The 117,286-nt window shown below is 54.6% G+C and overlaps 2 protein-coding genes across 5 annotated transcripts; both read right to left on the bottom strand.

The window, feature by feature from the left end:
* Nucleotides 1–11,476: 11,476 nt before the first annotated feature.
* Nucleotides 11,477–76,616, bottom strand: ARHGAP8 (Rho GTPase activating protein 8; the record flags this gene model as incomplete). Its single annotated transcript, XM_082635302.1, is given in 18 exon segments — nucleotides 11,477–11,611; nucleotides 12,996–13,184; nucleotides 15,934–16,037; nucleotides 19,603–19,731; nucleotides 20,214–20,265; nucleotides 20,269–20,291; nucleotides 23,235–23,279; nucleotides 23,282–23,307; nucleotides 36,182–36,292; nucleotides 37,542–37,558; nucleotides 37,560–37,641; nucleotides 42,252–42,338; nucleotides 47,475–47,606; nucleotides 52,104–52,132; nucleotides 52,135–52,193; nucleotides 59,428–59,569; nucleotides 63,040–63,155; nucleotides 76,542–76,616. Coding segments are annotated over 17 exon segments (1,461 nt in total). The 5' UTR covers nucleotides 63,139–63,155; nucleotides 76,542–76,616.
* A 6,407-nt stretch (nucleotides 76,617–83,023) lies between these two features.
* On the bottom strand, nucleotides 83,024–116,643 carry PRR5 (proline rich 5). Of its 4 annotated transcripts, none has more exons than XM_082635891.1 (9): nucleotides 110,243–110,718; nucleotides 101,501–101,581; nucleotides 98,751–98,799; nucleotides 97,180–97,237; nucleotides 92,340–92,431; nucleotides 91,792–91,932; nucleotides 88,152–88,287; nucleotides 86,067–86,586; nucleotides 83,024–83,581 (listed from the first exon to the last, which is right to left on the bottom strand). In XM_082635891.1, the coding sequence occupies exons 1-8, from the start codon at nucleotides 110,374–110,376 to the stop codon at nucleotides 86,111–86,113; spliced, it is 1,167 nt and encodes a 388-aa protein (XP_082492017.1). In that variant the 5' UTR covers nucleotides 110,377–110,718; the 3' UTR covers nucleotides 83,024–83,581; nucleotides 86,067–86,110. The 4 variants fall into 4 exon arrangements, with proteins under 4 accessions (XP_082492017.1, XP_082492018.1, XP_082492016.1 ...); XM_082635892.1 differs by lacking the exon at nucleotides 83,024–83,581 and adding an exon at nucleotides 116,454–116,643 and having other exon boundaries at nucleotides 85,636–86,586; nucleotides 110,243–110,359; XM_082635890.1 differs by lacking the exon at nucleotides 83,024–83,581 and having other exon boundaries at nucleotides 85,636–86,586; nucleotides 110,243–110,717.
* Nucleotides 116,644–117,286: the final 643 nt, after the last annotated feature.

Below are 117,286 nucleotides of genomic sequence, written 5' to 3'. Positions count from 1 at the left end.
CGAACAGGTCCCTATTGTTGTCAGGTGACAGAGACCTACTGGTGCTCGTAGCAGCCTGCAGGTCCCTGCAGGGCAAGAAAACCAGGCTGAGGAAGGCTGGCTCCAGAGGGTGTGTGCAGATGTGCTTCTACCACCAGTTTCTCCCACACCTGGAGTTAACTCAACAGGAGAAGCTGTCCCCACGGCCTCCACTGCTGGGGCTCTGGTGAGGCGGAGGCACTGCCAGGGACGGGCCACCTCTGGAAGTATGGCACTGGTGCCAGAGCAGGCTCGCGCCAGCCCCAGGGAATCACTGTGTGCGTCTCTTCCAAATCCTCATTTACTGTCTTCATGGTTTTTTTTTTTTTTTTTTTTTGGCCTCACTGTGTAGTAGGCAGGATCCTAGTTCCCTAACCAGGGATCGACCTGTGCCCCCTGCGGTGGAAGGGCAGAGTCCTAACCACTGGACCGCCAGGGAAGTCCATGACTTCATGTTGATAGTTTATAATTGGCCATGGTGGGAGTATTTACACCATGGAAATTGCAAATGCCACAAATCAGGGCTTTACATTCCTAGAGAGCCAGTGGTTAAACATTTAGAACCAAACTGCTCTTTGTATGCATGTGTGTACATGTGTGCAGATGAGAGAGAAATCGAGGAGGGTGGGTCCAAAGTAAACTTGTGTCCAGCATTAGCCCAAGTTGCTGGGTTTGAAAATGCAACCCTAGATTCCTTACAAAATTTCCAGACAGAAGGAAATTCTCTGGCCTTAGCAGTTCACCAAAAACGTATGTCTCTAAACTGTAACAATTTCACAAGGAGGCTGATATATGTTAATTAACACATTTTCCTGCACTGATGTGAATGAATTTGGCCAAATACTACAAAAATGTAATTTGACCAGTTTTTTGGGGGATCAAGAAAAATTATCCAAAACTTGGAGATAAGGTATGCCTTTAATGTAATTCTAGGGGAGCAGTTCTCAAACCTGAGTGAGAATCAGAATCATCTGAGGGGCTGGTTGAAACTCAGATTGCCGGGGCCACCCCAGCTATGCTGTTTTGTTAAAGGATGGGCCACACGACCCAAGCCATGCAGGGAGAGAGCTCCCCAGGAATTTCACTGACACCATCAGGAAAGAAGCATCTAGCACTCAAGGTCCGTGTAAGCTGGAGTACCTGGGAGCCATCTCTTTTATTTTTTTAAACTTACAGAAGTATTTAAAGCCCCAATTCCCTCTGTATGACCACCCACCAGCTTCAGCTTACCTGCAACCCTTGGGGTGTTTCCAGTATATCCAGTGACTGTGGATCAGCTCTGCCCAGGCAACACAGCAAACTTCAGCATCCAGAGGGCTGCAACCACACTTTTCCAAAGGGGTCTGAATCCTAGCCTTGGGGAGGGGTGTTTGCCTTCCAGATGTCCCTTCCTTGGGTACTCTCTTGCACTGTTCTTTAGGGATCACTTTATACCTTCATAGTTACTTCCCTGTTACACTCAGTGATTGTTTATACCAAACTTTTCCTTTTAAAATTATTGTGTGGTTTCTGTTTCCTGGTTGAACACCTTGTACCCTGAAACCATGTTAAATCACTTATTAGTTATCACAGCTGTCTGGTAGATCCCTCATGGTTTTCTGCATAAACAGTTGTCACCTGCAAATAGAGACAGTTTTACTTCTCTCTTTTCAATCTTTATGCCTATTATTTTTCTTGCCTTGTTGCAATAGCTAGGACCTCCAATATAATTTGAATGTAAGTGGTGGGCATAAGCATCCTTGTCTTGTTTCTGATTTTAGGGAAGAAGTTTCAACAGTTTGACCATTACGTTTGTTATTTAATAGAAAGAGGAAGTTCTCTTCTATTCTTAGTTTGCTTAGATTTTTTTTTAAAAATCATGAATGGTTACTAACTTTTGTCAAGTGCTTATACTACCTCTATTTAAAAACGTGGATTTTCTCCATTGTTCTCTATATACAGTGAGTTATATTAATTTTCAATGTTTAACCAACCTTGAATTCTTGGGATAAACTCTATGTGGTCATGATGTAGTATCTGTTTTATACTGCTTTATTTGATTTACTAATATTTGTTAAGTATTTTTGTATTTGTGTTTGTGAGGGATATTGACTATAGATTTCTTTCCTTTGCAATGTCTGTCAAATTATGTTATTAAACAAGTGGAAAGTATTCTATTTTCTGAAAGAGCATCTTTATATTTGTTAGAATTCACCAGTGAAGCCATCTGGGCCAGGAATTTCATTGTGGGAAGACTTATTTTTTATTAAATTTCAATGTATTTAATATACAAGACTATTCAGATTTTATGTTTCATTTTGTGTCATTTCCAGTTAAGCTGAATTATTCAAGGAATTTTTCATCTCACCTATTTTGAATTTTTGGCATAAAATTTCTCATAATATTTTAATTATCATTTTACCTTCTGTAGACTCTAAGGTGATCATTGCTTTCTCATTCTTAATTTGTGGTTTATTTTATCTTAATATATCTGGCTAGGGGTTCATGAATTTTATTTACCTTTTCAAAGAAGTAAAGTTTGGCTTTGTTAATTTTCTCTGTAGTTGTCTATTTTTTGTATTATTTCATTCTTTATCATTTCCTTCCTTCTGCTGGTTTGTGTATGTGTGTGTGTGTGTGTGTGTGTGTGTATACACACACATATATATAAAATAGGCTCAGTAGGTTGAGGACCCCACGCCTGGATAATCAGCTGTGTCCAAAGGGTGGAGTCAAATATATATATAGGCAGACCTTGCCTTATTGCAGTTTGCTTTATTGCACTTCACAGATATTGCATTTTTTACAAGTTGAAGGTTTGTGGCAACCCTGCATCAAGCAAGTCTATCAGCACCATTTTTCCAACAGCATTTGCTCACTTCGTGTCTCTGTGTCACATTTGGTAGTTTTCACAGTATTTCAAACGTTTCATTATTATTATATTTGTTACGGTGATCTGTGATCAGTGATCTTTGATGTTACTACTATGACTCACTGAAGGCTCAGATGATGGTTAACACTTTTTAGCAACGAAGTATTTTTTAAATTAAGGTATGTACATTGTTTCATTAGCCATAATGCTGTTGCACACTTAATATACTATAGTACAGTGCAAACACAACTTTTATATGCACTGGGAAACCAAAAAGTTAATGTGACTCACTTTATCGCAGTATTCACTTTTTTGCAGTGGTCTGGAACCAAACCTACAATATTTCTGAAGTCTGCCTGTATGTATAGTTTCTTAAGGTAGAACATTAGTCATTGATTTTAGACTGTTCTTTTTTATTTTTGTTTATTTCTAAAATAAGCATTTAGATTTCCCTCTAGGTATTGCTTTATCTCTGTTTCCCAATTGTCGATATTTTGCATTACTGTTCAGTTCAAATTATTTTCTCTCTTCCATTATGATTTCTTCTTTGACACATGGATTCTTTAGAACTGTGGCTCCTTTTTCTTCCAAAAATTTTTTTCACATATTTAGGTTTTTTCCTAGATATGATTTTTATTACTAATTTGATTTCATTGTCATCTTCACATGATTTCAGTTCTTTTAAATTTATTGGGACTTGTTTTATGTCCCAGAATCTGGTCTATATTGGTGATTATATCACGTGCAATTGACAAGATTGTATATTCTTCTGTTGGTGAGTGTAGCACTCTATAAATGTCCATTAGGCCAAGGTGGTGGTAGTGTTGTTCAGACTCTCTATGACTTTGCCAACTTTTTATCTAGTTCATCTTTCAGTTGATGCAATATAGTACTAAAATCTCCAACTACAATTATGGAAATCCCTTAAATCTGTTGTGGGCTTTTTGCTTTATGTATTTAAGTTATATTATTAGGTACATTCATATTTATGATAGTTATGTCTTCTAAATAAATTGACCATTTTATCATTATAAAAGTCCACCCATATTTAGTAATATTCTTTGTCTTAAAGCCTATTTATTATTAATATAGACACCCCAGACTTCTGATGCTCACTGTGTGCATGGTATATATTTTTGCATCCCTTTACTTTTTTTTTTTTTTTTTTGCAGTACGTGGGCCTCTCACTGTTGTGGCCTCTCCCGTTGCGGAGCACAGGCCCCAGACGCGCAGGCTCAGCAGCCATGGCTCACGGGCCCAGCCGCTTCGTGGCATGTGGGATCTTCCCGGACCGGGGCACGAACCCGTGTTCCCTGCATCGGCAGGTGGACTCTCAACCACTGCGCCACCAGGGAAGCCCTGCATCCCTTTACTTTTGACCTATCTTTAAAGTGCATGTAGTTATGCCTTTTTTTTTTTTTCTATCCATTTGGACAATATCTGCCCCTTAACTGTAGAGTCTAGTACATTAACACTAGAGATAATTTTATCGACACAGATGGATTTAGGTTTACCGTTTATATTATTTTTTTCCTTTTGTCCCCTGTGGGTTTTTTCCTCCTGTTTATCCTTTCTTGCCTTAGTTAAACTTTTCTGAGTATTTTTTTTTGCGGTATGCGGGCCTCTCACTGCTGTGGCCTCTCCCGTTGCGGAGCACAGGCTCCGGACGCACAGGCTCAGCGGCCATGGCTCACGGACCCAGCCGCTCCGCGGCATGTGGGATCCTCCCGGACCGGGGCACGAACCCATGTCCCCTGCATCGGCAGGCAGACTCTCAACCACTGCGCCACCAGGGAAGCCCCTTTTCTGAGTATTTTTAAGAAGTCATTTTTAATTTGTCTATTTTTAAAGCTATATCTCTTTGCATTATTTTTTAGTAGTTGTTCTAGGGGTTGTAATATACATCCTTACCTTTTCAGTTTACTTAGGATTAATATTGTACCACTTCATGTAAAAGGTAGAAACCTTGAAATAATATAAGTCCCTTGCTGCTATACTCAATGCTACAGCTGTCATATGTATTATACCTACATATATTATAAATCCTACCAGACAATATTATATATATATTGCTTCAAACAATCCTGTTTACTTCTTTTAAACTAAGAGGGGAAGGCACTCTTTTATATAACCCAGATATTTATTGTTTCCAACATTCTTTATTACCTCCTAAACATCCAGGTTTCAATGTGTTGTCATTTCCATCACCTTGAAGAAATTCCTTCGGCATTTTTTTGTAATGCAGATCTGCCAGTGAAAAAAGTTCCTTGGTTTTCTTTTACTTAAAAAGAGTTTTTATTTAACATTCATTCTTGAAGAGTCTTTTTGGCTGATATAGAATTCTATTTTGAAACCTCTCCCCTCCTTTGGCCTTTTATTGTTCCTTTATTGTATTGGAACAAGATGTTTTACTGTCTTTTGGCCTTATAGTTTCTGCTGATAGGTCAGCTGACTTCCATCCTTGGTGTTCTGTATGCAGTGTCTCCTTGTTCTCTGCATAATTCCCAGAAGTCTCTATATAGTGTGTTTACGTGTATCGTTCTTTGATTTATATCTATCTTGGGGTTTGTTGAGATTATTGAATCTGAAAATTTATGTCTTTCACGAAATTGTGGATTTTTTGGCCATTAATTTTCAAAATTTTTTTGTGCCCTATTCTCTCCCTCCTCTGCCTCTGGAGCACCAATTATGTGTGTGTGGGGGGGGACATTCTGATGTTGTCACACAGGTCCCTAAGGCTCTGATCAGATTTTTTCAATCCTTTTACTTTTTGTTATTCAGACTGGGTAATTTCTATTGGTCTAGATTCAAGATAACTCTTTACCATTAACTCCATTCTCCTATTGTATACAACCAATGGGTTTCTTTTTCTTTTCTTTTTAAAATAATTTTAGATACTGTATTTTGCTCTTATAGAATTCCCCTGTGTTTTTAATGGTTTCTATTTTTATTTTTCACTGAGATTTCCTATCTTTTCATTTACTTTAATCATATTTTCCCTTATATACTTGAGGATGAGTGTAATAGCTACTTTAACATCCTTGACTGCAATTTCTAACACCGGCATTATTTTAAGGTTGAGCTCCATTGAGTGCTTTAGAGTGGGTTGCATTTTCCTATTTCTTTGTATGATGAAAAAATTTTAATTGTATCTTGGATGTTGTGAATTATATTGTAGAGACCCTGGGTTCTATTTCTCTGAAGAGGGCTGGTTTTTGTTTGCTTTAGCAGGCATTGAACTTGGATGAACTCAAACTGCAAGCTCTGTCAGTTGGTAGCTCAAACCTCAGTTTAGTTCTTTTATCATTAGGTGGTGTCTGTCCTGCTTGTGTGGCTCTGGGATCAGGCAGAACTTTGAGCAGAGTTTATGCACAAAGTGTAGGCTCTCCCTGTCTGCCTCTCTCCTGTCTTGAATCCTCTATCCACCTTCTAGGGACTCCGGTTGTCCCAAATTCTGTCCTCTGTTCTTCAAGCCAAAAAGGCTGTCATTTTCTATTGTTGACATAGCCATTCTATCAGAGTTGACAGCTTTGGCCTGGCTTGGGTTAAAAGCCACATAAAGTAACCTTATCCCTGCCATTCTACAAGTGTGGACTTTCCTCCAGAATCTGCCCTGGTTCATTCTCCAGTGCCTTTCAGTCATTGTTGATTTTCTCTTTGTTTACTTTTGTTCTTTTGTATTTTGTCTGGAGTTTATAGATGTTGTCTGTGGGAAAGTCAAATGCCAACAGAGTAACTCAGCCATACTGGAAGCAGAACACTTAGATATATTAAGAATCCTTAGAAAAACTTAGATAGAATGAAGTAAAAGTTAAAGACCCTTTTGTTCTTCTCCTCCATGAGGAATTTGGTATGTCTCCTTCCTACTCACTTTTTAAAAATTCCTTCTGTATATTGTTCCAAAAGTGTAATATTTTCAATTCATAAACTATATAGAAGACTGAGGAGTTTTAAAACTTTACATAAGTGATAGCACCCTGTATTTATCATTCTGCAACTTTTTCCCCTCTCAGCATAATATTTGGAGATCTAGCCATGTGGAAACATACAGATCCAGTTTATCCATTTTACCTGCAGGACACTATTCAATCACGTGGATGTAACTTTCATTCATCTGCTATTTCTTCTACTGATGGACACTCAGGCTGCACCTAATTATCTGCTCTGATGACAATGCTGCAGTAATGCTCTGTACCTACGTTTTTGGTTATTTCCCTCAACTTACAATTGCCGGATCAGCTTTAACTTCAACAGCTTGCTAAATTGTGATTGTACCAATTTACATTTCTACGAGCAGTGTAGGAAAGTGCTCATGCCTCAAAATATTAACAATGGTTCTCGCTGGGTAGTAAAATTTTAAAGGATGCTCACTTTGTTTGCACTTTCTGTCAGTGAATTTTTTTCCCCTGAGCAATTATTTTTCTGATAACAAAACAGTAAAGCTTTTTGTTATCAAACCAACAGCAGGGTTCGCCCTGCCTCTTCCATCCCATCCACCCCAGGGGAAGACCCCACCCTCAGGGCCCCACATAGCTCAAGCCTGGGAGCTTCCCGGGACTCTCCTCTGTCTCCCATCTTTCTCCCGCACCTGCCTGAGTCCTGTGCATACTGCAGTGGCTCTAAAAAGACGTAGTTTGTGCATTTATTTGCTTTTCTTCCCAACTATTCTGCAGGCCCCTTGAAGGCAGGAAGTGTATTCCCCTCACCTCTATAATTGTGAGACTGGCACCGCCTGGCACAAAGCAGAGGCTGAAAAGCACACAGGGAACCACAGAGTGGAGACTGCCCTTCCATTACACAAACAAGAAAACGCTCAAAGAGCTTACCCCGGCCTCCCTCCCACCGTGGAGGACAGAAACCCAAGCTGAGCCTTCCAACTTTGAACTCCCCGTGCTAGGTGACATGACTTGCCTAGGGTCACAAGGCTGTGAGTTTGAGCTGTACCAGAAGCAGGGAGCCCACTGCCTGCTCCCCCAGTGATGGCAGCCTGGATCCCTTCAGGGTAGACTGCCCACTTGCTTTGCCTACAGACGTTTCTGTTCTGGGCAGGATTAATGCATTCCTGGTAGATGGCAGCCAGTCTAATCTCCCAAATCACTTAAAATCTCCGTCATTTCTGCAAAAGTGAATGTTTGGACAATTTCTTTCACACGTCCTATCAATAGAGACACCCGGGAGCCCTCATTTCTGCAACATGTTTCATTGTTTTAGGCTGATACGCGCGGCATGTGTCTCCAACACATTATCACCGTAATCACTTTCTTTGGCTGTGGAAATTGTGCTCTGATACAAGGGAAGGGTGACAGGGCCACGCCTGCTGGAGCTAGGATTCCACAATTATCTTTTGTGAAAGGGAGACTGTTATCAAAGCAGCCACAGGAGAACGTCTCGGGGCCACCTCTCGGAGTCAGAAAATTTGAAACATATATTTCACAAATGTGCTTCACACTGTAAGCCTTTCTGCATAATGCATGAGATTTGATTTAATGTCGTTGTTAATTCTGGTGTTCACAGTGCTGTGCTCTTAGGGGAGCCGTCATTTTTATTTCAGATTTGTTTTTTTCCTGGCAACAGAACTCTGAGGCTGTTTTAGGGTTGTTCTGAATTGTATGAGAACAAGACACCTTCCTGGGGGCAGGGGAGCAGATGCCAGGCAGGTTTTCCAGAGGCTGAGGCCAGGGGGGGACAGGCGGTGCGTTTGCCTCAGGCTCCAAACTGAACCCCTCTGGGCTGGGGGCTGGGCCCCTAGGGCCTGGCTGTGGTTGGTTGGAGCTGGAGGGTGTTTTAAAAAAAGAAAAACGAATGAAAGAGAAAAAAAGAAAAAAGAAAAAGTCTTTGTAGCAGAATAGAAAAGAAAGGAAACAATCATCACTTTTCAAGTTGTACAAGAGAATCGTTCTGGTCGGCTTAGTGGTGAGAGAGGAAGAGCTGAAAGGAACAGTAAAGACAGATAAAGAAGACGGATGGAGGGGGAGGGGAGGAAAACCAGAACCAGGAAGGGGGGATGCGGAGAGACCGATGAGGGAGAGGGAGCTGGGAGGAGACTGGCGATACCACTCAGAACAGCAGACCCTGGGCGCCCCCCAGATGCCCAGGACACGGGGCTGAAGACGTGTGGAGGGGTCGGGACACATGGAGGGAGGAGTGTGGACAGCCATCCGGGCAACCAAGACATGTTTTAAACCCAAAGGTGAGGGCTTCCCTGGCGGCGCAGTAAAGAATCCGCCTGCCAACGCAGGGGACACAGGTTCAAGCCCTGGTCTGGGAAGATCCCACATGCCGCGGAGCAGCTAAGCCCGTGCACCACAACTACTGAGCCTGCGCTCTAGAGCCCGCGAGCCACAACTACTGAAGCCCGTGTGCCTAGAGCCCGTGCTCCGCAACAAGAGAGGCCACATCAACGAAGAGTAGCCCCTGCTCGCTACAACTAGAGGAAGCCCGCGCGGCAACGAAGACCCACGGCAGCCAAAAATAATTAATTAATTAAAATAAATAAATAAAAAATTAACCCAAAGATGTAGATGGTTCTAGAACAACCAGGAAACGCCCAAAATATAGTGTGGCAGCAGACAAATCTTTTTTTTCCAATTTTATTGAGAAATAATTGACATACATCACTGTGTAAGTTTAAGGCATACAGCATGATGGTCTGATTTACGTATATTGTGAAATGACTATCATAATAGGTTCAGTCGGCAGCCATCAGCTCATATGGACAGAATAAAAAGAAAAAAATCTCCTTGTGATGAGAACTCCTAGGATCTACTCTCTCAGCAACTTTCCTATGTATCATACAGCAGGGTTAGCTACAGTCCACGTGTTGTGTGTTACATCCCCAGTATTATTTATCTTATAACTGAAGTTTGTAACTTCTGACCACTGTCTTCCAGTTCCTATTCCCCCACCTCTTGTCTCTGGTAACCACAGATCTGATCTCTTTTTCTATGAGTTTGGTGTTTTTTGTTTGTTTTTGTTGCACATGTTAAATGAGAACACATGGTATTTGTCTTTTTCCGCGTGACTTATTTCACTTGGCGTAACATCCTCTAGTCCATCCATGTGGTCAAAGATGGTAGGATTTCCTTGTTTTTTATGTCTGAATAATATTCCATTGCATATATAATCACATCTTCTTTGTCCATTCATCCATCGAGAAACACCTAGGTTGTTTCCAAGTCTCGGCTGTTGTAAACACTGGGCAGACAAGCCCTGATGTCCACACTGGATCGTTCACTGTGCTCAGATAGGAAGCAGGCACAGGGAGGTTAAACGTGATCAGACATGTGGTGGAGTGGATTCTAGCTCAGGCCTTGTGGCTTCTGAGCTGGAGGGGAGGGTGCAGTGTGAAACACCCCCCATTGTACAGGTGGGGAGACTGAGGCCCCAATCTCTGCCTCTTTGCACAGGGCTGAATCCCTGCTCTGCCACATACAAGCTGTGTGACTTGGAGTAAGGCCCTTTCCCTCTCTGGGCCTCCAGGTCCTCATCTGTAGATGAGGAACGAGACTATCAGAGAAGACACAGAGGCCCACCTGCCCCACGGTCGGTGAAACATCATCAGGGAGGATTCATCCTCCTGGCCTCTCTCCCCACCCTCCGGCCCTCCCTTGGGAGGAGGAGGGACTATTCTGAAGGTGGGCCTGGGCGGCGGAACTGAGCCCGTGCTCCTCAGGAGCTAGCTGTGCAGGGCACGTGGATTCTAGCCCATGCCTTGCCCGGGGCCCGCGACCAGGTGGTGTTTGTCGAAATCAGGGTGACTAGTTAGCAAGTGCCCTTGGCTACCGACAGAACTCAGGCCAGGCCCTGGTCAGCTCAAAGCAGACACTTTGACACCTCCCTGAGGGGCTCCTGAGTCTGCTTTTTCCGCAATGTTCTGAGCCCGGGCAGCGAAGAGGGATGTTCTTTAAAGCCTCTCAAGCCCCAACCATGAACACTCAGCCAGCTGGGCTCCATGAGGCTGAAGACGCAGGTGGGGAGGTGGTTCTGCGTCAGCCCCAGCGCCACGCAGTGCCCAGCAAGGATGGCAGTGGTCTCCTCACCAGCCTGCGGCCCCGCATGACAGCCTGTGTCGCCCTCGAGCCCCGCAGGAGGGACCCAGCTCAGCCCCCGACCACGTCCGCCCCCACGGGGCTGAGCCGGCCTCTCCCCAGAAAGATGCACTGTGTCAGTGGGAGGGTCCCCCCTCCAGCACCCGCCACCAGCTCCACCTCCTCTGCCCCAGAAGCTGTAATAGGACCAATGTCCTTACCACCTGGACGGCCAGGACTCGGGGACTCTGTATTCCAGCCTGGATGCGGCACAGAATCTGCATCAGAGAAACACGCAGATGCTCCCCTGCCCGGGTCTGCCCGGTCCTCGGCACGAGGTGTCACCCATTCACTGCCAGGCACTGGGAGACGGTTCACTGTGCACATGTCCTCTCCCTTAAAGACAGTGAGGACAGGCAGGGCAGAGGACTGCACTCCACAGGTCAGGGAGTGGAGTGAACGTGGAGGTGAGAAGAGGCAGGAGGTGAACAAGGTGCCCACACCCTCCAGGTTCCAGAGTGGAGCCCTGGGCGACCCCAAGGGTCCACATGGACACCCGGGGTCACTGCTCAGCTGGGCATCAACACCCCATCCCAGGCACGGACAGGCTGACGGGATATCTGCAGTGGACACCTGTCCTTTGCTCCCTGGCAGCCGTCTCCTCCTTGCAGCAAGAGCATGGTGGGCTGGCGGTGCCTGACACATGGCGGACCCTCTGTGGACAGTGGCATGAGGTCACTGGGGTGTTATTAGTCAGTGTCGTGGCCTGAATGTCTGTGTCCTCCCCAAATCCATATGCTGAAGCCCTAACCCCCAGTGTGGCTATATTTGGAGATGGGGACTTTACAGAAGTAGTTAAGGTTAAATAAGGCCATGAGTGTGGGGCCCTGATCCGATAGGATTAGTGTCCTTGTAAGAAGAGACACCAGAGAGCCGCCTGAGGACACAGTGAGAAGGGGGCCATCTGCAGGCCAGGGAGAGAGCTCTCACCAGAACCCGAGCCTGCTGGCACCCTGACCTTGGACTTCCAGCCTCCACAACTGTGAGAAAACAAGTGACTGTTGTTTAAGCCCCAATCTGTGGTACTTGTTATTGTGACCCAAGCACACTGACCCATCAGGGCACCAGCCCTCCTTCCCTGCCAGGTCTGCATGGGGCACATGACTCAGGCCAGGCAGCCAGTGCATGCCCCGGACACAACATCCATCCAAGGTGTGACCTCAGCTTGGCCAATCAGGGAGCTGTGGGCTTTTTGCTGGGAATGTGGAACCGCGACTTCTCACCGGTCCTCACTGTATCTGGGGCTGGAAACACAGGACCCATCTTGCAATGCTGAGGGGCCAGCCTGTCTGAGACTGCAGGGCATGGCACCAGTTCTCCACCTCCTGGTATCCACACCCTTTGCCCTTCTGCTGTGACCCTGGCCTTGGCCATGAGACCGGCTCTAGCCAACAGGGTGTGAGCACAAGTGACTCCGCCCAAGCGCGAAAGCCGCTGCACTAGGGCTTGTGCTTGGACCTCGGCTCACGTCTTGGGAACGTGTCCCATTCAGCCGACTAAAGGGAAATGTGATACCTGCAGGAGAGCAGAGTCTCCCCAGCTGACCTCCAGCCCAACGCTGAGCAAGTCCCAACAGACCAGAGCTGCCCGGCTGACCCACCGACTCGCAGGCAATAACAAACAGCTGCTGTGTTAAGTCACTGGGTCGGCGTGGTTTGTCACACGGCATCACGGCAGCAGGAGACACCTGGTCCCAGCCCCAACCAATAAATTCCCGTTTCCAGTGGAGTCACGTCGAGTCACGATCCTACCAGATCCATTATCTTATCCCAGCTCGCAGTTACAAACAAGGGAGAAGGGCTGAAGAATCAGAACCATGGAATTTTCACTCGAAGGTTCACAAAAAGTTCATTTAAAGGCAAGTTTACAAAACACAGATGGATAGACTTCGATTGACATTTCCAGCCTTAGAGGAGTCTCCCGGCCGCGGTCAGGGGACGCTGAGGCATGGGGGGCCTGGCAAGGCCCGTGGTGGGTCTGTCTCTGGGGCGTTCATCTGGGGCAGAGCCCCTGGCGCAGGGACTGCCCAGCTCGCCCACCTGGGCCCCGCGCACCTCCTGGCCGCTGAAGACCTTCCCATAGTACTCGATCAGCAGTTCAGTGAACAGGTTGAGGGACACGAGGGCACTCAGCGAGGCTGCCCCCTGGGACGTCCAGATCAGATTCAGCCCGAAGACACAGGCCAGGTGGGAGCTGCTCATTTTGTTAAAAATGCACTCCTGGGATACGTGGGCGAGAACACAGGTGAGACAAGGGGCGCGAACATGGGTTCTGGGCGGTGCGAAAAGTTCTGGGAGCCACTAGCCACTGCTGTGACCCTGTGCCGCCCCCTCCCCGTCCCAGCCTCAGTCTCCCGTCTGTAAAAGGAAGGGATCGGCCTTGATGTCTCGAGGGGCCCTCTGGCTCTGACCTTCTGGGATCTCCTTCCCGATTCTCCACAGCACCCCCCTACCCCGCAAGTCTCCTCTTCCACTCCAGAGGACTCAGGAGGTGGGGCTGTAGCATAGTGGGTGCAAGCACAGGCTCTGGTGTCACCCAGGCAATGGCCTCTCTGACCTCCATGCTCGGGCCGGTGAGTTTGGCACAGTCCAGACCAGCTGGCACGCAGGGGTTCTGGGAAGGCTGATGAGAGGGTGTAAGGAGCTTGGCCCCCCCGAAGGGGCTGCCCAGCCATCTCAGCCAACACTTAGAGCAAGCACAGGAAGTGGGGTGCTCCAAGCCCATTTTATAGATGAGGAAGCTGAGGCCCTGAAGGTGCAGGAGACTTGCCCAAGGTCACACAGCCAGTCAGTGGCCTGGGGGACACACAGGCTCATCTGAGGGCAAAGCCTGGTCTCTTCTCGGCTCCCAGGTCCCAGGACCTCTGAGAATCCTAAGCCACAGGTGTCAGAGGAGGGAGGAAATGGAGGGGGGGCGCTGGGGGAGAGGCACAAGCAGGTGACCCCCCACGGTTCCAGAAATGGTGACCAGACATGTGCAAGCCCTGCCTCAGCGAGACAGCAGAGCCCCCACGCCCCTCGCAGGTGTGCGCCAGGGCCGACACCCCGCCACACCGGGCGCCACCAGACGTAGGAACAGCAGTGCTGTGCAGGAGGCCAGAGAAGCAACGCCGTCTCCAGGTCAGGAAAACGGAGGAGGAGAAAAAGAAGAGGCTCGGGAGGGCAACTTTGAGTTGCTGACCTCTGAGAAATGAAGTCAAGTGATGGAGGGGGGGAATGAAGCAGTTTATTTTAAAACCAAGAGGTGACTTCTGACTCACCTCTTGGGTTTAAAATAAACTGCTTCATTCCCCCCGTCCATAAATACTGTATGCTAACACATATATATGGAATTTAAGAAAAAAATATATCATGAAGAACCTAGGGGTAAGACAGGAATAAAGACACAGACCTACTAGAGAATGGACTGGAGGATATGGGGAGGGGGAAGGGTAAGCTGTGACAAAGCGAGAGAGTGGCATGGACATATATCCACTACCAAACGTAAGGTAGATAGCTAGTGGGAAGCAGCCGCATAGCCCAGGGAGATCAGCTTGGTGCTTTGTGACCACCTAGAGGGGTGGGATAGGGAGGGTGGGAGGGAGACGCAAGAGGGAAGAGATATGGGAACATATGTATATGTATAACTGATCCACTTTGTTATAAAGCAGAAACTAACACACCATTGTAAAGCAATTATAGTCCAATAAAGATGTAAAAAAAAAAAAAAAAAAAGTCTTAAAGTAAAAAAAAACAAAAAACAAAAAAACCCCCAAGAGGTTGTGCTAGGGTACGGGCTCCAGCCTGTGACACGGCCTGGAGGTCCCCTCTGCCCTCACTGGTCATCACATCCTCAGGCCGCTTGCCTCAGAACAGGGTTCCTGCACGGGTCCTGAAGACCCTGGACAAGCCTCCCCCGTGACGGTGCTGCACTGCAGATGCTCAGAAGCTCTGGTCCCCAGCCGGGACCCACACAGCCAGGCCCTGCCTCGTTCACAACTGCATCCACTCCCCACCCACAGAGGGCCCGGAGAGGTGAGGGGATCAAGGAGCAGTTATACAATGGAGGACGTGGGTCTGGGGGCGAGGGGGGAAGACCCATTTGGGGTTGTGGATGCTCCCCCTATTGGCCTCACAGGCTGCTGTTCTCTGTCCCAGGAGAGCTCAGACCCAGAGCCAGGAAAGGAGCTTCTCTCCCTGTCATTTTCTTATCCTAGTGCAAGGGGTTGAATGGCAGCCCTGCAAAAGGTAAGTCTGCCCAGAACCTGTGAAGATGACCTTACTGGAAAAAGGGTCTTTGCAGATGTAGTTAAGGATATCAAGACGAGATCACCCCAGATGACCCAGGTGGGCCCTAAATCCAATGACAAGAAGCCTTATCAGAGAAAAGAGAGGGAGACAGAGACACACAGGAGGAGGCCGGGGAAGACGGGGCCGGAGGGATGCAGCCACGAGCTATGGAGTGCCTGCAGCCACCAGGAGCAGAAGAGGCAGGAAGGACCTTCCCCTGGAGCCTTCGGAGGGAGTGCGGCCCTGCGACACCTTGATTCTAGGATCTCTGGCCTCCAGGACCATGAGAGTACACATTTCTATAGTCTTAAGCCTCCTCAGTATGTGGCACTTGCTACGGCAGCCCTAGGACGCTCATGAAACTTCACAGGCACGTCCAGCTCAGGCCACACACAGGTAGCGAGACGCTCCTGAGCATCCCTGGCCCCGGGCACGTCCCCCCAACACTCAGCCCAGGCAGGAGCTGGTGTGAGAGCAGAGGAACCCGCTAGAGGGGGTCTGGCATCGCCTGAGGGCAGCTGGCCCGGGAGCAGCAGGCATGGCACAGGTGACCTCCCCGGAGGCCAGGAGGGTTTCTCAGCGGAGCTGTTGCCCGGTCATGCCTTGAATGAGGTCCTCTGGGGCCGGGGTGGGGCTCCAAGGCCGAGAGAGGGTGGGAACCAGATGTTGGTCTGTTCGGGAACCGCTGGGGCTGGCTCGGCCCACTTACCTCGTGCAGGAAGCCCATGAAGTAGCTGAGGTCGGCGTAGCTGTGTTCTGGAAGGCTCTGCAGAATCGGGCGGCAGTGGGTCACTCGTAGGCTGCTCTCCACACCTGTCACGGCATGAGGGTCCTTCCTGAGCCCCCTCTTCCTGCGTCCCTCCGAGGGCGGGCGGGGGTGTGGGGCGGGGAACAGACTGTCCCTTGGCTGGGCCTGGGGATCCCACTTCCTTCCCGGCCACGTGGCTGTTCTCAGCAAAAGTCCCCTTCTCTGAGCTCCGCTCCAGTCTCTGCCCCGGGCACTGTCACGGCCTCCCCGCAGACAGCCCAGGGAGCCAGATCACCTTATGCGTGGGATGGTCTAGGCAAACTACAGGCGAGGGCCATGGCCTACTTCTGTCAGTAAAGCCTCATTGGCCCAGACCCACACCCATTCATTCATGCATGAATGAATGGCTGCTTTGCATGACAGTTGAGTCCGGTGCACACAGCCTAAACTATTTACTATTGGGCTCTTTAGAGCGAAAGCGTGCTGACCCTGCTCTAGACTAACTCAACCTGCTTAGATTCACAGCTCAGGGCCCTACCCCGACCAGGGCCTGGATGTAAGTGAGCAGACTGAGCGCCCCCAGTGCTGCCACAACTCTAACCCTCACTGAGCTCCATAAACTGCAAGTCCAAATGCGCCAATCAACACACATCCACTGAGCTCCTGCTGTAGACACACACGTACACACATGTACACACACTCACACCTCAGTCCTCCAGCATACCAACTTCCTCCCACTAAACCTTGGGCTTTACAAACACAGCCGCTGCTGAAAGACACAGAATTCCCTGCTGTGAACATTCTTGCTGGCTTTTTTTTTTTTTTTTTTTTTTTCTGTACGCGGGCCTCTCACTCTTGTGACCTCTCCCGTTGCGGAACACAGGCTCCGGACGCGCAGGTCCAGCGGCCATAGGCTCACAGGCCCAGCCGCTCCGTGGCATGTGGGATCCTCCCGGACCGGGGCACGAACCCGTGTCCCCTGCGTCGGCAGGCGGACTCTCAACCACTGCGCCACCAGGGAAGCCCCTTGCTGGCTTCCATCTAGTTGCCTTGGATCTCTGCTTTCCAGCCTCAACATCTTTCTAAGAACTGTGGTCCCAGAGTAGATACTGGTGTAATGTCCACCTCCAGCCCTCACTATGGTTCCTTTGAAAAAGAGCACTCACTGGTGAGCAGGAAGGACCAGCTCACTGTCGCAAAGCCACCACGTACAAAGCACTTACTGTGTGCCAGGAACCGTGCCAAGCATTTTGTGCCCATTTAATCCTCAAAGCAGTCCCAATTTTATATAGATGAGGGCGGTGAGCTCAGAGAGGTTAAGTGACTTGCCCAAGGTCACACAGCTAATGTGTGATGAAGCCCAGACTTGAGTCCAAATCTGTTCAGCTCTGAGCCGGTGTTCTTTTTTTTTTTTTTTTTGCTGTATGCGGGCCTCTCACTGCTGTGGCCTCTCCCGTTGCGGAGCACAGGCTCCAGACGCACAGACTCAGCGGCCATGGCTCACGGGCCTAGCCGCTCTGCGGCATGTGGGATCTTCCCAGACCGGGGCACGAACCCGTGTCCCCTGCATCGGCAGGCGGACTCTCAACCACTGTGCCACCAGGGAAGCCCCTGAGCCGGTGTTCTTAACCTTGTTATACATTGAGCGATGGTCCCTGTAGCAGTTTCCTTTTTCCCTGGACACCACAGGCCACCTGGAAAGTCCATTTCCTCCAAAGCGTGCCCTGCAAGGATTTGTTTTTCCATCACTTCAAGGAACCACGCACTCCACATGAGCAGGTTTGCCAGATAAAACAGAGGACATCCAGTTAAATGTGAATTTCAGATAAACAGCAAATATTTTTTAGTATAGGTATGTCCCGTGCAATATTTGGAACATACTTATACTAAAAAGGTATTTGTTGTTTATCTGAAATTCACATTTAACTGGGCCTCCTGTATTTTTTAACGGCTGAATCTGGCAACCCTATGCCTGAGTCACGATTCAGCCAGGTTGAGTTGTCAGGTGGCAGCCCAGAAGGCAGGGTCTGTACGCTTCAGAATAATAAAGCTGATGGAATGCTAGGCAGCTATTAGAAAGAATGAGTAGAGATGCAAATGAAAAGGAAAGAACGAACTCATAACTGCAAACTTTCTAAAGTAACTCCTCTAAGACGGGGTCGGGCATCTCTGCCTATTACCAGGTTTTGGCTGGAATGAAAAGTACTTCCTTGGGTAGGAACTTATTTGGGTTGGAGTCACCATCCTAGGGGTGCAACCTTGAGCTGTTAGAAACAATGCTAGTGCTTAGTCTCTTAGTGTGTGTGTGTATGTGGTGGTGGGGACCTTGGTTATGTCTTCTGGCTCGACACCCACCAAGAAGCAAACCCAGTTTTGGGAGAACACTGGGGCCAGAGGTCGCCCTGTTTGAAAGCGACTATGTTTGATTACACTGCTTTCCTAGCATCCTCCAGCATCTCTGATGCGCCATTACTGGGCTGTTAGGAGTGATCAGTGCCACGGCCAAGTGTGTACCTGATCTACCCCAGAGCATCTGCATCTCCACGCCCTAGAGCTGCAGCTTGCATCACATCTCGTTGGTGTTCTCTACCAATTTGGGGAGAACTCTAGTCAGGCTCTTCTGAGTTCTTTTTTTAACAAGCCCTCAACTTTTGGGCTTCTGTGTTTATCTCTGCATTGTCCAACTTGACCAAGAACCCTAAGTTAGTTTAACAAGAACCCTGATCACCCTTGATATCTGATTGGGTCCTCATCCCCCCCATCCCCCATCCCTCAGCGGATGTTGGACCACCTGGCCTGCCTGGAGCAAGAATCCTGTTGGGGGCTTCCCTGGTGGCGCAGTGGTTGAGAGTCCTTCTGCCGATGCAGGGGACATGGGTTCGTGCCCCGGTCTGGGAGGATCCCACATGCCGCAGAGCGGCTGGGCCCGTGAGCCATGGCTGCTGAGCCTGCGCGTCTGGAGCCTGTGCTCCGCAACGGGAGAGGCCACAGCAGTGAGAGGCCCGCGTACAGCAAAAAAAAAAAAAAAAAAAAGAATCCTGTTGGATCAGTTTAGCCAGAATCCATCCCCCACCCCTGATGTTGCCTCTCAGTAATTTTCCATTCATAGGCCACCCCGCCTCCCGCCCCCCCCCCCACCTGCTCCTTGGCTGTAAACCCTTCCTCCTGCTTGTTGTATTTGGAGTTGAGCCCAAACTGTCTCCCCACTGCCAAACCCCAATGCAGTGGTCCCTACGCCTCTCACAATCCCCCCCGCCCCAGATAAGGGCTGCCTCACTGTGCTTTCACAAGGGTCAGGAATGGCTTTTTCTGTAACAGCAGGTGGGTGGCTACCCCCTTTTAGATGAAGAAGCTGAGGTGCTGGAGGTGGGAGTCCCCCCAGAGCAGCACTGGGGGAGGCACTATGACCAGGGAGACGTGCCCCAAATCTAGAGATGCCCTCCGAGACCCCGCCTCTCGGCCCAGCAGCAGCTGACAACCCCTGACCCCTGTCCCCTGTCCCCTGACCACGGACAGTGGTGGCCTGGCTGAGGCCAGCAGGGGTGCAGGTGGGGACAGCCCCTCTCCTGGCCCGCAGTGCCAGCGCCCGCCCCGCCTGGTCCTCGGCCGGCACCCCCGTCAGTTACGGACTGGTGATCCCGAGAATCTGCTCGTAGGCCTCGAAGGTCAGCAGAGGCTGGGGCAGCTCCCACAGGAAGGTCTTCAGGATCACAGCAGGGATGTAGATGTCGCCATAGTCGTCAAAGTTCACAGGCTTCCCTAGACACAGAACATCAGACGTCTGAGTTCTGACTCTGGGCAGGGTATTCCTGCTTTAAAACAGGCTCTGCCACGAAATGGCTTTAAACCTCCTGAGGGGAAGAGCCTGACACTGGGACACAGCTGTCCTGTCCTGGAAATAGGGTGTCGCCCACCCTCCCCTGCCTCTCCAGGGTGTCCGGCGGAGGCTGGGGGACACTATTGATTCTCTGCCCTGTGGCTTAGCCCCGCCTGGGACGAGAGCGCTCTGAGGTCAGGGCCTGGCGCTCTGAGGTCAGGGCCTGGCTTCCACTGTCCCCAGTACCTGGCACACAGGGCTGAGATGGGAGTCTGGGGGTCCGGGCACAGGACTCATCTGGACAGCTGGCCCCGGCCCTGGGCTATTCTGGGGTTGGGGGGTGACGGGGCTCTGAGGCGCCCGAGGGCTGTGTGGCTGGCCGGGCAGAAGGCTCAGAGTGGGGGTCTTGGGGGAGCCCATTCACCTTGGTTGTAGAGCCGCTGGATCTCGCAGATGGTCTGGACACTGGCCAATCTCTAGAACAGGCCCTCGGTGTGGATTCCTGCAGGGGGAGAGCCTCCAGGCATCTCACAGGGCCCAGCACCTGAAGTTTCTAGAATGTCCCGTGACTCCCCCTGCCCGCGCATCACCCCGCTGTGGCTGGCAGGAAAGGCTCTCCAGCCTGGTTCATCTTCCCCCCACTATCCTCCACCCCTACCTGTATTTATTCCTCTTAAATCAAACCTTCCATATTCCCCAATCCCACCTGATTCTCCACCTCTGCGGGCCCCAGAAAGGGAGCATGGAAGAGAATGACACTTAAGGCAGACAGCTGGGGTCTGCCTGACGCTGTCTCGTGCCAGCTGTGTGACCTCAGAGAAAGCACTTAGCCTCTGTGAGCCTCAGCTACCTCATCTATCGAGTAAGGCCTGGGGCCCCTGCCTCCGAGGGCTGCAGGAAAGATGGATGGATAATGCATGGCACGAGCCTGGCCCCCAGGACACCCCCAAACATGCTGCTTCCTTTTCTTCCCGTGAGTGTCTAGAGCTGACCTGTCCAATATGGTGGCTACTAGCGGCACATGGTGATTTAAACTTGTTCAATTAAAATTAAATAAAATAGGGACTTCCCTGGCGGTCCAGTGGTTAAGACTCCACCTTCCAGTGCAGGGGAAGTGGGTTCGATCCCTGGTCGGGGAACTAAAATCCCACATGCCACGTGGTGCAGCCAAAAAAAAGAAATTAAATTAAATGAAGAATCAAGTTACCCACACTCAACACACAAGCCACATATTAAGTGCTCTGTTGGGCGACTGCTGCAAGTGGTCAGTGTTTGCCACTCCGGACACTGCAGACATAGAACATTTCCAAGTTCTATGGGACCGTGCTGGACCCCAGACGCCCATGCTTGCCCCTCACCTCGTCCCCAGTCTCTTTTCCACTCTGAAGCTGAGTGAGCTATCCAACACATAACTCATCAGCTCCGGCACGGAGCGCTTCCTGTCCCCATCAGCCAAGGGACAGCTGCCCGTGGCCCTGTACCACAGACCTACAGGTCTGGCTACTGCTGACCGCTCTCCTGCCCCACTGCTCCTCTAACCCCTCTGTCCAGCCTCTAGTTGGCTCCATGCTCCTTCTTACCTTCAGCCTTTGCACTCTGCCTGGGGGGGGGGGGCTGGTCCCTCTCTTTTTTGCTGAGTGACTGTAGTAGGCAGAATTCTGAGAGGGCCTCCAGATTCCCAGACCCTGGGGTCCCAGGTATTCACTCAAACACTAAGCCAGATACTGCAGTGAAGGGACTTTGCTGATGGAATTCAGTTCCAATGCAGTTGACCTCAAGATATGGAGATTATCTAGGGTGGGCCTGACCTAATCAGGTGAGCTTCTTTAAAGGGACTGGAGTCTTCCTGGCAACAGAGATTCACAGCATGGGGGCAGGGATTCCAGGTGTGGGAATTTCTCCAGGGAGGGGTCACACGGCAAGGAAAGCAAGCGGCCTTTAGGAACAGAAATAGGCCCCTGGCTGACAGCCAGCAAGGAAGCAGGCATCTTGGAACTACAACCACAAAGAACTGAATTTGATCAATGATCTGAATGAGCAAGGAAGTGGGTTCTTGACCAGAGCCTCCAGAAAGGAACCAGCCTGGTCAACACCTTGAGCTTAGCCCTGTGAGACCCTGAGCAGAAAATCCAACCCCCGTGCGCCTGGACTTCTGACTTCCAGACACTTTAGAAATAATAAATTCATGCTGTTTTAAGCTCCTAAGTTTGTATCTATTTGTTACGCAGCATAGGAAACTAATACAGGGACCTCCGGCCCAGGCATCAGAGCTCAGGTTCCCCTGACATCTATGACCAGTTCATCCCTGTGCTTGTGAGTTTGTGGTTGTCACAGTTACAGCCCCCTGGAAGGCAGAGGTTATGTGTTGCGGTCACCATGGCAACCCCAGTGCCTAGACCCGGGCTGGATACAGCTGAGTGCCCAATGAATACGTGTTTAATTCACATATTCATCCAACAAATATATAGTGAGTTCCTACTATGGGCTGTTTTTTTGTTTTGTTAAATTTTTTTTAATAAATAAAGGAATTAATATGTTAAAAAAAAAAGGAAGACTCCCTTTCATAGTTTCTGTGAAACTGTTTACACACTAGCTTTTTGTCCATTCCTGAAATACATAACAGAACGGGCAGTACTACAAATGAAAAGTAGAAACAAATGTGAAAGGAGAGACAGCTCCAAATGACAACCACAGACCCTCCAGCCCGACAGCCGTTGTCTCAGAGAACTTTTTATGCCTTGAACATACAGTTCTTGGGGCACACTGGGAACCACCCCCAGGGACCCCACTTCCTGACTGATGCACCGCCCCCTGCAGCTCCTGCACCTGCACCTGCAGGGGGCCACTCCTCCCTGGTAGCCCATTCCTCTGAGGGAATCATCTTCCTCCTGTTAGGGTAAAAGCAGCCTCCATGCACCTGCCCTGTGTATCTGAGCTCTGGCCTCAGGAGTCTTGGAGGAGCCACAAGGCTCTCACCTCCAAGTCACTGAGCGCACCCACCCCACTGGCAATGGCATCTACAAACCAAGCTTATCTCTCATACCAAAGGAGTCCCTTTCATGGTGGGCCTCTTGCAGACTAGTGCTGTGAGAGGCAACACACACGCTTCCCCTCATTTAGGCCCCATGACAACCCCGTGCACCAGATACTGTTATTAACCCCATTGGACAGATGAGGAAACAGAGGCCCAGAGAAGACAAGTAACTCACCTGAGGCCACACAGCTAGCACACAGTGGAGCCAGGATTTAAACCCAGACAGTAGGGTCAGAGCCCATGGCTGGAGCCACTGTGCCCGAGCCCTGCCCATCCCAATCACCCTCCCTGTCCAGGTTCCAGCTCCTCCAATTCCCTGACCTGTGGGGCGCTCAGGATCCCAGAGAGACCTCCTGGGGAGGTGTACCTGGCAGCCCTCACCTCCCCTGGCTGAAGCCAGCTCTTACTCACCTTTCTCTCTCAGGTATGTCACTGTGTACCTCAGCACAGGGGGGTGAGTTCACCTTGATTTTTGTCTTTGAGGCTGAGGGGAGAGAAAAGAAAGCAACAGTTTTCACCTGGGTATGATGGGAGATCGTGACAAGCACAGGGCTCTGGTCCTCACCACACCTTTGTGAAAACACAGGACCAAGATGCCGTACAGGGAGAGAGAGATGCAGCCTGGACCCTAAGGAAGTAGGTGACCAAAAGAGAGGCAGAAATAATAAAAATGATAGTGCATCGTCTGAGCGTTCTATTAGAAGGATGCACGTGCTATGGGGGAGATCTGGAGTTGGGAAGGGCTCCACATGGGGCAACTTCAGAGCTGGGTTTTGAGGGATGAGTAGGAGCTTGCAGAGGACAAAAGAGGGAAGGGCATTCCAGACAGAAGGAAACATACAAAGGAAGGCCCAGGGGCCTGAGAAGATCTGGCCATGAGAGCAGAACCAGGAGACCTGATCAATCAAAAAAGATGCTTTGGGGACTTCCCTGGTGGCGCAGTGGATAAGACTCTGCACTCCCAGTGCAGGGGGCCCAGGTTCGATCCCTGGTCAGGGAACTAGATCCCACATGCATGCTGCAACTAAGAGTTCACGTGCCACAACTAATGAGCCCTGGAGCCTCAACTAAGAAGCCCGCCTGTCGCAACTAAGACTCGGTGCAACGAAATAAATAAATATTTAAAAAAAAAAAAAAAAAAGATGCTTCGGGAATTCCTGGGGGTCCAGTGGTTAAGACTTGGCGCTTTCACTGCTGTGGCCCGGGTTCAGTCCCTGGATGGGGAACTAAGATCTTGCAAGCCGTGCAGTGTGGCCAAAAAAAAAAAAAGATGCTTCGTGAAAACCCAGTATGTTGCCTCAGACAGGCTGTTAACCCTCAGTCTCTTATGTGCTCATTTGATACAGAGATTCACATAAGGAAACTTTCAAAAACGGGTACTAATATAAAAGAATGACCCTCCCAGCCGCATCCCATCACACCCCTCCCCAGCTGGCAGAGTCAGGATCTGAAGCCAGAGCTGCCCACAGTGATCCATTCTACGGACCCCTGGGCTCCCACTTAACACGTGTTTCTCTTTCCTCATCTGCTGGATTTTCTTGCCCCAAAGGCAGCATATTTGAGGATTATGCTAGACTGAGGACAAGGGCTCTGAAGTCAGATATACCTGACTGGGATCCTGCTCTGCCACTTTTTTTTTTTTTTTTTTTGCGGTATACGGGCCTCCCACTGTCGTGGCCTCCCCCGCCGCGGAGCACAGGCTCCGGACGCACAGGCCCAGCGGCCATGGCTCACGGGTCCAGCCGCTGCGCGGCACGTGGGATCCTCCCAGACCGGGGCACGAACCCGCGTCCCCTGCATCGGCAGGCAGACTCCCAACCACTGCGCCACTAGGGAAGCCCTCTGCCACTTTTTAATTGAGCAGAATATGTTTCACTGTTCTTTTTTTTTATTTTAATAGATTTGAACACAATGAAATATCATTTTCTAGTAGTGCTGAGCGTACAATTTCTTTTTTTTAAATTTTTTAAATTTATTTTTGGCTGCGTTGGGTCTTTGTTGCTGTGCATGGGCTTTCTCTAGTTGCGGCGAGCAGGGGCTACTCTTCATTGCGGTGTGCGGGCTTCTCATTGCAGTGGCTTCTCTAGTTGTGGAGCACAGGCTCTAGGCGTGCAGGCTTCAGTAGTTATGGCACGCGGGCTCAGTAGTTATGGCACGTGGACTCAGTAGTTGTGGCTCACGGGCTCTAGAGCGCAGACTCAGTAGTTGTGGCACACAGGCTTAGTTGCTCCGTGGCATGTGGGATCTTCCCAGACCAGGGCTCGAAACTCTGTCCCCTGCAGTGGCAGGCGGATTCTTAACCACTGCGCCACCAGGGAAGCCCTGTTTTGCTGTTCTTAGGGTGCGTGTTTTTTAAATGTCAGTTAGGTTAATTTGATTGATTGTTGTTTCTAGAGTCTTGGTTTTCTGTCTTCTTGTTCCATCAACTATACAGAGAAGGGTACTGAGGTTTCCCACTAGGATCGTGTATCTGTTTTCCCTTTGGTTCTACCAGATTTTGCTGCATGTATTTTAAAACTGTTACTGGTCCATAAATTCTGAGGTTTGTTGTTTGTTGTTTTTTTTTTTTTTTTGCGGTATGCAGCCCTCTCACTGCTGTGGCCTCTCCCGTTGTGGAGCACAGGCTCCGGATGCGCAGGCCCAGAGGCCATGGCTCACGGGCCCAGCCGCTCCACGGCATGTGGGATCTTCCTGGACCGGGGCACGAATCCACGTCCCCTGCATCGGCAGGCGGACTCTCAACCACTGGGCCACCAGGGAAGCCCCTGAGGGTTATTTTGTCTTCTTTATTATTACAAAATGTCCCTCTATATCCCACAGAAATCAGGATACACATCAAAATGGTTGTTGTTTGAAGCTGTTAAGTGCTTGGGGAGTTTATGAGGCAGCAACAGATTACGGGAAAACATGGTCACAAATGGACAGAGCCAGGACTCAGACCCTCGAGTCTGAGTCTAGAACCTTCATTCTTGTATGTTATCTATTTAAGTTCCACTGTACTTTTGTTAGCCCAAATCAGGGATCGGAGATGGACACTGGGAAAGTCCAGGCAACCAGCTTGAGGTCCCGCAGCTGGGAGGTGACAGAGTTGGAGGCAAGGCCGGCCATGACCCAGATCTATGCTCCTTCTGTAGCGATTCATCAGCTGGATGTGATATCAGTCCTGTTTTCTATTTTACTCCGAAATTTACAAAGTGCCCAAAATCTGGTCCACATGAATACAATTAAAACTGTATCACCAGTAGTGACAGGACTCTGCATGTCCCAATCTCCATGGAAAGCTGGGTTTCCTGGTGATTTCTCCTATATTATCTTCTAGAAGTTTTATAGTTCTGAATTTTACATTTAGGTTTATGGTTTGTTTTGTTTGTTTGTTTGGATGCGCGGCTTTAGGGATCTTAGTTCCCCGACCAGGGACTGAACCCGTGCCTTCAGCAGAAAGTGGCTTTACCATCTTGGCTTTAGTAAGTATAGAAGACAATGGATTACCATCTTTATTGCTGTAATGTGTTAAGCATTATATGCTAGTAGTATCTAGTTTAATTGTTTCAGGTGGAAAGGATTCTTTGTGTTTCCATTTTGAATGTGTTTGGACTAAACAAACAATAAACTACTGACATCTGCAGCAAAAAAAAAAAAAAAAAAAAGTCCTAACCACTGGACTGCCAGGGAAGTCCCTCATGGTGATTTCACTGAAGCTGCCCATCCAGGACACCAAACTACGGTCCATTTGGCAAAGGGGCCCTGGGGACCGTCCCTGCCTTCACGAGGCCATGCTACCACAGTAATGTGACCTGGACCCTCCCTACCCCTGCCCCAACGTGATTTCCTGTGTGTCCTCTCTGAGAGGGAGGAGGTGGCCTGGGGCCCAAGCAGCGTCCAGGCGGTCTCCCTCTGCACCCCTGGGAGGGAGGAACATGGCAGATGGGTCCTTTTCTCCCAGGATGCTCCAAAGCTGCAGTCTCTCTTTCTCCTCCGTTTCCTTGGGAACCACACAGACTGCACAAGTCCTGGCCCTGTCCTAGGAGCTGGGTGACTCTCAGCCTGTCTCTGAGCCTCCCCAGCTACAGTGTTCCCACATGGAAAGTGGAGATGCTGGCAGCCTTCCTCTAGGGAGCTGCAAGTCATAAACAGTGAACGATGGGAAAGGCTTTAAGCTGTAAGTCAAAGGCACTAATAACTAAAATCACTGGAATGCCAAGGGCTGGGCGATGTCCCAGGCCAGACACAGGTGGCCCATTTCATGGATGGGGAATTGGGCCCAGTGTGCTGCAGTGACCTACCCAAGGTCACACAGCCAGAGAGCCTGGGTCTATTGATTCTGAAGCCTAGGTTAGTTGCTATAACTAACCTGGGGAGGGGGCTCTACTGAGACCTTCCCAAAGGCTGGACACCCATGAGCTACTGAAAGACCTCTTTGCCTATAGCTTAGTCCACACTTTGTTTTTGAAAGCAGACTTCCAGAGCAGGAAGGGGCCTGGAGGATCAGGGGCAGACTGAGGTCGCAGAAGGGGAGGGATGTGCCCACAGACGCAGGGCTCCCAGTTGAGCACTCTCTCCTCTGCTCAAGCACTTAAGGAGCCGACATCCAGCTCACTGCAGAATGGGGGCCGTGGCATAAAATCACTGCTTTCAATAGAGCAGAAACCCTCAATTTGGGTTTCTCCTCCCCTCCCCATCCCCTGCTTGCTGGCTGAGAGACAGGCTTGTTCAATGGACTGACAGAGTCAGTGCAGAGAATGGCAATCACCCCAGGAACTCTGGATTAAAAACAGGGTGTGCGTCCTGGCTGTGTGGGGATGCCCAGGGCAGGGTTGAATCCTAACACACCACATCCCTCCTGAGCATCTACCTCCACGTGTGCGGCCCAGGGCCAGACCCTGAACTGAAGTTCCCAGGTATGCAGTGGGCGGGGGCGCTTTCGGAGACGGAGCGCAAATCACCATCCGCACAGCTCACTCTCGGCCAGTCGGTCGACCCCAGAGGGCACTGGGGATTCTCGGCACATCTTCTTGTTTGTATCCCCCACCTTGGGAGATGCGCTTACAGTAATTCACAGCATGTTCCTTCTCTGGTTGTGCATGCAAGGAATACAAGTAAGGGGCCTCCCTGGTGGCGCAGTGGTTGAGAGTCCGCCTGCCGATGCAGGGGATACGGGTTCGTGCCCCGGTCTGGGAGGATCCCATATGCCGCGGAGCGGCTGGGCCCGTGAGCCATGGCCGCTGGGCCTGCGCATCCGGAGCCTGTGCTCCGCAACGGGGGAGGCCACAACAGTGAGAGGCCCGCATACCGCAAAAACAAACAACAAAAAAAAGGAATACAAGTAAGGAGGGACTGTGGTTTTTAGAGACAGTAGGGACAGGGAGGGAGGACCAGCAACCTGAAATCTCAGTGGTAACAGGGAGTGTGGGCTAGGCTTGCCTCACTGGGCACCCCAGCTCTTCCCAGCCCTCTGAGACGGTCATTCGTCTCACATCTCCTCCCAGCAGCTCACGTGGACAGTCACAGGAAGACCGTGTGCTGAGGACCTACTGTGCACTGGCCACGCTCCTAAGCCCACTGGCTTCATCACTGTGCCCCTGTTTGTATAGAGGACAAAACTGAAACTCAGCTGCAAATTATTTTATCTGAAGTCACACAGCCAGGGCTCAAATCAAAATCTGACTCCGAAGCCCTTGTTGTACCTGGAGCAGACCACAGCCCTTCTTTCTGAGTCGGGGGTTTGGTGTGAGATGGGGGTGCTGAGGTCATCTGTGGTGACAAGGCCCACCTCTGCACAGCTGGCCCTCTCTGGGGGATGAATGAAGAATAAGAAACTGCTTTGTATCATCAGCTAGACCAGTCCCCAAAACGCTAATGGGATTGGGAGTTCTGGCAAGTCAGGCTGGCTCACATGACCTAGAACCAGAGCCTGGGGAAGCCCACTCCCCACCCGAGGCCATTCACAAGTGCCAGGAGCTTATGCTCTCTGGACAGACAGACTCCCATGCAGGAGAGCACAGATGAGTGTATCTCGAGCTGGCAGGGAAAGAGAACAGAAAGTCAGATGCCCATCTTCTCCTTCTTTGCAAAAGTGGGCCCTGGCCCAGCTGAAGACTTCAGCTCTGGGAGAGACACAGAAGCAGAAAGAGCCGTGCAGCACTGCTCGATAATGAACAGCTCGATAATGCTCGATAATGAACAGTATTCCTGAATGGGTCACCATCAGATGTTTCCTCCAAACAGGAAAGAATCAGGGGAGGTGTGGGGAGGGGGACACACACCCACTTCTCCAAAGTGTTTGAAAATTCCACAGTCCTCCTATTTCTTTCTTCTCCCCCGACCCACCCTCTCACCTCTGCATGAAGATATAAAAAGCATAGGTAAAGGAAACTCCAGAGGTAAACATAAAAGACAGTGTACGTGTATTATTGTTTGCAACTCTATTTTCCCCCTTCATCCACTGCATAGAGCAAGAATTGTAAATTGGTGTCAGTGGCCATAAAATAAAGATGTAATTTGTATGACAATAATGGCACAAAGGAGAGGAGAAGGAATGGAGCACAATTTTTTTTGTATCCTACTGAAGTTATTATTCATCAGAACTAGACTTATAAATTACGATGTCAATTCTAATCACTGGGGTAGCACTAAGAATACTAAAAAATAAATAGCAAAAGAAACAGGAGAATTAAAATGACACACTAGAAAGGTACTAATGGAGGAACTAGAGGAACAAAAAAGACAAGACATAGAGATAAGTAGTAAAATGGCAGATGTAAACTTACCTTACCAGCAAACACATTAAATGTAAATGGGTTAAATACTCTAATCAAAAGGCAAAATGGGCAAAAACATAATCCAATTATATGTTGCCTACAAGCAACACACTTGTCATTAAAAGCCACAGATAGATTGTAAGTAAAAGGATGAAAAAGATACAACATGCCAATAGTAACTAAAAAGAGCTGGAGTGGCTATACTAATATCAGACAAAATAGACTTGAGGTCAAAAATTGTTGTGACAATTTTTAAATGTTATAAAATGGTATTCTAGTGACAATGAATACCATTTTATAAAGGCAAAAAGGGTCAATCAATCAAGAAAACATAAGAATTACAAAAATTTATGCAACTCACAACAGAGCCCCAAAATATCAATATGTGAAACAAAAACTGACAGAAATGAAGGAAGAAATAATTTAACAATAATAGTTGGAGACTTCACTCCCCCACTTCCAATAGTGAATAGAACAATTGGTCAGAATATCAACAAAGAAACAGAAGATTTGAACCACACTGTAAACCAATAAGACCTAACGGACATCTACAGACCACTCCACCCAACAACAGAGTATACATTCTTCTCAAGGCCCATGCAACATTCCCTAGGATAGGCCATATGTTGGATCATACAGATCTCAATACATGTAAAAGGAATGAAATCATACAAAGTAAGTTCTCTAACTACAATGAAATGAAGTGAGAAATCAACAGCAAATACGTGAAAATTTAACAACAGGCTGCTAAAAACCAATGGGTCAAAGAAAAAAATCACAAGGGAAATTAGAAAACACCTGAAGATTAATTAAAATAGGAAGACAACATACTAGCACTGATGGGATGCGTCTGAAGCAGGGCTCAGAGAGAGTTACAGCTCCAAACACCTATACGGAAAAGAACCAAGATCTCAAATCAGTAACCAAAACTGCCACCTTAAGAAACTGGAAACAGAAGATCAAATTAAACCCAAAACAAGCAGAAGGAAGGAAGTATTAAAGATGAGAGTGGAAATTAATAGGCAATAGAAAAACAATAGAGAAAAATCAATCAAACCCAAAGTTGACTCCTTGAAAAGATCACTGAAATGGATAAGGCTTCAGCGAGACTAAGAAAAAAAGGGAGGAGATTCAAATTATGACAATCAGGAATGAAAGGGGGCACATTACCAGTGATGTTACAGAAATGTAGGATTACAAAGGAGTACTAAGAACAACTGCACACCAACAAATTAGATAACCTAGATGAAATGGACAAACTCCTAGAAAGACACAAACTACCAAAACTGACTCAAGAAGAAATATAAGATCTGAATAGATTGACAAGTAAACAGATTGAATTAGTAGTCAAAAAAACTTCCTGCAAAGAAAAGCTCAAGATCAGATGGCTTCACTGGTGACTTTTACCAAATGTAAAATGTAGGATTAACTGTAATCCTGCACAAACCCTTCCAAAAAATAGAACAAGAGGGAACATTTTGCAATTCATTCTATGAGGCTAGTATTACCAAAACCAGATAAGGACACCAGAAGACAAGATGACTACAGATCAGTATTTCTTATGAATAGACACAAAATCCTCAACGAAATATTAGCAAAGCAAATCCAGCAGCATATAAAAAGATTACATACCATGAACATGTGTGATTTATCCCAAGAATACAAGGTTTGTTCAGCATATGCAAATCAATTAGTGTAACACCATATTAATAGAATAAGGGACAAAAGTCATGTGATCATCTCAATAGAGCAAAAAAAGCATTTGACAAAATCTAACACCCTTTCATGAAAGAAAAAACCCACACTCAACAAAGTAGGAACAGAAGGGATTTTCCTCAACCTGATCAAGGGTATCTATGAAAAACCCACAGCTAGCATCATACTTAATGTTAGAAGACTGAAAGCTTCCCCCTAAGATCAGGAACAAAACAAGGATGTCCACTCTCATCACTTCTATTCGACATTGTACTAGATAGTACAGCCGGTGCAACCAGGCAAGAAAAGGAAATAAAAGGCATCCAGGTTGGAAGAGAATAACTATCTCTATTTGCAGATGGCATTCTCTTAGATATAGAAAATACTAAAAAAAAAATTCACAAAAACCTATTAGAACTAATAAATGAATTCACCTAGGTTGCAGGATATAAGATCAGTATACAAAAATCAATTGTATTTCTATACACTAGCAATGAACAATCAAAAACTAAATTTAAGAAAACAATTTGATTTACAATACATCACAAAGAATAAAATACTTAATACATTTAACAAAAAAGTACAAAACTGGTACACTGAAAACTATAAAACATTATTGAAAGAAATTTAAAACATTCAAAAAATTGGCAAGATATCCATGCTCTTGAATTGGAAGGCAATATTGTTAAAATGGCAATACTTCCCAAATTGGCCTACAGAGACAACACAATCCCTATTGAAATCCCAGCTGCTTTTTTTTTTTTTTTTTTGCAGACATGGACAAGCTGATTCTAAAATTAATATGGAAATTCAAGGGACCCAGAAGAGCTGAAACAATCTTGAAAAAGAAGAACAAAGTTGGAAGAATCACACTTCCCAGTTGCAAAACTCACCGTAAAGCTGTAGCAATAAAGATCGTGTGACACCAGCATACAAATCAGTGGAATAGAATTGAGAGTCCAGAAATAAACCCTTACATGTATGGTCAGTTAGTTCTTTACAAGGGTCCCAGGGCAATCCAATGGGGGAAAGAATAGTCTTTTCAACAGATGATTCCCGTCTGTGTGGAGCCATCAGGGAAGGTTTCCTGGAGGAGGGGATCAGAAGGAGGAACAGAGCAGGAAAAGCACTGGGCAGCAGGAACTGGCTCGCGTTGTCTGCACACCCTGTTAAGATCCCATGGCCCTGGAGGGTGCGGAGGGCAGGGTTATACCTACGGTTACACAGGAAGAGACTAGGGTGAGAAGTTAAGCCACAAGACTGCCTTCCCAGAGCTGGAAAGAGCTAGAGCTGGGATGTGAGCTGCCTCCGCTCCCCTGCCCTAAGGAGGCCCCTCCCTCTTTCCACTTCCCCGCAGCTGCCCAGATGGGGCTGCACAAAATGCACATGTCCGTTTCCATTGTCCCTCTTCAGGGATGGCAGGCAGGCAAAGACCTCTTGAATCTCTGACTTCCCCTTAATATTTTGCCTTAATTAGCTTGTTCTAAGGTGATGGCTTTCTGTTGTGTGCTTTTGAACTTCAGCGAATTAACACTTGTGAATAGGATTTGCTTATGAATTTTAATGACTTTCATTCATTCATAGTCCAAACAAATTACATATTTGGTGCTTTATTTAATACGTTTATTGCAATTTTATGATAGTCATTTGCAATAAGACAGCATAAAATATTAATTTAAAGAGGCAATCGCGGGGACTTCCCTGGTGGCACAGTGGTTGGGAATCCGCCTGCCAATGCAGGGGACACGGGTTTGAGCCCTGGTCTGGGACGATCCCACGTGTCACGGAGCAACTAAGCCCATGCGTCACAACTACTGAGCCTGCGCTCTAGAGCCCGCGAGCCACAACTACTGAGCCCGTGCGCCTAGAGCCCGTGCTCCGCAACAAGAGAAGCCACCGCGATGAGAAGCCTGCGCACCGCAACGAAGAGCGGTCCCCGCTCACCGCAAATAGAGAAAGCCCATGTGCAGCAACGAAGACCCAATGTAGCCAAAAATAAATAAATACATAAATAAATAAATTAATTTTTTTTTAAAAAGAGACGATCGCATGGATTATTTCTCAAAGTGGCACGTGCAGAATGTTTTTCAAAGGTTGCCCAATGATACTCTTCATCCCCAAAAGACATGATGAACTGATGTGTATAGTTACAACTGGTCCTGGAATAGGGCTGGACCACAGCCTTTATAATGGACATTCCTAACACCTGCTTTCCATCTGCTGACAGCTTTGGAGTTCAAATGCTGTGTCAGAACCTTCCCGAAGGCCCCTGCTCAAAACACAAGGCCAAAGGTGCCCTGGTGAACCTCATAGGCCCGAGGATGCCCGAATTACAGCCCCCAGCCCCGCAGCCCACGCTGTACTCAGGTGGATGGCTTCAGAAGTCCATGAGTTGGGTGAGTTTTGGGTTTTTTGTTTTTCATTTTTAAAGTTTTGTTAGACAAAACTTTAAGGAGACAGAAGTGGTTCTGAACAACGAAACAGGCAACCCAGAAGGCGCTGCTAGTCCTCGGGCTAAGGCACTGATGATAGAAATGCCAGCGGCCTCGCACGGTCACCCTGGATCCCCAGGTATCAGATCACACCCCGCCAGGACCAGGGCAGCGAACCTCAGTGATGGGCTCACAGCACAGAGCCGACAGGAGAAGCCTCAGAAACTTTGGTAAAACAGTCACACATGGCTTGAAAATCCTGAGCCTGCTGGCTAGGCCTCCCTAGGACTCTCCTCTGAGAGCAGAGCTCTCACCAGCACCCCCCAGAGGGGCCCAGAGTCACCGCAGGTGAGTTCCCGACCCTGCGTTCCTAGGGCTGCTGGGGGACGGGGTTGTCACACCATACACATGAGTGGGTCACACCAGCACATTTTTACAACGTTTAGAAAAGGAAAAGGACATGCTGTTTGGGAAACTTTGCTCCAGATGTATTTAGGGAGACCATATTGGACATACACAATATTCACTAAGTGCTTACAAAAATCCTCTTTGAGGGAACACTACTGTGTGTGTCATTTGGGGGGCGGGGCTGAAACCCCACAGTATACACAGTCTAGGGCTGCGCTGTCCACCAGGCAGCCAGCAGCCATCTAAATTCAAATCAGTTAAAGGTAAATAAAATTAGAAATTCAGTGCCTCACCTACACTGCTCAGTCCTCACATGTGGACAGTACAGATCATGGCCATCATCGCAGAAAGTTCTGGAAAACAACCATCCATTTTTGCCTGCTGGACACACCCGAGGTGCCATTCCCACATCCTTAGCTGGCCTGGGCGCCACCCAGAGTCTCCTCAGCTCCTAACCTTTCTGTGTTTCAAGATCCAGCATGGGGTGGGAGGCGGGGGGAAACAGAAGGAATTCCCTGGTGGTCCAGTGGTTAGGGCTCTGTGCTTTCACTGCTGAGAGCCCGGGTTTGATCCCTGGTCAGGGAACTAAGATTTCACATACCGCACGGCGCGGCCAAAAAAAGATCCAGGGACTTCCCTGGTGGTGCAGTGGTTAAGAATCCACCTTCCAATGCAGGGGACACAGGTTCGAGTCCTGGTCCGGGAAGATCCACATGCTGCGGAGCAACTAAGCCCGTGCACCACAACTACTGAGCCTGCACTCTAGAGCCCATGTGCTGCAACTACTGAAGCCCATGTGCCTAGAGCCCATGCTCCACAACAAGAGAAGCCTGTGCACAGCAACGAAGGATAGCCCCCGCTCGCCGCAACTAGAGAAAGCCCGCGCACAACATCAAAGACCCAGTGTAGCCAAAAAAAAAAAAAAAAAAATCCAACGTGGGTCTTAAAGATCATCAGATTTTTATGTAGAAACAGATCCCATGCAAGTTTCTAACAAGAAACTACTAACAAATGAAATTGAGCATACACCTCTCCGGGATCCATCACCCTCCAGGCCCTGTACATCGTGTAGCTCAGACCCAAGTGCCCAACGGTGGTCGTACGGTTAAAACAACCCCTTCATCTTCCATCATTTCAGGTGCCTCAGCACCTGGCCTGCCGCCAGAAGCAGAAAATAGGAGGAGGACAAGGAGCTTGCCGCTGAGCAGGGAAAACAGCTGGAGGGACTCCCCACAGCAGCCTGCTCAGATCTGGGCCCTGTATGCAGTCTAGAGCATTAGGGAAGGCTTCCTGGAGGAGGTGAGATGAGTCTTAAAAGAGACAAAGTTGGCGTGGACAGTTGGCCCAGAATCGTTTCCAAGGAGTGAAGATTAAAGATCACATCTTCCAACTTGCTGATTTTAGAAATAAGGAAACAAGCTGAGAGGGGGAGTGAGTTCAAGGTCATGTGGCCTAATAAGGGTAAGATCAGGCAGGAAGGGTAGGACACACCATCGTAACAAGAGTCCCTAAATCCCGGCAGCTGAATCCCACAGAAATTCACCCCTCTCTCATGCCCTCCTGCAGCGTGGGTGTCAGTGGGATGCACTCTGGGGTCACTCAGGGACGCAGGCCAGCGAGGCAGCATCTCCACCCGGCTTCCGTCACCACGAGAGGCGAACTATGAACTGGCCCCTGAAGCTCCCTCCAGGAGGAGACCCGCTCTGCGGCCACTCCTGTCTCCTTGGCCAGAGCAAAGCACGTGGCCACACTTCACGTGGAAGGTGGTGGGAGGTGTCCCAGCGTGGCCTGGGGGTCGGGGGCCAGAACCGCCCAGTGAGCAGTGGTGACGAAAGCTGGGCCGAGGACCCCAGGCCCCTGGTCCCCTCCCTGCCCACGGCTGGGTCCTCTGCACACAGACACACACAGCGGCGGGCACTCCGACCTCAGCGCCAAGCTCACACTTCAGTTTTCCTGCAGGGTTAAGCTCGGATGCAGAGGCCAAGGTCTGGAGAGAACTCCCCGGCACACGGAAGCATCCCACCCTCCCAGGAAACAAGGGCAGACCACGTGGAGGCTCACTTACTATCGCAGACTGACGCCAAACTGCTGGGTGGGCAGAGGGGGCCGCGGCAGGGCCGTCTTTGTGGGAAGGGGCAGCCTGCCCGTGTGCAGGTTCCGAAGCTCTTCATCGTATCTGTGGACACAGAGGGAGCACAGCTATCACCCTGCAGGCGAGAAGCCTTGGGCCACAAGGGGCCGGCTCCAGGTGCTGTCGGGGGCAGATGCCCCACAAAGGTCTGCAGGATACCTGAGTGTCCCGTCCTTCTGGGCCCACATGCCTTATGGCTGTCTTGCACATGCACTCACAGGAACACACACAAGCCAGCAAGGGTCATCCGACCTCTGTCAAATGTCCAGGCTCTCCTACCAGCCCATGGCCAATACTTCACCCACGTGTCTACACAAGAGCTTCCCTCTGCAGGAAACACCTTTCCCTGGACTCTCGATCTAGCCAGCCGTCCCTCTGAAACTCACTTCAGAAGTCACCTCCTCATGGAAGCCTTCCCTGACATTCCCTCTTCACCAGTCCCCTCCCTAGCTGGGTTCAGCCCCTCTTCCAGCTCCTACTGTCACCGACTCGTGGCCCCACCCCCTGCGAGTGTCCTGTGGGCAGACACACTCCCTACACGGCTCTAATATGCCCAACGCCTGTGACTTGGTGCCCAGAGGGAGCGCGACAGCTCCACTCCTCCTGCGGGGCTGCCGGCCTCACCTGCGTGCAGCTTGGCGAGGGCCCTGCTCCCTCAGTGGAGCCCCCAGAGAGGGTGATGCAAAGGGCAGAGGGTGCTCAGGCAGGGCTCAGAGACTGAGCTCCACCTGGAGCTAACGGTGGGCCCGGGACCGACCACACGCCTTCCTGGGCTCCCTCTGCCCACCTGACACCCTGTCCAAGGGGGGGACCACTGCTGTATAAAACAAAGCAGCAGACACATTAACTAGGCTTCTAGCCAGAAGCACCAGGTGGGCTGTCCTCCAGAACACCTGCAATGGGCCTGGGAACATTTCATGCTGTCCATGGTGTCATCCACACACCTGAGAAACCGCCCCACCCCTGCCGGTTTTCTGTTCCAAAGCAAGAATGGTAAACACCAAGGCAGCAAACAGCAGTTACCACCGTGGCTGATTTTTTTTTTGTTAATCAGTTTTGCCGCGGTGGGTGAGAAAAACATCTCATCCATGTACGTAACCATCCTCAGCCTCGTTTCTCTGAGTCAGCAGTTAGCATCTTTTACTGTGAATCTTTGTTGAGGCCGCAGATTTCGGAACCCGATCTGGCCGGGCACACGTCTGAAAATTAAGCCTTCACCGTTAACGGGATGGGACGGAGGCCCAAGGAAGCTCGAGGGTGTAGCCCACGCCTCCCAGGACAGGGTCTCACTCACTGCAGAGCCTCCGGGGGGGATGATCAGCTGGTCGTATCTGAGGTGTTCAAGTAGCTCACTCAGATAGTTGAAATAGGTGACTTTTTCCCCAAACTTGTGACTAAAAAAAACAGAAGCAAGAGAATTAAAAAAATGATTCGATGGCAGGAAAGAGGCCAGGGGGCCCGGGGGGAGGGGGCTGGCAGCAGGGGCCCTGGAAGAACAGTGCTGGCATTTCTCATATTAAGGAAACATAAATGCTGACACAACCTAAACCCAGAACATAATGGAAGCAGCGCACGTCTGCAGATGTTCCGCTTTCATACGATCTCGATGCATCAAACACTCTTGAGAATCTCATCTGCATAAAAATAAATATCTGCCTCCGGTCTGAATGGCCGTGAATTTGTACAGATGTAGGAGAGCGCAGAGCCAGAAAGCCCTGTGCCCATGGCTGCCGGAGGGGCACACAGAGGGGCCTGCGGGGCCCGGTTTCTGGGGTCGGCAGTGGCTTCACTTTTGAACATCTCTCTGTGAGGGTGGAGTCACATCTTCATGACTGTGGGGACCAAGCAAGACACCCTCTGATTTCTCTCCAGGACGGTCACCCTGGGGCCCACAAAGGAGCACAATGCAGGCAAGTCCTGGCCGAATCCACTCACATCCCCTTGAAAGCAGGGGTCCTCCTACACAAGTCGTGAGACTATTTACGTACACTGGTCCACTGTCTGACACCTGGTAGACATCACGACCTGGGACGATGACTAGTAAGGAGCCTCAGTTTCCCCAGCTGAAAAGTGGGGAGAAGAACAGGAGGCTCAGCTGGGTGAGAAGTTCGACGCCAGGCCCAGCCTGCGCCTCGTAAACGACCACCACCTGACTGCTCTGCTGTTTACAGCTTCACTGACATATCACTGACACACACGCAGCTGGGTGTATTTCATGTGCACCATTCGATGAGTTTGGACATGTGCGTACACTGTGATACCATCGCCACAACCAGGTAACAGGCGCAACCATAACCTCTAAAGGTTTCCTTGTGCCCCTTTGCTGTATGTGCATGCGTGTGTGTGTGTGTGTGTGTGTGTATGGTAAGAACACGACACGCGATGCACCCTCTCCAGGACATCTCAAGTGCGTGATGCATCGTCAGCCCAGGCTCCCCGCTGTCCTGCGGGTTCTTTAGAACCTCCTCAACTTGCATAACCAAAACAGCTGTAGTATCTCAGACCCGCTGGAGCCCAGAGCCCACGGGAGGCCGAACTGCGGGCACTGGCTCCCCCTAGTGGATGAGGGGGAGTCAGACCGGGTGCCCAGGCCCCTGGCCACCAGCACTGACAGAGGGGGCCTGGCATGAGCTGGCAGCGGGGACAGAGGTGTCGGCTTTAGAGCTGCAGGGAAGCCCCTCGTGCAAACTCCCGCCCACACAGGAGCCCCCTTCAGCTTTCTCTCTGCGTTTCTGCCTGTTCCCCCTCCGACCCCAAGCCAGCCAGGCATTTGCTGGACACCAGGTTCTGCAGATGCAGGCAGGGCCGCCTTCCTGCCTCTCACACCCAGAGAAGGGCCTGTTCGCAGCCCATCTAGGAGATCCCAATGTGGGTGTGCGGTGGAATCATCAGCCCCTCCTCCAGAGGGTCTGGGTCAGGCAGTGGGTGGGCAGTGGAGAGCCACTGGGCTCGTCCACTTCTTCTTCCACTGTCAATGAAGGACTCCAGGGCTCAGGTGGGGAGCCACGTGACAGCCAACAGGCAGGGGAGTCCCACGACCCCCAACCCTGATCCCTGAAGTCCCCTCATGGCAGGATAAGAGAGAGAACCACACAGGCTTCAGTTGGAATGCCAGCCAAGCCCTGACTTGCTGTGTGACCTCAGACAAACTCCTTAACCTCTCTGAGCATCAATCTCCTCTCCTTTGGAAGAGGGAAAATACAGCTGACTTCAAAGGATTGTTTTGGGGTGTCTGGCACATAAGGTACATTAATTAATCACAGATATTGTAATTAATATTGTAATTAATCACAAAAAGCTAATACAAATTTTTTTAAACAACACTAGCAGCTAACAGTGAGCATCTGCCATCAGGCCCTGCTCTAAACATTCCACGTGTATTAAGTCAGTGAACTGTTACAGGGATAAAGTGACTTAAGTGGCATCGTCAGCCACAAGGGGAAACCAAGGCAGAGAGAAGTGGCATCTATTGCCCCAGGTGACAGATGGTCGAGGGCAGCCCACAGGCAAGCCCGGGAGGTCTGGCTCCAGACCCACCATATCACCTAGGCTGCCACGCTGCAACACAGCAAAAGCAGGTGGTTTTTTCCCCAAGAACTTTACCGGTTTCTAGGAATCTTGGAGCTTTTCTAAGGTGAATAACAGCTCCAGTAAACAGAAGAACATCTGAACTATCTTCTTGGGCAGCAGGGTAACCAGGACTGGCTTTCTCGCTTCGTCTGCTACGGCACCAGCGTGCTGGTCCTGGTTAAACTAAACAGAAGAACAGAAGTCCACCTTCCCAGCAGGTATGTGTCTGCAGCGCAGGCACCCACGTAGGAAAGCAGGCAGGGAATTCTAGTAAAATGAAACGAGCTCTCTGGCCACAAAAATCGCCCTCTGTGTTAAGTCCACTGTTCTAGGAATTCTCTGAGTGGAGCTTGTAGATCCGAGAATCGCGTGACCCTCTCTTGGGACCACACGGCCAGGCTCTCTGGGATAAGGAAGGGCTCAGACCCCTGGCGGGGCAGCCCTTGGATCTCGACTGCACCACCTCCTAAGAAGCTTCAGTTCCAGAAAGAGATCGGACTTAAGCCTTCCGCGGCTTCCCGATCTGGCCTGAGGGTTGCAGCAGGATTTATTAACAGGAAGAGCATCTCAGAGCTCCCCAGAAGCCCTTCCTCAAAGCGGGGATTCTGCGTAGCCTGGAAAATACACACCTGCTTGCATGTGCAGGGCTCAGGAGTCTGCATGTTGAAGGGGGCAGTGGGGGGCACAGGGTTCCTCTGGTAAGTCCCTGCTCAAGTCCCAGAGCTGGCCCAGAGAGCGGAGGGGGCTCAGGAGGCAGCTTCGGGCCCTGGACAGCGATCTGGGGTCACAGAAGGGATGTGTGCGCACATGTGAGCGTGGGTACGTGTGTACTCGCTCGCTAAGTGAGAAGCGAGCGGGTTGATGAGACCCTGAGCGGTGCCAGAGTACGAATGCTGCAAGAGTGGCCCGTGGAGAGGCCGGGTGCATGAGGGTCCTGTGGCCACTGGAATAATCACAAACCTAACAGCTTAAAACGACACAAGCTTATCCTACAGGCTTGGGGGTCAGAACCCCAACACAGGTCTCACCTGAGTGTCCCAACCTCCCTCGTGCCCTGTCGGAACCTCCTGCACTGGGAGCCCCTCCCTCTGGCAGGCACAGGGCCGGAGCCGCTGTGAGAAAACCACGTCTGTGGGCCTCGTTATCATGGCGTGGTGCCATGCAAACAGTTTGTGCCAGGTGCATACAGTCAAAATGGAGAGAAAAGGGACTTCCCTGGTGGCACAGTGGTTAAGAATCCGCCTGCCGATGCAGGGGACACGGGTTTGAGCCCTGGTCCGGGAAGATCCCACATGCCGCGGAGCAACTAAGCCCGTGCACCACAACTACTGAGCCTGCGCTCTAGAGCCCACGAGCCACAACTACTGTGCCCGCGTGCCACAACTACTGAAGCCTACGCGCCTAGAGCCTGTGCTCCGCAACAAGAGAAGCCACCACAATGAGAAGCCCGCGCACTGCATCGAAGAGTAGCCCCCGCTCGCCTCAACTAGAGAAAGCCCGCGTGCAGCAATGAAGACCCAACGCAGCCAAAAGTAAATACATAAATAAATTTATTTTTAAAAAAATGGAGGGAAAGAGGAGGTGCCGTGTGGACCTGGCAGAGCCCCTGCAGCCTCACCACCCCCGCCACTGCTTCCTGAGTCTGAGGAAGAAATCGTCCCGACGAAAGAGTCAGGATGCGAAGGAGGCAGGTTGAAGCCACGGCTCCGGCTTTCTGTCGGGCATGTGCGGGGAAGGGCCGACTCAGTGGGCCTGCGCTGCCCAAACTCGCTCGTCTCAAAGAGAGGACGACCCCTGACCAGCTCCCGGGAGGTGACCCCTACGCCCCTGAGATGTCCTGGCTGATGACAGCGTCTCTGTACCTGGGCCTGGGGTTGTTTGTGCCAATGTGATTTATGGCGGCGCCTTGGGCCACACTGTAGCCGTCTAAGTGACGGGACGCAGGGCTCAGGCCAGCTTCCTGGGTGAGCAACACTCGCCCCAGACACACGTCGTGGCCAGGGGACTGAGCCGGCCTGAGCGATCCCCCCACCGGCCCCCCGCAGAAGATGGGGAGCAGCAGGGAACAGGGCCCGGGCTGCCCGCACGCCACCACGTACCTTTCCCAGACTCTACCCGGATCCTGTCTCTGTAAAGATCAGAACTATGAGTGTGACGGCTTTCCTGAGTTCTGGGGGTCCTCGTGGGGAGTCCCTGAGCCTGAGGGTGGTCTCAGGACCCCCGACACAGGTGCATACATAACATGGGTGCTCAGGCCGTGGGGGGATTGAAAATACCAGGCACAGGAGCCAGTGCTCCCGTTCATGACCATCAGCCCTGCGACCCGCCATAGCCACGGGGTAGGCGGGTACCCAGAGACAGAACCTCCCCAGTGCCCGGGCGGGGAAGGCCGTCCCCTCCCCCCCGCCAGATCCCCACGGAGAGCGGCCCGTACCTGATGAGGGGTTTGAGGATATTCCACGGGGCTTTGATGAAGTTGGTGGGGTGCACGACACAGAGGGCCTTCAAGTTCTTTTTGCACCTAAGGTGGGAGAGTGAGATGACTTCAGAGCACGAGGACACAGACACACCCTGAGCTGAGTAACCGCGAAGCCGTGGCCTCAGCGGTGAGTCTCAGAACCTTCCATTTCTTGACAGCCAATTTAAGGGCATAGAACCAAGAACAGAAGGAGAAAGCAGGACCCCATGCCCGCCACTGGCAGTGTGCACACAGCACTTTACATTTTGCAAAGTGTACAGAGCCCCACTTACAGGTGCTCACGCTGGGGCTGGGGGCAGGGGAAAACTCAGCGGCAACTTAGCAACAGCCCCTCTTCTGCTGGGAATTGACCCCGGGCGAGGGTGGAGCCATGGCCAACCACCCCCACCCCCACCACACGACAGCGCTAGGCAGCCACTTCAACGAGGCCCATCTTAGCTTGCTTCCCTCCCTCCTTCCTGAATAATTGAGTCCAGAGCCGTCAGGCCAAGCCAAGAAGGCTGGCATCCACCAGGGCAGGAGGGAGGTAGTGGGCACGTCGGGGCCTGCTAGGGCCAGCAGGGGGCCGGTGGCCTGGCAGGGAGGGAGTCCTTGTCCAAGGAGGGCGGAGGGCTGGGAGGTCCACACTGGGGTCAGCCAGGGACACCCTCAAGCCGGCTCTTCCCACTTACAAGAGCCGACTGTCAGAATTTCTGCAATTTGGGGAGCCAGTTGCGAAAAACAGCCATTATTCAATAATATCAACTTATGGGGCTTCCCTCGTGGCGCAGTGGTTAAGAATCCACCTGCCAAGGCAGGGGACACGGGTTCAAGCCCTGGCCAGGGAAGATCCCACATGCCGCGGGGCAACTAAGCCCGTGCACCACGACTACTGAAGCCCGCATGCCTACAGCCGTGCTCTGCAGCAAGAGAAGCCCCGCAGTGAGAAGCCCGCACACCGCAATAAAGAGCAGCCCCCGCTCGCTGCAACTAGAGAAAGCCTGCGTGCAGCAACGAAGACCCAAGGCAGCCAAAGATAAATAAATAAATAAATTTATAAAATAATAATAATATCAACTTACAATTAAGTAAATCGTATTAAACACATAGGTCATAAATGTTCCAACCTCGTCAATTCCTGATCACTTTACTACATTTACTATTCCCTGTGCCCCTGAGCTGTTTTGCCTGTTGCATCCAAGGGATGGAAGGCCCCACAAAGGTGATGGCCACCCATTTCCTCCCAGTCTCTGTCCAGTGGGGTCAGGCTGGCTGCTTGGCACTGGCCACAGTGGCAGAAGTGACACCATGGAAATCTGCAAACGTTACAAATCGGTCTCCCCAGCCCCCCAGGAGCTGGTTAGTAAGCCAGACGGAGGGAGGGGGGTGGCAGGGAGTGGCAAAGCCCCAGAAAGAGGTGTCTGGGCCCAGGCAGGGTGAGGACGGTGGTGGCCGAGCGCTGGAGCCAGAGGGCCGAGAGGGGACCCAACGTTCGCAGCCACGTGTGGAAGCAGGAAGGTGGCGGTGACAGTGGCCTGGTGCGGGCGTCAGCGCAGGGGGAGTGGGCAGGAGTTGTGCGGGGGCAGGGCAGCCCGAGCGGTAACAGAGCCTCAGTGAGTGAGAGGCGGCCAAGCAGATTAGTCAAATGTGGGCCAAGTAAGGGCAGCAGGAGCCAGTCTCAGAGAAGAGATGTTCCAAATGCAGAAAGGGAGAAAACCAGAACGAGCCCACCCTGCAGGGAAGGACAGGAACTAGTATAGATGTCGGTGTGAACGCACAGGTACCAGTAGGAATAGGTAAGTGTGAACATGAAGACCAATGTTGATGTGTGTGGGTACGTATGTCCATGTATGTATACACACACACCCACGCACGCACATGCACACACACACCAACTGTCCACTGACTAGCCTGGGAGCCTTAATGCCCTGACAGCAGCTAACACACTGCTTCCAGGGCCAGGTCCCTAGGAGCTTCCTCCCCTAAGAGGAACCAGGGCCCCAGAGAAATGGCGGATTCCCAGGCTGGGTGAGGACAATGTAAGATGTGCCTGGAGCATCTCGTTGTTCTAGAAAGCAAAGAAAGTGCTTGGAGGGATGGGCACGTGTCTGAGGGACACAGGAGCCAGGCTGGAGCCCACTGGGCCAAATTTGAACAATTTGAGCATTAAGATAAATATAGTCATGGATTATAACCCATTGAATAAAATGGGAAATCACATGTCCATATTGATATAAATAAACCAGAAGGGAAAGCTCTTCCTTACAGTAAAATGCCAATTAAGAGTCCCAATCACCGTTTGGCATCCATCTTAGTAATACTTAAGCCAAGAAATGGCAATGGAGGGCTTCCCCGGTGGTGCAGTGGTTGAGAGTCTGCCTGCCGATGCAGGGGACACGGGTTCGTGTCCCGGTCCGGGAGGATCCCACATGCCGTGGAGCGGCTGGACCCATGAGCCATGGCTGCTGAGCCTGCACGTCAGGAGCCTGTGCTTGGCAACGGGAGAGGCCACAACAGTGAGAGGCCCACGTACCGCAAAAAAAAAAAAAAAAAAGAAAAAATGGCAATGGAGGTGACAGCTAGCACATAAAACTTTGATGAGGAGCAGGATATTTATAGAGTCTCAAAGTATCTCCCAAAGGAATACTAATTAATTACAAAAAGAAAAGCTTGCAATTGGGAGGAGAGCAGTTGCAGTGACTTCCGGGTGGTCCAGGGACCCAGAGCACAGCTGCTGCAAAGTCCGTCCCTACAGGAAGGTGGCCTCCCTCAGGTGCCCCCCATGGCAGGAGCTCCTTAGCAAAGGCAAGCTCTCCTGGAAGGGGGTCACGTACATTCCTGTGTGGATGGTTCTCTCTTAAAGGAGCAACCTGGCAGAACAATCAATGAGAACAGAAGATGAGAGGTCAACAGCAGAGAGAACAGAAAAGGATGCAGGAAACCCACCGGGGCGCAGTGATGGCAGATGGAAAATCCTTGCTGTGTAAAGCTCATCAAATTCGATTTGGAGTGCCGCTTACATACCTTCAGTGATGGGGAACTCACTGCCTCCAGCAGCTACTCCACTGTTAGATGGTTTTGAAGCCTAGGATGCCCTCCTTTTGGCTTCCATCAAGCCAAGATCTGTAATCCTACCCGGGCCCCCAGACCACCTTTGAGGGGTGTGGGAGAGACACAGAACAAGTTCACCTCCTTCCATTTGAAAATGTATCTGTTTCAAGACAGGGCTACATACACATACCCTTCTGCTGTCAGGCTGAGCTTCTGGAAAGGGCCACCTTGAACATGTCACTTGCTTTTCCTCAAGAACCTTACTTGGCTCCCCACTGCCTCCCAAACAAAGCCTGGCCTCCTTAGCACGCCCCCTACCCCTTGCCGCCTCCCTCCATGGTTTCCCGTGTGAACCCTCTAGTCCAGCCCTCCCACCCACAGAGCCTCAGCCCACCTTCCTCTTTCTTGTGTCTGCCACCTAGCAACAGCCTGCCCATCACTGTAGGGGCCACTCAAAGGCTGCCTCCGCCATGCAGCCTCTCCGACTGCCCCAGCTGGAAGATTGGTACTCACCGCTGGCCTCACCTCTCTCCTCCATCCTCCCGTCCAACATTTAATGAGAGGCTGCCACATGCAGACCCTTTTCCACGTCCAAGGGATGCAGAGATGGGTCAGGGGGTTGCAGCCAGACACAGGAGGCAGACTTGTTCAGAAATGCACTGTTTTGCAGGTACATTTTCTGCTCAGGGACAGTGAGGCCGCAGGGGAGGGGCCATTGATTCTCCTGGGACAACCCAGGAAGGCTTCATGGGGGAGGGCAGAGCTGGGGTCTGGTCGTCTCTGACTGCCCCGCAGGGCCAGCACATACAGTGCCAGATACATGACTGCAAAGTGAAGCAACAAAACTTTCCCTGCGACAGAGGACAGAAAACCAAGGAATTCCTCTAAAGGTTTGATCAACAGTGACAGCAGGACCCGAAAGGCAGTCAGGAGGCAGGGCTTTGGGAAATCAGGCGCTGCCTGCCACTGCTTCACTGACTCAAATGTCTGTTAGGAAGATTTCCCACACAGGTTTGAAAGGACTTGGAAGAAGGAAAAGCCAGAGGAATGCAGGATTTCAACATGAACGCCCAGCAGGGCCACCTATTAGCCAAATACACTGCAAAGTTGACTGCCATGCAAGATGTCACTGGGGAAAAACCCCACCAGCTCCAGGCTGTCCCCAGCTCGTGCGCAGCACGGGGTGAGAGAGTAGGAGGGGGGACGGGGTCTCGGCTGAGGTCCCAGCCCTGCTGCACACCTGCTGAGGGACCTGGGGGAGACACCTGCTGCCTGGGGCGCGTGTATCCTCATCTGTAACACATGTGTCCACCTCACTGACACGAGACACCAGAAAGCCCCTTGCAAACTGTAAAGTGCTGCGCAGGTGTAAAGGTACTTGAAGGACAGTGTACTGTTGTATTTCTTTGCCAACAAGTCAGTGGGTCAGGGTCAGTAATTTAGTGTAGCTAAGCCCAATTCAGCCTGCGCCTGCTTTTGTACAGCCCACAAGCTGAGAATGGCTTTACATTTTTTTTTTTTTTTCTTTTTGCGGTATGCGGGCCTCTCACTGTTGTGGCCTCCCCCGTTGCGGAGCACAGGCTCCGGACGCGCAGGCCCAGCGGCCATGGCTCACGGGCCCAGCCGCTCCGCGGCATATGGGATCCTCCCAGACCGGGGCACGAACCCGTATCCCCTGCATCGGCAGGCGGACTCTCAACCACTGCGCCACCAGGGAGGCCCATGGCTTTACATTTTTAATGGTTGAAAAAAATTAAAAGAATAATATTTCATGATATGTGAAAATGACATGACATTCACATTGCAGGGTCCATAAATAAATAGTTCCACCTATTTGTTTATGTATGGTCTTCGGCTGCTTCCAGAATTTACGGCAGAGTCGAGAGGTTGCGACAAGCCGAGAGGCAGTGGTCCCCAAAGCCAAGACGCTGACTGTCTAGCCCTTTCAGAACGTGTGTGCCCACCCTGCCCCAGATGACAACGGTGGACAGAGGCCCGTGGCCCTGAAGGGAGGTCAACCTAACACCCCTCCTGGCCCTCGGTATCCCGCCCTCCCCCACTGCACAGCCATGACCCCTCCTGTCACCTGAGCCTCTCCCTCACTCAGTCTGCACCCTGATGTCTCCCCCAAAGCTGGAGGACACCCACCTCCTGTCAAACTCTTTGTAGGCGCTCTGGAGCCAGCCCAGGGATGGCTTGTTCTGGCTGTTCAGCTCATAGTGGAAGTGGATGATGGTGTAATCGCTCTCCACGTACTGGTCCAGCGTGTACTTCGAATACCTGGGCACAAAGCACAGGATGCAGTTACGAAAATCTCACCATCGCTGAAACCAAATATGCCTTCCCCATAATGGAAACTATGGTCACCCAGTGGGTGCCAGCACCAGGCCATTTGGGGACATGTCCATGGCAACACTCAGAATCCACATGCAGGGGGGCCCAGTCCTCATTTCTTAGATGACAACTGAGGCTCAGAGACATTAAGTAACTTACGTAAGTTCACACAGCCAGTGAGTGGATGTGGTGGCCTGACTATGGCCCCCAAAAGACATCCTCGTCAAATCCCCAGAACCCATGAATGTGGCCTTACTTGGAAAAGAGTCTTAGAAGGTGTGATTAAGATAAGGATCTTGAGAAGAGGAGTTTATCCTGGATTATACAGGAGGGTGCTGACTGCAATCACTTGTATCCTGAGAAGATGGCTGTAAAGAGTGAAAGTCACGGAGGGGAGACAGCCATGTGAAGACAAGAGGCAGAGTACAGAGGGATGTGGCCACCAGCCCGGGAGGGTGAAGGGTGGCCGACAGCCACCAGAAGCTAGAAGGGGCAAGGAAGGCTCCTCCCCTGGAGGCGGAGCTCCCTCTAGGACTGCAGGCCTGAGGACACCTTGCTTTCAGACTCCTGGACCCCAGGACAGTGGGAGAATAAATTTGTTGTTTCACGCCACCCAGTTTTGGGTAATTTATTATAAGGGCCACAGGACACTAACACAGAGGATGAACTGGGATTCAAACCCAGGACTAACTCCGTCCCTCCACCTTAGACTCCCTGCTGTTCTGCTGTATTTCTAGAAGCAAGCAACTCCTTCTTTCCAGATTAGCTAACGTTTTTAATTTTTACTGGAAAGCAGATCCTGGCTCTGCACAGCTTCTGTCATTTGACCTCACAGGATAAGCTCTACAAATCCAGTGATCACTTCTCAGGGCTGCAGAGCCCTGCTCCTTCCCGGCCACGCCTACGTGACCCGCTTAAAAATACCTCGTCCGGCCACCTGTAGATGAGCTGCAGAAGGGCCATTCCTGAGCCCATCAGCACTCTGGCTCCCGACCTCCAGCTGGTCCGGCCAAGTTCTCGCATGTCACGTCACCCGAGTCATTCATTACCTAGAAGCGCATCCCGTAATGAATCCAGCCTGGTGCTCCAGGAATTCAGACCTGGCTTCTCCAAGTTTGTGGTGGGACCACAGCTGCCTTCACTGTGAGCTGTGCCAACGCGGCCCGCCGGAGCTCTGGGGTCCACAGTGTGGGCTGGGTGCTCAGGTGGACAAGCCCCCCAGAACTGCTTGAGGAGAAGACCCCAGCAGCCTCCGCCATCTGCCAGCATTCGGCCACCTGCACAGCCGGGAAAATGCAGTGGGATCTTTTCCTTGCTCAAAAGGATGTCAGCATCTCCTTAGCTGGTTTGATTTCTAAACAACATCAGAGTACCCTCCACCCAAAGCACTGACTATGTGACCTGCAGGCCCTTGCACGTACTTACCCATTTATTTAATCCTCACAACAACCCCATGAGGCAGGTACTAACATGCCCATTTTACAGAGGAGCCAGCTGAGGCTGGCAGAGGAGAACCGGTAAGAGGCAGAGCCAGGATCCGAAGGGAGCAGCCTGGCTTCAGAGTTCACCATCTGATCCACACTGTCCTGCCTCCAGAAAGCCACGTACCTCCAGCCATCATCGGCTTTGATGTAAAAATGATGCGAAGCTGACCTCATGCAGTACGTGGTTTGGGTTCAGCGATGTGGAAGCAACTTCAATGCCCAAACTCACCCGGGCACAGGTCCTTTGGACCAAGCCCTCAGGGACAATTCACTGAGCCCATCCTCCCCTGGACAGAACCCAGATGGAGATCTCTGACTTCACACAGAGAGTCCTTGAGCCGTTGAGAACGCCTCCTCATTCCTGAAAGGATGGTCGCTCTTGCATTTCTCAACTTTTTCAAGAAAGGAGAAATAGGAAGATGTCCTTGCCCAGCTCCCTTATCCACACTGGACACTTGTGGCAAAAGCAGGCACCTCTCCCCTGCCCCCGGGTTCTGCCCACAACGTGCCGAGTTCTTCTTGGGATCTCAACATGTCTGCGTGCGTGCTCAGCATAGGAAGTCATGAACTAAATCACTGGTTGAGCTTCAAGGACAAGGACTGATTTCTTCACCCATCTCAGAAGTAGGAGCGCACATCTGGCCACAGGAAAGCCACCCACTTGGATGGGGAGAGGGAGGATGATGTCCATGGTGTCACTTTTTCCCCGAAAAGCCATGGAAAAGACTAAGCATTAGGGCTCATCCTATCATGGCCGAGAAGCCCATAGAGCACCTCTGAGTCAGGTAGAAACAGGCACTCCTTCCTCCAGGCAGACGCCTTTCAGCGCTAGGTGAGAAGAGACCTGCTTGATAGTAGCCCTTCATGTCAATGCCCTTGGGCAGTGAACAACCTACACAACTGTTCACAGCGGCCATGCTTACCACTTTCATCTGGTGGTGAAGATTTCTGAGGCAGGTGCCTGGAAGGAGCACATTGTATCAGTTGTTGTCAGAGGAACTTTTTTTTGGATTGAGGTGAAGTTCTTAACATTAACCATCTTAAAGTGAACAATCCAGTGACATTTAGTACATTCACAACATTGTGCAATCACAACCTCCATCCGGTTCCAAAACCTTCTCTTTGCCCCAAAGAAAGCCCATACCCATTAGGCAATCATTCCTCCTTCCCTGCCCCGCCACTGCCAGTAACCCCACCTGCTTTCTGTCTGTCGGGGGTACTTCTGTCTTTACAAGAAAACAAATCCTCAACTCATCCCTGGCCCAGCAGTGGTACCCTCGGTGAGAGTTGACCCACAGGTCATGGATTATTTGATGCCACAAAAGGAATAATCTGGCAATGGAACGTGCCCAAGCTCAGAGGGCCGCAGGATACGAATTCTCCGGGATCGGGCATCCTCTGTCTTGTGTGCTCCGTAAACACAGTGGGCTGAGAGCAGTGTCAGCTGCTCAGGAGGAGGGGGTGGGGAGCGCCTCCTGGGAGGGCAGCTCACCGGCCGGGGTAATGGGCTGCCTCCGCGGCCAAGCCCATCACGCGGCAGCAGAAGTGGCTAAAGACCCTCTGGGCATCCGCTACCGGCAAGGCTCTTGCTGTCGCCGTTCTATCTTCAGCGGCTCTTGGAAGATTCTTTAACAAACTAGGTCGGATGCCTGGGTCAGGGGGATTCTCATGAAACAAGCAGCCCAAAGGCTTCCAGATGCTCCTATGATCCAACTGTGCCTCTGTTCGCTTTGAGCTGAGGGCCCCAGGCCATGGCCTCTGGGCACCACGCTGTGGGTGGACAAGCAGGGCTTCCACGGTCGAGAGGGAAGCAGCTCTGGAAGCAGCCCTGGCAGAGCCCCCGGTGCTGTGGCCCCCGAGCCGGCCCAGCAGCGGGCGAGTCTGTCCCCGGCCAGCCTTTCCTCCTCTCTGTCCCTCACAAGGGGACACAAACATTTCCAGGGATGCCCAGACATGGGCTGGGGTTAGGCTACTTGAGTGAAACGCAGTCGGCACGTTGTCAGGGACCACAGTCTGAGGCCCGGAGCGCCCACACCAGCCCCACGGGTGCAAGAATGTCCCAAACGAGGGATACGAGTCACACGGGTGCCTGGCCTCTGCAGGTAACCTGAGCGAGGACTCGACCCCCAGCAAGAGCTGCTGGGCAGGAGGGCACTTCGCTTGATTTCAAGCAGCCTTGGTGGCCCAGGACCAGGAGCTGCCCTCCTCCCCAGGCCAAGCTTGTCACCAGACCTGAGGCCGCCTGCTCACCTGGGTGACTCTGGGCTGCAGTCGGGACTTTGGCAGCTCTCAGGACACCCGAGGGACCCGGCCAGGGAGGAGGCCCCGGGGGCAGCGTGGCCGCACAGAGCGCGCAGCCCCAGCAGAGAGGGGCAGGATGGAGGAGAGGTGAGGGCAGCTGAGGTCATGGCAGGTGAGTGGGAGGCGCTGCCTTCTGAGCAGCAGGAAATGAAGCAAGCGCAGAGCGCGGCCTGTGTGGCTTTGAGAAGGAGGCCGGGAGGGAGGGAGGGAGGAGGCCTCAAAGGGCCCTGAGGGAGCTCCCTGGTGGCTTAGTGGTTAAGATGCCAGGGTTTCACTGCCGTGGCCGGGGATTCAATCCCTGGTTGGGGAACTGAGATCCCGCAAGCCGCATGGCGAGACCAAATAAATTAATTAATTACAAAATAAAAGGGCCCTGAGTCCAGAGTTCAAGTCTGTGGACCTAAAGCCACCTGAGGCGGGGGGAAGACATCAGTCCTGCGGGTGGGACTGGTGACCTGGCACTGACGTGACATCCACCTGAGGACCTGCTAGTCAGTCTGTCTGTTAGCCTGTGACCTGGCATATCCGCTCTGTGCTGAGAGTGACGGAGAGGCACCTGCACAGGGAGGGGGACACACACGGGAGTGGGGTGGGGAGGGTGGCCTTCGGAGGGGGTGTGTTCAAGGGTGTGTGTGGAGGGGGCACAGGGCAGACTTAGCCCAGCAGCCTCCTGTGGCTGAGCTCGCGAGGGTTGGGGGCATCTGGCAGCAGCAGAGTGTGATGGCTTGTCTTCCGAGGCGGTCCTCCCCTGCAGGGCAGACAGCCATGAGCCCTGGTCCCAGCACGGACACCCAAGTCTGCTGTCTCTTGCCACAGCTGGGGGCGAGCCCAGAAAACAGCAGCCTCTGGACCAGCCCACCTGAGCCAAGAGGCACGGGAGGCTACAGTGAGGTGGTGGCCGCACCTGCTGGACGGGCACCCACTACCTGACACTCCGGGTACCTTAGCCAAGGTAACCTTCACCACCACCTGCATCCCCAGAGCGCACGCTTGCTGCCCGTACCTGTGGCCCGGACGGCGTCCAGCAATCATTTACTGATTGACGGGCGGACTGGTTATAGGAAGAGTATCAGAACCTGGAGAAAATAGAAGGGTGCCCCTCCAGCAATGTACGCGATTCTGAACTCACTTTAACTCACAGTGAACAAGTATTTACAACTGTTCTCAGACATTTACTTAAAATGAGAAGAATGACAGCCGAGCATCCTCATCACCGGCCAGCTCTGAAGGGCGAGTCAAGATCACACACATGCGCACACACTCACACGTGCAGACACACACACACATCACGTGCCCTCGGAGTCCCGCCTGCTGCCCGGCCAGGACAGCCGTTTGTTATTTATGACACGTCAGCTTCTCCCGGGAGCCTGCAAGCCACTGGGACGTTCAGAATTCGACAGTCATTTCAGTTTCCAAAGACAGCGGCCTTTTCACAGGTTCCTTGAGAATTCTGGTCATGGTTTCTGTTTGTTTAGAAAGCTCCTGTTGAAAGTGCTGCGCTGGAATCCACACATTTATCTGCTTTCCTTGCCAGATGGGCATTTTCGGGCATAAAAACCTTCGATGGCTATGCCTGGAAGTACAAAGTGTTTTCCAAACAGTGTTTCTACCATCTTGGAGGCCAGGGTTCCACGGCTCACCTGAGCCTGTGCTCATCTGCGAGAGGGAAGGGAAAAGGATGACTTTGCTTCTGAAGATATGAATTGTTTGTGCAGCTACTGAAGGAACATGGAATTGAATGACCCTGGGGCTGAAAGGGAAGTCAATATCCATGTTGAAATGTCGAAAACAAAAAAATGAGGAGCATTTTTATCACTGGAATCAGACCAAGTGGAGAGTCTCGGGGACGTGCTAAGTGGTTTGGTGAACGGAAGGCCAGCTCTGGAGCAAAAAGACCAGGTATGGCCCCTGCCTGGCCCCATGGTCCAGGGGAAAGGACAGGGACGGCGTGGGGGGAGTGTCTGCCCAGCTCTGCGAACCCCTCTCTGAGAACCAGCCAGGGCTCTATCAGCCACGTCCACATCTGCAGTAACTTCACAGGTGGGGGCTGCTGTCCGCCCCAGGCCAGCCCTCACTTCAGACACCAGCTATGTGTCAGGGGTCCCCAGGCCACCCCACTTCTGACCAGCTGCCTATAGATTCGGAGCTTCTCACTACCACCCTCACAACCGATAATTCATCGGCTCACAGAACTTGGGAAAGCGCTATACTTACAATTAGTTTTCTTATAAAGAATACAAATCAGGACCCGGTAAGAAGGGAGATGCACAGGGAGTCAGGTGGGGGGGTCGGGGGTCCTGGCCATGGAACCTGTGTGCCCCCTCCCCATGCAGTCAGGACATTGACCACGCACCATTACCACCAAACAGCTCCACTGAGCTGCTGTGTCCAGCGCAATTGTTGGGGTTTCATTACATAGGCATGACTGGCTGAATCACAATCCAATCAATATGCAGCAACCCATGCATCCACACGTCCATCCATCCAGCCATCCAAACATCCATCCATCCACACGTCCATTCATCCATCCAGCCGTCTGTCCATCCATCCATCCATCCATCCATCCACACGTCCATCCATCCATCCATCCACACGTCCGTCCATCCATCCATCCGTCTGTCCATCCATCCATCCATCCACACGTCCATCCATCCATCCATCCGTCCATCCACACATCCATCCATCCATTCTATCCATGGGTACTGCTGATTAAATCATCGAGCTGGTTTACTGAGCTTGGTCTCCAGTGCCCCCAAGGCCACAAAGCCCCAACCCTCTAGTCACATGGCGAGTCTCTCCCGCACAGAAGCTCCACCCGGAGTCGTCTCGTGAGCATAACTATCTGGGGGTCCTGCACGAGTCACCCCCTAACATAAACTATCACGAATCACTAAGATACTCCTATCACTTGGGAAATTCCAAGGATTGAGAGGCTACCTCCTGGGAACTGGGACAAAGGGCAGACACATTCTTTACTGCAGTGTCCCATGACCCTGCACCCCAGCCCACTGTCCGCTGTGCCAGAGGGGCCTCCACGCACCAGGCTGGCGATGCAGGAAGAGAAGCAGCAGGAACCAGGGCCTCGGACGGGGCACGCCACCGACACGACACACCACTCCCAGCTTCGGGGCCCAAATGAGAGACGGTGGTGGGACGGAGGGAACGAGACTACTGTGACGAGGCGGGCGAGTGACCCTGGGGAGCCTGCAAGGGGGGTCAGGGGTCACTGGAAGGCCCACCCAGGTGCCAGCTGGAGGACGGCCAATGGCAGGATGTCCCCAGTGGAGACTGCCCGGTGGAAGGAAGTGGGGGGAGGCAGAAGGAGACCTGCAGGCCAGCGATGGGGGGTGGGGAGCCAGAAGGCCCCCGCAGAGAGTGTGGGTGGCCAGGCCGCTCACTGGGGAGGGAACACAGGAGGAGGTGGTGGGGGGCACTGTGTGGGGCTGTGGACACGGGCTGGGGCTCCACCGAGGACCCCTCAGGGAGGTGATGATGGCCTGGCGGTGGACGAGGGGCTGGGAGGCCGGTGGGAGCAGCTGCCTGGTGTGGTGGGTCGCAGGGAAGAGTGAGGTTCACTGACGAGAACCCCCCACCCTCCATCCTCTCAGCGCCCTGCTGGCCCCGGTCGAGTGCCCCTGCCCTCGGGCGGGCCCCTGAGAAGAGGAGGGCAGCTGAACGCCCACACCCCGCAGCAGTGAGAAACATCGGGAACAGAGCAGCCCAGCACCCCAGGGACACGGAGAACCTAGGAAGGCGTGGAAAGCTTCACAGAGGTGGGGGGATGGGCATGGGGACGTGATGCCCCCGCCAGTGAGGGGCGGCATGGCCACCCCCAGGCCAAGGGCGAGCAGCGGGAAATTCCCAACAAGTCACACGTCAGGCTCTCAGAAAACCCGGGGAACCTGGTGTCCAAGAATGAGATGCCTCTGGGTAACGCCAGGACACAGTAGATCTGCAGCAGAGGTCAGTGGCCTCCCCGTACACTCGGGCCCCACTTCCCTCCCACCCCCAGTTTCTCAGTTTGCCAGTGGCGGAGGGAGAGGCACCTCAGACCTACTGCTGATGAGGGGGCCCTGTGCTGGCCAGGCGAGGGGATGTGCTCCTGCCCAGAGAATGGATGGGGTGTGGAGACAAGGGCAAAACAGGCAGGTAAGGGTCTGAATGATGAATTCCCCCCCGAGGAGTCTGGACTCAGTTCAGCCAGCAATGGGGTAGGAGGGGCTCTGGCCAGGCTGTGAGCCCCTCCTGCCCTGCCATCTGCAAACGAAAGTAGGGAGGGTCCCTGGGCAGAGCACAGCATGTGCAAAGGCACTGAGACAGGGACATACAGTATACAAGGCCAGCACCCACGTCGGGCCTGGTTCCTTTCCCCTATGAGCATCCTGTTTACAAAAAACACTGATTTCATTCGATAAACACTTACTGAACACGTACTGTTTGCAAGTCTATCCACTGGCACGAGGCTGAGCTATGGAGGTCAGCTACTCTTGAAGGCATTTTACCTCCCCCAAAACTGAAAGGGCAACTCACAGCATTTTCCTTTCACATCAACAGATTTCTAAATGTCCTGCCAAATTAATATCACAGCATTATTCAGATTCGACAAACTTTCATGCAGCTTAGAACAAGTGCCACGGTGGGTACATTGGGTTCCTTATGCTGTTCTCTCTACCTCTGATGCATTTGAAAATTTCCATAAAAAAATGTGAAAAAGGAGGGAGGGAGAGAGGAAGAGCCAAGGCTGGGCACTCTGCCCATCGGGACAGAACCCCTGCCCCACGCACCAGCCGGGCAGCCCTGGGCCAGCCTCTCTGCTCATCTACAACGTGGGGATAAGAGAACTGACTTCGTGGGGAGCAGGAAGGACTAAATCCATAGCTTGAATAAAGCCATGCAGAGCTGGCACACAGCAGGTGCTCAATAAATGTGACCCGTTACCACGTGTCCGGCAGGATGGTGGGTGCTTCCAGGTGTGCTCTTTCATTTGTGGGTGTGGAAATCGAGGCCCAGAGAAGCCAAGTGAGCCACCGGCTGGCTTCAAGGGCAGCACCCCCAGCCCGGCCTCCATGGCCTCCTCTGCCCCTGGAACCCCATGTTCCGGGTGGGGAGGCCTTCGCACTCCCGCAGCCCCTGCGTTCAGGCCTCCTCCGCAGCCGTGAGGAGCCCCGGGACCCCCAGTCCTTCCGCTCACCGAGCAGTCGCTGGGCATCTGCATTAACAACGTCAATCAAGATGAGTTTGGGGCTTCCCTGGTGGCGCAGTGGTTGAGAGTCTGCCTGCCGATGCAGGGGACACGGGTTTGCGCCCCGGTCCAGGAAGATCCCACATGCTGCGGAGCGGCCGGGCCCGTGAGCCATGGCCGCTGAGCCTGTGCGTCTGGAGCCTGTGCTCCGCAACGGGAGAGGCCACAGCGGTGAGAGGCCCGCGTACTGCAAAAAACAAAACAAAACAAAAAAAAGATGAGTAGATACCCTTGCTGCTCTCTGGCAGCACAGGCCAGTGTATCGAAACAGGCTTCAAGATGACGATATATGGGAGGAAATGAAAACTATCAATAAAATGCAAATTCTACAAGGCCTCGGTTTAACTCACGACCCCTTCTTCTCCCCTCGCTGTTTACAACACGACATTGTTCACTGTCTCCGAGACAGGGGGAGCCCTGTTTATGCATAAAGAAATGATTCCCTGAGCTGAGAATCGTGACACGCCCACCACCACCCATCATTGGCTCCGAGAGTAAAGGACGATTAAAACGCGTAATAAAGGCATCAGCGATCTCACTGGGACTAATGTGGGAGTTTGTTTAGGTTTTTATTTAAGGTTGCTAACTGTTTTTTTGCAGGAGTGAAAGGGGATTTGAAGACTCGTTTTGTCTGTGCCCTGTAGGAAATCCCAGCTGGGGTCTGCATGGTTGTGAGGGAAGCTCTGGCTGTGAAGGTGGTGACTTGTCAGTCACCCAGCAGGACCAGGTCCAGCATGTCCCTCTGTTCTCTCTTCTCTGCCACGCGCCTCTAAGATTATACCTCCCACCGCCTCTGATCCTGGGGTGGAACTTTCCCTCTGCCCACCCTGCTTTCCAACATCTAATATGCCTCTGAGCTCACAGCCCCAGACCCAGACTGGAGCTTCAGAAGATGACCACCACTCTTTAAAATATTTTTTATTTTTTATTTTATTTTTTGGCTGTGTCGCATGGCTTGCAGGATTTTAGTTCCCTGACCAGGGATTGAACCCAGGCCCTCAGCAGTGAGAGCGCACAGTCCTAACCACTGGACCGCCAGGGAATTCCCTAAAATATTTAAATCAACACTATCTTTTTAATTTATTTATTTATTTTTGGCTGCATTGGGTCTTTGTTCCTGTACACGGGTTTTCTCTAGTTGCAGAGAGCGGGGGCTACTCTTCGTTGTGGTGCGCAGGCTTCTCGTTGCAGTGGCTTCTCTTGTTGTGGCTCACGGGCTCTAGAGCACAGGCTCAGTAGTTGTGGCGCACGGGCTAAGTTGCTCCGCAGCATGTGGGATCTTCCCGGACCAGGGCTCAAACCTGTGTCCCCTGCATTGGCAGGTGGATTCTTAACCACGGTGCCACCAGGGAAGTCCCAACACTATCTTAAGACTTAAAATTCTACAAAGTTTCCATCTGGCCAAATACACAGTCCCTTAAGGTAATAATGAGAGATCATCCAACATAACTTTTTTTTTTTTTTTGCTGGACATGGGCCTCTCACTGCTGTGGCCTCTCCCGTTGCGGAGCACAGGCTCCGGACATGCAGGCTCAGCGGCCATGGTACACGGGCCCAGCCACTTCGCGGCACATGAGATCCTCCTGGACCGGGGCACAAACCTGTGACCCCTGCATCGGCAGGCGGACTCCCAACCACTGTGCTGACAGGGAAGCCCCCAACATTACTTTTTGATAAGAGTCTTTGGCTCTGGCCATGGTCCTGATGTTGAGCCCTGGGGGAGGCGGCACCTGGGAGAAGCCCTTGGTGGGGAGGGACGCCTGGGTACACCTGAAGTGGACCCCTGGGCGGGGCAGAGTTCCTGGATTGGCACGTGCCACCTCCTGGAGAAGGAAAAAGGGTTCCAGGTCCTGAACTGTCCCCCAGGCCGCTGGCCACACAGGAGTGTGAACCTGAGTTAGGGCCGAGGGGACAAACCTGGACACCAAGGTGAGGCCCAGGAGGAGGAGGGTAGAGGACTGGCCCTCAGGGAGGGAACCCCGGGCTCTGCTCTCACCATGTGCTCCAACTGGAAAAGCCACAGGCTTACCCAGACTCGGAGTGGGATTTACACCACGTACACCCTGGTCTCCAGCTTGCAGAGGGCAGATCATGGGACTTCTCAGCCTCCATAATTGCGTGAAAGCCAATTCCTATGAGAAATCTCCTCGGATACATACCTCTATATAGCCTACTGGTTGTTTCTCTAGGGAACCCTGACTAACACGCCGCCCATGTGAGAAGTGTACCTGGAGTGGCCCTGATTCCTCAGGATCAATTAAAGCGATGCAATAGACTCTCCTCTGGATTGACATATATACACTAATATGTATAAAATAGATAACTAATAAGAACATGCTATATAAAAAATAAATGAAATAAAATTAAAAAAAAAAATAGACTCCCCTCTGGCCACTTCTGGGCGTGGGGCTGCTTGCCTTCCGAGTGTTGCTTTTGATGAGTTGTAGCATAACAGTCCCGGGTTAATCAAGCAATTCATTTAATTCTGGCCTGCACTCTTTAAAGAGCTATTTGAAGATGCTGCCCGGTGGCTACTCAGAGCACTTGGTGGTGCTCTAACATCTGTGTCATTTGCGTTTTCAAAACACTGGCAGGTACTTTTGTTCCTCTGTGGTTTTCACGCTATGGGCACAGCCAAGCTGGAGTGAGCAGCCCTACTGAGCCCGCCACATGCTGCAGGGCCCTCAGGAAGGCTGGCACTGTGGTGTTCCTGGGAACCGACCACCCAACTAGGACTCACCTGCCACCTGCAGGATGCCGTGTCGGGCCACGTCATAGAAGGGGTGATTCATGCTCAGCACAGGGTCCGGGCCAGCCATGGGAGCCACTGAGGGCCTTCTCGTGGCACCCAGTGCGGTGGCCTCCCCCTCATCTCTCTGCAGCTGTGCAGCAGATGACAAGGATGAGAGGAAGTAGCTGTATTTCCGAGGAAGGAGGAGAGCGAGGGAGCCTCCTGACGTCTTTTTACTGGACATGCACCTTGCCTCTGCTGTGCACCCACTATGCACCTGCTCAGTACACTGCACCATGGAAGGAGAAAAATGAGACCCAAGAGCTGGAGTATCTTGCCCACTGACAGCAGTGGAAACTGAGGCTCAGAGGGGAGAATGACTTGCCCGAGGTCACACTGCTAATCGGCAGTAAGGTGTGGACGTGAACTTGATTTCCCAGCTCTAAACTCTGACTCAGGGCTTTCTTGTAAGATGCTGACACTGGCAGCTGGCAGGAAGCCGTGGCTGGGGTCAAGGGAAGAAACCGGGGTCACTGTGCTATGAGGCAGTAAGAAAAGGGTTGTCCAGGACATGGAAGCAACCTAAGTGTCCATCAACAGATGAATGGATAAAGAAGACGTGGCACATATATGCAATGGAATATTACTCAGACATAAAAAGAAACGAAATTGAGTTATCTGTAGTGAGGTGGATGGACCTAGAGTCTGTCATACAGAGTGAAGTAAGTCAGAAAGAGAAAAATAAATACCGTATGCTAACACATATATATGGAATCTAAAAAAAAAAAAAGGTTCTGAAGAACCTAGGGGCAGGACAGGAATAAAGACGTAGAGAATGGACTTGAGGATACGGGGACGGGGAAGGGTAAGCTGGGACCAAGTGAGAGAGTGGCATGGACATATATCCACTACCAAATATAAAATAGCTAGCTAGTGGGAAGCAGCCGCATAGCACAGGGAGATCAGCTTGGTGCTTTGTGACCACCTAGAGGGGTGGGATAGGGAGGGTGGGAGGGAGATGCAAGAGGGAGGGGATATGGGGATATATGTATACATATAGCTGATTCACTTTGTTATATAGCAGAAACTAACACACCACTGTAAAGCAATTATACCCAATAAAGATGTTAATAAATAAATAAATATGTTTAGCTTAAGCAAAATAAGAGAAAAAGAAAAAAGAAAGAAAAAGAAAAGGGCTGTCTTCCAAAGTTTAATTTTAGTACAGGAGGTTCCTTCATACAAAACAAATCCAGGTTCCTTCAGAAATGTTTTCAGGGACTTCCCTGGCGGTCCAGTGGTTAAGACTCCGCTCTCTCAATGCAGTGGGCGCAGGTTTGATCCCTGGTTGGGGAACTAAGACCCCGCATGCTGTGTGGAGTGGCCAAAGAAAAAAAAAAAGAAAAAAAAATGTTTTCAGTTGGAAAATGAACAGAAAATTCAAATTTCAGGTGAGGGTAGACTTCGGCCCCCAGATGTACTGGGATGAATGGTATGACTCCAAAATCCACGTCTACCTGGAAACCCACAATGTGACCTCATTTGGAAATAGTGTCTTTAGAGATGACATGAGTTAAGATGAGGTCACACTGGATTAGGGTGGGCCCTAAATCCAATGACATGTCCTTATAAGAAGAGGAGAGGACATCCAGGGAGAAAGCCACTCGAAGATGGGGTCAGAGACTGGAGTGACACGGCCACAAGCGCAGGAGCACCTGGGGCTCCGGAAGCTGGAAGAGGCAGGAAGGATCCTCCCCTGCAGCCTCCGGAGGGAGCACGGCCCTGCTGACACATTGATTTTGGACTTTTAGTCTCCAGAGCTGAGAGAGAATACATTTCTATTGTCTTAAGGCTCAAAGTTAGTGGTACTATGTTCCAGCCGCCCCAGGAGACTGACACAGCAGACTGGCACCGAGACAGAACAGCTGAGTTAGCATCAGCAGGGGGCATGACGGGGTGGGGTGAGGGGTTAGGGAGGAAGCTCTGACTTTTCCTAACAAATTCTGAAGATGATCCTGATGCAAAGCCAGGTCTGAGACCCCCTGATTCAGACCCACACCCCATGCCAGAGAGACCCACCCACGACCCCAGGGTGGCCCATCTGTAGCTGGGGGGACAGGCCCAAGTGAGGCTGCCCCACGTGGTCTGCAGCCTGCCTCCTGTGGCCTCTCACCCACCGGTCCCAGAGCCACCCCCACTCCTTGGTGTCCCCTGAGCCCATGAAGGCCCGGGGAGGGGGGGTGGACGGGGCAAGGCCCTTGTTTACCAACAGTGTGACAGGTCCCAGAGCAGGACCAGCGTGGGAGGCTGCAAGGCACTCCTCAGCCACCCAGTCGTCTAGCAATATGTACTGAGTATCCCCACGTGCAGGGGACAGTTTTAGACAGCAGGGACACAGCATGAAACACAGAGTCCCTGTGGTGGGCAGAAGAAAGGCCTCCCAATGATGTCCACGTCCTGATCCCCAGAACCTGAGACCATGTGACCTTAGATGGCAAAAGAGACTTTGCAGGTGTGATTAAGGTAAGGATCTGAGATGGGGAGATGATCCCCCGGAGCCCTCGAGGGAGTGCGGACCGGCCCAGCGAAACGCATTTCAGACAGTGTTGATTTAACCCACTAATTCGGTGGGACGTTGTTACAGCAGCCCAAGGGGACGCGTGCACTTTGTCCTCAAGGGCGGCCTTCTGGTGGGGTTGGGAAACAGACAAGAAAGAAATGTCAGGCGTCAGGGACAAATGCTGATGAAAGGTCAAGCTGCGTGAGGGGGTCGTGGTGGGGGCCGAGTGTGTCAGGTCTGAGCAGAGGCGGGAAGGAGGGGAAGCAGGGAGCCAGGCTGGAAGCTGCTGGAAGGGGAATCCAGGTGGAGGGAACCACGTGCCAAGGCCATGAAGTGGCTGCAGGGAGTCCCCGAGGAGAAACAGAGAAGCCCAGCAGGGACCTCTCTTCCCAAGGAGCCGGAGCCGCTGAGGGCTTGGAGTCAGTGAGGGTCATGCTCCATCCCCACTAGGGTCCCTGGGCAGCTGAGTGCAGGGCAGGCGGCAGAAGGCAGGGGGCTGGTCCCATCGCCATCCCGTGCAGCCCACCGAGGTGAGGGGTCAGACCAGGCGCTGTGCCCCAGGGTGGGGGAGAACAGGCTCCCCTGAGGAGCTGTCGATGGACGGGCATAAAACAACAGGCGGGGCGAGGACGGAGTGTCCCAGAAAGAGGACAGGGTCCCCAGCGGGGTGAGCGTAACAGGTCACTGTGGCCAGAGGGAGAGCAGGGGTGAGTGGCCAGGGTGAGCCAGACCACGGGGCCTCAAAGCCATGGTGAGGATCTGGGTTGTGTCCAGAGAGCCCTGGAGGCCACCGGGAGGGTCAACAGAGAGCTGGAGGGTGGGAGCAAATGCCAGGGACAGCCTCGCACAGAGACAGAGGGGAGTGTGTGGACCAGGCTAGAGCCCGGCAAGGCCAGGCTGTGCTCTGGGGCTGGGCTGACCTGTGTCCACTGAGGGTTATCCACCTCTTTTTACAGGGTTAGATTTTGTCAGCCACATAAATATATTACCTATAAAAATAAATGGGCACCGCCAACCTCCTTCTCCCGGGATGGGGCTGGAAGAGAACGTACTTTACCTACTTCGGCCAGATCCTCCAACCCCAGCCCGGACATGTTCTGCTGGGGGGCAGGGTGGCCCGGAGACACCGTGGGGATGCCACCTCCTGAGGATCCGGGCATGGGATCCTTCCAACGCCCTGAGGAAGAAGCACACGGAACCCGGGGGACGTTTAACACAAGTGCACCGGGCTTGAGGAATGAAGGAATGCCCTTCACGTGGCCCACTGGCTGTTTAATTTCCCTTCTTGACAAGAAAAAAAGCAGCCACATCTGATTCACCCAGACCTCAGATCACTTTGGCGTTTGGGGCTCAGCCTGCCCGGCCCCACCCCCTCCCCCGCCCCCCCACCACCACGTGGGAGAATCGCCTCTCAATGAACAACTCGAGGTCCCAGGAGCCAGACCCCTGGACGGTGGCATCCACCCCACGTTTGGGCCCCTATATCTGATCTCCTCCTCCGCAGGCTCTGCCCCCTGATGGGCGCACCTAGACGGGGCTCCGCTCCTCAACGGTCCCATGTCCCGGGGGAGCACAAAGGGCAGTGGGATGGGGGGGACATGTGGAGTGAGAACAGCACTTCCAGGGCCAACGCACTTCGAGGACAGCATCGTTCCTGCTTCACCACCGCTTCAGAGATACACACACTCACTCCTGTACCCACTTTACAGAGCGGGTACCCAAGGCCAGCAAAGATCACTTAGAGCTGCTCATGCCCGCATAGCTAGTAATCACAACTACAGCTAAGAGTTACCACCTGGTTATTCTGTGCCTGGGATGCTGCTTCAAAACCTGTGCAAATCTTTACAAAACTGTTAGTACCCAAACAATGGAATATTATTTGTCCATAAAAAGGAATAAAGTACTGACACCTGCTACAACATGGATGAACCTTGAAAACGTCATGCTAAGTGAAAGAAGCCAGCCACAGAAGATAACATGATTCCATTGATAATATCCAGAATAGGCAAATCCATAGAGACAGAAAGCAGATTATTGGCTGCCAGAGGGTGGAGGGGAAAGGGGGGAGTAGGGAGGTGAGAGCAAAGTAGCATGGGTTCTTTTTTTTTGCTGGCTGCACTGCATGGCTTGTGGGATCTTAGTTCCCCCACCAGGGGTCAAACCCACGCCCTCAACAGTGAAAGCACAGAGTCCTAACCACTGGCCAGCCAGGGAATTCCCTGCATGGGTTCTTTTGGAGGTGAAGAAAATGTCCTAAAATTGACTGGGGTGATGGTTGCTTATATCTGTGACTACACTAAAAACCACTGAACTGGGACTTCCCTGGTGGCGCAGTGGTTAAGAATCCACCTGCCAATGCAGGGGACATGGGTTCAAGCCCTGGTCCCGGAGGATCCCATATGCCGCGGAGCAACTAAGCCCGTGCACCACAACTACTGAGCCTGCACTCTAGAGCCCGCGAGCCACAACTACTGAAGCCCGCGCGCCTAGAGCCCATGTTCCGCAACAAGAGAAGCCACCACAGTGAGAAGCCCGCACACCATAGGGAAGAGTAGCCCCCGCTCGACACAACTAGAGAAAGCCCACGCGAGCAACAAAGACCCAATGCAGCAAATAAGTAAATAAATCAGTAAGTAAGTAAATAAATAAATAAATAAATAGAGCAGTGAAAACATTCCTGGGGCAACTGGCACAATTTGAATGTGGCCTGAATGGTTGATGACGTTAAAGGAATTACGGTTAATTTTCTTAGATGTGAGAATGGTATCGGGTTATACAAGAGAATGTCTTTACACTCAGATGCTAAAATAGTCAGCAGGGAATGGCAGGAGGTCTGCCACTCACCTTCCAGGAGTTCAGCTAAGAGAGAGAGAAAGACAGAGACAGAGAAAACCCGTAACGAATGGTACCAATTTCCAAATCATGGTAAAAAATGTGTTTTCTTACATGTTTCTGCACTCTGAACAATTTTCTTAAAAACAGTTGGAGACAGATGGAGGGAAGGAAGGAGCGGCCCTGGCGTGCTTCCATCACCCCACTTATCAGAGAACAAAACCAAGGCCAGAGGGGCCTATGGTGGCTCAAGGCCACACGGCGAGTCAGCCCCAGGATGCCCCCTAGGACTTCTGCCTCTATGGCTTCTCTTGGCACAGGTAAGCCTGGGTTTTTGTTTTTTTTTTTAACTTATTTTATTTATTTATTTATTTTTGTCTCTGTTGGGTGTTCGTTGCTGCATGCAGGCTTTCTCTAGTTGCGGCGAGCGGGGGCTACCTTCGTTGCAGTGTGCAGGCTTCTCATTGCAGTGGCTTCTCTTGCTGCAGAGCGTGGGCTCTAGGCGCGTGGGCTTCAGTAGTTGTGGCACACGGGCTTCAGTAGTTGTGGCATGCGGGCTGAGTAGTTGTGGAATGCGGGCTCAGTAGTTGTGGCGCTCCAGCTTAGTTGCTCCGTGGCATGTGGGATCTTCCCGGACCAGGTCTCGAACCTGTGTCCCCTGCATTGGCAGGCGGATTCTTAACCACTGCGCCAACAGGGAAGCCCAAGCCTGGGGTTTTGGTGTTTCCCTTCTGATAGCTCTCCACTGTCCAGGGGCCATGTCGCCAGTGACCGTTGCCTGGCTCGTGTCCAGTTTCAATCAGCCTCCTCCCTCCACCCCCTGCTGTGCTCCGCACCCCCAAGCACTCTTCCCACCCCAGGCCACCTGCTCCCTCAGGGGGACTCTGCTGCCACAGATGGCTGTGTGGCCTTGCCAAGGCTTGTGCCCTCTCTGGGCTGAGGAGGAGCAAGAGCCCTGCTGGCTGCTGGTGGGAGACCCTGGGCAGGGCTCAAGGGGGGAGGGCAGGACAGGGGGAGGGAAGGGAAAGGGGGACAGAGAGCCCAGGAATAGGCAGGCGAGGTCTCAGCAGTCACTGGCACAACCTTCTACACCGTCCCCCGACACGCACACATCCTGGCTCCCCCGTGCCTGCAGTTCTGGGCCGTCACGTCCAGCAAACCCCTCGCTGTGACACCATTTCCTAGTCCAGCAGACGATGATTCCAGATCAGCCCCCCAACTGCCCACACTTCATGCCGGAGACTGGACCTGCCACTGCCCCTGCCTGTAAACCCCCACGCCCGCCCTGGCCCGGGGCCTGCATCCCCCGTGTTCTTCAGAGACCACAGCTCCCAAGGGCCGGGGGCAGGGGCAGGTTGGGCTGGGCGGGGCCCAGTGCACACACAGGATCGGGTTTGCTCCTGGCAGGATGCAGGGCACGGAGCACCAGGCAGGGGAGGCCCTGCGCTGCCCCAGCCCGGCCCGCCACCCATCTTCTCCACGTCGGGAACAGAGGTCCACCTTCCAAATGCTGCCTTCCCCAAGCTGGGGACCTGGGAGGGCAGCGGAGGTGACCCCAGGCCCGGGAGCCTGTACCCAGGCCTGGCAGGCAGCCACCCTCTAGCTGCAGTGAAAGTGAGAAAAGAAACTCGATTGTCTACACCCACAGCTCTGGACCTGCCCGGGCAGTCGGTCTGAGAGGAGCACTGGCCAGGAGCCCTGTGAGCTGCAGACCTGGCGCACGTCGGTCATCTGTCCCTGGTCACCAACGAGCCTGGCTGCCAGGCACAGGGGCCCGGGGGCTGTTGCCACCCTCGGGGGGCACCCGGTCCTGTGGGGGACTCGTGGCCGCCCTGTCATTCCACTGACACCTCACGACAGGTGAGAGGGGGTCCCGAAGTCTGAAGATGGGGGGAGGCCACCGTGTCCCCGCTCCACCCTCAGCCCCTCCCCCTAGTCCCCCATCTTCCAGTCCTGCATGTCCCCCTTTGGTGGGCCAGCCTGGAAAAAGCCTGTTACCAGCCTGTTAACAAACAGCTTGAAAGCAACCTTCCGAGGGCACCAGGGGCCCCTGATTGAAAAGGCAGGGGCACCTCCTGGGGGACCCGCCCACCCAGGGGCAGGAACATGACCACCGGGGTGAACCACCGAGGGGCCCCAGGCCTCCTCCTCAGCCCCCGGGGGATGGGGGGGACTCCAGCTGCACTGAACCCAGCAGCACAGCCTGAGGCCCCAGAGCCTCTGAAGCCAAGAAGGCTTTGTGTTTCCTCCAGACTCTGCTGTAACCAGAATGCTTTTCACTCCTTTTTTTTCCTCTGCAAGCTCAGAACCTTTCCCTGACCGCCTAGCCGAAAACAGCACTATTTGCTTTGAAGCTTGTGTGCTTGGGCCTGAGCGTGTCATACATAATCTGTGCTTTGTTGTGGCGACGAAGGGCTAGCTGGGGCGTAACTGTCAGCGGAGCCCTGTGAGCCCAGAGTCGAGAGTAGAATCAGGCTCTCCTCCCATCGTGGGTTGCTCCCCTGGGCTTGGATCAGAGCCTGGTGGCCTCCCCTGGCCCCCTGCTGCATATGGCCAGCAGGACCCCACCCCAAGCAGGACGGGCACATGGCCAGGGGAAGGGAAGGAAGCCACCCCCGTGCTGCCCAGGTGATCCTCAGGAGGCCAGTGTCCTGCTGCCACCAGGCACCACATAGCTGGTCTGTCCTCCCCAGGCCCAGGAGCCCCAAGTGGCTCTTACTGGCTGGGAGGCCCCCATGGAGCGGAGGGCTCCTGCACCTGGTCAGGCTGGTCCCACCGGCCTTGTGATGGTTGACTTTATGTGTCACCTTGGCTGGGCTACGGTGCCCAGTTGTTTGGTCAAACACCAGTCTAGATGTTGCTGTGAAGGTGTTTGTGGATATGATTAACATTTACAATCAATTAACTTTGAATAGGGACTTCCCTGGTGGCGCAGTGGTTAAGAATCTGCCTGCTAATGCAGGGGACACAGGCTCGAGCCCTGGTCCGGGAGGATCCCACATGCCGCGGAGCAACTGGGCCCATGCGCTACGACTACTGAGCCTGCACTCTGGAGCCCGCGAGCCACAACTACTGAGCCCACGTGCCACAACTAATGAAGCCCACGTGCCTAGAGCCTGTGCTCTGCAACAAGAGAAGCCACAACAATGAGAAGTCCGCGCACCACAAGGAAGAATAGTCCCTGCTTGCCATAACTAGAGAAAGCCTGCATGCAATGAAGACCCAAAGCAGCCAAAAATAAAATCAATTAATTAATTAATTAACTTTAAAAAAATTAACTTTGAATAAAGCAGATTACTCTCAATGGTGTGGGTGGGCTTCGGCTAATCAGTTGAAGGCCTAAGAGCAAACACCGGGGTTTTTTGAGAAAGAATTCTGCCTCAACACTACAACACAGAGTTCCTGCCTAAGCTTCCAGCCTGCTGCCCTGCCCTGCAGATTTCAGACTCGCTGGTCCCCACAACTGCATGAACCAATGACTTAAAACAAATATCTCTGTATAAATACCTCCTATTTTTTGTTTCCGCTTCTCTGGAGAGCCTGACTGATACAGGCCTCTTACACAGTCAGATTCCTCCTTCCCACAAACTGTCAGAATCACAAAACACTGGCACCAAGAAGGATCACAGTGAACATCTTGTGCTGTCAACTTGGTCATTGTACAGCAGGAAAACTGAGGCCCAGAGAGGGGAAGGGGCTTGCCCAAAGCCACACAGCAAGCCCATGGCGTTGGATCTTGAAACCAGGTCTCTTGACTCCAGCCAAGAGCCAAAATGGCTCCAAATTATGGTAAGAAATGTCAAATATATATATTTTTTTAATGCAAGGAGGAAAGTAACCATGTGCACATCCCACCACCTGGCACCAGCCATGGTTGATTGACTTGGCTACAAATCTGGGGGCTCCCATGACCCCCACTCTGGTTTAGTAATTTGCTAGAATGACTCACAGAGCTCAAGAAAGTGCTTTACTTACAATTACCAGTTTATTTTAAAGGCTACAACTCAGGAACCGCCAAACAGAAGAGATGCACGGAGCAAGGTATGGGGGCGGGGCTGTGCACGGAGCTCCCAGGCCCTGGCTGGGTGTGCCACCCCCCAGCAAAGGGATGTGTTCACCAACCCGGAAGTCTCCTGGTTCCAGAGTTTTCACCCAAGTTTCATTACACCGGCATAATTGATTAGACCACTGCCATTGATTAAACTCAGTCTCCAGCCCCTCCCTGCTCCCTGGAGATTGAAGGGGGAGCTGACGGTTCTAACCCTCTCATCAGGAGGGTGGGTCCTCTGGCCGACCAGCCCCCATCCTGATGCTATCTAGGGGCCCCACCTTGAGTCACCTCATTAGTATGGCCTCAGGTAAGGTCAAAAAGGGCTAATTTTGAATAAAATTCACTCCTATCATGCAGGAAATTGCCAGGTTTTAGGAGCTCGGTGTCAAGAACTGGGGACAAGGATGAAATATATATTCATATTATACAGTAGTCCCCACCTTCAGGGCAACTCCTGCTCATCCTTTTGACCTCCCTTTCCAACCAGAGTGTGTCAGGCCCCTCCCCCACACGCTCCCAGCACCTGGACCCATCATTCGCCCCTCTGGTACCCATCATTCGCACCTCTCAACCAGGTACGAGTGGATACATGGTTCTGTGATCCTTTAGTTAACATGACGGGGGGGCTCCCTCACCACCACCCCGAGGTGGGGTCTGGACTCTATCAAACAGGATCCCTGAGCACCAGGCCCGGCATATACGGGCCCTCCGTAAATGCCGAAATCAAATGAGAATAAACCAGACATTACAAATGGACCCTTCTTCCTCGGCAGTGGGCTTCAGAGCAGCAGCTCCATCACCCCGGACCTGCCTTGCCCTCCACCTGAGCCCACACACGCCTCAACTCCTTCCTGAACCTCTCGCTGCCAAGCCCCTTCCCTCTGAGCCAGGCTCCGTGGCCCGAGGATGGGGGACGTGGGCACCGAGGAGCCGCCAGCATCGCGAGGCCGCGCTGGCTAGAGCCATGGACCGGGGTAGGCGCAACACGGCCAGCACGCAAAAGAGGCTTCAAATCGCCCGACGGTTCTATGTATAATTCATAGCAAAGTGGTTTGTTGCTATGAAAATATATTTGCACGTTACACAAATAGACCCTCACAGCAATTATCTTAATGCTGTAGCTACAAATTATCACCTACTTACCTCGGGCAAATTAGCACCAAATTTAATTTGAGTGGCGCGGACGATGTGCAGGGCGCACAGAGCAAGAGCCCTCGGCCGTATCTGTAGGACCTGGTTCTCGGCTTTAGGCTCAGGATGGGGCGTCTGATAAAGGGCTCTGCGGGGAAGAGAGGCGGGCTCAGGGCCATCCAGGCCTAACCCTGTATTTACAGGGAGGTCACGGAGACCCAGAGAGAAGGGGGCTGGCACAGGGTCCCACCTGGGCAGGGGAGGCAAAGTCAAGGCATGAGCGGCAGGGGCTGAGAAGGGGGCCGCCTGAGTTGAGATTCCAGAGTCTCCGGGTTGCACCCCATGAAGAGTAATTTTCACCCTTTTGTCTCAGCTATGTCACAAATTTAGTTATACAGACCCCGCTACCCACTCTTTATCACAAACACCATTGGGTCCCCGACACAGGCGAGAAGGCAGATGTAGATCATTTGTGCAGGTAGCGGGGCCAGAAGCCACTGGAACCTGGCGTGACACCCAAAGGCGGCAGCAGCAAGGTCCAAATGAGCTGTGACCTGCTACAGGACTCTGTCAGAGGCCTGCCCGCAAGTCCCAGGGACAGTGGGCACTCTGAAAAGACAACGGGGGGTCTGCAGAGAGACCTGTGGCTCTTGCAGACACCAACCTCGAGACTTGGGGCCGTTCCCCTCCCCAGCATCCCTGTGGCCCTGCCCACGGTACCCAGGTGCTCGCTCAGGTGTGCACCCCTCACCTGCACAGCCCTCCAGCTGCAAAGAGCTGACCCACCCCACCTCCCAGCCTGCCTGATTACCAAAGAGGAAGCCTATCTCCCCTCTCAAAGGTTTGCTGAGGAAGCCAAGTTGAGCCAATCAGCATACGGCAACTTTCCTGGCCACAGATATAGGGTCATTCAGGCCTATGAGGTATCAGGAAAAGCTTTCCAGGTGCTTCTGGGAAAGAAGATCACTTGCTGTCCTGAGAGGGCCACTGGAGGAGTTTCTCTCCACACACCTGTGTATAAAGATGAGGCCTGGAATGGCTGGAGCCAATGTGCTGCCACCCTGAAGATCCAGCAGCCCACAAAAAGGGCAGGAAATTGCTCAGCCTTGATCAAGCCATACCTGATCTCCATAGCATCCCCAGACCATTTCAGCTACATGGGCCAATATGGCCGCTTGGACTTTTGGGTTCAGAGCTGGGTTTTCTGTCTGTTACACTCAAAAGCGTTAGGATGCCCCCAGACCCCACACCTACCACAGGCTGGGAGAGGGGCTTCCTCCAAACTCTGGCAGCCCTCATCAGCCTACACCAGGTGTCCATGTGTCCTTCTTGACCCATCACCGTTCCCTGACAGCCGGGGCCATTTCTGACTCACGCTTGAGCCCCAGCACTCATCCAGCCCAGGACATGAAAGGAACTTGGGGTGTCTGTTGAATAAGAGAGCAGGCAAAGTGTACGCGGCAGAGCCCCGCATTCAAAGCCTTCCTGGCCCATCTCACCAACACCCCCCCTCCGCCCCAGGTCACTCCCACTGCCCACCTTGCTCGCTCCACTGTCTGCCATCCCAGGCTGCTGTGTCCCGGAAGAGGACGGACACAGCTGGGGACTCTGCCATGATCTCCATCATCCATACTCAGACCTGTCGGGTGGGGGGACCCTGGGTCCTCTCCTCTCCTCCCTAAGGGATATTAAATCCCAGGCTCTCCACCCCCAAACCCAGATCTCAGGCCCAGACCTCTCCCCCAACTCTCAACTCAAATATCCCAACTACTTACTCCACACCTCCCATGACACCCTCTGAGTGCCCACAGCGTCCTGTAGTTCTTGGAATAAAATTCAAACCCCTACAAACACCTGAAAGACTCCTGTGGCCTGGCCCCACCGCCCTCAGGAACTCATCTCATACCACTCCACGCCACCCTCATTGTCTCTGCTCCAGCCACAAAAGCCTCAGGGTTGCTCCTCAAACATGACAAGCTGTTCCTGCCTCAGGGCCTTTGCACATGCGGTCCCCTCTAGCTGGAACACACAGCTCCTGCAGGGAGTAAATGATCCCATGGTTTCTATTACTACCATTGGCTCAAGTCCAATTCAATAATTCGGTCTGAATCCAAATCTACCTCCTCACTGGCCTCCTTGGAAAGCAAAGTGGTATCCACAGGGCCCCCATAAACCAACACTCCACCTTCAGATGCTTCTGTATAGAAAGATCTTGTTACAGTTTAGCCGGGTCAAATAAAGACTTGCCCCCGATGAAGCCAGAGAGAAAAACACCCCAAGTCCCCGGGGAAGGTCAGGCCACTTGTACTTTGCAGAGCCAGGGATCTGGTTCTGATCCCCTCTGTACCCGATCCAGACCCCTCTACCTCTGCAGCATTGGCCCCCAGCCCCTGCGCCAGCACTGTGAGCATGGAGCACAGATGAAGAGTCAGAGGAATGGGTTCCAGCCCATGTCCCCCCCCCCACTCAAGATGCCTCCTCAGTGAGGCCGGTCCGTTCTTCTCAGACCCCACTCCCCCATCTGTGAAATGGGCACAAGCCCTGCTCCACCAGTGCCACAGTGAGGATCAAATAAAGGGCAGGTGTGACATCACGCTGAACGATCCACCCTGGAGGCAAATGCACGGTAACGGTCACCAGGGCTGTGGAAGCCACGTACAGACCACTCCTAAAGAGGCCAGGCAATGGTCAGAAGACAGATTAACCTTATTTGGATCCTGACAAAAAATAAAAGAAATGTTTATATTTGAGGCAATTGGGATTCTGAATACTAACTGGGTATTGGGTATTAAGGAATTATTGTTCATTGTTTTAAGTGTGATAATAATATTGCGGTCATGTTATAAAAGTGGAGGCACCCTGCAGTATTCATGGAGCACAAGGATTAAAATAACACGGGAGCAGGGGGTAAGCGGGGGGGAGGGGTGTGAGCTGGGGGGGGAGGGGGGAGGGGAGAGCAGGTGGGGCTGAGCGCAAGCCAGGTTGGCTGCAGCGTGGTAGCGGCTGAAGCTAGGATGTCTGCTTCCTTCTGAACATCTGAAATTCTGCATCACGGGAAAAACTTAAATAAATCCATCAGCCCTCCTACCTAATATGCAAGGTGTTATAACAGCATAGACCTGGGAGCTTTAGGGACACGGGTGGGAGCAGAGACCCTCACAGCTGCAGGGGCCTCAGAGGCCCCTAGAACTCGATGGAGATCGTGGCCCAGAGAGGAGGTGCTTTCCAGAAGTCCCACACATGCCCTGCTGGTCCACATCCCAACCACAGGCCATTTTTCTGTGGATGACAAATGCCCCAGCCCAGACAGCCTCCTGGCCACTGGTTTCCTTTGCTTGTTTTAATTTTATGACCAGGTGGGGGGAGGGAAGGGGCAGCTCCCAGAAGCTTCTGGACTCCTGACCTGCCAAATCAGTTCCTGCGATGGAACAGTCACAGGCTCCGACTGAAACAAACTTCTCATGCCCTCCTCTGTCCAAGGTCACTGAAGAAAGAACCGTTTGCCACACCCCCCACCCACCCCGGGGCAGGAAGAGATTCCACACAAGCTCTGTCCCCACACGTCTTCCCTGGTTGGGCGCAGGGATGGGGGGTGGGGGGGGAGGCGGGACGAGTACTGCTAAGTGTAAACACCTATAAAGGTGCCCTGCCCTGTTTTAGGCACTTCGCACACATTAACTCATTTGTTTCTTTCTCCCAGGAACCCTAGGAGGAGGTGATAACACTGCCCATATTTTACAAGGCACGGAGTAGCCAGCTCCTCTGGTTAGCAACTCACGGTCACATGGCCAGGATGGGGGTCGGGGTGTCAGGCTCCAGCACCAGCTGTTAACCAGTGCACTCTCTGACGGCACTGAGCATCCATGTTATCCCCTCTGAGCTTCAGGACACCCTGCTGCTTGATGCCCATTTGAGAGGTGAGAAAACGAGGACCCAACTCAGCCTGGTCTCCTGCCTTCCAGGGACCCAGAAACCGGGACAGTGGCCAGATCCAGCTGCCAGCAGCTCTGGGAGCCTCCAGGCAGATGGCTGGGATGGGACCCTGCAGCTGAGCCCCACACGGACATCTCTGAGGTCATCCCCCTCCCTCAGTGCCGAGCCCGGAAAGGGACCCTCAAATGTACCCTGGGCGGCCCCGGAAGCCTCTGGATACATGTGGCACATCTTCCTTGAGCATCAATTTTAATCAAAGGATTGAGGGAAAAGTTAAGTAATTTATCTGAAAAGAAACTGAAAGCATCATTTTCATATCCCTAAGCTATTCTCACATAGATTTGAAGGGCAGTCACTGGCAGGCTTGGAACGTCTCCACCCAGGAGACAGACCTCAGGGCCCTGGGAGGTGGCTGACCGGGTGGGGAGGGTGTGGACGCTGCAGCCACAGCACAGCAGGCCTGGCTCTCCATTCACTGGCCATGTGACCTCAGAAAGTCATCTAAACATCCCTGCCTCAGTCTCCTCATCTGTAAAAGGGGACAGTAACAGCCCCTGCCTCATGAGGCTGGTGTGAGTGAGGAATGAGGCAATCAAGTGGACAATTAGGGCCTGAGAGCCAATAGCAAAGGTGCCCGTGATGCTTTTGGGGAAGGATGGCCAAGGGCGGCCACTTTACACGTCAGGAGGCTGAGTCCCCAAGAGGGAAAGTGACCTGCTCCAAAACTAGGTCTCTGACTCCCTCTGTGGTTCATTCTCCCCCTCCTGCTGCCTCTGTGCCTTGGTTTCTCCATCAGTAAAAGAGGGTAAAATCAGGGAATGGGTATGCACGCCAGGCACTTCCAAGGTGGCTGAGCTCTTGCTGGAAGCCACCATCCATGGCGTGCCCACAACCGACTCAGCTGGAACTGGCTTGTTAGGGAGATGCCAAGATCCATGGGATGTTTAGTCAAGTTTCCAGACCTTAAAACATCTCGCTGCAGCACCCATCAACAGATGAGTGGATAAAGATGTAGCATATATACATAATGGAATATTACTCAGCCATAAAAAAGCATCAAATATTGCCATTTGCAAAAATACAGATGGACGTGGAAGGTATTATGCTTTGTGAAGTAAGTCAGAGAAAGACAAGTACTTTTTCACTGATATGTGCAATCTAAAAATTAAACAAATGAATACAACAAACAAACAAACAAAACATCTCACTGAGGTTGTGCTTCAGCGACTCAATGACATCAACCAAGTAAATTCCTACCGGCTCCACCTGACCACCTGTCAGGTACTCCACAGGTATTTCTACCCCCACCTCACATGTGACTTATCCCCAGCCAACTACAGTCCCCCAGCCTCTGTGTAACCTCAGTGTGCCACAACCTTTCCTGCCTATCTCTCATCCATCTTCCAACTCAACTGTCACTTCCTCCAGGAAGCCCTCCCTGACCTCCCACAAGCCCCTGACCTCCCACAAGCCCCTGGCTTCCCTCTGTCACATAGAGGCTAGACTTGGAGTCCTCCGTGGACAGGGGACTGGGGAGGTGGCTGTCCACAAGGACTAGCCTGGCTCAGGCCAATGCACTCTGTCTGTCTTCACCCCTCGGCCCCTGCCCTGCTGTTGGTTTGAGAAATGGTTTAACGTCACTGCATTAAAGGAGAAACTCACAAACAAGACCCTAAAACCACCAACAGAGACTGACCAAAGGATATTTACTGTTGAGTCTTAGATTTTGAGTTCTCACCAGGACAAATGTCAACACTGTGTTTCACCATCAATAAGCACCGCGTGCTTTGGAATCCACACAGCCTCCTCACAAAACCTCAAAGTCTGTGGCCTCCAGACAGCCAAGGCCAGGTCCCCACCCCGCCGACAAGGACTGAGGAACTCTTCCCCTCCCACCCTGCTTCCTTCTCCTGGTGCCTTAGCCTCCACTCTTAACACACCTGCCAGGCCCTGGGGAACCCCCAAGCCAGTGCTGTTGACAGTGGCGAGTGGCGCCGGGCCAAGGTTTAGGAAAAGTGAAAGCGTCCAGGGCCTCTCCCCTAAATGGTGATTTGGGAGGCTGATTTAAGTTTTGGGCATATTAAGTCTTGGGGGTCCATCCCCTGTGATGAGCGGGCCCGGCACCCCCAGCCGGAGCCTCTGAGTCTGAATCAGCGCAACAAATGCTCAGCCTCAGTTTTCTCATCTGTGAAGCGGAGCGACGCTTCCTGCCTCCCAAGTTGGAGCTGAGGGAACTGATGTGGACCCGGCCGGATCGGAGACCCTGAATTTGGGGAGGAAAATGGGGGAACGGTGAAAGTTTGGGCTGAGACGGCCCAGCCGCGGGAGAAGCGAGGGAGCAGGGAAGGAGGGGACTGGGGTTCAGGGAGGGTGCGGGGGAGCAGGACTGGAGGAGTGGGAGAGGAGCGCGCGCTCCTGCAAAACGGGGGTGGGGTAAGGTAGGGGTTGGGGTGTGGGAGGCACCGGGGTCCACGCCCGTCTCCGCGCCGCGTCATGTGGCCCCGCCCCCCTCCCCGCCTCGGCTTGCCCGCCTGAGCAATGCGCCCAGCCCCAGAACCCGCGCTGCGTCCCAACCTGGGCCCAGGCGGGTTCCCTCCCGCGGACAATGGGCCTTACCTGACTACAGCTCCGCCGGTGCCTCACCTGGGCTCGGCTCAGCTTGCGACTCACCTGGCCCCGCCCCGGACATGGTTTCCATGCAGGCCCCGCCCCTCGCCCCGCCCCGCGCGCTACCCCGCCAGCGCTGTTTCCCTGGAGCACAGGACCTGAGTGGCCCAGAGTCTTTGCGGGCTATGCCTGCATTTCTGCGCATGGGCAAAGTCACTGTTCCAGCCCTGAGGCGGGGGTCATGTACTCAGGAAAGACCAGGCTGTGGCCCAGATACCCCAGAGGTGCCACTGACGTTCCGGGGCCCCAGGCAAGAAGATGACTGGTCCTCCGATAGGATCGCATTCCCACTCGGAGAGCCGCTCAGGAGGTGACGTTCTAAGGGTGGATTTCTATCAGGCCCGGTGTCTGGCGCCCCCTTCTGGCTGCAGCTCTGTCTCCGCTGCTTCCTCCCTGTCTCCTTGGTTTCTGAAGGTCGGCGCCCCGGGACTGGGTCTGCACCTGCTTTCATTTACTCCCCAGCCTCCTGCTTTCAATACAGCCTATACCAGATGATCCCCAACTGATGTCTCCCGACTCCAGCCTCCTGCCTCTGACTGCCCACCTGACATCCCCACACGTCCACGTGGGCTCCTCTCCTGGGCTTCCCATCCGGTTCTCCACCAGCCCCTTCCAAACCCGTCGGGGCATCCCTGGCTCCTCTCATTCCCTCACACCCCATGCGTGGTCCCTGGATGAGCCCCGATAGCTTTTCCTTCAAAACATGTCACAGTGCCACCACTTCTGTCCACCCACACTGGCCCAGGTGGTCCAGGCCACCAGCATCTCTCACGTGGCTCAGTGCAGCAGCCTCCTAATGCATCTCCTGGCTTCTGCCCTTGCCCCTTTCCATCTGTGTTAACACAGCAGCCAGGGGGAGCCTTTCATGAGATCCTGCCCTGCCCCTGCTCGTGTCCCTCCCCGTCCTGCTCTTGCGGGAGGGGGCTGGCGCTAGCAGCTGCACAATCCCAGGCTGCCTTGCGTGGAAGGTGGCACGGCTGCTGGCAGCTCTGGGGTCACGTGTGGTGGGCTCTGTGGTCCCCAGTGGCCTGTGTACAGCAGCCAAGACAATCAGGTGTGTTGACCCCTCCCCATTTCTAGAGGGGGGATCTGATTGCAGAGGCCAGCTGGCATAATAGCACACGCTGCTACAGTGACTGGTTCCGGTTCCAGAAGTCACTGGGCCTAAGCCAATGACGCAGGCCTTCGTTGGGCCACAGTGAGCAGTTCAGGACGCTCCAGTTGGTGGGAGGAGCTGGACTTTGCCTGGAAGTTTAGGGAAGAACAAATCCTGCTCTGTCCTTTCCTCTCCCCCAACTTAGATGCAAAGCTTAGTGCACTGGGAATAGCAAGAAGCCATCCTGTGACCACAAAGGGATCTAGGCTTAGGATAAAACAGAGATGGCAAGGAACTGGGTCCTTGGTGACCTTGCAGAGCCCCTGGATCAAACCCACCCTGGGGCCCACACTTCCTCCAGACTTTCTCATTAAATACACCAATAAATTCTCTTATTGTTTGAACTAGTTTGAATTTTCTATTTCTTACAACCAAAATGCCCTCTGATAAAATATCTTTATACCTTTTAGCCAAATTGCAAAGAGTTTCTCTCCTGACAGGATTAGCAGAAAAAAAAACCCCAGGGAAGCCCTGGATGGCTGAGCCCAAGACACATGACCGTTCCTGGGATAGGAAGGGAGTTAGGCAGACCAAAACTTTATCCTCCCCAAAGTCAAGACAGTCAGCTTCAAGCCAGTTGTGCTAATGGTAGCCATGAACCATGAGGCCGTTTTCTCGCTGCAGTATCTCCAGTGTCTAGCCCTGCGTCTGGCACATGGTAGCCACTATCCCCCATCAGTATGAATGAATGAATGACCACTGTTTCTCTCTACTGTCACTCAAGCAGCTGCCTGTTTCTGTGCAAAGAATTTGTAACCATCCTAGCACATGGGCCTGTTCATCTCACACAGCACACTTGCATGTTATTATTTGTATGTTCCTTGCTCCCAAAGGACTTTGGTGGTGAGAAAGCAGAAGCATCTATGGTGCTGCCTGACCTCTAAGTCTCATGCATACCGGAGCCCGGGATGGATCAGGAAGGGGGCCTATTTCTGGGTCGAAACCCTCCTTACCTCTCAAAACTTGACAAGGAAATCGAGAGGATGCCTAATGCCAGGGACTCACACTTGATGGGTTTCGTCTAGTGCTTTGCCCTGGTTTCTCTTTTCCTTTTGTGGAATGTAAACGCCTTTTATTATCAATGTCAGATCGGTCTCATGAAAGCGGGACAATTTGCAGGTTTTCTGGTTCAAAAAGAGACTTTGAACAGAAGTAAGAGAAAACAACCCCCAGCTGGTCTACGGCGGGCAGTGTAATTTCATGGTTTTAAGACATGTCAGGGGGAATGCCGCCCTCCTCGCATCTGTGTTTTGTGAAAATCTCATACAAATTCCACTACCATAGCTTAGTGATATTTAAATATATACAATAAAGCAATCATACAGAATGATTGTCAGGAAAAGAATGCAGGTGTATCCTGCCTTTCATAATAAAAGGAAAAAGAAGTAGAAAGAAACTGTGAGACCCAGGCCAGCTCTCTTTTTGGTTCTTCTGTTTTTCCCCAAGCACGTCTAATCAATAACCCACCAGTTAGTCATTTCCTTTTGTAGCTATAACAATAACTCCTTGCATTTCAAATGCTTTGCGATAGAAAAGAAAGAATAATAATGCAAAATGAAGGAATTACATCTGAATGGTATTATTCTCAGCTTTATTAAATTTGCTCTCGGTACAAATGTTTATGAAGTCGGAGAGCTGCTTCTCCCCCAAGCAGCAAATTCCACATCAATAAGCACTGGGGGATGGGAGCTTGAAGGAAGGAGGAAAGAAAGACCCCTGGTCCCTGGTCTTGGGCTTCTCATTTGTTTTTTTCCAAATTAACTCTCCCTGCCAGCTGCTTGAGCCAAGACGTGGTCTGCTTTGAACCTTATTAAAACCATGAAACCAAAATAGGTTGAGCCAAAAGGCATCTGGGAGATCGTGTTCCAACCCTCCCCCTTAAGGGCGCAGACCAGCGAGGTAAGGGGTTTTCTCTGCTGCAGTGTAGCCAAGCCAGGAACCCCAGCCAGGTTTCCCGACTCCCTGCCCTCCTATCATGTGCCCTGGTCCAAGTTTTAGAGCAAATGCATTTGGTTGTTAGCATTGACTGCAAACTGAGTACAACCCATATGCACACTCCACGATGTCTTCTGTGATTGCTTGGACCTAATTGTTGAAACTCTTTTGATTTGAAACTGATTAGGTGACATTCTTGATGCCTTTTTGACATCAGGCTGGAACGCTGGTTGTGTCCTCTGACACCGTGCACCTTTCAAATGCCCTTGCTGTATTGGGATTCCCTGTCTTACCAGTCTCTCCACACGAGGTGGCCAGACCACTGGTTTACCCAGAGTCCTTTGCAGCGAGGACCCAGACATTGACTAGGCTCCACCGTTGCGACCTACACCATAAGAGAAGAGGTGGCCCTGCAATTCATTATGGAAAGGGACAGCCTCGGACGTTCAGCTGGGGGGCGGGGCGGGACACTGCAGTAGGTACAAGTTTAAATACCTGGGACGTGATTGCTATTGATGCTGGTGACAGTTGTGGGTTTGGTCCAGTACAACTGGAGCATCCCTGTGTGGTAGAAGCATCTCTGAGTGGTGGGAGCATCTCGGTGCCATAGCAGCCTCTCCGGGCAATGGGAGTATCTCTGTGGGGTGTGAGTATCCCTGTGCAGTGGCGCAGTAGTGGCAGTTTCCCGACCAGGCCTGTCATATGCGATGGTTTGAGGCATTGTTCCTGGAAGGTAAGCCTCGAGCTTGGCTCTCCCACCTCCTGACAACTCTAGGAACTCCCAACATCCTTTAATAAACTCCTTCTCTGGGTAATCAGCCAGAATCTGCTGCCATTGCTTGCAAATAAGAGCCCTGCCTTATCCTGCATCCTCCTATTTCATGCTACAAACACAGGCTGACATAAATCCCCATAGTGAAAAGAGAAATGCCACGAGAAATTCTTCTTGTGATGATGTCGATGATGCTTTACATTTTTATAGCTTTCTACAGTCTGTTAAAGCAGTTCTGAGTTTTCTGCAAACACGTCTGTCAATGAGGAGAAGGGTTCTTGGGTGAAACCATCAGTTTATTAAGTCTATCACCTTCAGGTCAAAATCCATTAAGTGCTTGTTGGGCCCCATATATTGTCATCTGCACAGAGCTTCTTAATCAAGGATGCTTGGTATCTCGGGGTTTGTGATCTTACAGCCCCTGCTCTGTGTGTGTCCATAGCGTACAGACAAGCAGAGAAATATCACCGGTCACAGAATATTACATCTGGAAAGATCCTCACTATGGATGAGGAATCTGAGAATGAGTGACTGGCCCAATATTACACAGCAAGGTAGTGACCAATTCAGGATCAGAACCCCGGGTCCTGGCTCTGCCCACGAGGGGTATGCAGCACACATAAATAAATAAAATGCCACATCCCAGTATCAGCCTTCTCCCCATCCATAGATGACCTTCCTCTAGAGTGTTTGGGAAAGAGGAGTGTATCAGTTAGTCATGCCAGGTTATACTGCAGCAACAAATATCCCCAGTCTCATGGGCTTACACCAAATTAGGTCTACTTCTCATGCACGCTGCCTGTCCACAGCCCCCTGGGACCCGGCCTGCTGGAGCAGCCCCATCTGGATAATGCCAATCACCACACAGAGAAAGGGAGAGCTCTGGAGGGGTCTCTGCCTGGCAATGAAAAGATCCAGCGCCAAAGGGGCCCTCTGCTCAGAAGTCGCTGGCCAGAGCTGGTCACAGCACCCCAGCCAGCCCCAAGGGGACCAGGAAGTGTGGGCCTTCTGTGTGCTCGGGAAGCAGGGAGCGGAAGACCATTGTGATTTTAGGGACTTATCTTGAGTCTGTGCCCGTTGCATCCCTGGCACATGCTCCTCTGCCCAGCAGCCTCCCCCCGACTTCTCCCAGCATCCCCAAGAGTACTGCCCACTTCACTGCTGGACACGCCTGAGCTTTGGGAACACGATTCCCTGCTGGAATGCTGCTGCCCTCCACTCGGGCCCTTGCAGAGGGGCCCACACAGGCCGTCCACGCTCCCCAAGGCAAGCGCTGCAGAACTGCAAGGAGAAAGGGAATTCTCCATTCCCCCTCCCTCCCTTTCTTCCTTTCGTTCTTGTGTGTGTGCAAGCGTGCGTGTTTTAATGTGGTAAAATACACGTAACATAACATTTACTGTCATAACACATCTAAGTCTACAGTGAGTGTTGTTAAGTACACTGACATTGCAAAACGGAAACTTGGGACTTCCCTGGCTGACCAGTGGTTGAGGCTCCGCGCTTCCAATGCAGGGGATGCGGGTTTGATCCCTGGTCAGGGAACCAGGATCCCACATGCCGTGTGGTGTGCCCCCCCACCCCCCGCCAAAAACAGTTTTAAAACAAGAAAACTGAAACTCTGTCCCCATAAACACTGACTCCCCCTCCCCCTGCCCCTGGCCCCCACCATCTACTTTCTGTCTTGATGAACTTGACCCCTCTAGGTGTCTCACGTAAGTGGAATCCTACAGTATTTGTCCTTTTGTGACTGGCTTGTTTCACTTAGAAAGGTTCATCCCCAGTGTAGCCCATGTCAGAATTTCCTTCCTTTTTAAAGGCTGAGTCATATTTCATTGAACGGATGGACCACATTTTGTTTATCCATCATCCACTGAGGGACACCCTCCCCTCCTGCAGCTATACATAGTTTTCATTGCTGTCCCATCACATCAAGGACTGTGTTCCCAAGAATATAGGTCCTGGGGACACATACACACACACACACACCCCAACAGCCAATTTCCCTTCCTCCCTCCCCCCACAACCAGGCAGGAGTTCCATACTCTACCAGCAATGTTCCTGGAACCAGCTATCCCTTGAGACTGTGGGCCTCTAGGGTGGTGGGCAGGGAGCCTGTATCCTGTGTGCCCTTTACTCCCTGAAGGGCTGAGTCCAGCTCCTCTGGTGGGGAGAGGAGGCCAGCAGACACTGAAGGGCTTACAAGGCCCCAGCGGAGGGGAGTGTGGAGTCCCTCCTGCCCATAGGTGGGCGGCAGGGTCTGGAGTGCAGCGCTCAGACAGCCCGCTGCCTGGGGAAAAAACTTGGCAAAAGCGACAGCTTTGTGCTCGTTAACTGACCTCGGAGTGGCGGTCAGCCTCTCTGTGACAAATCGCCTTGTCACCAGCAGAAGTGGGGACTGTGCTGACGTTACACCCAGCGGTTGCTGGTTCCACTCATCACCACCCCGACCCCGGTCAGCAGGTGACCTGCAGGAGATCTGTTTACTGATGAGTTAATAAGGTATCACCAGTCACACATTTTAAAGAGACCTTCAAGGTTGTACGCCAGCATAGCTGGTTTCCTCGTCATCCTATGCATTTTATTGTGAAAACACTATTCTAAGACTGTTCCTGGGTTTCCCAGGACGCCCGAAGGAGATACACAGGGCAGGTCAAGACCGCCGGAGGTGGAGGATGGCCCCCACTCAGTGCTGACGGGGAGTCCCCAGGTGTACTTTTTTAATAAAATCTTTTTCACTTCCCCCAGATCTCCTGGATGTGCAGCTCTCTGTGGCCCCTTGTACCCCCTTCACCGTGAGCACATCCTCTCCACAGCGAGCACCCCTGCTGCAGGCTGCTGGACGGACGGGACCGACATCCTCCTCTGACTACAGGGGATGCTCCGCAATCTGCTTTTTGGCTGTTTCGCCTGAAGTGCTGTTGACTTTGATTACTTAGTGGGACCTTCCATTTCAGATGCCTTCGGAACAGCCACCTCAGAACCCGAGCATAGCCAGCACGGCTCACAGCACGCAGACTCCCAGCATCCGGCTGAGATGCAGATCCGGCCTCAGCATGCGTGGACTGGCCTGAGATCCTGCATCTGAGAGGCAAAGGCGAGCGCAGTCATCAGGGTCTCCTGGAAGACCTACAACAAATAAACCAGAAAAAGACAGAAACAGTGAGCTGGTCTCTTGCACCCCAGCCCTGGAGATGCAGACGGACCATCCTCTGAAGGCGGCTCCCCTGCTGATGCTGAGGCCGGATCAGCCTTCAGTTAACTGAGCAACCAACGTGTGCTGGGCACTGACCTGGGGCTGAGGGCTCAGTGGGAACAGGGCAGGGGGGGACTCCTGGCCACATGGGGCTGCCTTCTAGTGGGGAGAAGAGCTAATAACAAATTCATTTCTTCCAGAGGGGTCTCCCATGAGCTAAAACCTCCGAGCCTCTCTCGGGTTCTGGTCCCTCCGAGACAGATGTAGTTTATCCACTGTCTCTTTCTGCTCTGAAAGAAAACCGCACTGCATAAGCTTCTGACCGCACAGTCCCTGTTTCCACCCAGGAAACAGGAGGTGGAGAGAGGACTCGGGGATGGGAGGGGGGTAGGCCAGTGGGGCGGACACAGGGCCATAGGCCGGCCTTAGCCACAGCTAGCTTGGGGCTTGGCCTGAGCTCCCTGGTGGCCAAAGTGAGACACGGTCAGTGATGTGACCTTCATTGTAAGGTTTGGTTCTTGGATGGAACACCTGGGTTTCATCTTAAACCAAGGCCCACACGTCTGTACGTGAAGGTTCTGTAGATTTGGGGGGACCAGCAATAGCTGATTTTCTATCCGAATTTATGTGTTCCCTGGTCCTGATTTTTCACTTATAATTTACCAGTTTATAGCAAGATATTTTGATGTAGAGTACCTCAAACATTTTTCCAACAAGAGTGGGTGCAACCCATGGACACACTCAAAGCCCACCTTGATGGGACACCCCTTTATGGGGGGAGCGGGGGCAGCCCTGGCTGGAGGCCCCGCCTGGGTGTCTGGAGCTGCTGCGGGACCCAGGCTCAGCACCCACCCCTCCCGGTTTCTGTCTCCCCACTGCTGGAAAGGCACGGCTGGCCGGTGTCTGGGGCTCCCCTTCCGCCTGGGGTGGAGGGATTGGTCAAAGAGCTCAGGGTCCCCCACAGACAAAGGTCATGCCTGGGCGTGGGGCCGTATGTCAGCAGGTGCCAGCAGAGTCCCCAGGGATCAGAGCAGGCCCGGCAGCCCATGAGGTGGCAGTGCTCAGACCTCCACGATAGAGCCCCCGACACTCGGGAGGTGAGGGCAGGACAGGGCCCAGTGCCGCGGGGGGCTGGGGGGGACAGAGCCCAGGCAGACAGCCCCCTGCTACAGCCTCTGCCCTTTGCCTCGTCCTTCCGTCTCGAGGGGACCCTGCCCATAATGCTCCCCACTCCAACCCAGGCTCAGCCGGTCCCAGGCCTATCCTGGGTTCCATAATGGAGCTGGGAGCCAAGCAGGGCAGTTCAGGGATCTCAGCCCCATCAGCGGAGCTGAGTGGCCACATTCTCGTTGGTCCTCAGACCAGGGACAGGCTTCCGGCCCCATGCCCCACACCTGGTTCCTCTGAGGCTGGCTCACTTCCGCTCTCTCGGCCACCGCCCCTGGCACCTTCCCAGTCCTGAGGAGCCACGAGGCCCCGTGCAGTCAGTGCATCCCCAGATCAGACCACAAAGCTTCGCTCCTACCCTGCCGTCCCCTGTGCACCCCACCCTGGACTGGAGCAGGGGCTCCTGGCTCACTTTTCCCACTAGACAGGAGAAACTTGTCCCCCCAGGTGGCTCCCCCTGCAGACCCTCGTGGGCTGACGCTTCTCACCAGGCGCCCACCTCCCTTCCCCGACCACCCGACTCCCAGCAACCCCCAATCGCCGGCTCACGCGTCCTGGGTCTGTCCTGTTATCTGCTTGTAGGGCACCCACTCCCCACCTCCAACCAAAGGTTAACTCCACAAGAAGGGAGCCCTGGGAACGGGGTCGGGGGTCTCCCACCCAGCCTGGAAGGCCCCCTCCAGAGGCCCAGAGCCGGCCCTGGGAACCTGCGCCCTCTGGGAGCGGGAAGGGGAGACCCCGGTGAGGCCGGGTGCAGCCCGAGGGTGAGGACCCTGGAAGAACGTCCTCGGGGCCTGGCATTGCAGACACAGCTCGAGAGCCGGGCAGACAAGTTTTATTCCACCCGCTTCCCGCCCACGGCCACCCCAGGCCGAGCGAGGACAGGCTGCGTGGAGGGTCTGGGACAGAGGTGCACACAGGAGGTCACGCTGTGGCCTGAGGCGAGCGGGGGGTGGGGAAGCAGTTCTGCCACTGACCCTGGGGGTCTCTCCGGGGGCCTGGCTGAGCTGAGGGGTTCACAGTCTCCATGGTGTGGACACTGGAGGGCTGAGCAGGCTGGGGCACAGGGAAAAGTCAGGCCTGCTCCACGCACAGGAGGCTGCCCTGCACCTGCTGAGCCCGACGCCCCAGAACAAAGGTGCCGGGGTCTCGGGCGGCAACAGTCTTTTCGACAAAGACTCAGGAATGCCACAGTGGCTGAGGCTGACGAGACTGGACAGGACAGAGTAGAAAACTCTCGCATTCACGCACCGCACAGGCGTACACACGGGGTCAGTAAAAACACAAGGCCTGGGTCACACGACGCTCTGCCGGCCCCCTGCCCCCTCAGACTCAGACGTGCCACAGCCACCGCCCCGGCCAAAGTCAATGAAGATCCCTCCCGAATCCGAGTCGACCGACTCCAGGATCTGGTCCACCAGGTTCTCGGGGCTGGATGAGGCTGGGGAGCTGCGGGCCGGGCCTGGGCCAGGCTCAGGGGGCTGCGCCAGTGGGTACAGTCTGCTGGGGCAGGGCCCCGACGGGGGCGCCGGGGAGGGTCTGAAGGTCCCAGCAGGGTCCTGGCCGGGTGTGTCAGCAAAGCCCTGGGGTTCAGGGCAGGATGTCATCTCGGAGACCGAGTGCCTGCGGATGCCCGTGCCGCCGGCCACCGCGCCCTCGGCCTCATGCTCCGCCACGGGGTTCAGCAGCGGCGTATTGTAGCTCTTGGACCGCACCACCGGGTTCTTGGCCAGGATGTCCCCCGATCGGGAGCGGCGCAGGAAGTGCTTCTCTGCAGACAGACAAGACAGACAGGGCATCAGGCATGGGGCCAGGGTGGGGCTGGCCAGATGCTAGGGAACACCCACTGCAAGCACCTACTTTGCGCCCAGCTCTGCATGAAGGGACCACTAGAGGGAAAAGCCCGACCGGTGTAGATCCTGCTGGGGCAGCCTGGAGGGGAGTCGGGGTTTCCACCCCAGCTGATACTAGGTCCACCCCTATGTGACCTCCTTCTCTCCTCGGTCCGGCCTCTCAGCCTGGAATGGGGGCGGGGGGCCTCAAGTCAACCGCCTGGGTTCAAACATGCACCTTGCCAGTGACCTGTGCACGTGCCTCAGTTTCCTCACCTGCGGAAAGTCAACAAACCCAAGCACTTGCTGCATGCCAGCACTTTCTTAGGCAGACAGCCCCTGTCCTCAGAGCTGGAGTCCTACTGTGTGTGGGGGGGACTAGAAACCCCTCTGGGTGGGCCTCAGGTCGGGCAGTGGCAAGTGCCCGGATGGGGCAGCACGTGAGCTCAGGGCTGGGGTTTATTCCGAGTGTGGGGGGAGACCCCGGGGGTGGGAGAGGACAGATATAGGGGCAGGTCTCAGGCTCCCACTCAGGACCCTGCAGTTCCAGAGTTGACCACCAGGTGGCAGGGCTGAGCGGGATGAACCAGGGGCCGTCCTGGACCACAGGAGACAGGCTCCCTCTTTGCCTGGCAGGGGTCTCGGTGTCCAGGGCCACACAGACCTCAAAGTTCCTCCAGTTGCTGGAGCCCCGCCTGAGCTGGGACATGCTAGCTGGGCAGGTTTTATACCTGCAGGTGGGTGGGCCCTCTGGACGAGGAGACACTCCTGATGAGCTCTCGTACCGCTGTCCCCTTGGTTCTCTTCATGCATTTCTTCCCAGGCCTGGATCCTCCCTGCCCTTCAGCTCCCAGTCTGGCCTTCCCTGAGCTCCCCGCCCATGGCCCTCATGTCACCTGGGCACTGGTCCCCTTGGGCACTCATCTGGGGATGGCTTACTCATTGGTCTGCCTCCTCTGGTGGACAAGAGCTCATGAGGGTGGGGCTTGGTTTCTGCTGAACCCTCAGGACCAAGAACAGGGGCTGGCGCACAGTAGGTGTTCAGTTTACAGTGCTGAACGAACCGACGGGGCCAGGCAGCCCCAGGATGCCCAGCCATGCCCACCTCACAACCCCTCCACGCCCCCGTGAGTCCCCAAATAAGCCAGGAATTCTTGGGCTCCGGGCCTTTGCACGTACTGGGTCCTCTCCCTCGTCAACTCCTGACTTTCAGGACTGAGCTCAGATGTGACCTCCATGGGGGATGTGGGGGCCTCTGCCGGGCTCTCAGGGGAGTCACTGCAGTACCACTGTGACATCAGCCCTTCAAGGAGGGACCCCACGTGACCCACCCTTTGCCCAGTGCCCCGCACACAGCACTGCCGATGGACGCTCAGGACAGGTTTGCCGTGGCTGCACATCTGGTTCTGCATGACTCCCCTGGGAGGCCTGGGCCCTAGCCCGGGCAGAGGTGGATGGGGCCAGGGGTCACCCCACTCCCACCCACGCCCAGGCGACCCCCTACCCAGGATGCAGGAGTGTGTGAAGGCACCCTCGCTGGAGTAGAGGCCGTAGGTGCCCAGGTAGGGCGACACCACCTTCTGGATCAGCGTCTCCAGGCGCAGGTAGTCTTTGGTCACTCCCCGGGACTCGTGCACCCCCTGCAAGAGGGAGGGGTGCGGGGGTCCGCCGGTCGGCCTGTTCCCTGCCTCCCTAGCCCAGCCGTGCTTAGCTCAAAGGCCACCACGAACAGCGCCCTCCCCCTCCCCCGGGGTCCTGGCCCCACACTCTCCCTTCCCAGCTGTCTCTCGGGTTGGGGCCTCTGGGCCACCCTCCTGCTTTAATGCCCTCGTGGCTGCCTGCTGCACACAGGAGCCGGTGTGGCTGGGAGACCATGACGCCTGCAGGAAAGGGGTCTGTGGCCAAATTAGGCTGGGCACCCTGCACCTCCCCCTCGGGACAGTTGTGTGTCCCCTTCTGTGAGCTGGCTTCCCAGAAGCTCTGGGCAGTCATGGGGGGCCAAGCTCATTCACCTGGACCCACACCCTTACTCCCTTGCCCCAAGGAGCACTGTAGGCAGGAAAGGCTGCCCCCTGGGCCAGGCCCAGGTCCAGGTCTGTATGCAAGCTGAGCGGTCAAGGCCCATCCATTTGATAGAGCCACCCCTCCCCCTCCCACACTGCTTCCCCTGCCAGGCACCGTCCAGCTCCTCCCAACACCTCCCCTCATTCAGAGCTTTGAAGGGTTTTCCACCCCTCCCATTTCACTGGAGCCAAAGCCTGGAAATGAGGCTGCCCATGGGACAGCCGTGGTCTTGCCCACTCAGCTGTGAGCTGACCAGGAGGCAAGCTCTGGGTTCCCAGCACCCCCGGCAGAGGGCGGGGCACACAGCAGGTTTTTAGTGAGTGCTTGCTGAACTGAATGATGTCTCTGAACGAATGAATCATCCTCAAGGGGCTGCCAGCAGTTAAGAAACAAGATACACCCAGGTTAATGTTAAATGATGATTCAAGACAGCGAGAACCCCACTGTGCTGCCTACAAGAAACCCATTTAAACTATTAAAGACACACACAGACGAGAAGTGAGTGCAGGATTATATGTGATAACACGGATCACGGATCACAGATCACGATAACACAGACCACAGCAGGAGTAGCCCTGTCAATTTCAGACAGGACAGACTTCAGACCAAAGAAATTTATCAGGGATAAGGAAGGTCATTACCTAACGATAAAGAGGTCATTCCTCCCGAGGTGACATAACAATCCCTAATGTGTACACACCTAACACAGAGCAAGAAATTACGGAGGCAAAAAGTGATGGGGCTGCGAGGAGAGACAGAGAAATCCATTCTCCTAGCTGGAGACTTCAACCCCCCTCTCAGAAATAGATCCAGCAGGCAGAAAATCAGGAAGGACACAGATGAACTCAACAACACCATCCATCAACTGGATATACTTGACATCTATTGACAACTTGTCCAATGGCAGAATCCATATTCCTCTCAAGCTCACGTGGGACATTCTCCAAGACAGACCACATTCTGGGCCATAAAACACACCTCAACACATTTAAAAGAACAGAAATCGTACAATGTCTGCTCTCAGACCACGAAGAAACTAAACCAGGAATCCGTAACACAATGATAACTGAAAACCCGCAAACACATGGAAATTAAACAACTCACTTCTAAATGACACAGGGATCAAAGAAGAATTTTTAAATATTTTGAATTAAATGAAAATGAAAACGCAACGTCCAAATTATCAGGATGCATTGAAGCAGTGCCTAGAGGGAAATTTACAGCACTGAGTGGATACATTAGAATATAAAAAGTCTACAGTCAGTCAGTCATGTAAGCTTCCACCTTAGGAAACGAGACAAAGAGCAAATTAAATCCAAAGGAAGCAGAAGAAAAAAAATAAGAATCAGCAGAAATCAACGGAATTGAAAACAGAAAAATGGATGGAGAAAATCAACAAAACCAAAAGCTTTGAAAAGGTCAATAAAATCCACAAGCCTCTAGCCAGACCAACTAAGAACGAGAGAGAGAAGACCCAAATGACTAATATGAGAAACGAAAGAGGGGACATCACTACAGACTCCATGGATCCAGCTGTGTCTGGACAAGGAGGGGGTGCCCCTGGCAGTCATCCAGATGAACCTGAAGGAGCCGTCCCCGCCCCCAGCAACAGTGCCGAGGACGACGTTACTGCTGAGTTGTGCTGGGCGTTTCACAAACTTTATGTCCCTTCATTCCCAGAATTTGTTTCTGATGTCTGGTCTCTGCTCCCCATTGCACAGTGAGGAAATGGGGGCCCTGGAGCTGCATTATTTGTGTACGTTCAGATGCAGGGCTGCTACTCAGCTTCTGGGACCCCGGTGAGAAGGAACATTGATTCGGCAGGTGAAGCATGGGGCACATAGTAGGCCCTCAAAAGATATGCTGACCAGTAAGCTGTGACCGCAGATCCATCTGGGACTTGAAAACAGTGGGGAAAAGTTCACCGCAGGGCTGGGACAAGGCCATTCAAAGTGGAGGCCAAGGCGAGAACAAAGGGTTGAGGTTGGGGGTAGGGGTCGCATCCAGGAGGGGTTGAAGGACACTGGGGGAAAATGGGGCCAAGCCCAGAAGCTGCATGAGGCACAGCGACCACCAGGGGGCAGCACCACCCCGGCCTGGCCGCCACCCAGGGATCAAGATGAGACCTTATTCCTTGGCTTGAAATCCCAGCCTCATCACTTCCTGCCCCCAAGAGGAAGTGCACTATGGAGGACTTTGTGTCGATTTCTCCTCATTATCCTTGGACCTGCCCTGCCAGGTAGGTGGTCTTACTCCATCACACAGCGGAGGAAATAGGCCGAGGGATGCAATGTCCCGCCAGTCGCTGCCTTGTGTGGCCGCCAGGATGACCACCGGCTCCCACCGAGTGTAGCCCGTCGACCGTTCTAACGTCTACGTTCATCAGCCCCTTCTTTGCTCTGGAATCTTCAACCAGCTGCCCTGGGCCCCAGGACCAACCTCACAGACGTAAATTTAGAAGGACTTGCACGTGCATGGGTGGGTTCAGGACAATGAACAGGGTTTGGAGCCTGTCAGCCTCAGGGAAGGCCAGGCTCCTGGCCATCATAGCTCCAGGCAAGCGAGGACTCTATTTCCCCACCTGTAAAATGGGGTGGTTGATGGTGCTCATCCTGGTGCTGTGACAGTGAGATAGGCTGGCAAACTGTAGGGTGCTGTGCCCGCCACAGGGCTTGGGGTGCAGCAGTTTGCAGAAAGGTCCTTCAGAAATGTGTGGAACTGCTGTGGGGAGTGGGAGGCGGTGGCCCCCAACCCCAGTGACTGACCAACGGGGGAGTAAAGGCCTGGCCCCGCTGCCCTCGAGGGACACTCCGTCCACACTCTTGGGCTCCCTGTGGGCTCCCGGGCTGGCCTTCTTGTGAACGAACCCGCACCTTCGTCCAGCGCCTTCTCAGCCCCCGCGGCTTCCTTCTCCCTCCCAGGTTTCTCCTGGGAGTCCCTCCCCCCCGCCCTCCCCCACCGTTGAGAAGTCACGTGGCCCCACATCCGCATCTCAGGCTCTGACTCCGGGGGGCCTGGCCTGAGACGCGCTGCCTGTGCCTGTCCCCGGGCTGAGCACAGCCCCCACGGGCCCCGCCCACCTGCAGCACCAGCAGCATCTGCACGACGGCGGGGGGCACGCGGGCACGGGCCCGGCCCAGCGCGTCCTCCAGCTTCACACTGAGGGTGAGGATGTTCCGGAAGTGCAGCAGAGCCAGCTGGCGCACCGACGGCTCCTTGCCCTGCGGACGTGGGGGCCGCCGCTGTCACGGGAGACCCTTGCTCCCCTGCCCCCACCAGTTAGGGGCGGACCACTGACCCCCAGGCCCCCTTCCACCCCGTCCTCCTCCCCAGATGACCCTCGTTCTGCGGAGAGAGGGCCCCACGCGGCTCCCTCAGGCAGGGGGAGGGTGACTGTCACGCACAGAGCCCCTACTGCGTGCCGGGCACAGCCTACTGGGTGCTGCTAAGGGCTTCCCAAGGCTCTGAGCATGGAGCTGTCCTTATGCCCATCTCGGGGGTGGGGAGCAGGTTCTGGGAGGTCCGGGGGCGAGCGCAGGCGCAGATGGCCCACACGTGGCAACAAGGGCAGAGGTGTGCCCACCCCCAGGCTGGGATGGGCTGTCCCTGTGGCCCAGGAGCCGCTCACCTGCACTGGGTAGAAGACGGCCTGCAGCGTGGGCAGCACGTCGCTGAAGAAGAAGTCCCAGGTCTCTGCCAGCGAGTCCAGCAGCTTCTGTCCTGTGGGCACAGGGACCATCACCATTACCCCGGCGGGCGCCGGCAGATGCTTCCCGCCTTCCCAGGTCGTGAGTCACCTCTCCTGGCAGCAGGAGGACGCGGGATCTGAGGGCCGGGCCCTGGAGGGCCCCCCCACCTGCCAGGGCGATGGGCCCGGATGCCCAGCTTCACCCCCCACCCCGAGCCTCAGCTGCCCCACTAATAAAACGGGGCTGTAGCAGGGCGAACCCCTCAGAGCCGACAGGAGGAAAGGGGATGAAGCAGGGCCTAGGGCAGAGAGGTGCCGGTGGGTCCGTTTCCTCTGCACACGAGCCCTATAGGCACAGCCGGACAGGCGCTCCACTCACACCCTTGTCTCATCCGCCCTCCCCCTCCTTCCGCCCACCCACTGGTCTGTCCCTCTGTCCACCTGACAGACATTCACGCAGCAGCTACGCTGTGCCAGGCCTGGCACTGGGGACCCAGCTGAGCCCAAAACTACCCCAGTCCCACCACGTGACAGGGCAGCAGGACAGTGCACAGCCACCCTGGCGAGGGAGGAGCGACCCCCACCGGGCAGACGAAGTGCCTGAGCCTCAGAGAGGTGCGGGTCTCTCCCTCAAGGGCCTGGGTCCCCACCACCCAGGCTGCCTGGGGTGGGATCTGGGGAGCCAGGGAAACCGCATCCAACAGCAGCAATTGTCCCACGTACGAGGGGGGTCACACAGGGAGAGCTTCCTGGAGGAAGTGATATCCAAGCTAATTCAGGAGGACCGTTTTGCTTGGTGGACTGACACCCTTGGCACATGAACCATGGAAATACACCTGTGGAAAGCAGGCATCTGGACAAGCTCTGTAGGCCTTTCTGCCGGCTCTGGGGAAGCAGCAGCCCCAGTCACAAGGATGGACAGACCCTGGGGGTGGGGACAGCTGAGGTGCCCCCCCCCGGCCGGCTCTGGGCTCCTCCAGGAAATGCCAAGTGCTGAACCCTCAGCCCCTCTGCCTGGAAGGAGCGGAGAGCTGGGATGAAAGGCTGCTGGGTCAGGATAAGCAGGCCTCCGGGACATGTCGCTGAGGCCTCTGCTGCTTGGCGGGACCCAACCTGGAAGCCAGACTAGCAGTTGGCTGGAGAAACACGGCCGTGATGGTGGGTATCTCAAGGAGTGGAGGGGCCAGGGCCACGGGCTGGCCAGCCTCCCGGAGCGCACCGCCCATGCCCGACTCCTCAAGGTTTCCATGGGAACCAGGAGGCCGATCAAGGGCCTTTGCCTCTTGTGCTCCCTTTTCCTGGGCTCTAAGCCCCCCACGCCCCGCCCCCCATAAAGCCCCCGGGTCTGTGTAGGTGCCGGGCTCTGGGAGGGGAGCCTGGTGGGGGTGACCGTGGAGAGGGCGGGTCCACCTTTCCATACATCCGTCTGCTGGCACTGGAGCACCCTGCCTGGCGGCCAGCTCCTGGTCCGACTGGGGGTCCACACCCCACACCGGGCTCTACGGAACCCAGGACGGTGGGTGTCCGCCACCCGAGGAGCTCTGCCTGCATACAAAGGTCCCTTGAGGTCCCCACCGTCACCGGTGAGAAGAAAGGCGGCTCAGTTCCCCGGGCGGCCGTGGGGCGGCTCTGGGCGTGGGCCAGGTGGCGTCTGCGGAGCACAGGCTGCTCTCCAGCCCGTGGGGCGGAAAGGGGATGTCGTACAGTCCAGGCCCCGCCAGAGCCACACGCTGACCAAGGGGCCAGGAAGCTCAGCTCCGTCCCCTGGCTGGGCTCTCTGCTGCCCGGGAACTGTGGTCTGGGGACACCAAGGTCGGCAGGGGTGAGTCAAGCACATGGAGTCAAAGCCCCACCCTGGGGCCCCAGGGAGTCCCTCAGCCCGAGCCTCAGTGTGGTCCTCTGTAAAATGGGCGTGATCAACATGTCCACACTCAAAGGCCAAATGCTGCCCCTGTAGCAAGTGATCAGCTGTTAGCCTGGCGCTGACTACCAGGCCCGCATGGTCTGAGGCCGCGCTGACGCTGAGGACCCACACCACTCAGCGGGCGTGCCCTTGAGCTGGTTCTCCCAGGATGGGGTGTGGGTCAGCCTGTCTGTCTTCCTTTCTTCAGTCCGACTGTGCAGGCCCTGGAAACGGGAATGCACCAGGCTGATCTCAGCTCAGATCTCAGTGGTGAACACAGGGCAGTTAGAAAGGCCACAGCAGGGGCTTGGAGGAGGGTGGCCAGGCTCGGAGGCGAGCATGTGAGGGCCGTCACAGTGCAGTTTGGTGGCCTGACCTTAACAGGCTGGGATTCCTGCAGGATAGGCAGAGCCCAGGGCCCGGAGCCTGCAGAAACCCCAGGCTCCCCCTCAGAGTCCCAGAGCATCTGGCTGCTGAGAAGCTACCCCCGCTGCAGCTGAGCCCACTGAACCACCACCTTGAATGTGGCCCCAGGGAGGGAGGCCTCCCACTTCCAGGAATCACTGTGCTCGGGTTCAAGGCCTTGCTGGAGACTGGAAGGGGGCAGGTGGCAATGTCCTGGGCTGCCCCTCGTGGGGCTACCCACCACCTCCAGCAGAGGCATGGGCTGAGGACATGGCTGGACGCAGGGAGTAGTCTTAAGGAAGAGCTCTCCCTGGGACCCGGTAGGAGGCAGAAAGGGGAGGCTCCCAAGGCAACCCCGCTGGGTGTGATGTCAGCCACTGTCCCCACTGCATTGGCTGAAGGGGGGCAGATGTCCTCTCGAAGAGATGTTTCTAGGCCTGACTCAAAGGCCGCCGCTTCCACGCAGCCCTCCCTGACTGCCAAGGTGGAACTAGCCCTTCCTTCCCCAGGGCTTCCCTTCACTTTGACATTCATCACAGTGGACTCTCACTGTCTGGTCCATGTCTGTGTCCCCAGCTGGGTTGTGAGCCCCTGCCAGGCAGGGCCTAGGTCCAGCTCTAAGTCCCCAAAGGCTACCTGGGGCCTGACCTGTAGTGAGCATATGGGTGGAGCCTGTCTAACCCCCTGTGCTAAGGTGGGGACAGAGGGAAATGACAGTCTGTGGCTGGATGGGAACTGGAGGCCGGGCCCTCTGGCCCCCAGCCTGGGGCTCTGTGCCTGTCCCTGAGGCCAAGGGGGGTTGGATGGGGTCAGTGCTCCCTCCTGGGTGGCCTGGCCGACACGGCCACTGTGGGCAGGACTCCACCAAGCCACACAAAGCGCCTCTTCTCCTAAGGTCCCAGCTCCCCTGGGCCGGAGCTGGTGGGAGGGCAGGCACTGCCGGAATGTGCTGAGTCAGGAGGGGGGCGTGCGAGGGAACCTCCGCCAGCAAATCCTCCTGCTGGCTTGGTGCTGCCCCCTCCAGGAAGCCCGCTCAGACCCCAAACGGCCTGTGCCTCCTGCCCCCACGTCTGTGGTTCTCACAGCCCTTCTCAGGCTCCTGCCTTGGCTGCTTCCCCCCGACACACGCAGAGGCGGTGCAGGAGGAACACAGGACACGTGGCTCTTGAGTTATGCTGAGCACCCCAGGCCTCGGTCTCTGCCTCTGTGAAATGGGCTAAGACCCGTGCTTTCCGGGGTCACTGAGAACTCGAGGAGGAATCTGGAGCAGCAGGGAGAGGAGTGCAGGCTCGGGAGCCAGGCTGCCAGGTAGGGCTGTGTGGCTCAGGCGAGTTACTCAGCCCCTCTGTGCCTCGGTTTCCCCAAGTGTTCAGTGGCTACAACAATGGAACCTTCTTCACAGGGTTGTGGGGTGATCTAGGAGTCAGGCAATGGAAACTGTCGAGACAAGCCCAGCACAGGGTGAGGACGTGCGGGGGCCGGTGCCTGGCACACAGAGGGAGGGTTGTGACCTGCACAGGGCCTGACACACAGCGGGCCCGTAGCAAGATGTGTCAGTTTGAGCTGCGTTCCCCCATAATTTGATTTCTCTCTACATCAACTCACTCCTGCCAGGAGGTGTACACGCAGTACTTGTCACCGCCAGCCCATGGACACAGGGGGCCCAAGGGTTCCGGGACCGGGCACATCCTGCCAGGGCTCTGGGCCTGGCAGAAGGAGACAGCGCCCAGCCAGGACCCTCCCTCTCCTTGCTGAGGCCCGAGCTGGGCAGCGAGGCCAGCTGTGACTTGTGGACCTGCCCCTAGAAGGGCAAAGGGGGTGTGCTCTGGAGTCGGGATGCCCTATGTTCGAATCCCACCTCCACCCCTTACGTGCACTGTGGCTATGGACAAGTTGAGGGCCATCGCTGCGTTGTCCCCCAGCAGTGAAATGGGTACAGTGACCCAAAGGCCTCACAGGGTGGGTATGCACATTAAAAGAGAAAACTTGCCCAGAAGGCCCCGCACCAAGCCTGGGCCCCAAACCCTGGCAGGGAGCCCACATCAGCTGGTCTTCCAGGCGGCAGCTTCCAGCTCTACCTCTTCCCCCGGGTCTAGACCAGTTCGCCTCTGGTCCTCAAAGATCCTGATGGGGGTTCTCCCAGGCTGCTGGGACAGGGTTCACGGGGGCCAGAAGGCCTCATGGGCAGTGAGGTGAAGCAGGGGCCTTCTCCCAGACATCCCTCAGCCCTCCTGGGCCCCAGCAAGATGGGGGGCAGATGCTCTTCCCAGCAGGGTCCCCTCCCGGGATCAGATCTCAGCCCTGCTGCCCTCTAGGCATTGCTTCTGCCCCTCTGGACTCTCTCGACCAGAAGGGCCACACCGCCCACCCAGAGCCCCAGGTGGAGCCCAGGTAAGGCCATGGTTCCCAGCGGCCACACCCGCAAGCAGCGTGGCCTGGCCCCCGGTCCTGGCCGTGGGCCACCAGACTCACCTTCGTAGAAGCGGATCTTGTCTCGCAGTATCACCATGCCTTTTGTCAGCAGCTGGTTCTGCAAGGCACACGTGGAGATGCTGTCACCACCCCGGGGGTGCCCAGGGTCCCCACGGCTCCACCAACAGTCAGCCGAGGCCCAGAGCGGGAAGGACTCACCCACGTCCCAGTCCAGTTGTTGCAGAGCTGGAACCTCAGCTCCCCGGGCGCACGCGGGCAACTGACCCAACCAGGTTGTCCCAGATGGGAGGTGGTGCAGGGACCCCACCCTCACCGCCCCCAAGAGACAGGCCAGGCCTGGGCCTCCTGCTTCAGGCTGGGCGGGCGGGCAGGCAGGCAGCTGCCCCCGCATCCCACAAGGAAGGAGGGACTTTCAGGCAAGAGGGGCCCCGGGACCAAAGGCCTGGCTTGAGCACTGCCATCACCCACTGCCATGAGGCTCAAACGGCAGCCCCCCTGCACTCTCACCCTGGGCGTGGCTGAGTGACACCACGTGGTCTCAGCAGCACTCATAGCAGCCAGAGAGTGGAAACAACCCGGGGACCACAGACGGACGGATGGATAAGCGGGACACGGTCTCGCCACACTGTGGAATATTATTTGGCCGTAAAAAGGGATGAGGTTCTGATACAGGCACAACATGGATGAACCTCGAAAACTCCGTGCTCAGCGAGAGAAGCCAGACACACAAAAGGCAATGCGCTGTGAGACCCCACTGACGTGAAATGTCCACACAGGTAAATCCAGAGAGACAGAAAACAGACCTGTGGTGACCTAGGGCTGTGGGAGAGGGGAATGGGGGTTACCTATCTATAAACATGCGGTTTCCTTTTAGGGGTGATGAAAAAGCCCTGGAATTAGCAGGGACGGTTGCCCAACTCTGTGAATATACTAAATACCACTGAATTACACACTTTCAGTGGGTGTGCAGTATGGTAGGTGAATTACACCTCAATAAAGCTGTTAAATTAAAAAAAAAACAAAACCCTAAACCCACAGGATGGGAGGAGCCGCAGGCTGGTCCTCACCTCACCCTCTCCCAGGTGAGTGGGCACCATGCTCCGAGCCTGCGTGAGGATGCCCCTGCCTGCAGCACCTCGGCCTTCCTGCCTGTGCGACCTCAGGGGTCCTCTCCCCTCCCCGAGCCCCAGGGTTCCACGTGTCCATCCACTTTGCAAGCCTGTGGCCGCAGCGCCTGGGACAGCTCAGCCTCGGCGACACTGGTGCCACGCCGACAGCATCATCACGCGGCTCAGCGCCCTGGGGTTTGTCGATGACCCACCCGTGGGCTCTGGGGACCCACACTGATGCTCCAGGAGGAGGTGGACAACTCATCACAAAACTGACCTCGAGCCGCGCCACGTGCCAGGCAGAGCGGTGAGTCCTCACCTGCGTCTCATCGTATAACCTACCCAACAACCCACACTGGCTAGACGGGGGAAACTGAGTCATGGCCAGGCGGAGACCTTGAACCCAGAGCTCCAAGCACCCACCGGGAGCCAGCGGCCCCTACCCCCACCCTTTCTGGCCAGCTCAGGAAGCAACCCCGCAGGAGAGCAAAGAGCACCCACCTGTAGGTACTCCGTGAAGAAGGACCCCAGCTCCGTCTTCAGCAGCTGCCTGCGGGCGGGAGGGCAGAGTAGAGGGAGGGCAGGAGTCAGAGACCCCACGGTGCCAGCGAGGGCTGGGGGCAGGGCTGGGGGGCCACCTGCAGCGGGAGGCCCACCCCCTTAGCCCAGTGATGTGAGGACGTGACTAGATATTTCTCCAAAGATACACAAATGGCCAATAAGCACGTGGGAAGATGCACCATCATGAGTAACCAGGGGAACCCAAACCCAAACCCCGAGATGGCGCTTCACCTCCACTAGTGCTGTTAGAATCAAAACCCCAGGCAGGAAAAACAAAAGCCGGGCAGTAACAAGTGTTGGTGAGAAGGTGGGGAAATTGAACCCTCATACACGGCTAGTGGGAATGTAAAATGGTGCAGTCTCTGTGCACAACAGCTGGGCGGTTCCTCAAAAGATTAAAGGTAGAGCCATATGACCCAGTAATTCCGCCCCTAGGCGCAGACCTGAGAGCAGTGAAACCGCAGATCCACACAAGGTCTCCTGCACAGATTCTCCCAGCGGCACTGTTCACAACAGCCAAAAGGTAGAAACAACCCAAATGTCCGGCAACAGATGACTGGAGAAACACAGTGGTGTTTTTCACACAATGGGATATTATCTGGCCATAAAAACAAATGAAGCGCTGAAAACTGCCCCAGCTGGGATGACCCCCGAGTACAGAGGACCATTACGCTGAGTGAAAGAAGCCAGATGTAAAAGGCCACACGTACGTAGTACGACTCCATTTATATGAAATGTCCAGAACAGGCAAATCCCTGGAGACAAAGTTGACTGGTATCGGCCAGAGGCTGCTGGGGGAGGACGGGTCACAGGAAGTGACCGTTAAGGGGTATAGGCTTTTTTGGGGGCGGGTGATGAAAGTGTTCTGGAATTAAATAGTGGTAGTTCTACAAGCTTGTGAACGTACTAAATACCACTGAACTGTATGTTGTAAAAGGATAAACCATCTTAAAAAAAAAATCTATACCTGTATCTATTTGGTGGTGGCCTGGGGCTGGGGGGAGAGGGGAATGGGGACTACCTGTCTATAAATATGGGGTATCCTTTTGGGGTGATGAAAAAGCCCTGGAATTAGACAGTTGCACAACTTTGTGAATACACGAAACCACACACACACACACACACGTATATAAAATGGCAGAAAACAAGAATGACGGCCAGACATCAGTCCTGTGACTCTGCAGCATCCCCTGCCCTGCTCGTGGCTGGGCAAAGCCAAGGGATGCAGAGGCGTATTAGGAAAATGGGGCTCCTGGGGCCCCACCCCTGAGTGGCCACATGAGCCCAAAAAAAGCAGGACCCCCCTGGAACGGTCACACACATCAGGCCTGGGAGAAGCAACAAGCCCCTGCTGTGACCTCAGGCAGCCCCTTTCCCTCCCTGGGCCTCAGTTTATCTGTCTGTAAGGGCCATTTTAGCCATTTAGGGTTGGAGTGGGGGGACCCTGCCCCAATTACCCTTTTACTCCTGCCCCAAGCTGATGAGGAGGTTTGCTGCCTATTTTTCCCAGATATTCTTTTGCTGTAGGGACAGGGTGGCACAGGCCAGGGTGTGAGGGAAAGGGCACAGAGGTAGGAAATGCCCCCTTGTGGCAGCTGTGACCCCGGGCAAGTCTCTCGACCTCTCTGAGCTTCAGCCTCCTCCACTAAAATGCAGGACTAATGCCTTGGCTTCGCAGATTCCCTCAAAGCTGGTCCATCCTGGGCCCCTTCACAAGAGCTCAATTCTCAGCTATTCACAGGAAATGAGGGGTACTCGGCGGGGCTGTGACTGCTTTTCTGGGAACAACAGGCCCATCATTAGGCAGGTGGGTCCTTCCTCTGTTGTTGTTTTTTTTTTAACTTTATTTATTTATTTTTGGCTGCATTGGGTCTTCGTTGCTGCGCGCGGGCTTTCTCTAGTTGCGGAGAGCGGGGGCTACTCTTCGTTGTGGTGCGCTGGCTACTCATTGTGGTGGCTTCTCTTGTTGAGCACGGGCTCTAGGCGCGCAGGCTCAGTAGTTGTGGCTCGCGGGCTCTAGAGCGCAGGCTCAGTAGTTGTGGCGCACAGCCTTAGTTGCTCTGTGGCAAGTGGGATCTTCCTGGACGAGGGCTCGAACCCGTGTCTCCTGCATTGGCAGGCGGATTCTTTTTTTTTTTTTTTTTTGCTGTACGCGGGCCTCTCACTGCTGTGGCCTCTCCCGTTGCGGAGCACAGGCTCCGGACGCACAGGCTCAGCGGCCATGGCTCACGGGCCCAGCCGCTCCGCGGCACATGGGATCCTCCCAGACCGGGGCACGAACCCGTATCCCCTGCATCGGCAGGCGGACTCCCAACCACTGCGCCACCAGGGAGGCCCGGCAGGCGGATTCTTAACCACTGCGCCACCAGGGAAGTTCCAGTCCTTCCTCTTTTAACAGAACAAATACGCTTTGTGATGCTTAACACCAGCGGGGCATGTGGGCGTTATCTTGAGCCACTGTCCCAGTCCTTCTCTGTTTCCCCTGAAAAGGAGTCTTCAGGAGGGTAGGGGTGAAGGCCACAGGACAGGGCCTGGGGTCAAGGTCCACGTGGTGGTCACCACCCACCTGGGCTCTAAAGGCAGAACCTGAGGCTGGTGGACCCACGAGGTGGGGGGAGCGGGCCTCCCACCTGGCACAGCCCTCCCACCACTTACAGACCCAGGCCTGGATGGGACAAATGACCACTCACCGGACGCCCTCATTAAGGCTGAAAAGCTCCTGGTCGGGCAGCCCCTTGCGCTGGAAGACGGCAATCACCCCGTTGTGAATGCTGCGTGGGGGAGGGAAGAAGAGCGCTGCTGTCCAGAGGCCCCAAGACCCCTCCCCTCCTTCCCTCTCCCACGGAGCCCCTCCCGGTCAGCAGGGCGCCAGTCCTTTCGCTTCGCCAGTCCTTTCGCTTCGAAGGCAGGCCTGGAGTACAGGGACCGGCCGCCCCATCGGACCCCACCTGCCCCAGAGCCTCAATTCCCATCTTGAGCGCCAGATGCTGGGCTCCCAGCCCCAGCCTCCCTGGAGCGCCAGGCCTGTCACCGGTCACCTCTCCAGGCTGTCCTAGGTTACCTTCCACACACTCTGCCTCCCTTCCCATGTTCTTGAACCCTCCGACCCCAGGCCGGAAACTAGGGGTCAGCCTCTGATGGTCTCTCGCACACCCAAACATAACCAAGTCCAACTGGCTTTCTCACCCTGTGCTTCCAGGTGCCTGTGAGCCAGCGCCTGCCTCACTGAACTGGGTACCTGTGTTATCTGCACCTGGCCCCGCTGAGGAAGCTGCCCTCACCGCAGGGCCTTTGCACATGTCCTTTCTTCTGCTTGGTCCCCACCCTCACCCCCCACTCCCGTCTACGTGGATCCTTCCTTCAGGTCACAGGAGGTCACAGCGTTTACAACACTTGTCAGTGTGCACCTACGCTTATCCGTGATTCGTTTGATTGATTGGTTCCCACGGCTATCTATAAACCTCCGCGCACAGGGCCCTGTGCCGTTTATGACTGTGTCCTCTCACCTGGCTCAAAAGGGCAGCCTGGTAGTTATCTGGTGAAATTCATCCTGACTCTCCCTGGCCCTCCAGAGCCAACAGATCCTGAAGCCCCACCAATCTCTACCCCCTAGATCTCTGCTGCACCCTTCTCTCTCCTCCACGCTCGCCTGACCTTTGATCGCACAGGTACCTCCTCACTGCACTCACTGCCCCCTGCCCTGGGTCCTGCAGGTACAGCCCAAGGCCTGAATGTGGCATTCAAGGCTCGTCTGGAATGGTCCATCCCCGCATTCTTGGGCACCCAATGCTCACAGAGTACTGGAGCTGCCAGGGGAGCCACACCTCAGGGTCTTTGTACCCACTGCCCTTCCTACCTGGGTGGGGGGCCTTATGCTATCTACTAGGCAAGTAGCTATTCATACTGGAGCTCTGGCTCGGAGGCCGCTGCCTCCAGAAGCCCTCCTGACCGCCTCCCTTCCCCGTGCAGACTCAGGTCCTGGCACTCTGCCGATTTACTTTCATGTTAGCCCTCACCACCAGCCATAAGCTCCCAAGGGTGAGAACCAGGTCTGGGTGGCTCCACCACCCTCCACTCAGGACTGGGTTGCTGCTCTAAACTCACCACTGCAGACGAGCTGTGTGATTCTTGGTGTACGAGGACAGCTGGACACATGCTGCCGTTCACATCATGGAATAGGCGGGGGCCACCAAGCTCCTGCTGCCTCTGTCTGCTCTCACCAGTTCCACCCTTCCCAGCAATATGGACTGGCCACCCACTTTGCAGATGAGGAAACTGAGGCTCAGAGGGACCAAGCTCTGGGAGGCCACAGAGCTCACCCAACAGCTGCCCCCTCTCCCCACAAAGCCAGGTGTGGGCAGGGCTTCCAGCTCCGCACCCTGGAGGAGGCAGGGCAGGGTCAGGGCCCCGCATCCCAGGTGGGTGAAGGCAGCTCTGAGCAGTGCAGGGACGTGCCCCAGGGGTCCACAGCTGGTCCCGACCCGGCCAGGCCAGAGGCCTTGTCACCTGACCCGCCGCCACGGCCTGACTACCCAGGCACCTGGTGTTGAAATGTTGCTTATTCGCATGTCCAGGCACACACGCCCTCTAACTTCTGTTTCCTGCCTGTGAAATGGAGGCCGCGAATGTGCCCGCCCCCAGGTTGCTGTCAGGATGAAAGCCCGGCCAGCGCCGAGCCTTAGTTTGTGGTCACGGCCGGGTCTCTGCTCAGCCTGTCAGAAGTGCCTGGTGGGCTCAGGGGAACAGTCACAGTGAGGCTGTTCCCCATTTACAGACTAAAAAAAGGAAAACACTCTGACGGGAAGTCTAATGGCTGCCACCCTGAAATCCTAACAGATGGGGACTTGCGCCCAGCCTGGGTGCTGCTGGGGGCAGAGGTCAGACCCTCCCAAACCTGCAGGAGCCTGGGAGCTGGCAAATGGGGCATCCTGAGCATGGCCCCGTGGGCCCGGCCCCTCCTGAGGCTCAGAGGGGGCTTGCCAAGTCCTCCCTGGGGACCAGGCCTCCATCAGGCTGAGGGGACAGCGTGGGGGACCCTCATCAGCCTCCCAGGCCTGGCCCTGCTCTTCTCACCAGCCTTTCCAAGTCCCTCCTCCCTCCTCCTCCAGTAAAACCTTCCGGAGGGAGCGCAGCCCACTCTGGTCCCCAGCCCAGAGGCACCTTAACCCACAGTTTTGGATGGGAAGACGGGCTCTTTGGACAAGTCTTTCCCCGAGGCCCTCAGGGGTCCATCGCCATCTGTGTCACTTGAACCGCCCCCGCCCCTGGGTCTGAGCAGCACTGGCCTCCCCCTGCCTCAGGGCCTTCATCCTTGCTGTTCCGTCTCCCTGGGGCTCACCGAGAGGTCAGGTCCCTCCCCCTTCACACCTGTGTGCAGAGAGCATTTGATCCCGGCTTCTTTGGGGGGAGGGGAGGTCTATTTGGTTTACCACTTAGGCCCCACTCCCCCCAGCCCAGGTCTTGCACCACCCTACTTGTATCTGAGCGGTGCCCCCGCCAGCCCTAGGGTCACCCTTGAGTTCTCCTATCCACACCCCCACCCAGGCCAGCCTCCACCCTGGTGGACCCTGACCCTGCCCTTCCCACCTCCAGCCCCGAGGCTTATTCAGGTGCGGGCCTGGGGTTGAATCCCAGCTCTGGGCTTCCCTGCTGCCAGCCTCTGGAGACCAGACCATGAGTGCCTCAGTTTCCCCCTCTGTACAATGGGACTTGTAATCACAGCCCCAGTGGGGTTACGTGTGCCATGGCATCATCAGCAGTGACTGCGGGGGGGCAGGGGGGCAGGATATGTGCCCCCGGAAGCATCCACCACGGCTCAACCATCTGTCCCGGGCTTTCTCCATCTCCTTCTAACCACACCATGAGGTAGGGACTGTGACAGCCCAGGCTGCAGAAGGAAACACTGAGGCTCAGAGAAGCCAGCGGATGGCCCAGAGTCATACAGCTTGATGCCTGGCAGGGCCAGAAGGGAGCCTGGGGCCCACAGTCCTCCCGCCCCCCACAGCTGCTCAACCTGGGGTTGGTGGACAGGCAAGGCCCCGCTCCTTCCCGTTTCTCTGCAGCTGAGGTTCCACCTTCTTTCCAAAGTCCAAGTTGGGTCAATAACAAAGCCCTGCTGTGAGCCGTGGGAGAGAGAGGAGGAGGGGTGGGGAGAGGAGAGGCCCTCATGTGACTTACCCCCCAGACAGAAGTGCAACTCGGGCCCGGGGCCTCCAACATCCTCATCATTATCCCAGGGGGCCACGGGCAGCCCCGAGAGATGAAGCCCTGCATCGCTCTGCTCCGGTCGCCCCGGGGGAAGCATCCACGGGCCTCCTCTTCACGCCCAGGTGAAGGCACAGGGAGGCAGGCACCAATCCGACCCCCTGCCGGGCCTCAAGGTGACCCTCTGGCAGATGCGGGTACCTGAGGGCACCACTCTCAGGCCTGCGGGCCGTTCCCCTGCTCCTCAGCAAACCGGCATCACGCTCACCCTGCTTTCAGTGCCCTGGCCCTGGCTTACATGCCCCCCAATTCCCACCCCTGCTCCTCCCTGGGCTCCAGGCAAGAACTCAGAGCTTTTCTCCAGAGCCCCACCTGCCCAGGGAGGCAGATGCCCGACTGCGCTGACCCCCCTGTCCCGACAGGCTGCAGGGGGACAGCGGGGTGCCCACGCCGCCCCCATGGCTGCCTGGCTGCACAGTCCCACCCGTCCAGCTGGAGGCCAGCTTCTGGATGTTGGGCTGGGGGCCAGGAGGTGGAGAGCGGATGGCCCTGAGCCCCGACTGCTAGGTGGGAGAAGTGAGGGCCCAGGGCGCAGGGCGCGGAGGGAGGGAAGCCCAGCATATGAGTGTCCTCTGGCTGCTGTAACCAAAGCCCACACACAGCGGCTGCAAAGCAGCCAAAAGTTGGGTTTTTACAGCTCTGAAGCCAGAAGCTCTGTCAGTGTCACAGGGCTAGAATCAAGGTGCGGCTCCTTCGAGGCTCCAGGGCAGAGTCCGTTTCCTGGCCTTTTCCAGCTTGGTCAGGACTCCTCCCTCCATCCTTACAGCCAGCAGTGCGGTGTCCTCAACCTCTGTTCCCATCCTCACGTCTCCTTCTTGAACTCTGACCCCTGGGCCTCCCTCCCATTAGCACCCTTGTGGTGACACTGGGCCCACCTGGACCATCTCCCCATCTGAAGGTCATTTACTTAATAACATCAGAAAAGTCCCTCTTGCGTGTAAGGGAATGTATTCACAGATTCCCAGACATCTTTGAGGGCCATGACTCTGCTGACCACACCTAGACCGCCTCAGAGCGGCAGGAGGCTCAGGACCCAGGCCCAACTCAAGAGCAAGTTGTTCGTGAGGGTCGGCCGGGAAGCCAAGCACCGGCCCCCCGCTGGCCTCCACCCCCCCCCCAACTCCCAACGAACCGGTCACCCTGAGGGCTTCAGCCAACCTCCTCCGGCCCCTGAGACCCCATGAGGTGGTGGCAGAAGCTCTGGACTTAGACCTGGGCAGTCCCCGCACCTCTGGACCTCAGTATCCTCATCTGCAAGATGGGGGTACCAAGTCCCACCTTGCAGGCCGCTGCAGGGATGAAAGCAGCTCCTCCACGCCTGGGGTTGGGACAGGGCCCGGCACAGGTTGGGGTCGGTGGGCACCGCCGTCCCGGGGATAGAGCAATCACGGCCCCGGAGGAGATCTAGGTGCAGGACGCCCTGTGGGCTCAGGCCAACAGTGGCCCCGTCCAGGACCAGCAACGAGCAGACGAGGAGGGAGGGCTGCACCTCGGGGTCTCACCACCAACCCCCGCCTCGCCCGGCCCCAGCAGATACCAACTCACACGTGTCCCTGGGCAGCGGCTTCAAGTCAGGCCAGGGTTCAGACTGAACGTGAGCAGGGGCTCTCGGTCAAGTCCCTCTCCTTCTCTGGCCTCAGTTTCTCTATCTGGATGCTAAGGACCACCAGCCCGGCCTCGGAGGTGGTCCTATGGGAACAAGAGGGCGCGCGCTCCACCTGCGCGGGGCCTCTGCTCTCACAGCCAGAAGGCGGGTGGGCGCCAGGCTCGCCAAGCCTCAGGCCTTCGGGCAGATCCAGGCCTGGCAAGGAGTAGGGCTCCCTAATGGTCTATGCCCTCTGACCCAAACGCAGGTACAGGGGACTCCTGCCCGCCCCTCAGCTGGCCCCTGAGCTCAAGAACATGACCTTCGTGCAGCTGGAGGCCTTGCACACGCGTGGGGTGCACACCCAGCGAGGAGCTAACTGGGGCCAAAACTGGGACAGACAGGGAGACAACATGCCACGCCCGGGCCCTTCGGGAGGGAGGGGATCAGGGGCTCCAGGTGGGAGTGACAGGTGAGCCTTCTAAGCCAGCCCTGCGCCCTCCCCTCTGCAGTGCCAGCACTGGGCCAGGCACGGGGGACAAACCCGCCCCGTAAAGCAGCAGCAGGGGCTTAGGAAACAGCTTCTGACGGTTCTGTTCTAGTTTCCGGTTTGTAAGCGTGGCCCAGCCGGCCGGCAGCCTGGCACCCAGCACTCAAACCTGCCCTGCGAACGCGCAGAAGGGAGCCCAGGCCCCATGTGTGTGTGGTCAGCACCTGCGTTCCCCCGGTTTATCCTCTTCCCAGCGATGAACACCACCTGCTCGGACCAGTGCCGGAGAGTGAATGAATGAACGAATGAATGAGTGGCTAGGTGAGTGCACGGATTCCACTATCACAGGAGCAAGCTATGTATTTTGCCCCATGTCCAGATGAGGAAACAGAGGCACAAGGAATTTAGGGGCTGGACCCAGGGTCCACTGTAGTGGGTTGAATAGTGTCCCCTAGAAATTCATGTCCACCTGCTACCCCAGAGCTTATGTGGAAACAGGGTCTTTGCAGATGTAATTAGTTAAGAATCTTGAGACGAAATCATCCTGGATTTAGGGTGGGCCCTACATTAGGTGGCCCAATGACTTTCTAAGAGAAAGGAGAGGGAGGTTTGGACACAGAAGGTGGCCAGATGAAGAGAGAAGCAGAGAACGGGGTGATGCAACCACAGGCCAAGGAGCCACTGGGAGCTGGAAGAGGCAGGAAGGAGCCTTCCCTGGAACCTCCAGAGGGAGCGAGGCCCTGGCGACACCTTGATTTTGGACCTCCGGCCTCCAGAACTGTGAGAGAATGAATGTCTGTTGTTTTAAGCCACCAAGTTTGTGGCAATTTGTTACGGTTGCCCTGGGAAACTAACGTGGTCACATGGAAAAAGAGGGGTCATCTTGGACTCAAAATAAGGAGTCTACAACCTAGCAAGGCAGGACCTGTACTGTCCCGCCCCCCAAGGCTGTGGCCTGGGGGACCCTGGCAGGGAGCACTGCAAGGATCGGAGCTGGGCAGGCAGGCAGCGACCAGAAGAGGCCCCGACCTCCCCATGGTACCTGCGGAACGCTGGTGGGGAAGGCACTGCCCCTCCCTGGCTCAGGGCCCCCTCTGCCCAGGGAGAGCGGTGGCTCCGCTCTGCGGCATCCACACGGGCAGGCTTCCTGGTCCTCTCTGCATCCCCCTCTGCCACCTCTATATGGGGCGTGGTAGTCATAACTCCCTCCCTGGGCTACGAGGTACAGCAAGGGCCATGAAGGGGCCCGGCACACAGGAGTGCAGCATGGCAAGCGGAGCTGACGTGGGTCCAAGGGCTGGGCGGCTCGGAGCCTTAGAGATGCCAGCTGTGGGCCGGGCTGCTCCCCTGCAGTCTGCCCGGCCAAGGTACAGATGGCACTGAAGTTTGAAAGTTCCTTTAAGTGAGAAGCAGTGGGGGGGACCCAGGTGGCCTCTCCCTACAGGCACCTTCCTGAGCTTCAGAAGACTCCGAGCCTACCCGAGGGTGCCCCCACCTGCCTGGAGACCCCCCAGCAGGGCCAACCACAGCAGGAGAAAGCTGCTGTTGGTGAAAGCTCAGGAACCAGCAGACGCCTGAGGGGCCCCCCCAAACCCTGTCCCTACAGGCCCTCCCTGACATGAGTTTGTCCCCAGCATGAGTTTGAGCTTGAAATATAACTTACGGAGGCCCTACAACGCGCCAGGCACGTGCTGAGGACTTTAATACAGATCTGCACATTTAATCCCTACAATGGCCCATCTTACGGAAAAGGAAATTAAGGACCAGGGAGGCTAAACAGCTTGCTCAAGGCCACGCAGCAGGGAAGAGGCAGAGCTGGGATTTGAACTGAGTCTGCCTGGCTCCTTGCACTAAGCCACGGCAGAGAAATGAGGAGGGAGACCGCTTCTCTCCGCAATTCTGCGAGAGGAGGAAACGCCTCTTAAGGCAGCGCGCAGTCACTGGGCTGATGAGATTAGCCAACGAGAATCTTTCCTTCTCTGTCCCCACACCAGTCCTGTAACAAGGAATGTGCATGCCCGCTGACCGATAGGGAAACTGAGGCAGGCTCGTCCCAGCACTCAAGCAATTCGCAACTTGGTAGGGGACAGAAGACAAGCACGTGACTGGACGACGGCGTCCTGCCTAGTGCACAGAGGAGGTCTCAGGCTGGCAGCCCTGTGCCCACCATGACGCTCATGAAACGACTGATGAACAGAATAAATGAGTGTCCACATTGACAGTTGGTTTTCTGGTGGCCAAGACCACAGACGGTGGAGCATCTGGCAGGGTTTCACTGCCAGGTGTGTGTGGTGATGGGGGCAGCATCCACAGCCCCCTGGATAGCCTGTCCTACTCTCTTCTCCTGCCCTCCCATTTTCCTTTCCGTGGAAATAGCTATTTTGAAAAGGGCTCATGAGCAAACACGGTGGGGAATCCCACTAAATAAATCGTCTCTTTTCCGGAGATCCCCAGCCTTGCTCTTAAAACAAAGTGGGAGGGGTGGTGGGACTTCCCACGCCCCTGCTTGTCTGGGAAGGGCCCGCGGGGGGAGGGTCGTCTAAAGAATGCCGGGCAGCTGCTGCACCCCTGCTGACAGCTGGGAGGGCAGGGGGCCGCTCAAGGGAAAGCCACCCGCCCACCGCCGACCAAAGGGACCTAAACGCAGAACAGGAAGCGCAGCGGCAACCCACAGACTGCGCCCGCGAGGCTCATCTGCGAAATGGGATAAATACTTCCTGCTCTATTTACCTCCCAGGTTGCCATGAGCACTGGAGCGAAGACGTGGGAAGACCCCGGGGGAAGGGCGGGGGAGGCGGGCTCGCGGGATCCAGGCCCACCCCACCACCCACCACCTGGGAGCGTTGGGACCAGCCCCGGGTCCGCGGTCTCGTCCCTCCGTTCTAGAAACACGTTGCACTAAACTTCCCTTCCCGTCCGCACAACTCCGGCGGAGCAAGTTCTCTACAAACTGTAAAGTGCCGCGCTGCCCCCAGCACAGTTCCTCGCTGGGGGCCGGCCCTCGCCCGCGGACCTGCTCCAGGGCTCCCCCTCCCCTGGCTCTGGGACCCGGGGCCAGCGGCCCGCAGGCCGGCCGGGAGGGCGCGGCCTTACCTGTTCCAGGTGGCGTTGGCGCAGGCCCGGCGCTGCTGCGTGCCCCGCTCGTCCGCGGCGGCGGCCGGCTCTCTCTTGCCCAGGTCACTGAGGCTGGGCGAACTCATGAACTTCAACCTGCGGAGAGTCCTCATGGTGACCCCGGCGACAGGCTCCGCGCCCACGCGCGCCCGGCACCTCGCCCTGCGCCACGCCGCGCCGCGCCGCGGGCCCCGGCCGTTGCGGCGCCCTCTACGAGGAGACTTGGGCAAAAGCAGGAAGCCGAGCGGCCCTCCAGGGTCCCGCCCCGGCCCCACGCCTCCGCCCCGGGCCCTGCGCCGGCCGCCCCGCCAGGTTAATCATTGCTCGGAGCGGCCGCAGCGTGGTGCTCCCAGAGCGCTGCCGGTAGCGCGGACTCGGCGCTAAAGGGGCCCGGGGGCGGGGTTCAGGGCCGGAGGCGGAGCATGGTAGGCCCCGGGGGCGGAGCCTGAGAGGGGCGGAGCCGAGGCATGGCCTCAAGGAAGAGGGCGTGCGCCGAGGCGGGACCAAGCTGGGCGTGGCCACGAGCTGGGGGCGGGGCCTGGGCCTCCGTGGCCTCAGCCGCCGCATCCCACTCGCCCCTCCTCCCCCAGGCAACCCGAGTCCGCCCTCTTGGGGTCGCACTCTGGCCCCCTCTGTCCTTCCAAGGGCCACCAGTGCCCACAGGAAACCAACACGGACGGCCGCACAATCCAACCCCAAGCACCCACCCCGCGCCGGCTCCTGCGGCCACACCCACACGGTGCACCCACACGGTGCTCAGCTTCGTGCCCCCTCCCAGACCCCTAGTGCAGTGTTTATCTTCCCCCTTCTTGCCATCCCTCCCCACAAAGGCTGTGCCCACACAGATCCCTCAGGACCCCGCCACGTGGACACAGACTCCTCCGTGATTATCATGAAGACTGGGTCGAGGTCTTCAGCCCACTTTCCAGTTGAGGAAACTGAAGCTCAGAGGGTGAAAGAACTTGCCCAACGTCATGCAATCGACAAATGGCAAGGCTGGGCCTAACACAGGCCTCCTGAGCACACGGTAGGACACCCCTCACTCCAGCTTCCGGGATCCCCACGGGGCTCTCCTGCCCCCTGCCCCCTCCGTCAGACAGAGCAAGACAGTGTTGCCGCCCTCCTCTACTTCCTTCATTTCTTTCCTGAAGCAATGCCTGTGTCACCAGAGCACCCGCCTCATGTCTTCCTATAAATTCTTCCCGCGTGAATCAGAGGGGGAGAGGAGGGGCCAATCCTAGAACCTCAGCATGGGAAGTGTGCTCAGAGGCCCCCAACCCATGCTGTAGAGAAGAGGAAACTGAGGCCCAGAGGCCACTGGGTTCCCGGGGTCCTCTATGCCAGGGTGTGTGCATGAGATGCTCCCCCGCAAGGGCAGAATCAAAGCACCTGCGCCCGGGCCTTGCGGGGCTTGCTAATTCAGTCTGACACAGCATAGGTCGACGTTATCGTCCCCACTCAGAGACAGGGATCTGCTCCTTGGTGTGGAGGAGGTGGTGGAGGGGGCCTGGCTCAGTCCCCCAGGCCAGGGCTTTCTGCTGAATGCCCTGGGCAGGGTGGGTTGCCAAGGCCAGGCCGAGCAGCCAATGAGCCTCTTTTGTGGCTCCAGGAACCAGGAGAACCTCATATAAGGTGTATGAGACCCTGGTGAGGAGACGTCCTGTGAAAATCAACAAGCATTTTCCGAGCACCTACTGCGTGCCAGACATTACCCTCATCCTAGGGGGGCAGAGTCATGCCCGGCAAACCCCCTGACCCTGAGCTCCAAATCGAGGGAACAGAGACCTTTGACTCCCCCAGAACCCATAATCCCCAAGGCCGAGACCTGCATGACCCGGTGTGACAGACCAGGAAGGACTGAACTCTCAGTGAAGCCCCTGGTGGTTTCTCACCCTTTTAGAAACTTCTGTGGACCCCGTCTACTCCTTCCACTTCCACTGTCCCCTTCCCAGGCCAGGACAACAGACACTCCCCGACCTCTCTCCCCGGGGCCACACAGGTCATCGGACAAGCCCATCCTCTGGGTGGTGGCTGCAGTGATCTTTCTCACACACATACGCCCCTGTGCTTAGAGCTCCTGCGTGTTCCCACTGCCCCGAGGATCAAGTCCAGAGCCTGGGGTCCAGAGCCAGAGCTTGCAGGGCCTTCCCTGCCTCTCCTGGCTCCGCCTTCTGACTGCTTTCACCCTGGGTTAGGCTCAGGGGCTGCCCTCTGGTCATCTGTTGAGTTTTCCATCCGATGCCATAAGCCAGGAGGCCTGGGACTGTACTAACTGGTTCACCACTGCATTCCTGAGCCCAGCATGCAGTAGACACGCAGTAAATATTTGGTTGAATGGATGGATAAGCATCTGTCTCCAGGCAGGAAGGGATTCAGTGCTTTGTAAAAGGCGCCACACTGGACAGAGACAGAACCACTGTAACTGCCGCTGGTGTAAATGCAGCAGAGAACCCCCGGGATTGGCTGAGACCCTGGGTGGACGGGATGAAGGATGGTTTCCCCAAGCTGGAGGCAGACTTTCGGGGGAGGGGCTGGCTTCGTTTGCTTGGCACCCTCGGGTGCGAAACCCTCAGCCACTGGCAGGGCCTGGCTGGCCAGAGCGGCCAGCTGAGTGCGGAGGGAGGCTGGACTGCTCTGGATGGGGAATCAAGGGAAAAATGGAGGTGCGTGGTAAGGGCAGCCCACGGTGGGAGGGCAGGAGAGGCAAGAAGAGGAGGGGCTGGGAGAAGAGGCCAGCAAGAAATGCCGGAGGTGGGGATGGCTGAGGGATTTAAAAGCCATGCACAGTCAGTGTTAAGGAATTAGCTTTAGCTGCCCCCTGAAGCCAGCCGCAGACTTCTGTAAGATCCGTCTACACCCAACAGCCCAGTACTGGGGGTGTAGTGGAGACCCAGGCAAAGGTGCCGCTGTCCTGTGTTTGGGCTGGTGACAGGCAGGGAGGGGCACAGGGCGGGGAGGGGGGCTGGACAGCCAGGGGAGCAGCCAGCCCCCAGGGCCAGAATCTGAGGCCGAGGCCAGGAGGAGACAAACCCTCCCACCCCCCAAAGCAGGGGGCAACTGGGTGGCCGATGGCCAAGTCCAGCCCTTAAACATGTTCTGCACAGCCGGCAGTGTGGGGAAAGAAAACAAAAAACCCCAACTGCATGCAGCCAAGGTTTTACAATGGAGAGATTGACATAGAAACCCTGATTTCTGGCTTCCTGGGAAGCATCAGATGACTGGGCCTCCGGGGCTTGAGGCCCCACGTGACAGCTCTGGCTGAGCTGCTGCCCGGCAGGCAGGCACGGGCCCTCCACTCACTTACAGAGCCTTCCAGGCCAGATAAGGGGTTGGGGATTGAGCAACCGTACGGGGGGAGGGGGGATGCTGGGCTGGGCCCATGTGTGTCTGGCACTCAGGGATGGGAAATGCCCTCCATTCAAGGGAATGGGAAACGGAGGTACCCATCATGCACCCCCAAAGCTGCCAGAGTAATCCTGCTCCAAGAACCGTGCCAGGCCCGACGGCATCAACCATGTCCTCTCCTTCAGGATCCAAACTTCATTCCAACCCCTCCCCGACCAGTGGGGTCTCAGGAGCTGGTACAGGACCCTGGTCACTAAGGGGGACCGCCCCCGGCAGGGCTCTTCCTTCTGTTGGGAGAGGGAGCCCTCGGTCGGGGGGCCAGAACGGGGGTCCACTGGCCCTACCACCAAGTCAAATGACCTCTAGGGCCTCGGTCTGCCCATCTGTAAGATGCATGGGGTTGAGGGTTGAGGGACAGGGGAAATGAGACCCCATAAAGCCTTTCAGAGGCCACGTGCTCCCCGTCGATGTGGCAGGAGATGGTGACCTAGGTGTCTTTGGTCCCTGAGGTATGACTGTGCTGAGGAGCTGGCCAGAGGTTTTGTCTTCATGGGCACTGCGCTAGGACTGGCAATGACCTTTAGGGTGGGCTCAAGGCGCTGGGACTTTGCATCAGGAAGTCCCCTGGGGCTGGTTCAAAACCCCAGTCAGGGTCTTTGGGAGCGGGACCTGGGATTGCTCAGGAGCATCTCAGGGAATCTCGCGTGATTCCCTGGGGTCTGCAGACCCCCGAGCCTGGCTCAGCCCCTCACGTCACGAATGGACAGCCTGACGCCTGGGGACAGGACTGCAGTAAGTCCGTGCAGCTCTGGAACCCAGGCCTTCAGACCTCTAGGCCACCGGGGTGAGGACAGGAGCGGGGAAGAGACAGCCGCCAGCTCTGTCACCCTCTTGTCCCTCTCTCGGGCGCTGACTTCAGCCGGCTGCTCCCTGCCCGCCCCAGGCCTGCCCACTCTGAGGGGCACTTGCGCCCCCTGGTGGCGAAGGCTGGTGCTCCCCACGGCTGCCTGGGAAAGTCCCTCCTGCTGGTTGGGGACCCCGCCCCCCCCAGGGCCTGGACACCCAGGCACGGGCTTGGCAATGTGCTGGGCGCAGGGAGCCATGGGGGGAATGCTCGGCCCATCCTCCCTTCTCTGGGATAGACAGGGATGGGGACACACCTGCCCCACGATGGGCCGAGGTGGGACGAGACCATTCACGTAGTCGTGGGGTGCACGTCAAGGGCTTGCTTACTGCCGGCTGTGACGGTCGTACTGCAGAAAGAGATTCCTGATTCAGGGCTAAGCCCTCGTCACCCTCGGTGACTCCAGCCTGGTCATCTCCAAACGCTTTGCAACGCGCCGGTTCTGTCCCGAGGCTGGACGGCCGGTCCTCATCCAAGGCTGGATGGGCGTCGGCCCACCAGAAGCAACATGTGTGGCATTTTGTGAATGGGGTGACTTACAGATGCTCCCCGTACCAAGCCTGGGTTGGGGGCACCAACACCAAAGGTGGGTGGGTCCTGCCCTCACGGTGCTCCGGAGGAAAAGTCCCCTCCAGTGGCTTCAGAGCCAGTACCAACCGTTATTACCCCGATTTCACAGATGGGGACAGGGAAGCTGAGTGGGGTTAAGCTACCTGCTCAAGCCGTCAGCTAGAAAGCACGGGAGCGGGGACACTGTGCTGCTGGGGGACGAAGCCCATCTCCCCAGTGCTTTAATAAACGCTGAGCACCTACTACATGCCTGGCACTGTTCTTGGTGTCGGGAATACAGCAGAGGACAGGCAAGACAGGGTCTCTGCCGTCATGGGGTGAGTTCGCCGTCCCATCCTAGCTGTCATCTGACAACTCCTGACATGCTCATGGTCCCCTCAAGTCTTCTCTCTACCAGCTGAGCCCCGACTCCCACCCCACGGCTACCAGGACCCCTCCTGGAGCCCCTTCCCCACACTAGTGGTCTCCATCCTCTGCTCTCAGAACACTCCCCCTTCCTTTCACTCTGGATCCCACTCCTGGGGTGGGTCAGGGGGCTCGGATCAGCAGAGGTCCCTGTTCTTAGATCCCACAGGGCATCCCCAGGAGACTGTTTCCAAGCCTCAGTTTCCCATCTGTAAACGAGGTCTCAAACAATCAGTCCTCGAGGCCCCTCCCGGGCGGGTGTTGTGTAACCCTGATTCTGGTCTATAAATAGGTGCCCTGCGGTGCAGTGAGGGGAGGAGAGCAGAAGCACACGGCACAGCAGAGATTCCAGGCTCCACGGCCCCCCGAACCGGGTCTGTTCCTTGCCCGGCCACCTCCCCTGCAAGCTCCTGAGCCCCCTGAGCCTTGGACTCCTCTGCAGAATGTCCCTCCCAGCGTGAGCGTGAAGATCAAATGAGGGCAGAGGTCACAGCCGATGCTTGTGGAGTCCTTACTGTGACCTGGCTGTGTCGCGGCACCCACCCTTCAATTTCCATAGCAGTTCCACCGGGAGGGAGCTGCTCTCATCAACCCAGTTTACAGGTGAGCCAGGGGCGCCCCTGGAAAAAGCGATGGGTCCAAGGTCACGCGGCCTGGCCAGGGATTCAAACCAGCTGGCTTCGGCGTCTGGACGTCTGCTCAGTGACCTCCTACACTAATGAGGATGCGCATGTCTGCCCGGGGCCCAGCGCGGAGCAGGTCCCGAAAAAGCAGCAGCCACTGCTTCCTTCCTTTCAGCGATGTCACAAGAAGAGGCAACACTGGCGCAGGGGGGCCATCACCACCCAGGTGCCTCCTGTTCGGAAAAGGACCCCACCTGCCCCGTCCAGCTCTGCACGATCAACTTGAAGACAGGAGAAGCAATCTGCCTGCTGGGCTGAGTCCTGGGGTACCCAGACTGCTCACCTGTTGTTGTTGCCCCCAGAAGACACGCTGGAGTCCTAACCCCTGGTGCCTGTGAACTCATTTGGGTGTAGGTCTCTGCAGCTGTGCTCAAGCTGAGGTAAGATCATACCGGAGTAGGGTGGGCCCTGCAGCCAGTGACTGTTGTCCTTATGAGAAGGCCACCTGAAGACACAGAGATCCAGGCACAGAGGGAAGACAGCGATGTGGAGGCAGCTGCCAGCAGGGGCTGGAAGAGACGAGGAGCGATCCTTGACCTGCTGACACCTTGATTTCAGACTTCCAGCCTCCAGAACTGTGAGAAAATCAACTTCTGTTTTAAGCCACCCAGTTTGTGGCAATTGGTGAAAGCAGCCCTAAGACACCAGTATATTGCCTTTCCCCAGACAGGGCCTGCACTCCCCCAGACTCTGGCTTTGACCTCCATGTCCAGAAAACTCCCACATCCAAACGTGGAAAGGTCAGGCCCCAAAGCTCAGCAAACTGGAGACACCCTCATCTCCCTACTCCCGATTTCTCTAACAGGAGCACACAAACTCCGGGAGACGGGCGGTGACAGGTTACTTCTGGCGAAGGCATCGTGGTCTGGCCCCTGAACGCTAACAGAGCCGGGTCCACATCTGCCTTTCCTGACCTGGATAAATGCAGCTGCCCTGCAAGGCGGCCCTGCCACCATCCCCACTGTGCAGATAGGTGGACTGAGGGCACACAGGGCAGAGCTGGGTGGACTGGGCTTGATGTCCAGCTTTATATCCTCCCTAGGCACTTTCCTGGCCAGCAGCCTTTTCTTAGAAGAATCCTTGGAAAGAACAAGTACCGCTCAGGACATCAGAACT

This window comes from Mesoplodon mirus, assembly GCF_964341445.2.
Source record: "Mesoplodon mirus genome assembly, chromosome: 11".
In the NCBI taxonomy this organism is placed as follows: domain Eukaryota; kingdom Metazoa; phylum Chordata; class Mammalia; order Artiodactyla; family Ziphiidae; genus Mesoplodon; species Mesoplodon mirus.
The sequence above is the reverse complement of the archived record's forward strand: the minus strand, read 5'-3'. Positions and strand labels throughout refer to the sequence as shown.

Bases quoted from the DNA above. Each gene is read 5' to 3' on its own strand.
- PRR5 (XM_082635891.1), bottom strand. From the start codon at position 110,376: ATGAGGACTCTCCGCAGGTTGAAGTTCATGAGTTCGCCCAGCCTCAGT. The intron at 101,582-110,242 runs GTAAGGCCGCGC...TCCCCCACGCAG, and splicing joins GCCAACGCCACCTGGAACAG to CATTCACAACGGGGTGATTG. The intron at 88,288-91,791 runs GTGGGCGGGGCC...TCCCTCTTGCAG, and splicing joins AGATGCTGCTGGTGCTGCAG to GGGGTGCACGAGTCCCGGGG.